The sequence below is a fragment of the Balaenoptera musculus genome, chromosome X, assembly GCF_009873245.2.
Source record: "Balaenoptera musculus isolate JJ_BM4_2016_0621 chromosome X, mBalMus1.pri.v3, whole genome shotgun sequence".
Lineage (NCBI taxonomy): Eukaryota > Metazoa > Chordata > Mammalia > Artiodactyla > Balaenopteridae > Balaenoptera > Balaenoptera musculus.
This window is the reverse complement of record NC_045806.1, coordinates 71,958,851-72,103,029: the sequence shown is the minus strand read 5'-3', so window position 1 is coordinate 72,103,029 and position 144,179 is coordinate 71,958,851. Positions and strand designations below refer to the sequence as shown.

General features: G+C 34.8%; 1 protein-coding gene across 1 annotated transcript; it reads right to left on the bottom strand.

Annotated features, from left to right (window-relative positions):
- Window positions 1–34,310: 34,310 nt before the first annotated feature.
- KLHL4 (kelch like family member 4) lies at window positions 34,311–133,672 on the bottom strand. The gene is made up of 11 exons (XM_036839970.1): window positions 133,170–133,672; window positions 73,975–74,142; window positions 73,449–73,585; window positions 70,386–70,582; window positions 66,409–66,621; window positions 61,534–61,720; window positions 55,245–55,469; window positions 53,406–53,568; window positions 51,438–51,650; window positions 37,006–37,177; window positions 34,311–35,526 (listed from the first exon to the last, which is right to left on the bottom strand). Exons 1-11 carry the CDS (start codon window positions 133,589–133,591, stop codon window positions 35,467–35,469), a joined length of 2,157 nt encoding a protein of 718 aa, XP_036695865.1. The 5' UTR covers window positions 133,592–133,672; the 3' UTR covers window positions 34,311–35,466.
- Window positions 133,673–144,179: the final 10,507 nt, after the last annotated feature.

Below are 144,179 nucleotides of genomic sequence, written 5' to 3'. Positions count from 1 at the left end.
TTTGTATAGCCCGTGAGCTAAGAATGTTTTTTACATTTTTAAGAGGTTGAAGGATAATCAAAAGAATACAGTAAATCCCCTACATACAAACCTTTAAGTTGTGAATTTTCAAAGATGTGAACGTATGTTCCATCAACATCGGGTGTGAGTGAAATTGCATCTTGCCCTCCATCTCCTATTGCTGCTGATCCTTCAGCTCTACCATCTTCCACCTCCTCTCTCTCCTCCAGTCAGTAACTCTTCTTGCCTGTTCACTCGATGCCAGCCTCTGTGTGCCATCTGTTGTACTGTACTACTCTACTTTTCAAGGTACTGTACTGTAAGATTAAAAATGTTTTCATTATTTTTTGTGTTTGTATTTTATGTATTATTTGTGTGAAAAGTATTATAAACCTATTACAGTACAGTACTATATAGCCGATTGTGTTAGTTGGGTACCTAGGCTAACTTTGTCGGACTTAACAAACAAATTGGACTTATGAACGTGCTCTTGGAATGGAACTTGTTCGTATGTAGGGGACTTACTGTACTGTTGTGTAATAAGTAAAAATTACTTGAAATTGCAATTTCAGTGTCCATAAATAAAGTATTATTGGAACAAAGCCACACACATTCATTTACATATTGTCTATGGCTATTTTCATGCTACAGAGTTTGTAGTTGCTACAGAAATAGAATGGTCAGTTAAACCTAAGCTATTTGCTATCTTGCCCATTATAGAAAACATTTGCCAACCCCTAATCTAGTTACCCATTCTCCTAACTTTGGACAGCATCTCCATTTTACATTTTGTGTGTTGTGTCTCTTGAGAGAATAGTAGGTGTATGACTAAGAAAATGTAAATTTATCAAACAGAAGATGGAGAGACAGAATTTGCCACCTCTTGATACAGATAGCAAACTGTTAATATGATGATGCAAATACAGAGGAAAATGGTTAGATAACACCATCTACTGAGAAAATTTGAAATTACAGAAGATGTCATAAAATCATCTTTTCTACACTTTTGTATGCATCAGCATCACCTGGATTACTGGTGTGAAATACAGATTTCTGGACCCCACTACTTACATATTTTGATATAATAGGTCTGGAGTACAGCCCAGAAATATGTATTTTAAGCAAACAGCCCAAGTGATTCTGATGCAGGTGATCCTTGAACCTTCTTTGAAAAATATCAATCTAAAACAAAGCTCATACCTGAGGGGGAAAAAAGACACATGCCCATTTACATTTCCTCATCTTTTATGTATTTAGTTCACACGGGTCAATATTGTTGTGTCTTGAACAATGGACTTGGTGGAGAAATAGTGCTATGATGTGCTGGTTGGAATCAGGGGAGCCTCAAGCTTCAATCCAGGCATATTAAGTCCCAGTGAAAGAGGGCATATTATGTAACAATGTTTTGCATGGGAAAAGGTGGTTGCTACCACCCAAATTGGGAGTTAGGAGCCTGAAACCTGGTACCTGTGCTAAACCCGGAACCAGAGGTCAGAGTTAGATAATTTAGATGAAAACAGTGGGAAGGGTGATGTGGGTGGGAGAAGGAAATCTAATGAATTCCCCTAATGGCCATCTATTGCTGATTTTGTCAGATTTTATTGGCTCAGTATAGTATTGTAGTCTGAAAGCACCACAGATGCACCATGAAGTTCTTAAGAATCATCAGCTGCAGTTTGACAACCATCATATTTCCTCTCTAGACCCTCTTTAATGTCCTGAGCCCTTTCCCTTTTATACTCAGGTAGGAGCATGTTTTCTATTCTCTGTAGGCATTTTTCTCTCCAGCCAGTCTGATGCATACTGTGGAGTTTTTCATCTATAATTGTTATCAATTGTTATCTATAATTGAAATCTAACGTATTACTGAGGAGAGTTGAGATAGTATAAGTCTAATAGAAGTGATTAGAAGGTTATCTTCAAGACCTTAATATAGCTAATAATGAAATTTATTTAAACTAAAAGCATATATATGCATACACAATTATATATAAAGTGAATACTTATGTACACATATATATTATATATAATAAATAAATATATAATTAAATTCTTCATTTGTAGTTGATGTTCTAGGAAAGATAGGAAAGATAGCAAAAACTCAATGAAATGTATGAAGCTAATAAAAAAGGGAGCTAAATAATGAGAATTAGTCATTAGTCATAAACGTAAAGTCCATGGAGGAGACGCTGTAGCTGGTAGGCAAAGGTAGTGCAGCTATTAAAAGCTATCCTTATTTATAGGCAATAATTATTAATCAGGCTGGTCCACAGCTTGGGTGACATACCCCTCACTAGCAACAATTCTTTTGCTATTATGATTAATTGAGCTTCCCAAATACGTTGGTTAAGGAGTTGATGTCTTGCATAATTTTGGCCACTGTAAATATGGATTCTGTTGTTGACACGAAATACAATGACATCCTGATTTATTATATTGGGTTGGCCAAAAAGTTCGTTTGGGTTATTCCATAAGATGGTACAAAAGCCCGAACAAACTTTTTGGCCAACCCAATATTATGAGAATGATGTATTTGATTCAGTCATATAAATTGATCAACATGGTAATCAGAGGGAATCAAGACCCCAGGTCTGCAAAGCTAAGGGCCAAATCATGGGCTGTGATGACTCTAAGAAATTGGTATATTTTGAAGCCCTGAGTAGCCAGAAGAGCTTTTTATATTTCCATTCAAACTTTGACAACAAACAGCCAATGAAGGTCAAATCTGGCTGCAAAATTATTTTGTTTGGCTTGCAAACATTTTATTTTAAATTGAATTTGAATACCTTAAGAGGAGCTTATATTCTAAATCCCAAAGTCTTCATGATATAATTTTATTTATATATGGTCTCATTCACACATTTATGTTAACTACCTGGCCCCTAAAAACTTTGTGATTTGCCCTGACCTACATAATACTTTGTTTTCTAATTGCTTAAAGTGGGTACGTTTGATCTCCCCTAAAACATCTCAAGCCTGGTCTGCTGTTCTTTTGCTAATCCTGAACAAGCAACAATGAAACCACAGGTTGTACATAATAAATGCACCCCTTCACAGTCACTTAACTAGCCCAGGTTTTTTATTCATTGGACAGTTGTGCCACTGATCAACTGGAAAGAACTCAAATCACAACCCTATGATAGTGGGTCAACAGTGTCACCTTTGTCATCAAGAAATACTGATTTTTAAAAGGTAAAACAAGTGGATATTTTAAAAAATACTTTAGTCACAGCTTAAATGACTTCAGTGAAAGTGTATTTACTATTTAACTATATTATCAGTTATCCTTTCCCCTTAGAAATGTAGATCTGAAAAGGTATGTTTTGTAAAGAGCAGCAGAAAATATTTGCAGCTTAATTTTTAAAATTTTATTTATTGGTTTCCACACACTAGGAAGCCCCTTCGTGGGCGGAGACTGCAAGTGGCAGAGGGGGGAAGCTTTGGAGCCACGGAGGAGAGCGCAGCAACAGGGGTACGGAGGGCAAAGCGGAGAGACTCCCACAAAGAGGAGCGGTGCCGACCAGCACTCACCAGCCCGAGAGGATTTTCTGCTCACCCGCCGGGGCGGGTGGGGGCTGGGAGGTGAGGCTTGGGCTTCGGTTGGATTGCAGGGAGAGGACTGGGGTTGGCGGCGTGAACACAGCCTGAAGGGGTTAGCGCACCACAGCTAGCCGAGAGGGAGTCCGGGAATAGGTCTGGAACTGCCTAGCAGGCAAGAGACTTTTTCTTGCCCCTTTGTTTCCTGGTGCGCGAGGAGAGGGGATTCAGAGCGCCGCTTAAAGGAGTTCCAGAGACAGGCGTGAGCCACGGCTATCAGCGTAGACCACAGAGACGGGTATGAGACACTAAGGCTGCTGCTGCCACCACCAAGAAGCCTGTGTGCAAGCACAGGTCACTCTCCACACCTCCCTTCCCAGGAGCCTGTGCAGCCCGCCACTGCCAGGGTCCCGTGATCCAGGGACAACTCCCCCAGGAGAATGCAGGGCGCTCCTCAGGCTGATGTAACGTCACGCAGGCCTCTGCTGCCGCAGGCTTGCCCCGCATCCATACCCCTCCCTCCCGCCAGCCTGAGTGAGCCAGAGCCCCCAAAGCAGCTGCTCCTTTAACCCCGTCCTGTGTGAGCGAAGAACAGACACCCACAGGAGACCTGCATGCAGAGGCGGGTCCAAATCCAAAGCTGAACCCCAGGAGCTGTGCGAACAAAGAAGAGAAAGGGAAATTTCTCCCAGCAGCCTCAGAAGCAGCGGATTAAAGCTCCACAAACAACGTGATGTACTTGCATCTGTGGAATACCTGAATAGACAACGAATCATCCCAAACTGAGGAGGTGGACATTGGGAACAAGATATATTATTTTTTCCCCTTTTCCTCTTTTTGTGAGTGTGTATGTGTATATTTCTGTGTGAGATTTTGTCAGTATAGCTTTGCTTTCACCATTTGTCCTAGGGTTCTGTCCGTCCGTTTTTTGTTTTTGTTTTTTTTTACTTTAAAAATTTTTTTCTTTTTTTCTTAATAATTATTTTTTATTTTAATAACTTTATTTTATTTTATCTTACTTTATTTTATCCCCTTTCCTTTTTTCTTTCTATTTTTTCTCCCTTTTACTCTGAGCTGTGTGGATGAAAGGCTCTTGGTGCTCCAGCCAGGCATCAGAGCTGTGCCTCTGACGTGGGAGAGCCAACTTCAGGACACTAGTCCACAAGAGATCTCCCAGCTCCATGCAATACCAAATGACGTAAATGTCCCAGAGATCTCCATCTCAACACCAAGACCCAGCTTCACTCAACGACCAGCAAGCTATAGTGCTGGACACCCTATGCCAAACAACTAGCAAGACAGGAACACAGCCCCATCCATTAGCAGAGAGGCTGCCTAAAATCATAATAAGGCCACAGACACCCCAAAACGCACCACCAGACGTGGACCTGCCCACCAGAAAGACAAGAACCAGCCTCATCCACCAGAGCTCAGGCACTAGTTCCCTCCACCAGGAAGCCTACACAACCCACTGAACCAACCTTAGCCACTGGGGACAGATACCAAAAATAACAGGAACTATGAACCTGCAGCCTGCAAAAAGGAGACCCAAAACACAGTAAGATAAGCAAAATGAGAAGACAGGAAAAAAAACAGCAGATGAAGGAGCAAGGTAAAAACACACCAGACCTAACAAATGAAGAGGAAATAGGCAGTCTACCTGAAAAAGAATTCAGAATAATGATAGTAAAGATGATCCAAAATCTTGGAAATAGAATAGACAAAATGCAAGAAACATATAACAAGGACCTAGAAGAACTAAAGAGGAACCAAGCAACGATGAACAACACAATAAATGAAATTAAAAATACTCTAGAAGGGATCAATAGCAGAATAACTGAGGCAGAAGAACCGATAAGTGACCTGGAAGATAAAATAGTGGAAATAACTACTGCAGAGCAGAATAAAGAAAAAAGAATGAAAAGAACTGAGGACAGTCTCAGTGACCTCTGGGACAACATTAAATGCACCAACATTCGAATTATAGGGGTCCCAGAAGAAGAAGAGAAAAAGAAAGGGAATGAGAAAATATTTGAAGAGATTATAGTTGAAAACTTCCCTAATAGGGGAAAAGAAATAGTTAATCAAGTCCTAGAAGCACAGAGAGTCCCATACAGGATAAATCCAAGGAGAAACACACCAAGACATATATTAATCAAACTATCAAAAATTAAATATAAAGAAAACATATTAAAAGCAGCAAGGGAAAAACAACAAATAACACACAAGGGAATCCTCATAAGGTTAACAGCTGATCTTTCAGCAGAAACTCTGCATGCCAAAAGGGAGTGGCAGAACATACTTAAAGTGATGAAGGAAAAAAACCTACAACCAAGATTACTCTACCGAACAAGGATCTCATTCAGATTTGATGGAGAAATTAAAAGCTTTACAGACAAGCAAAAGCTGAGAGAGTTCAGCTCCACCAAACCAGCTTTACAACAAATGCTAAAGGAACTTCTCTTGGCAAGAAACACAGGAGAAGGAAAACATCTACAATAACAAAGCCAAAAAATTTAAGAAAATGGGAATAGGAACATACATATTGATAATTACCTTAAATGTAAATGGATAAAATGCTCCCACCAAAAGGCACAGACTGCTGAATGGATACAAAAACAAGACCCGTATATATGCTGTCTACAAGAGACCCACTTCAGACCTAGGGACACATACAGACTGAAAGTGAGGGGATGGAAAAAGATATTCCATGCAAATGGAAATCAAAAGAAAGCTGGAGTAGCAATTCTCATATCAGACAAAATAGACTTTAAAATAAAGACTATTACAAGAGGCAAAGAAGGACACTATATAATGATCAACAGATTGATTCAAGAAGAAGATATAACAATTGTAAATATTTATGCACCCAACATAGGAGCACCTCAATACATAAGGCAAATACTAACAGCCATAAAAGGGGAAATCGACAGTAACACAATCATAGTGGGGGACTTTAACACTCCACTTTCACCAATGGACAGATCATCCAAAATGAAAATAAGTAAGGAAACACAAGCTTTAAATGATACATTAAACAAGATGGACTTAGTTGATATTTATAGGACATTCCACCTAAAAACAACAGAATACACATTTTCTCAAGTGCTCATGGAATATTCTCTAGGATAGATCATATCTTGGGTCACAACTCAAGCCTTGGTAAATTTAAGAAAATTGAAATCGTATCAAGTATCTTTTCTGACCACAAGGTTATGGGACTAGATATCAATTACAAGAAAAGATTTGTAAAAAATACAAACACATGGAGGCTACACAATACACTACTTAATAACGAAGTGATCACTGAAGAAATCAAAGGGGAAATAAAAAAATACCCAGAAAAAAATGACAATGGAGACACGACGACCCAAAACCTATGGGATGCAGCAAAAGCAGTTCTAAGAGGGAGGTTTATAGCAATGCAAGCCTACCTAAAGAAGCAGGAAACATCTCGAATAAAAAAAGCTAACCTTGCACCTAAAGCCGTTAGAGAAAGAAGAACAAAAAAAACCCAAAGTTAGCAGAAGGAAAGAAATTATAAAGATCACATCAGAAATAAATGAAAAAGAAATGAAGGAAACAATAACAAAGATCAATAAAACTAAAAGCTGGTTCTTTGAGAAGATAAACAAAATTGATAATCCATTAGCCAGACTCATCAAGAAAAAGAGGGAGAAGACGCAAATCAATAGAATTAGAAATGAAAAAGAAGTCACAACTGACACTGCAGAATTACAAACAATCATGAGAGATTACTACAAGTAACTCTATGCCAATAAAATGGACAACCTGGAAGAAATGGACAAATTCTTAGAAATGCACAGCCTGCTGAGACTGAAGCAGGAAGAAATAGAAAATATGAACAGACCAATCGCAAGCACTGAAATTGAAACTGTGATTAAAAATCTTCCAACAAACAAAAGCACAGGACCAGACGGCTTCACAGGTGAATTCTATCAAACATTTAGGGAAGAGCTAACACCTGTCCTTCTCAAGCTCCTCCAAAATATTGCAGAGGGAGGAACACTCCCCAACTCATTCTATGAGGCCACCATCACCCTGATAGCAAAACCAGACAAAGACGTCACAAAGAAAGAAAACTACAGGCCAATATCACTGATGAACATAGATGCAAAAGTCCTCAACAAAATACTAGCAAACAGAATCCAACAGCACATTAAAAGGATCATACACCATGATCAAGTGGGGTTTATTCCAGGAATGTGAGGATTCTTCAATACACGCAAATCAATCAACGTGATACACCATATTAACAAATTGAAGGAGAAAAACCATATGATCATCTCAATAGATGCAGAGAAAGCTTTAGACAAAATTCAACACCCATTTATGATAAAAGCGCTGCAAAAGTAGGCATAGAGGGAACTTTCCTCAACATAACAAAGGCCATATATGACAAACCCACAGCCAACATCGTCCTCAATGGTGAAAAATTGAAACCATTTCCACTAAGATCAGGAACAAGACAAGGTTGCCCTCTCTCACCACTATTATTCAACATAGTTTTGGGAGTTTTAGCCACAGCAGTCAGAGAAGCAAAAGAAATAAAAGGAATCCAAATTGGAAAAGAAGAATAAAGCTGTCACTGTTTGGAGATGATATGATACTATACATAGAGAATCCTAAAGATGTTACCAGAAAACTACTACAGCTAATCAATGAATTTGGTAAAGTAGCAGGATACAGAATTAATGCACAGAAATCTCTTGCATTCCTATACACTAATGACGAAAAATCTGAAAGTGAAATTAAGAAAACATTCCCATTTACCATTGCAACAAAAAGAATAAAATATCTAGGAATAAACCTACCTAAGGAGACAAAAGACCTGTATGCAGAGAATTATAAGACACTGATGAAAGAAATTAAAGATGATAGAAATAGATGAAGAGATATACCATATTCTTGGATTGGAAGAATGAACATTGTGAAAATGATTCTACTAGGCAAAGCAACCTACAGATTCAATGCAATCCCTATGAAACTACGACTGGCATTTTTCACAGAACTAGAACAAAAAATTTCACAATTTGTATGGAAACACAACAGACCACGAATAGCCAAAGAAATCTTGAGAACGAAAAATGGAGCTGGAGGAATCAGCCTCCCTGACTTCAGACTATAGTACAAAGCTACAGTAATTAAGACAGTGTGGTACAGGCACAAAAACAGAAACATAGATCAATGGAACAGGATAGAAAGCCCAGACATAAACCCACACACATATGGTCACCTTATCTTTGATAAAGGAGGCAAGCATATACAGTGGAGAAAAGAGAGCCTCTTCAATAAGTGGTGCTGGGAATACTGGACAAGTACATGTAAAAGTATGAAATTAGAACACACCCTAACTCCATACACAAAAATAAACTCAAAATGGATTAAAGACCTAAATGTAAGGCCAGACACTATAAAACTCTTAGAGGAAAACATAGGCAGAACACTCTATGACATAAATCACAGCAAGATCCTTTTTGACCCAGCTCCTAGAAAAATGGAGATAAAAACAAAAATAAACAAATGGGACCTAATGAAACTTAAAAGCTTTTGCACAGCAAAGGAAACCATAAACAAGAAAAAAAAAAACCCTCAGAATGGGAGAAAATATTTGCAAATGAAGCAACTGACAAAGGATTAATCTCCAAGATTTACAAGCAGCTCATGCAGCTCAGTAACAGAAAAACAAACAACCCAATCCAAAAATGGGCTGAAGACCTAAATAGACATTTCTCCAAAAAGATATACAGATTTCCCACAAACACTTGAAAGAATGTTCAACATCATTAATCATTAGAGAAATGCAAATCAAAACTACAATGAGATATCACCTCACACCGGTGCGAATTGCCATCATCAAAAAATCTAGAAACAATAAATGCTGGAAAGGGTGTGGAGAAAAGGGAACACTCTTGCACTGTTGGTGGGAATGTAAATTGATACAGCCACTATGGAGAACAGTATGGAGATTCCTTAAAAAACTAAAAATAGAACTACCATATGACCCAGCAATCCCACTACTGGGCATATGCCCTGAGAAAACCATAATTCAAAAAGAGTCATGTACTAAAATGTTCATTGCAGCTCTATTTACAATAGCCAGGACATGGAAGCAACCTAAGTGTCCATCATCAGATGAATGGATAAAGAACATGTGGCACATATATACAATGGAATATTACTCAGCCATAAAATGAAACAAAATGGAGTTACTTGTAGTGAGGCGGATGGAGTTAGAGTCTGTCATACAGAGTGAAGTAAGTCAGAAAGAGAAAAACAAATACAGTATGCAAACACGTATGTATGGAATCGAAGGGAAAATAAAAAGGTCATGAATAACCTAGTGGCAAGACGGGAATAAAGACACAGACCTACTAGAGAATGGACTTGAGGATATGGGGAGGGGGAAGTGTAAGATGTGAAAAAGTGAGAGAGTGGCATGGACATATATACATTTCCAAACGTAAAATAGATAGCTAGTGGGAATCAACCGCATAGCACAGGGAGATCAGCTCTGTGCTTTGTGACCACCTAGAGGGGTGGCATAGGGAGGGTGGGAGGGAGGGAGATGCAAGAGGGAAGAGATATGGGAACATATGTATATGTATAACTGGTTCACTATAAGTGAGAAACTAACACCCCATTGTAAAGCAATTATACTCCAATAAAGATGTTTTAAAAAAAATTATTTATTTAAATTTATATTTATTGAGTTTAAAATTGTATTTAGTTGATGTATAATATTATATAAATTATAGGTATACAATATAGTGATTCACAATTTTTAAAGGTTATATTCCATTTATAGTTACTATAAAATATTTGCTATATTCCCTGTGTTGTACAATATATCCTTGTAGCTTATTTTATACCTAATAGTCTGTACCTCTTAATCCCCTACCCCTCTATTGTCCCTCCTCCCTTCCCTCTCCCCACTTGTAACCACTAGTTTGTTCTCTATATTTGTGAGTCTGTTTTTGTTATATTTACTAGTTTGTTGTATTTTTAATATTTCACATATAAGTAATATCATACAGTTTCTGTCTTTCTCTGTCTGATTTATTTCACTTAGCATAATGTCAAGTCCATCCACATTGCTGCCAATGGCAAAATTTCATTCTTTTTTTATGGCTGAGTAGTATACCGGTGTGAATATATATATATATATATATATATATATATATATATATATATATATATATATATATATACACACACACATACATCTTCTTTATTCATCTGTGATGGACCCTTAAGTTGCTTCCATATATTGGCTACTGTAAATAATGCTGCTATGAAAATTGGAGTGTATGTATCTTTTTGAATTAGTTTTATTTTTGTTGTTGTTTTTTTTTGAGATATGTACCCAGGAGTGGAATTGCACAAACTCATAAATTTACTCTTTTTCTTCCTTTTCCTTTATAGTGTTCCAGGTGATTAGAAAAAGGATGGGTTGATTTTTCTGTTTTATTGTTTTTTCTATTTTCCTAAATCACGTCCTCCTTCGCATTAAGCTTTAAGGTTACATTGTCCTAAAAAGACATAGTATTATTTAAGACTTCATTTTTAGGGTAGTTTTAGATTCACAGCAACATTGAGAGAAAGTTACGAAATTTTCCTATACGCCCTTCCCCCCACAAATGCATAGCCTCCCCATTATCAATATCATCCACCAGAGTGGTACATTTGTTACAATAGATGAACTTACACTGACATATCATAGTCACTCAAAGTTCATAGTTTACCTTGGGCTTTACTCTTGGCGTTGTACATTCAGTGGGCTTATACAAATGTATAATGACATGTATCCAGCATTATAGTATCATACAAAGTACTTTCACTGCCCTAAAACCTCCCTGTGCTCTTCCTATTCATCCCTCCCTCCATCACTGACTCCTGGCAACCACTTATCATTTTACTATCCCTGTAGTTTTGCCTTTTCCAGAATATCATGTAGTTGGAATCATACAGTATGAGCCCTAACAGATTGGCTTCGTTCACTTAGTAATATGCACTTAAAGTTTCTCCATATCTTTTCATGACACAATAACACATTTCTTTTTAGTGCTGAATAACGTTATTTATCCCTTCACCTATTGAAGGACGTGCTGTTTGCCTCTAAGTTTTGGCAATTATGAGTAAAGCTGCTATAAACATACTAGTGCATGGTGCATGTTTCTTTGGACATAAGTTTTCAATTCTTTTGGGTAAATACTGAGGAATGAGACTGCTGGATCATTTGGTAAGAGTATGTTTAGTTTTATAAGAAAAACCAAGCTGTCTTCCAAAGTGGCTGTACCATTTTGCATTCCCACCAACAATGAATGAAAGTTCCTGTTGCTCCAAGTCGTCACCAGTGTTTGGTGTCGTCAGGGTTCCAGATTTTGGCCGTTCTAATAGGTGTGTAATTGTACCTCATGATTGTTTTCACTTGCATTTCCTAGATGACATATGATGTGTAACATCTTTTCATATGCTTATTTGCCTTGTATATCTTCTTCTTGGGTGAGGTGTCTGTTAAGGTCTTTGGCTCATTTTTAAAAGTGGAGTATTAATTTTTTATTGTTGAGTTTTAAGCGTTCTTTTCATATTTTGGATACCAGTCTTGATACTGTCTTTCACAGAGCAGAAGTTTTAAATTTTAATAAATTCCAGCTTATCAATTATTTCTTCCATGGATTGTGCCTTAGTTGTGGTATATAAAAAGTCATCACCGTTATCTGTATACACATTAAGGATTTTTATGTCTTGGAGAATTGACCCCTTTATTATTTGTAATCATTATCATTATGTAATGCCCTTATTTATTCCTGATAACTTTTCTTACTTTGAAGAATGCTGTATCTGAAATTAGTATAGCTACTCTTGCTTTCTTTTGATTAGTTTTAGCATAATCTATTTCTCTCCATCCATTTACTTTTAATGTATATGTGTTGATATATTTAAAATGGGTTTCTTCTAGACAACATATAGTTGAGTCTTGTTTTCTGATCCACTCTGACAATATCTGTCTCTTAATTTTTACATTTAGACCATTGACATTCAAAATGATTATTAATATAGTTGGATTAATATCTACCATATTTGTTACTGTTCTCTATTTGTTGCCCTTGTTCTTTGTTCCTATTTTTGCCTTTCACTATTTTTCTGCCTTTCGTGGTTTTAATTGAGCATTTTATATAATTCAATTTTCTCTCCTTTATTACTATACAGGGTTTACATTCTCTGTTCTGTTAAGCTGTGACTCCCTATATTCACCTGTCTGTCTCTCCAAGATTGATGGCTGCTCTTTTCCCTGTGTCCTCTCGTCTCTTATGGATCCTAGAAGAGTTGCTCATTTTTCAGTCTTTTCTTCTTTGTACTTCTTGTTAGGATGGAATGGTGACTTCCAAGATCCTTACATGCAGAACCAGAAACCCAGAAATGGTATTTTTTATAGTACAGTTTAACTGGGCAGGACCCTATGGGGCCTTCCCAGGACAGACCCCCCTCCACCATATCCTCTGCTGTAGCTCCTCTCTGATGTACCCAGATAATAGTATCTCATGCATATTTCTTGAGTTGTTCAGATGCTGAAAATCCCCACCAAATGGAAGAAATAACTACTTGATGATCATGAGCACATACCCCCAGACCTACTGGCAGCTAAGGATTGATAAAGTCAACCTCCCTGTTACCTCAACATCAACCAATCAGAGAATTGTGCACGAGCTGGTCACATACCCTGTGACTCCCCTCCCTCACTTGGCCTTTAAAAATGCTTTTCTGAAACCCTTCGAGGAGTTCAGGGTTTTCTGAAACCCTTCGAGGAGTTCATGGACACTAGCCATGCGTCTCCTTGCATGGCTCTGCAGTAAACCTTTCTCTGCTCCAAACTCCGATGTTTAAGTTTGTTTGGTCTCACTGTGCATACAGCACAGAAACTTGTGTTCAGCGACAGGAGAACTCTTAAGTGTGGATTCATCTAGGAATATCCTGTCATATGTTAAAGGATGGTAGAGGAATCTAGAAAAACCTCTCTTAAGACATAGCCCAGATGTCAATAAACTTTTTCTGTAAAGGCAAAACAGTAAATATTTTGGATTTTGTGGACCATATACAGTCTCTGTTGCACCTACTTAACTATGCCATGAATGTATATGAATGAGCACGGCTGAGTTCCAATGAAACAAACAAAAAAACAGTGAAGAAAAGCTGGTATGACCAAAGCAGTGCTACTTTTCTAACACTGAATAACCTCCGACTGTCTCATTCATACAAGTTTGAAAGGGGCTCATTTAAGTGAAATTTTTACCCAATACTCCAGAGGTTCCTATATGCACAAATGACAGACTTATACTGTTAACCCGGATATTTAAATTCTTAACTCCTAATTATGTGCTAAATCAGTGGTTTCTTTTTTTAAATTTGTTTCATTTCATCACTGAAGCATCTCTCAAAATCTCCTGATTAAGAAGAATAGCTTCTTGTTCTGAGAGTTCTTTTTGACCCCTATAACTACACAACTGTGTAACATGAAATGTTATGTTTCATACATCACTGGGGATGATGACTGATAAAATTTAATGAGACTCACACAGAAGTGACTCATCTGACCCAGAAATGACAACAATAAAATAATGGAAATTTTTCAAAGCTTGAAAATCTTTACTTCTCTAAATAAATATGTAGAAGTGGAGACATCTAGTGTATATCTTCAACATTGATTTCTGTTTGTCTGTTAAAAAGAGAAATTGTTGAGTACCAGTTGTTAATTCTCCTAATCAGGAGAGCACAGAAGCCTAGGTTTCTGGGGATTATAGATTCTGGGGTCATTAACACTATGTGATTTTCCTTTCCTGGCCCCCTTCCCTGGTAGCTGATCCCAGAAAATCAATTCTGATTTCAATCCTGTTTTGTTCCTTCTCTCCTGAAATCTGAGATGTGACTCATCAACGGACCTTATTTCCATGCCTTTGCTTCTTGGTACTATAGACCTTGGAAGAGAAATTTCCTCAAGTTAAGTAGCTGAATAACTTCCTGGAATCCCTCTATGATGTTCTGTGGTTTTCCTGCTTTGACTGTCCCTAGTTACCTCCTCAGCATGAGTCACTGTGGCCAGCCAGACAGTCCTTACAGCCTTGTGAGAAAACACAAGCCTCCTTCACTCTAGCAATACAAAAGTTGTCTCCGGATTACATCTGGAAGGAGAATGTCCAGGTTTAGAGAAGATACTTGACCAAACAATCTCCAGTCTGTCACACATTTTGCAAGTTTAGCATTTCTCTTCTCATTCTCTCACTTATGGATAAATGCCACCACCACCATGCTGGCCTGCAAGGATAGGATTTAACTCCACTTAAATGTGTTGTTTTAAGCATTGCCTCTATATGTTTCATGAAACCACCTGCCAAGCTGGGATGTACTTCACAGAACTTTATTGAACATTGTGGAAGAGGCACAAGATATTAGATCACATAGAGCTGGCCATAAGTCTACAAACAAAATGCCTGACAAAGCCTTTAAGTTGTTTACGCTGACATAGTCAACAACTATGAGCATAGATTATTCTCCATGATCTGTAGGCCATGTGCTACTGTATAAATGCCACTGGGGATATTTACACTCTACCTAGAGTTAGAAGTTTTAGTAAATAAAGATATGGGATACCAGTTAAATTTGTATTTCAGATAAACAATGAATAATGTTTTAGTATAAGTATGTTCCATGTAGTGCTTGAGATATAATTATACTAAAAATGTATTCATTGTTTATCTGAAATTCAAATTTAATAAAGTCTTTTTTTTTTTTTTTGCAACTCAGATTCAAGCCCCCAGGTCTTACATTTAGGTCTTTATTCCATTTTGAGTTTATTTTTGTATACGGTATTAGAGAATGTTCTAATTTCATTCTTTTGCATGTAGCTGTCCAGTTTTCCCAGCACCACACCAACTTTGTTCTTTTTTCTCAAGATTGTTTGGCAATTCAGGGTCTTTCGTGGTTCCATATGTGGACAAAAAAATGTTGCCTGTCATTTCAGTAAACAAGGAATGTTGCAGCCATCAAGCCATCAGCCACTACAGCAGCCCCCAGTGGTGCTCCCTGAGGGGAATTCAGGGTGGACAAAAACAAGATACTTACTGGCCCTAGATAATTAAGAGGTATATCAAACAAATAATTTAAATGAGCCCAAACTCTTGCATCTTCCCAGAGAAAGGCACTAACATCATTAACTTGAGATGTCTGTTTTTTTTTTTTTTGATTACCAGTAATCTTTTGATGTTCGACTACATGTGTTTGTTGTTGTTGTTGTTTTGTTTGTTTGTTTTCAGAAACAACTCCTATATATCTTGGCTCTTCCCTTACTTCTTTGGAACAGTCTCTCAGAGCTATCCTAGAGACTGTCTTCCCAGGCTATAGTCCTCAGTAATATCCTTGAATTAAACATAATTCTCAACTTTTAGGCTGTACATTCTTTTCAGTTGACACATTTAAATTTTAGGATTATTTGTTCTAGTTCTGGAAAAAATGTCATGGGAATTTGGTAGCGATTGCATTAAATCTGTAGATTGCTTTGGATAATATGGACATTTTAACAATATTAATTCTTCTAATCCAATACATGGAATATCTTTCCATTTCTTTGTACCATTTTCAAATTCCTTCATCAATGTTTAATAGTTTTCACAGTATAGTTCTTCCACTTCCTTTGTTAAGTTAATTCCTAGGTATTTTATTCCTTTTGATGCAATTTTAGACAGGATTGTTTTCTTGTTTTCTCTTTCTTATAGTTCATTATTAGTGTATAAAAATGCAACAGATTTCTGTATATTAATCTTGTGTCCTGCAACTGTACTGAATTCATTTATTAGTTCTAATAGTTTTTTGGTGGAGACTTCAGGGTTTTCTATATACAGTATCATGTCATGTGTAAAGAGTGACAGATTTACTTCTTCCCCAAGGGAATGGTTTCCTTCTTGCCTAACTCAGGGCATTGACAGTAATGGTGACATAGTTTGAGTGTCAGATTGGAGGCCAATGAAAGCAGTTGGTGTAGGCTTAAAAATGTTCTTAAATTTTTTTGATTGTAAATTATTAGTGTATAGAAATGCAACTGATTTGTGTGTGTTGATTTTGTATCCTGCAACTTTGCTGAGTGTTTATTAATTCTAACAGTTTTTTGGGTAATCTTTAAGTTGTCTACATATAAGATCATATTGCATGTGAACAGAAATAAGTTTATTTCTTCCTTTCCAATCTGGATGCTTTTTATTTCTTATAAAATTACTCCAACTAGGACTGGTAGTACTGGGTTGAATAGAAATGGTGAAACAAGTATCCATGTTTTGTTGAAAACTGAGGGTTTGAAAAAAATATTCACCTATCCCAGTCTTCACAGACTGGCTCTGTGCAGGGGAACACCTCCTCTAATCCACCTATCATGAAAGCTGAAGGTTTTCTCAGGCCTTTTCTGAAGATGCATCTCCTGTAAGTATATGTGTCCTTTTTTTTTCTTTTTTTATAATGCTCCCAAATACATGCCTATTTTTAAATGTCTTAATTTACTGAGGAGTCTCACCCTTGCTTCTTCTCAGGGCCATAGATGTTCTATTGTTTTCATCTGTCTGTTAATTTCATCCTCCCAGGCACCCACACATCTGAAATCCTCTTGAAGCTCTCTTACATTGAGGCCCCCATCAATTGCTTTTATTCACCTTCAACCTGATATCCAAACTATGCCACCATTCCTGTCAGTGCCCTGAGTAAGGCAAGACAGAAACCATTCCTTTGCACAGCTCCCAGACAAGCCAGAATATAGCAAGTTATACTCTGTGTCCTGAGTGAAGAACCAGGAATTGGGACTGTGCCATCCTGTGTAGCTCTGGAGATGGTTGGGGCAAAGGAGATCAAACACTTCATGAAATTTCCTACTATTTTGAGTGTGTCTTTTTCTTGGTTAGGCTTTGGTTACTGCAGCTTATTAAACTATTTCTAGAGATACCACATAGCTACTTTTGTCTATATATTGTTGTTTATTTGGCATTTTCATGGGGAAATAGGGACTGAAGCTTCCTAGTCTGCCATCTTGCTGGTGTCAATCTCCTCAAATTATCTTTTAATTCTCAAACTACAGTGGTTTGGGCTCCCATCCATATGATAACAGTACAAACTCCCTTATTTCCTTGTATCAGTTTATTTCTGAATCCTCAAAGATGACCTCACATGTGCCCCCCAAACCGACATCTTAGTTACAGACACCATATGGCATTTCTCTCCACACTGATTCCTCTTCTTCTCTAGTTGCCACTTGTTTTTGAAACTCACTGTTGCCACTGCTGAGAATGCCTAACATTCTGTGCAAAGGATGGGTATCTCAATATTCCTAAATTTGCTCCTGCTATGGCAATGTCAGACTAAATGGTGTCTCCATCCCTAGCCCCTGCCTGCAGCTCTGAGCTGGCCCTTATATCTGGGTTGTCAAGCAGCTCTGTTTATGCCCAACATATCCCAAAGTCTCCTTTGATTTTCTTCTATTAGCTTTTGACCCTGATCTCTTTAACCACAGTGAGTCAAACCCCATCTGTCTTATGGAAGTGCTCCATTCAGGGTGCTACCTGAATACCACAAATTGGGTAGCTTTTAAGGAACAGAATTTTATTTCTTACAGTTTTGAAGGCTGGGAAGTCTGAGATCAGGGTGCCAGCATGCCACCAGACCTCTTCTAGGTCACAGACTTCCTGTATCCTCATGTGGAGGAAGGAGGCAAGGGGGCTCTCTGGCTTCTTTTTTATAAGGTCATTAATCTCATTTATGAGGATTCTGCCCTCTTGACCTAATAACCTCCAAAGGCCTCACATACCAATACCATCATATTGGGCATTACAGTTTCAACAAATGAATTTTGAGGGAACAAAAACATAGAACCATCCAAAATACTGAGTTTGGAATACCCATCTTTTCAATGCATTCACTCTTTTCCTTACAGCCCAGCCCATGCTCTACAAGTGAAAAATCTCCTTCAACTCCCAGCTATAAGAATTATTTTATCAGTGGAGTACTATAGATTTTCATGTAATTTAGGTAAGTTATATATTCTATACTAATTTTGCCTAGGCCCATATGAATCATCCAAAAATGCCCTGATGCAATCAGAAAAGGCTCTATTGTTCCCAAAAGAGGACAGATATTAGTGTGACTTGGTAATATTTTGAGATATTAACTTATTACTTTTTCTCATTCTGTTTCCCTCTTTCCCTTCTCCTAATACACAAAAGCAACTTGGTTTTCATTGCCTTAGGGGAAATAGGTGGCAGGTAGGAAAACAGATACAGCTTAAAACTCTTTCTGACCTTGGGATTGTCATATCTTAAATCCTTAGAGGAAAGGGATGTACAGTCAGATACAGAATATCTTTAAGAAATAAGAAAAGAGAGAACTTTCTACCAGATAGGAAAATTACACTCCATGGTGGGGAAAAAAAGCAGATATTCAAGAGAAGTTTGTGAGATCCAAAAGCATAGATGGTCTGTGTACTTGCAAATGACACCACCTTAGTGACAAAAATTAAGAGAGGAATGACTGAGTAGTGCATCACAGAGAACTGAACAACTCACAGCCTTAGTGGATTCAAGGGTGTCATGTAGGGCATAGAAGTTGCAAAAAAGCCCAGTCATGAGGAGACCATGCAAGTGGATACCCTTACTCCTTCAGCCAGAGGGGAGAATACTGAATTAACTTTTTGCTTTCCATTTTTTGTATTGGTTTCTTGACAGCCTGGTAGAATGGAAGTTTGGATTCAGAAGTTTGTTGAGTTATAAGAAAAAAAGAAAGCTATCTTTTCAACCTGAGTTTGCATTTTAAGATTTATACCCACTAAGTAAATATTCAACTACGTGACTTGGGACAAGTGTTAAAAACAGAAAGTATTGCCAATATGTCTAACTTATCTAAAGAATAAGACATGCAATAAACTTATGAATTATACCATCCCTTTTAGGAAAGTACAGAAAGGATAAAGTAGAGGAATGAAGTCAGCAAGGTGTCAGAATAGGAGGTCCTGAGCATTTGTTTCCCCACAGAAACACCATTTGGTAATTATCCACAGACAAAAGAACCATTGTAGGAGCTTCAAGATCTGAGTAGGAGTTTGTGACAGCTCAGTGGAGCCCACGGCCAAGGAGAGTGCTTTGAGAAGGTGGGCCTGTGCCCCAGGGAGGTGGTCCACCAACCACAGACCCAACTGCAGACACAGAATCAGCCCCATCCCATGTGGACTCAGCTCCAGCCCTACTTGTCCATGGTCACAGAAGCAGTCCTATCTTCCCGGGGTACCCAGCAGAAACCATGTCCACCTATATCCCTGTAATAGGCCTGCTGATTACAGACCTGACTGCAGACATAGATGAAGCCCCATGACCCAGATCCAACCCCACTTGACTGCAGTCCCAGAGGCAGTCCTGCCTGCCTGGGGACCTGGCAGGAGCCATGCCTACCTATAACCCAGGTAACAGGCCAGCTGGCTGCATACTTGTCTGTGGAACTGGAATCAACTCCATGATCTGACTCCATCCCCACTCAGACATGAACCCACGGCAGTTCTGTCTGCTGGGGACCTTGCAAGAGCCAAACCTACCTATGACTCTGATAGCAGGCCTGCTAACTGGACCCAGAAGCATCCCTACTGTCTACAGACCTGTCTCCATCCCTGCTTGCCTGTGGTCTTGGAGGCAGACCTGTCCACTCATTGACCTGGTTCCAGACCTGCTGGCAAACATGCCTCCAGCCCTGCCCACTTATGACCTGATGCTCCCACTTAAGGATCCTGGCAGTAAGCCCACCTTTGGAAACCACCAACAGGATCATTCACAGATCCTGTCTGCTAACAATACCATACTCTCTGACTAGGCTGAATGGTGAAGGTCTTTACCTTCTGAAGCCAGTCTGTAAAATGTAAATGACTCGAAAACTGCTCCTCCAAATGCACAGACACAAACCCAAGGCTACAAGTATCACAAAGAATCAGGCAACCACCAAAAGAAACTAATAAAGCTCCAGTAATTGACTCTAAAGAAATAGAGATCCATAAACTGCTTCACAAACAATACAAAATAATTGTCTTAAAGAAGCTCAATGAGCTACAAGAGAACACAGATAGACAACTAAACAAAATCAGGAAAACAACATATGAACAAAAAAAAGTTCAATGAAGAAATAGAAACCATAAAAAAGAATCAAATAGAAGTCTTCAAGCTGAAGAATGCAACAACTGATCTGAGAAATTTAATAGAGAACTTCAACAGCAGAATCAGTCAAACAAAAGAAAGAATCAACAAACTCAAAGAAAGGTCATCTGAAAATAACCATTAGAGGAAAAAAGAAGAAATGGAGAATGCCCACAGTTCTTATGGACATCTTCAAATATTAGTATACATATTACAGGATTTCAAAAGGAGAAGAGAGAGAAATGGGCGAAAAACTTATTTGAATAAATAATGGCTGCAAACTCCACAAATATAGGATCTGAAATGGACATCCAGATTCATGAAGCCCAGAGGATCTCAAGTAAGATGAATCAAGAGAAATCCACACTGGGTACATTATAATTAAACTGTCAAAAGTCAAAGACAAAGAGAGGATTTTGAAAGCAGCAAGAAAGAAGTGACACTTCATGTATAAGGTAGCCTCCATAAGACTATCAGTGGATTTCTTAAAAACAAACACATAGACCAATGGAATAGAATCAACAGCCCAGAAATAAACACATGCATATATGGTCAACTAATACTTGAAAAGGGAGCCAAGAATACTCAATAGAGAGAAGACATTCTCTTCAATAAATAGTGCTGGGAAAATTGGATATTCACATGTAAAAGAATGAAAATAGTACCCTACCTTATACCACTCACAAAAGTTAACTCAAAATGGATTAAAGACTTAAATTTAAGACCTGAAACCATAAAAGTCCTAGAAGAAAACACAGGGAAAAAACTCTTTGACATTAGTCTTGGCAATGATTTTTGGGATATGACACCTAAGCACAAGGAACAAAAGCAAAAATCAACAAGTGGTACTACATAAAACTACAAAGCTTCTGCACAGCAAAAGACATGATCAAAAATGAAAAGGCAACCTAGAGAATGGGAGAAACATTTGCAAACCATCTATCTGAGAAAGGGTTAATATCTAAAATATATAAGGAACTCCAACTAAATAGCAAAAAAAACAAAAAGAAAACCAAACAAAAAAATTGATGAAGAAATGGGCCAAAACCTGAATAGACATTTCTCCAAAGAAGGCAAACTAACAGCCAACAGGTATATGAAAAGGTACTCAATATCACTAATCATCAGGGAAATGCAAATCAAAACCACAATGAGATATCAATTCACATCTGTTAGAATAGATATTATATGAAAACACAAAACAAAACAAAAGACAAATGTTGGCAACAATGTGAAAGAAATGGAACCCTTTTTGTATGCTACTGGTAGGAATGTAAATTGGTGCAGCCACTATGGAAAACAATATGGGTTTCCTCAAAAAAAATATAGAATTTCCATTTGATCCAGCGATCCTACTCTTGGTATATATCCAAAGTAATTGAAATCTGGATCTCAAGGAGATATCTGGACTCCCATTTTCATTGCAGCATTATTCATAATAGCCAAGATACAGAAACAACCTAGATGTCCATGGATGGATGAGTGGATAAAGAAAATATGGTATATACATGCAATGGAATATTATTCAGCCTTTAAAAAGAGGGAAATCCTGACATTTGTGACAACATGCATGGGCCTGGAGGACAATATATTAAGAGAAATAAGCCAGACAAAGACAAATACTGTATGATCTCATTATTATATGGTATCTCAAATGGCCAAACACATAGAAGCAGAGAGTAGAATGTGGTTCCCAGGGACTAAGGGCTGGAGGAAATGGAGAGGTCTTGTTCAAAGGGTACAAAGTTTCAGTTATGCAAGATAAATAAGTTCTGGGGATCTGCTATACAACGTAGGGTCTGTGATTAGCAATATTGTATTGTGTACTTGAAAATTTGCTAAAAAAGTAGATCTTAGATTATGTGCTTTTAGCACAAAAGGAAACATAATAAAGCAAAACAAAATAAAGGGAGCAGGAAGAAACTTTTGGAGGTGATGGGTAAGTTTGTAGCATCAGTTGTCATGATGGTTTCATGGATGTATAATTATGTCCAAACACATCAAGCTGTATACAGTAAAAGTCTACAGCTCTTTGTATGTCAATCATACCTTAATTTTAAAAAAATACCTAAGTGTTGAAAGTTATATTAAATAATACATGTAAAGAATTTAGCACAGGGTTCAGCACATAATAAATACTTAAATATTAGTTATTTAAAAAAAAAAAGAGTAACCTGTGAGTCCCTACTAACTACTTCACTCACCATGTGTAGCCTCCAGAAAAGAAGGTCCCTACCAGGTCAAGAATAATGTAGGGGTATCGATTTTCCTTTTACAACTTTCCTGTGTTTTTCTAATGTAATTCTGGTTATGCCTGGATCATTAAGGCCTCAATGTAGATAAATAACAATTATTTCAAATATGTTGACCTAGAAACAACTGGAGAAGTGTGGAAAATAGTAGTACACACCCATGTTCAGTCCCCACCTCCTTACTGAATAAACATGAAGACCACTCTCCCTTATGCCTCTCCAGTTAATGGGTGCCATGTGACTGGTTCTATTTAATGAAATGTTAGTGTGTGTCTTTTCTGGGCTGAGGAATTTAAAAGTCACTATGCTACTCTACACTGTCTTCTGTATTAGTGGTCTTGAGGTCACGTGTTGGGATGTTAGTGTCACAAGATGTAGAGAACCCAAGTATCCAAGTCACAAGACGAAAGAAAGTCCATTCCCATCTTCAACCCATGCTACCATCCCCCAACTGTGCACGTGCACGTGCACACACACACACACACACACACACAAAACGTGCATCAGGATTTGCATGAATGACAAATAAACATGTGATATGCTAATCCAGGAAGATTTTGAGGTTTCTTTGTTAGGACAGCCTTGTTTGACCTATTCTGATGACTGTAAATATTGTTACAATTTTGTTTTCCAATGGCTGATGAACCCGATTCTATGAATTCCTTGGACATAGTATCCTTTTTGTACAGAGCATCTTTATGGTGCCATATAGTAAATTTAAAGCTTCCATAGTCAGCAGTAATATGTGAGCAATCCTGGGATTTGCTAAGTAATTCATGAGCCTCATTCTGTACTTCTTTACAGTCACTTTTAGATAATAAATCTCTTCCAGAGAGATAATTATGACATTCATATATCACATTTATGTGCTTTGGATTCAAATAAATCCGGCCCCGCTACTTAGTAGCTGTGTGGGTTAGGGCAAGTCACTTAACCTCTCTGAGGTTCAGTTGTCTCATTTGTCAAATGTAACTAAAACAAATCTATCTAGGGATGCTGTGAGGATAAAATGAGGTAATACATGAAAATCATTTAACATGGTACCTAGTAAATATGCATACTATAATTTAACTGTTAGCTCATTATACAAGGGGATTTTCAGCACTGATGTCTGTAGCAGAGGCATTTGAAGAACTTAAAATGCTTTTCATGTTGGCCCAAATCTGGCCCACCCTAACATAGTGATAGGAGCATTATTATTCCAAGAGTCAATTAGTGCAGATGACTCCATCCCATGTCTACTTTCATGGAAGGCAGTCCAAACCAAGGAAAAGTATTATATCTGGGAACAATGGATGGTTAGGTATCTCAGGATTAGCAATGATGAGTAACCTTAACCAGCTCTAAACCTGAAGGACAAGGGGAGGATGTAGTTAGTGAAATCCAGAAAAATATGTAGCTATAGGAGAGAGATGCCCAACAGAAGCTGTGGTTTTCTGTAAAACACATATACTGCCACAGTGCCCTGGCAGAAAGAGAGCCGGGATAATAAATAATCTTTCTCTCCTCTTACTCTCTCCTACAATCTCCTTCCAGTGCCTCTGGTTGAATAGTTCCCCAAATGAAAGTCAGAGCAAAGGTGCTGTGTTGATAGAATCCTTAGAAGTCAGCCTCCCAGGGCACAGAGCAGAGTGGAAAAGGGCACAGAGCAGAGTGGAAAAGGGCACAAGTAGATCTAGAGGAGCAACCAGAGAATAAAGAGCAAATCTATTTGCTTACCCAAAGCCTGAGTTTCTAGAGAAGGTTGCATAGGAGGAAGGTGGCAGAGAGGCTGAAAGAAATTTTCTCAAGCTAGAAAGGCTGCAGAGGTGTTGCTACCTGAACATGCTCCATGGTGGAAGAAGGACAAAAGTGGAAAGACCTCAGAGGGGACGGCTGAGGGTTGAACAGAGGGAGGCTAGGAACTTCTAGGTCAGTGTAGAATATGACTTAGTTCTTTTAAAATAAAGAAACATGACATCTGACTTTATGGAATAAGAATCGTATCTACGAAACACATACTATTACTCTGTGTGATTTTCCAAATTGTAACAAAAGAAACCTAGTTATTTTGTGCTGGTAAAAGTTATAGGTTATCTTCCTAAATTCATCCTATATAGCAATGTTATAAGTTATCTTCCTATATAGTCCTTCCACTTATCTTCTTAAAAAATGACTACTAGACATTTAAAACTGGCACCAGTATATATCTGTTAACATTTTGCTATACTTGTTTCCTGTCTTTTTTTCTCCAAAAGTGCCAACCACTAACATAAATTTAGTGTATATCCTTTCAGTCAATTGTTTTGTACTTTTACATACACATATAATGATTTTTTAAAAAGGTTTGTGGAAGTGGAATTATATTATCTTAGCCCTTTTGAGAAACAACCTATCCTATCTGGTTCTTGAGTACATTTCTCTCCAGTCTGACATACAGAAATCAGAAGAACATCTGAGTGTTTAGCTCTATGGTTCCCTACAAATCTTCTGTATCAGGTGTATCAATTGTTCCAGCAACAAGACCACCCTGCAGGTACACAGGTAACTTATATCCTCATTTATGGGGCCATGGGAGCTCCTGGACAGTCTCCTACCATATTTATGGTCACAGGAAACTAAGAGTTTATTTTTATCCACTTTATCCCTAGACCTACATACTACACAATGATTTCTGATTTACAACTGCTTCAGCATAATGCTGGAGATTGCTATCTCCCTAGGATTTATCCTAGAAAATAAGGTATATATCCTATCTGAGGGGTCTATTGCCCCTAGGTCTCAGCCAAAGAAGGTAAGGACATGGCCAGTTCCCTCCTCCCCCAAATATATACTCATGTCTGTCTTGTTTCATCACCAATCCTCTCCTCAAGAATCTTTCCCTCCAAACTCATGGTATCTTTATCTACTCTTAGTGGGGAACCAGGAAAAATCCTGCTTCTAATTTAGCATAACTTTTTGGTAAATCTTTCTTTCTTATACCTAGATCAATGGTCTTTTGAATTTATAAAGTAAGATTTTATTCTTTACTCCTGATTGGGACTATAGTGTTCCAAAGTGCAGATGGTTACAGAATGAGAGTGAATTCCAAGAAGCAAAGAACATCTCAGATAATATGTAAATCATTACTCTGTTACACAAGCAGAATCATACAATATGTGACATTTTGTGTCTGACTTCTTTCACATATCATAATGCTTTCAAGGCTCATCCATATTTTAACACATATCAATAGTTTTTCCTTTCTGTGGCTGAATAGTATTCCATTGTATGGATATACCACATTTATATAATTATTCACCAGGTGATGGATATATTGGTTTTTCCCCCATGCTTGACTATTATGAATAAATCTACTATGGACATCCAAGAACATATTTTTGTGTGAACAGATGTTTTAATTTCTCTTAGAATGTGCCTAGGAGTGGTATTGTTATTGGTTATTATAGATATCTATATGGTAGATAACTCTATGTTTAACATTTTAAGAATCATCAAATTATTTTCCAAAAAGACTACATAATTTTACATTTTTGCCTGCAATGTATGAAGGTTTCAGTACTCGCCATACCTGTTATACCCTGTCTTTTAAAATTTTAGCCATCCTAGTGGGTGTAAACTATTACCTTATGGTTTTGACTTGCATTTTCCTGATAGCTAATGATTTTGAGCTTGTTTTCATGTGCTTATTGGACATTTGTATATCTTCTTTGAAGAAATGTCTATTCAAATCCTTTGCTCATTTTAAAATTGGATTATGTATCATTTTATTAATGAGTTATATTTGTTTATAAAATTCTGGATACAAGCCACTTACCAGATATCAGATTTATCCCAGTCTGTGGGTTGTATTTTCACTTTTTTGATAGTGTCTTTTATAACACCAATGTTTTAAATTTTGATGAAATGTAATTTATTTTTTTCTTTTATCACTGTGCTTTTGATGTCATTTCTAAGAAAACATTATCTATCAGAGTTCATGCAAATTAACTCCTATATTTTGATCTAAGAGGGCTATAGTGTCATGTCTTACATTTAGGTCTATGATCCATTTATTTTACTTTTTTTATTTTAGTAAAGTATACATGACATAAAATTTAACATTTAAACATTTTTAAGTGTAAAATGTAATGGCATTAAGTATATTTACATTGTTGTGTAACCATCACCACTATCCATTTCCGGAACTTTTTCATCATCCCAAACTGAAACTCTGTGCCCATTAAACATTAACTTCCTATAATCCCCTGCCCCAAACCCCTGGTAACCACTACTCTATTTTCTGTCTTTATGAATTCTATTATTTTAAATACCTCATATAAGTGGAATCATACAGTATTTGTGTTTTTGTGAGTGGTTTATTTCACTTAGCATAACTCAAGTTTCATCCATGTTGTAGCATGTCAGAATTTACTTCTTCTTTAAGGCTGACTTGTTTTTTGTATTTATATTCATCAGGGATATCGGCCAGTATTTTTCTTTTCTTGTCGTGTTCTTATCTAGCTTTGGTATCAGGGTAATGCTGGCCTTGTAAAATGAGTTTGGGAGTACTCCCTCCTCCTTGCTGGAGTCCTTGAGTGCCATGGTGCTGAAGTGGATTGTGAAAGCCTGGGACACGGTAGTCAGCTTGGCAATGGGCCCTCCTGGATTCCCCCTGAAGCCTGTGTCACAGGCATTGATTGGGAGCCTGAGGCCACAAAAGCCATCCAGGGCAGTAGGAGCCAGCCAGTGCTGGAATGTACTGGGAAACTGCTGGAGCTTGATGGAAGTCTGTTGCCACAAGGGCTACCTGATGCCATAGGAACCAGCTGGTGCTGGTGCAAGCTGGGAGTCTGCATTCATGGGAGTTTGTCAGGAACCTGATTCCAGCTGAGTCAGCTGGCACCTTGCTGGGCTGTGATCCTGGGACCACTGGAGATGCCTAAGACTGTGGGAGCCAGTAGGCACCAGAGTAGATTGAGGGCCTTGGTTCATGGAAGCATTCTAGGAGCCTGGAGACAAGGAAGCTGCCTGGAGAGGAAGAATCACCTGTGGCCACCGGCCACCTGGGACTGCTGAAACTGGCCAGTTCCTTGGTGGGGAACTGAGTTTGCAGGGGTCCTCTAATAACCTGGAGCCAGGAAGCTGCCTGAAGTTATGGATGTTGTCTGTGAATGCTGGAGTAGCAGGCACCAATGTGAGATGGGAACTTGACTTCCTGGAAATCTGCTAGAAGCCTGGTGCTGTGGAAGCCACCTGGGTCCTTAGGAGCTGCCTGGGGCCACTAGAGTCAGCAGATGTCAGATGAGCTGGGAGCCTACTGGAAGCCTGGTACCACAGATGCTACCCAGTGCTTTGAGACCCACCTGGGGTCACAGGAGCTGCCAGATGCCAGGGTTAGACGGGGGGACCTGGATTCACAGGAGCCCATTTTGTGCCTGGTACCATAAATGCTACCTGGTGCCACTAGAGCTAGCGGGTGCCAGGGTGAGCTGGGGCCTGGCTTCCTCAGAGCTCACTGGGAGCCTGGAATCACAGGAGCCACCAGGGGTCACAGGAGCAGCTTGGAGCCCCCAGAGCTCTCAGGTGCATGGGTGTGATGGGGGCCTGTGTTCCCAGGAGCCTGCTGGGAGCCATCCTATAGAAACCACCTGGAACTGTGAGAGGTGTCTGGGACCACTGGAGTAGGCAAGTGCTAGGGTGAACTGGAAGCCTAAATGTGTGGTAACCTGCTGGGAGCTCTGGAATGGAAGCTGCTTGAGATGCTGGAGTAGGCAGGTGCCAGAGTGAACTTGGGTCTGGCTTCACAGGAGCCCATCAGGAACTTTATACCAAAAGTGTCACTTGGGGCCACTGGAGCCAGTAGGCACCAGGGTGAGATGGTGGCCTGGGTTCCTGGGAGCCTTTGGGGAGCCTGGTGCCAAGGGATCTACGCGGAGCTGTTAGAGTTGACAAGTGAGGAAGTGAGCGGGGACCTTGGTTCCTGGGAGTCCTCCAGGAGTCCTGTCATGGAAGCTGCCTGAGACTGCTGGAGTAGGCAGGCACTGGGGTCAGCTGGGGTCTGGGTTCATGGGAGCCTGCTGGGAGCTTGGCGCCAAGGATGGCATTTGGGGCTGCCAGAGCTGCCTGTGGTCACTGGAGCCAAAAGGTACCTGGGTGAGTGGGGGTCTGGGTTTTCAGGAGCCTGCAGGGAGCGACCTACAGCTGTGGGAATTGGCTTGGTGCCTGGGTGGGTTCTTTCTGGGGTTTGTGGTAAAGTTGGGTACTCATTTTACTCCCCTCTCATGGGGAAGGTGTCTTTCTCCACACTGAGCTGCCTTAGCTTAGGAGAGGGGTAATGAGGTAGTGTGAATCTGTCTTTCTTACACTCCTCAATGTGTCCTTTCTTATTTCTTATTTCTTATTTCTGTGGTTCACCCAGGTGCTGTGATTGCCTCACCTAGAGTATTTGCTCTTGTGAAGGTATTTTCGTGTTTTCAGACCTATTTTTAAATAAGACTAGTTGTTCTCTGATGGCCAGAACCTCTATGTGTTCCAATTCTATCAAGGTCTAGTTAATTATGATCCAGATATAGGATTATTTAACCACTCGTATAGATACTAAAGCTTATGGAATCAGGCTGTTTGTATGAGGGTCTCCATGACCTTAGATGAAATGTGAATTGGGAAAATTCAGCTGGCCTTTGTAGAAAAGAAGCCACCAAATACTGATTCTCCATTACTTGGAATATAATCTAAATTACACAGACCTGGATTTGGTAGAGATTTCATAAACTTAGCCCTAATTTATGTATATATCACTAGGGCCTAAGACACAGTAGATCCTTAATAAATATTTGTGATGCAGAGATATTATTTTCGAAGACTATTAATGTGTTTTTCTCCTTTTAGTGTTTACTCATGTATGAGATTCCAGTATTTTGCTAGATATGCTCATTTCACCCATTGTTTGTGTATAATCTGAGTGTGTGTGTGTGTCTGTGTCTGTGTAAGGGAGGGGATTAGGATTACAACAGGAAGGCAAAAAAAGTGGATATCAATATTAAACTTTAAGCATGTCAAATGGGATTTTTTCCCTAGTCTGTAGTAGGCAATAATCTTGAAAAACAAGTATTGTCAAGAGAGGAAAAATATGCTATAGATTTTTAAAAGCGTTTCCTTTACATATGGAGAGGCAGGTTGATGAAATATGAAGTTTATGTGGTATCTTCCACAGACTAGAGAGGAGATACTCCTTCCGTTATTCAGTTGGGGCTTAGTGTCTCTAGCAAGTGGTATATGATGTAAAAGAAGTCCATTACAAAGAGGAAAAGTAACGGAAAAACCTGCCCTCTTCCTCAGGTGACTGTGATAAGAGAAAAATGACATCTGAAAAAAATGTATGTTTTATGGTGTTTTTTCTTTTCCTGGAATAAGATCTTGAGGTGGGAATCTTGTTGGAGAGCTTAAGAGAAAATCTGAAATCAGAGGAGTTTTTGTTCTCTTTTCCATTTGGGACTATAGGAGGAGACTTCCTTTCAGTGTTCCCTCCATATCAAAACGTGGCCGCAACCACATCTGAGTCAAGTTGATGTATGGTAGAGTTAGACAGAGAGAGAAACTGAGTTTAGTGCCCCAGAGTCTCCTCTAAGGTCCTGTGTAGTATAGAAAGTATCTATAAGTTCCTTCATGCCCTATGGAAATACTGGGAAGGTAGCTGATGATGTTGTCTGGAGAGTCATCATAATATAGGTTGAGGGCTGCAGAGCAGGGGGACCCTGAGAGCAAGGTCATAGTGATTACAGAAAAAATCAAGAACCAATATTTTCTTTCCAATCTGAGTATAATGTCTAAATGTATCAGCCCTTACACTTGTTGAAAGAGTATATAAATTAATAACTCCCTTTCTTATCTTTGTTAGCTTAAACCAAACTGATAGGTCATCTCCACTATGCTATGGTAGCAAAGGTCCTGCCCCTATAACTCCTTTTCCAAACTAGATTTGACTGAAGCAAGCACAGTTATGTTTCAGTACTCTGAGCCTCTGCAGCTCTCCATTCTGACTGCTCAACTCTGCTCAGATTTTGGCAGCCCAGCTAAGCCATAGTAGCCCAAGCACAATTTTTTTCCAGTTTTTTTTGACACATAGCAAATACATCACTGTATAAGTTTAAGGCCTACAGCATGATGGCTTGATTTACACATATTGTGAAACGATTATCACAATAGGCTCAGCTAACATCCATCATTTCATATAGATACAATAAAGGGAAAAGAAAGAAGAAAGGAAAAAGAAAAAAAAATTTCTCCTTATGATGAGAACTCTTAGGATTTATTCTCTTAAAAACTTTCTTATGTATCATATAAAAAAGTGTTAACTATTATCATTGTTGTACATTATATTCTTAGTACTTCTTTATCTTATAACTGGAAAGTTGTACCTTTTGACTACCTTCCTCCAATTTCCCTTTCCCCCACACTCTGCCTTTAGTAAGCAGGTCTGATCTCTTTTTCTATGAGTTTGGTTTCTCTTTCTCTCTCTCTCTCTCTCTCTCTTTTAGATTCCACATATAAGTGAGATCATAAAGTATTTGTCTTTTTCTGACTTATTTAACTTAGCATAATGCCCTCTAGATCCATCCATGCTATTGAAATGGTAGGATTTCCTCATTTTTTATGGCAAAATAATATTCCATTGTATAGATAGATGATAGATAGATAGATAGATAGAAAGATAGATATACCACAAGGTCTTTAACCATTCATCTATCAATGGACACTCACTCTGTTTCCATGTCTTGACTATTGTAAATAATGCTGCTATGGACATGGGGATGCAGATATCTTTTCTTTCTTTTATTTTTATACATCTTTATTGGAGTATATTTGTTTGACAATGTTGTGTTAGTTTCTGCTGTATAACAAAGTGAATCAGCTATATATATACATATATCTCCATATCCTCTCCCTCTTGAGCCTCCCTCCTACCTACCTTGTCCCACCCCTCTATGTTGTCACAAAGCACCGAGCTGATCTCCTTGTGCTATGCTGCTGCTTCTCACTAGCTATCTATTTTACATTTGGTAGTGTATATATGTCGATGTTACTCTCACTTCATCCCAGTTTCCCCCTTCCTCCCCGTGTCCTCAAGTCCATTCTCTATGTCTTCGCCTTTATTCCCACCCTGCCTCTAGGTTCATCAGTACCATTTTTTAAAAAAATTCCATATATATGTGCTAGCATATGGTATTTGTTTTTCTCTTTCTGACTTACTTCAATATGTATGACAGATTCTAGGTCCATCCACCTCACTAAAAATACCTCCATTTCATTTCTTTTTATGGCTGAGTAATATTCCATTGTATATATGTGCCACATCTTCATTATCCATTCATCTGTCGATGGACACTTAGGTTGCTTCCGTGTCCTGGCTATTGTAAATAGTGCTGCAATGAACATTGTGGTACATGTCTCTTTTTAAATTATGGTTTTCTCTGGGTATATGCCTAGTAGTGGGATTGCTGGGCCATATTTTTAGGTTTTTAAGGAACCTCCATACTGTTCTCCATAGTGGTTGTATCAATTTACATTCCCACCAACAGTACAGGAGGATTCCCTTTTCACCACACCCTCTCCAGCATGTATTGTTTCTAGATTTTTTTATAATGGCCATTCTCACCGGTGTGAGGTGATACCTCACTGTAGTTTTGATTTGCATTTCTCTAATAATTAGTGATGTTGAGCATCTTTCCATGTGCCTCTTGGCCATCTGTATGTCTTCTTTGGTGAAATGTCTATTTAGGTCTCCAAAATATGCAAACAGCTCATGGAGCTCAATATCAAAAAACAAACAACCCAGTTAAAAATTGGGCAGCAGATATCTTTTCAAGTTAGTGTTTTCATTTCCTTTGAATATAATACCAAAAGTGGTATTGCTGGATCATATGGTAGTTCTGCCTTTAATTTTTTGAGGAACTGCTAAACTGTTTTCCATAGTGGCTGTACCAATTTGCATTCCCACCAACAGTGCACAAGGGCTCCTTTTTCTCCACATCCAGCATTTGTATTTTTGATGATGGCCATTCTAATAGGCATGAGGTGATATCTCATTGTGGTTTTAATTTACATTCCCCCAATGACTAGTGATGTTGAGCATCTTTTCATGTACCTGTTGGCCTTTTATATATCTTCTTTGGAAATATGTCTATTCAGGTTCTTTGCCCATTTTTTAATTGAGTTGCTTGTTTTTTGCTACTGAGTTGTATGAGTTCTTTATATATTTTGGATATTACCCCCTTATTAGATATATGTATGGTTTGCAAATATTTTTTCCCCTTCCATAGGTTTTTTTCATTTTGTTGATGGTTTCTTTCACTGTACAGAAACTTTTAAGTTTGATGTAGTCCCACATGTTTATTTTTTTAATTTTTTTGCTTGCTGAGCATGATTTTCAAATGCAGCCCTGGGCAACATATACATACCTCTCCTACTAGTCAATATCTGATCAAAATGAAGCAAGCCTAACTGGACCATCAAGAAGATGGTATTCTTTCTCTGTTTGCCTGACCAAGCATGACTCTGGACATGATTTCCCTATTGGTGCCATCTAGCTGTGACTGGAGCATTGGCAAGCTGAGCTGTGGTAGGTCCTTTGACCTTTCTTTTTCCCACTGGCTCACACTCCAATTTAACTTGACAGGCCAAGCTTTGCTCTGGAGATAAAAGTTTAAGTAACTCTACTTCTGCATTGACTTAGATAAGGTATGAATTTAAAGATCCAACAGAACTCTCTGCGTGTGTGTTTATTATTTTTTACAGCATCTCTATGTTTCCATCTCTACCCCTAGAACTGAAGATGTCTATAACCCTTTATTTAGAATTAAAGACAATGGCAGGAATAAGAAACAAAGCAGGGGGATTTTATTTTTGTATTTAAATACATTAGCTACTGGAAAAATAAATATCAAAAGGTCAATTCAAGCTGCACTTGACATAATGTAAAGCCACACTTTATAAGCAGAGGAAATAGATTTTATTTAAATTCAGTTTGTCAAAGTACAAATATCTTTGTACAACCTATGTTGCTCTTTTTTTAAAACTTAAAAGGTAGTAGTACGTTTTATAAGCATCTCTGGATTTTATTTGTTGGTTTCACATACTACAATACAAAGCCCATTTTAAAGGACATATTGCAGAAATTCTAAAATCGTAATTTAATTGAAAAGTTACTTTCATAAAGAAGGTTTTTCAACATTTTATCTTAAATATTGGGTTGGCCAAAAAGTTCGTTTGGGTTTTTCCATAACATCTTATGGAAAAACCCAAACGAACTTTTTGGCCAACCCCCTCCCCCCCTTTTTTTAAATAATTGGACACGGAAGTGAGAATTTAAAGGTAAAATACTACCCAGCTAGTCTTTTTTGTTGTTTTTTAATTTAAAAACATTTGTAGTGCATATATCCTTAACATTCTCTACTGGATGAATATAAAATTGACAGAAAAGCATGTACTGGTACATAAAAGATAATTATAGAATTAACCACGGATGTTGAACATTTTGGTGTTTCCATGTGTTAATATTGTAGAACATCGCGATTTTACTGCTGTTGAAAAATTGCTTTGTTTTTGAAAACTGGTTTAACTTAATGGCAGGTGTTTTAAGAGTTCACAGAAATGTTTGAGGAGAATGTTACTGTCTATACAAGTGAGGCCCTGACACTCGAAAGCTGAGGTTACAATTTGTATCAATATGATAAATATTCACCATTTTATTGTATAGATTGTGTATATGGAATTACAATAATATTTTACTGGTAAAATAAATGTTATCTAACAAGACAACATGTTAAGGAATACCAAATCTATATGTGTGCTTTGGAAAATGGTACTGTAAAAGAGTAAGTCTGTGAAAATTTTAACCTACTGTGATCAGCATAACAAATTATGTCAATGAGCTTTTTTTTTTTAAAATCTCACCACAGTAAAAGCTTTCTTCTTGGTAAATGCGAAGTATTACTTAGCTATTTGGGATATTGTTCAGATAAAAGAATGATGTCTTACTGAAAATCAAACCTTATAATTTAAGCTTTAGATGTTCTCTTTTATATTAGTTACGTTCCAAATGATAGGGTACCTATTTTTTTTTTTGAAATAGAAAATGTTTTTAACTTATTAGACTCAAAATTACCAATGCTTTTATAACCTTTTATACTTTGGTCACTATCAATTTCCCTTAAACATTTTAACATTTTAAAGTAACGAGGCTAAACCTAGACTATTGGATTTTCATTTATATTATTAGCTGCAACAACATATACACTAAACACCTATATGTAATTAATGTTTGAAAACTTGCTTTGGCTTCACAAATGAGAGCATTTATAACTACATATTAAAATGACACAATAATTTTCATGTTTGATTACTAATTGAAGGAAAGAACATATTTCTTCTTCCTCTCCTCTTCCTACTCCACTTCTTGAAATTATCCAGTTTCCTTCCTTTTGATAAAGATAGCTTTATGGTAGCTTCACCACCACAACACATGCACCAGCTCTTCCAATGTTAACAGGAACTTCCTAACACAGAAAACAAAAACAAGGAAAGAAATGCTGTTTGAATGAACTCTGCCTTTAGCATAATATATTGGAGTTGAAAAAGTCCTTAGCTATTCTGGCCCAACCTTCATCTTGTATAAAGATATGGGAAAATGCAGCCCAGATAATAGTCCAATGTGGAACGAGCATAGTCTTTAAAATGAAGTAGGCCTGAGTTTGAAGAACAGGTGATCTTGGGTAAATTTCACCTCTCTGATAATTTTCTCACTTTAAAAATTACAGCTAATAATACTCATTCTTCAAGGTTTTTGTTAGGGTTAAGGAAGATAATGAATGAAAATAATTAGGCATATAGTAGTTATAATCTCATTATCTATTAGTTCTCTTTCACCATTTTCAAGGTCACACAATGAAACAGTGAAATGCCTGGAATAGAATCTAGGTCTCTTAGCTACTGGTCTATAATTTTCTGAAAAGTAAATTACAAACATTTTGATTATTGTATTTGACCTACATCCTTGTTTGCTAAATGTTTTCCTCCATTTCTAGCTGGTCCTAACCATTGTAAAGAGCTACCTACATGGCAGAACTTGAATATTTCTGAGGGTCTTCATGAATCATATTATCGGAGGAAAGAGCTAGAAACCCATTATCAGGTGTCAGTATATTAACACATAACTTATTTAGAACAGTAACCAGCTTACTAAGTAGAAAACAGAGCACCATGAAGTTAGTATAAGGGAAGGTGACGTTTGATACCAAATACAAGGTTTGCTTGTTTGTGGAAATGGTGAAGAGTTAATCATACTTCATATTTTATTAATCCGTCATTTAATCAACAAAACACCATTAGATATTTTGGAATAAGTATAGAGCTATCACTGCCAAAGCTGTCAGAATCATCAAGTTTCCTTTAGCACCCCCAAGATGTCCTTTCAGTGCCCCTTCTTGTACTTTCCTTAAAATTTCTTCTGTTAGATGACCAGCACTCTTGAGGGAGTTAAATTCCAGTCTCTTACTGTGCACCAAGTCCCTTGAATGACTGATCAGTAGTTAGGAGTGTTGTAATTTGTAGAACCTCTATAAGGAGGGGACTGAAGGATTTTCCTCCTGGGCACCAGCCAATAAGAAGGGGCAGACATTTGTGGGTGAGGACATTATTCTTTGCTCCTCAAGTCATAATACATACACAGAAAGTTGGTCAGAGAGTAAAGCTCTTGGATTATTGAATCTGATTCACTTTTCTATAAAAGGAATGAGTCCATCAAGTTAAGAGAATGTCTTGTCATCACTTTATATAAGTACTGATGGATCCTGCTAATGATCAAACAGCTCAGTTAATAATTCTCTATAGGTAAATAAAGCACATGCTATAAATTTCATTAAAAGAATTTGATTCAGCCCTAGAGAGGAAGAGAATGGGATTAATTCCAAACACATATTTTAATTTTTAAATTAAAACCTGAAATATATCAATTTGAATACTTTAAATGAGAGTACCTCTTTCCATTCATCTTTCTGTGCATCATATGACTCAACAGTGTTCAAATAAGTATGTCCATCATATCCTCCAACCACATAGAGTTTGTCTCCAAGGGGACATACAGCAACAGCATCTCGAGGAACACTCAGAGGTGCCACAGTTGACCATGAATCATTTTTTGGATCATACCTTAAGAGGTTTAGGAAGACAATTGAGAAGAAAGTTCAACAGTGTTAAAATTAAAAATAATAGACATTAATAAAATGTACTCTTATCTAATATAAGAAATTTAAAATACCTTATACATACCAAGTGTAATCTGACTAATAAACGTTAAGGATAACTAAATGACAGAATTCTCTTCAGCCACCAGATGTCACTCAAAGCATAGTGAAAATGAATTTCCTTTTAAAAATACCACACATTTCTTTGATCAGTACTCAGATTCTCTATGAGGAAATTTCACATATTGGCATCTTAACATTATGTGGAAAATGCCCCCTCTGTCATTTAGTATGCTAGCTGGAATGGGTTTTTCTTATTCTTTGTTTATCCACGTTATATCTGAGATGCCTGATCTTGTTTATATGAGAGCTCACATGTTAAGTAATTCTGAATATAATTGCCTTTTTGTTTTATAAACTATAGTACCCTGGTTTTAATACTCTTTGTAGTTACGATGACCACAGTTGTATTCTTTTTCCTCTATGAGAGTTCTTATTTATATTCACAGGACCCTGGGATTTTTTTTCCATTTTAATTTGAAGTTAACTCCTTATCCCCAAACCTATTCTGTAAGCAAAATGAAAGAGAATTCAGTAAGCAATATTAATTAAAATCTTCTCCAGGAATTCTTTCCTAAAATTTGAAACCAATATAGAATACTAAGATCTAAAAGGGGTGAACAATAAGAAAAAACTTATATAATTATATGTGGAAATTATCTCTGATTTTATATTGGCCTATTTGTAAAGCCCAATGAAAAATATTTATTTTACAAAATTTCATTTATTACCATCTACTAATTTCCTTACATTTGTATTACTCATCTTATTTCTGTTTTTCTCTCTTTAATCATAATCTAAATTATCTGATCCCAGCTTCCATTTGAACTTGGTCTCACATCCAGTAATATTTTTAATAATATCTGAAATCAGCAATAATTAAGATATCCTCAATATCCACCATATATTGTTGGGTGTCACCTTAAATTCCGATGTTATATTAAAAAGCAGAACCAGAAAATCCACAGCTGTATGCTTTAGCTAATCTGAATCTTTAACACAATTGCTATTGTTAATTGATGCTGTGCTCAGCTAACACAGTACACACATATATGAATGGTGAACCAGGACTTGCAGAAGGATTCCCTTATAGATTTGCATCCAAAACCCAAGATTTTTCTGCATGTGCATGATAATGAATGCTCAAAAATCTGGCTAATGTTAATATTATCTGGACACTGCTTTATTAACAAGAGAAGTTTGGGGAATGTAGAATCTTCTGAAGAAAAAAAAAATGGCACCTTGGTTGTTATCTGTAAAGACACAGAGGATCAGTTATTAAAGAAAAAGTTAGCCACTACCTCACCTTCAAATTAAAACAGCACCCAATTTCTCCCCTTTTGTTTCTCTTTTGCTTTTCTATTTCTCCTTACTTTGGATATAAGTAAATATATTCTAGTGGAAATAAAAAGGAGACTGAAGTAAAGAGAATTAGTCATGGACTTATTCCTCCACTTAGAGTAATTACAGACAATTTGCTTGACTTCTTTGCCTCAATTTTCTCGTCAACATTATAGAAATAATAATCCCTGACCCAGCTAACACAAGTTTATGTATTTTAGAAACCTTTAAATTAAATGATTATCTTAATTAATTGGATGACACTTCTAAGGTACTGAGTAGGCCATCAATGTTTTACCAGAAAATAGTGTCAGGAATATTGTCTAAGACATGGAAATGAGGATTATCTGATTCCACAGAGTGTGCATCTTTGATTGACTTTCTAACTGACAAGGCTATTTTACAACTCTATAGGTGTAGAAGTTAAGCTGTAGAAAACTGAGTTTTCTTGTGATTCCTATACATAACAATAAAATAAATTTTGCCTGATAGAGATAGAATTAATTTCTAACCCCGAATGATGACCCCCCCCAAATATTACATTTTATTCCCTATAGGTTATTAACTGCTTTTGCATCTATTAACAATTTTTTGCAGCATTCCTAATTGTTTTTATGTCTTTTCTTCAAAGATTCTTTGAAGCAATTTTAACATCTTATGGGTTACCTCATTTATTAATGAATCACACAAAATTCTTTGACACGTTACTATTATATTTGTATGAAAGTCATAATTTTCAAAAACTATACTTTAACACTAGTTATTTTCTCAAGATCTTTACAAGGAAAATGCCAATAAGGGGATAATATTAGTAATAACAATAATACTAATTACAAAAATAATACAAACCAAATAATAATATGTGCCAGGCAAGGCACTAAGTGCATTAACATTTATTATTTTATACCCTATGAGGTTGATACTAAAATTATTCCCATTTTTCTCATGAGGAAACAGATGATTAGAGATGTAAAGTAACTGGGTCAAGGTCACATAACTTGTAAATAACAGATCTGGGATTTGAACTCAGAGCTGTCTGACTCCAAGTCTAGTGGTTTTAACTAGTATACTATACATTTTTTGTTATGTATAAAGTGCTTTTTCCCATTAAAAATTAAAAATAGTATATTTGGAAATATAATTATATCATTAAATAAAGTTAAACATTTAATTATTAGGATACGTTTGTAAGCATTTAATTTTGTAGTCTGTATTATGAAATTTTCTATATCAAAAAAATATGAACTGAGTTTATATTTTCCTAGTTGTGTGTGTAAATGCCTATTTAAATTGGTATAGACACGTCAAGCTATTGTAAGGCTAATTTCATGGTGATCACTCTACAGTGCTAAAACGCAGCCCAATTCATTTCTCTTTCAGGTCTTAAGATAGAATTTCCCAGTTTCAGGGGTTCTTGGTAAAGCCAGGAAAATGCTGGCATAATAATGGGAGAGAAGAAGGTGATTTAATTAAAATATTTTATGTATTCTAGATTTTTTTTCTTATGAAATGTATTCTTTTTGGACCAAACCTAGTTTCTTAATCCCATACATTTAGATACAAGGAACCAAGTAAATGCAACACAATTTACGCCACTAAGATACAATAAAAAGTCTCCAAAACTGAAATAGAAAAAAAGCATAGACTTCAGTATTCTAGAAAGAAAATCTCTTACTAATTTGAATTCATTATAAGAAAGTTACTATTATAAGAGCTGAGAGTATTACCTGTCTCTCTGTCTATACATTTATATGATTTAACTTTTAATTCAGATGAAATTTTTGTGAAGTCAGGTTTGATTTTCATAGTAACAAACCTTCATGACTTTTTATTTACTAGATATAATTTTTATAGTATTGCATTAGTTTGTATAAAATCCTTCTAGACAACTTTTAATATTTCTGTAAAGAATGACATGAATTCTCCATATCAGTATCACTCTTTGACCACTGCTTCTCATGAATTTATCACTCCAATATAGTTTAGGCATTAATGGAAATTTGAGAAAGCATAATTATTTTTACATGGATTTGTTTGTACATTTGATCAAGTTTTCCCAAATATAATAATTCCTGATGCTGTCTGTTTAGCTTATAGGAGGTGATATAGTCTTCTCCACCCTCAACTCATATAAAGAGGTGGCTACAGTTATTCTTAGGTATAGAAATATGCATATTTTTACAAGCATAAGAATAGAATTCAATGCCTACATACCCTTTTTTAAAATGAAAGCTACACTTACCTTTTTTGAATACAAGTATCAGTTTTTTGAGAGTATGTATACATTCATTAGACAGGTGGGCCTAAACTTTTGTGAATTGTGTGTTGTCTGTAATTTTTTGTGGTCTATGGAGGGCATCAATAAATTATCTAAGCAATTTGAAATTTCAATAGAATCTATCCTTTTTCGACTTCTTACAGTGAACTTTAACAAGTATTGAGTCTATTGTATTCCTTTGGCCTTTCTAAAAGGGAAACATGATTCCCATCAGTTATACACACACAAGCACAGAGTAAATGCTTAAAAGTTTGTACACATGATGAAATTCTGTATCTATAAAAGTAGAAAATAGTGGCTTGATGTTTAATTCTATCAATAATGCTGAGTGTAGAATAGTGAACTTTTAGTTTTATAATGAAATGGAAAGTCAAATATGACTGGTTTCCAAACTTTTAAAAACTCCAGTTATATGAAAAAAATCCTTTAGCCACTATTTGTCATTTAACAATAGAGGGGTTCAACTGCCACTTCTGTAGGGTGATAGGGATATACTAGATTTTCAAGATCTTTTCTATTTATAATTACATATAATTTCATTATTGTGCTTCTGGATATAAATAAAGGGCAGAGCAAATTCAGCTTTATCTTTTAAATATACAGGTAAGTCAAGGTGATTTTCATGTAGTTTTTATCTTGTTAATGCTGCATCAGTAGGGAGTGATGTCAGCAAGATGGTAGACTAGGAAGCTCTAGGATCTTATTCTGTCACAAAAATATTAAATAAACAAGTAGAGACTGGCAAAAATAACTTTGTAGGAGTTCTGGAAATCAGTCAAAGACCCACAGCAACCAAATGCCAGCTCAGTCAAGAAAAAGATGTAAGCAATTTTGTGAAATTTTTTACTTTCTCTGGCCCCACCCCCTCCTAGAAAGGCATGGCATGGATTGGAGAAAGTAGTGGCCCAGCCCCAGTTCCTTTCCTTGAACCAGAGAGAAAAGAGCAGAGCTAATATGCAGCAACACAACCTGTCTCAGTTGTTGCCAAAGGGATTATCTTCTGTGTTACCTAACTCAGAGCTCAGACAGTCAAAAGTGGGACAGCTCAGATTTCAGGCTAGGAAAAGCCATGGGAAGTACTGTACATGGTTCATGAAAGCTGTCGGGAGATTACAGATGCATAGACAACTGGGACAAGAGATTATTGATACTACGAGAGATTACTGATTACTCCAGTAGAATAGCTAAGGCTCTGAAAGGCAGCAGGGCTGAGAATCTTAAGGAAGTTAAGGCATTTAAAAGCAGCCATGTATACAGAGAATCAACACACACACACACACACACACACACACACACACACACAGGCCCAGGAAACAAACCCAGTAAAGGTTTGAGAAGACCTCAAGCCTTCAAGCTGGGCTTATCCCAAGCATAGGACATAATTAGTGATTAAATAACGATAGTCTTCCTATGCATGGAGTCAATCTGCAAGGACTGGGAAAGGTATCTGTTATTTCAAATGGCCAGTTTTCAACAAAAGACCACAAAGCATACAAATAAACAAGAAAATGAATTTCACTCAAAAGAACAAAGTAAACCTCCAAAACCATCCCTGTAGAAACACAGGCATCTGTGTAACAAGAAAAAGACATTTAAGCAACTGTCTTATATATTCTCAAAGAGTGAAAAGAAGAACAGGCAAAGAACTAAAAGAAATCAGAAAAATGATAAATGAACAAAATTAGAAGATCAATAAAGGAAATAAATTATAAAGAAGAAAAAATAGAAATTCTGGTGCTGAAAAATGAAATGACTGAATTAAAAAACTCACTAGAATTTTCCACTGGAGACTGAAGCAGGCAGAAGAAAGAATAAGTGAACTTGAAGACAAGTTTTTTGAAATTATCAAGTCTGAGTGAAAAGAATGAAGAAAAGTCAACAGAGTTTAAGGGACCTCTGAGACAACATCAAGTGGGTCAATATATGCATTTTAGGGGAAAAAGCAGAAGAAGAAGAAAAAGAAGAAGAAGAAGAGGAAGAAGAAGAAGGAGGAGGAGGAGGAGGAGGAGGAGGAGAAGGAGAAGGAGAAGAAGAAGAAGAAAGGGAGGAGGAGGAGGTGGGGGAAGAGTAAGAAGAAATAGTTCTACAGTAATAGTAGGAGAATTTGACTTCCCACTTTCAATAATGGATAAAATAAACCAGACAAACTATCAGTAAGTACATGAAAGATGAACAACATGCTGCAGCCAACAAGAAGCCAGTGTGCAAGCATAGGTCACTATCCACACTTCCCCTCCCAGGAGCCTGTGCAGCCCACCACTGCCAAAATCCCGTGATCCAGGGACAACTTCCCTGGGAGAACACACGGCATGCCCCAGTCTGTTGCAATATCACGCTGGCCTCTGCCACTGCAGGCTCACACTGCATTCCATACCCCTCACTCCCGCTGCCTGAGTGAGTCAGAGTCCCCTAATCAGCTGCTCCCTTTAACTCGCTCCTGTCTGCATGAAAAACAGATGCCCGAGGGTGACTTACATGCAGAGGCGGGGCCAAATCCAAAGCTGAACACCAGCAGCTGTGCAAACAAAGAAGTGAAAGGGAAATTTCTCTGTGCAGCCTCAGGAGTAGCGGATTATATCTCCACAATCAAATTGATGTACCCTGCATCTGTGGAATACCTGAATAGACAATGAATCATCCCAAAATTGAGGCAGTGGACTTTGGGAGTAACTGTTGACTTTGGGTTTGCTGTATGTGACTGAATAGTTTCTGATTTCATGTTTACATTGGTATAGATTTTAGTGCTTGTAATCATTGGTGGATTTGTTGATTGCTTTGGTTGCTCTCTTATATTTTTTTATTAAACTGTTTTTACTATTTTTATTTTAATAATTTTAAAAATTTTTTATTTTAATAACTTTATTTTATTTTTTTCTTTCTTTCTTTTTTTTCTACATGTTCTTCTGAGCCGTGTGGCTGACAGAGTCTTGGTGCTCTGGCCAGGTGTCAGGCCTGAGAGTCTGAGGTGAGAGAGCTGAGTTCAGGACATTGGTCCACCAGAAACCTCTTGACTGCATGTAATATCAAATGGTGAAAGCTCTCCCAGAGATCTCCATCTCAACGCTAAGATCCAGCTCCAGTCAACGACCAGCAAGCTCCAGTGCTAGACACACCATGCCAAACAACTAGCAAGACAGGAACACAACACAACCCATTTGCAGACAGTCTGCCTAAAATCATACTAAGTTCACAGATACCACAAAACACACCACCAGATGCAGCCCTGCCCACCAGAAAGCCAAGATCCAGGCCCACCACCAGAACACAAGCACCAGTCCCTACCACCAGGAAGCCAACACAAGCCACAGAACCAACCTTACCCATAGGGGGCAGACACCAAAAACAATGGGAACTATGAACTTGCAGCCAGAAAAAAGGAGACCCCAAACACAGTAAGTTAAGCAAAATAGGAAGACAGAGAAATACGCAGCAGATGAATGAGCAAGGTAAACACCCACCAGACCAAACAAATGAAGAAGAAATAGGCAGTCTACTTGAAAAAGAATTCAGAGTAATGATAGTAAAGATGATGCAAAATCTTGGAAATAGAATGGAGAAAACACAAGAAACATTTAACAAGGACCTAGAAGAACTAAAGAGTGAACAAACAATGATGAACCACACAATAAATGAAATTAAAAATTCTCTAGAAGGAGAATAACTGAGGCAGAAGAACGGATAAGTGACTGGAAGTTAAGAGAGTGAAAATAACTATCATAGAGCAGAATAAAGAAAAAAGAATGAAAAGAATTGAGGACAGTCTCAGAGACTGCTGGGACAATGTTAAACACACCAATATTCAAATTATAGGGGTCCCAGAAGAAGAAGAAACAAAGAAAGGGAATGAAAAAATATTTGAAGAGATTATAGTTGAAAACTTCCCTAATATGGGAAAGGAAATAGTCAATAAAGTCCAGGAAGGGTAGAGAGACCCATACAGGATAAATCCAAGGAGAAACACACCAAGACACATATTAATCAAACTATCAAAAATTAAATACAAAGAAAAAATATTAAAAGCAGCAAGGGAAAAGCAACAAATAACATACAAGGGAATCCCCATAAGGTTAACAGCTGAACATTCACCAGAAACACTGCAAGCCAGAAAGCAGGGGCAGGATATATTCAAAGTGATGAAAGGGAAAAACCTACAACCAAGATTTCTCTACCCAGCAAGGATCTCATTCAGATTTGACAGAAAGTTAAAACCTTTACAGACAAGCAAAAGTTAAGAGAATTCAGCACCACCAAACCAGCTTTACAACAAATGCTAAAGGAACTTCTGTAAGTGGGAAACACAAAAGAAGGAAAAGACCTACAATAACAAACCCAAAACAATTAAGAAAATGGTAATAGGAACATACATATTGATAATTACCTTAAATATAAATGGATTAAATACTCACACTAAAAGACAGACTGGCTAAATAGATACAAAAACCAGACCTGTATATATGCTGTCTAAAAGGGACCCACTTCAGACCTAGGGACACATACAGACTGAAACTGTGGGGATGGAAAAAGTTATTCCATGCAAATGGAAAGCAAAAAAAGCTGGAGTAGCAATTCTTATATCAGACAAAATAGACTTTAAAATAAAGACTGCTACAAGAGACAAAGAAGGACACTAAATAATGATCAAGGGATCAATCCAAGAAGAAGGTATAACAATTGTATATATTTATGTCCCAAACAGGAACACCTCAATACATAAGGCCAAAGTTAATAGCCATAAAAGGGGAAATCAACAGTAACACAATTATAGTACAGGATTTTAACACCCCACTTGCACCAATGGACAGATCATACAAAATGGAAATAAATAAGGAAACACTTTAAATGACACATTAAACAAGATGGACTTAATTGATATTTATAGGACATTCCATACAAAAACAACAGAATACACTTTCTTCTCAAGTGCTCATGAAACATTCCCCAGGATAGATCATATCTTGAATCACAAATTAAGCCTTGGTAAATTTAAGAAAATTTAAATCGTATCAGGTATCTTTTCTGACCACAACGCTATGAGACTAGATATCAATTACAGGAAAAATACTGTAAAAAATGCAAACACATGGAGACTAAACAATACACTGCTAAATAACCAAGAGATCAGTGAAGAAATCAAAGAGGAAATCAAAAACTACCTAGAAACAAATGACAATGAAAACACGATGACCCCAAACCTACGGGACGCAGCAAAAGCAGTTCTAAGAGGGAAGTTTATCGCAATAAAATCCTACCTTAAGAAACAAAAAAATCTCAAAAAAACCCCCTAACCTTACACCTAAAGCAATTAGAGAAAGAAGAACAAAGAAAATCCAAAGTTAGCAGAAGGAAAGAAATCATAATAATCAGAACAGAAATAAATGAAGAAGAAATGAAAGAAACAATAGCAAAGTTTAATAAGACTAAAAGCTGATTCTTTGAGAAGATAAATAAAATTGATAAACCATTAGCCAGGCTCATCAAGAAAATAAGGGAGAAGACTCAAATCAACAGAATTAGAAATGAAAAAGGAGAAGTAACAAATGACACTGTAGACATACAAAGGATCAAGAGAGGTCACTACAAGCAACTGTATGCCAATAAAATGGACAACTTGGAAGAAATGGACAAATTTTTGAAAAGCACAACTTTCCGAGACTGAACCAGGAAGAAATAGAAAATATAATCAGATCAATTACAAGCACTGAAATGGAAACTCTGATTAAAAATCTTCCAACAAACAAAAGCTCAGCACCAGATGGCTTCACAGACAAATTCTATCAAACATTTAGAGAAGAGCTAACACCTATCTTTCTCAAACTCTTCCAAAATATAGCAGTGGGAAGAACACTCCCAAACACATTCTACGAAACCACCATCATCCTGATACCAAAACCAGAAAAAGATTTCACAAAAAAAGGAATTTACAGGCCAATATCACTGATGAACATAGATGCAAAAATCCTCAACAAAATACTAGCAAACAGAATCCAACAGCACATTAAAAAGATCATACACCATGATTAAGTGGGGTTTATCCCAGGAATGCAAGGATTCTTCAATATATGCAAATCAATCAATGTGCTACTCATATTAACAAATTGAAGGATAAAAATCATATGATCATCTCAACAGATGCAGAAAAAGTTTTCGACAAAATTCATCTCCCGTTCATGATAAAAACCCTCAAGAAAGTAGGCATAGAGGGAATTTACCCCAACATAATAAAGGCTATATATGACAAACCCACAGCCAACATCATTCTCAGTGGTGAAAAACAGAAAACATTTCTACTAAGATCCGAAACAAGACAAGGTTGCACACTCTCACGACTATTATTCAACATAGTTTTGGAAGTTTTAGCCACAGCAATCAGAGAAGAAAAAGAAATAAAAAGAATCCAAATGTGAAAAGAAGAAGTAAAACTGTCACTGTTTGCAGATGACATGACACTATACATAGATAATCCTAAACATGTTACCACAAAACTAATAGAGCTCATCAATGAATTTGGTAAAGTAGCAGGATACAAAATTTATGCGCAGAAATCTCTTGCAATCCCATACACTAATGATGAAAAATCTGAAAGAGAATTTAAGGAAACACTCCCATTTACCAGTGTAACAAAAAGAATAAAATACCTAGGAATAAACCTACCTAAGGAGACAGAAGACCTGTATGCAGAAAACTATAAGACTTTGCTGAAAGAAATTAAAGATGATACAAACAGATAGAGAGATATACCTTGTTCTTGGATTGGAAGAATCAACACTGTGAAAATGATTTTACTACCCAAAGCAATCTACAGATTCAATGCAATCCCTATCAAGCTACCAATGGCATTTTTCACAGAACTAGAACAAAAAATTTCAAAATCTGTATGGAAACACAAGAGATCCCGAATAGCCAAAGCAATCTTGAGAAAGAAAAATGGAGCTGGAGGAATCAGGCTCCCTGACTTCAGACTACACTACAAAGTTACAGTAATCAATACAGTATGATACTGGCACAAAAACAGAAATATAGGTCAATAGAACTGGATAGAAAGCCCAAAGATAAATCTACGCACATATGGACACCATATCTTTGGTAAAGGAGGCAAGATTATACAATGGAGAAAAGACAGCCTCTTCAATAAGTTTTGCTGGGAAAATTGGACAGCTACATGTAAAAGAATGAAATTAGAACACTCCCTAACACCATACACAAAAATAAACCCAAAATGGATCAAAGACCTAAATGTTTATAGGCTAGACACTATCAAACTCTTAGAGGAAAACATAGGCTGAACACTCTATGACATAAATCACAGCAAGATCCTTTTTGCCCCACCTCCTAGAGAAATGGAAATAAAAATAAAAAGAAGCAAATGGGACCTAATGAAACTTAAAAGCTTTTGCACAGCAAAGGAAACCATAAACCAGATGAAAAGACAACCCTCTGAATGGGAGAAAATATTTGGAAATGAAGCAACTGACAAAAGATTAATTTCCAAAATATACAAGAAGCTCATGCAACTCAATGTCAAAAAAACAAACAACCCAATCCAAAAATGGGCAGAAGACCTAAATAGACATTTCTCCAAAGAAGTTATACAGATTGCCGACAAACACATGAAAGGATACTCAACATCACTGATAATTAGAGAAATGCAAATCAAAACTATAATGAGTTACCACCTCACACAAGTCAGAATGGCCATCATCAAAAAATCTACAAGCAATAAATGCTGGAGAGGGTGTGGAGAAAAGGGTACCCTCTTGCACTGTTGGTGGGAATGTAAATTGATAAAGCCACTATGGAGAACAATATGGAGGTTCCTTATAAAACTAAAAATAGAACTACCATATAACCAAGCAATCCCACTACTGGGCATATACCCTAAGAAATCCATAATTAAAAGGGTCATGTATCACACTGTTAATTGCAGCACTATTTACAATAGCCAGTACATGGAAGCAACCTAAGTGTCCATTGACAGATGAATAGATAAAGCAGATGTGGTACATATATACAATGGAATATTACTCAGCCATAAAATGAAATGAAATTGAGTTATTTGTAGTGAGGTGGATGGACCTAGAGTCTGTCATACAGAGTGAAGTAAGTCAGAAAGAGAAAAACAAATACCGTATGCTAACACATATATATGGAAACTAAAAAAAAAAAAAAAAAAAAAAGGTTCTGAAGAACCTAAGGGCAGGACAGGAATAAAGATGCAGATGTAGAGAATGGACTTGAGGACACGGGGAGGGGAAGGTAAGCTGGGACACAGTGAGAGAGTGGCATGGACATATATACACTACCAAATGTAAAATAGATAGCTAGTGGGAAGAAGCTGCATAGCACAGGGAAATTAGCTTGGTGCTTTGTGACCCCCTAGAGGGATTGGCTAGGGAGTGTGGGAGGGAGATGCAAGAGGGAAGGGATATGGGGATATATGTATACGAATAGCTGATTGACTTTGTTATACAGCAGAAACTAACACACCGCTGTAAGTGGTTATACTCCAATGAAGATGTTAAAAAAAAACATTTAAAAATAGAATTGCCATATGATAAAGCAACTCTACTTCTGTGTATATACCCAAAAGAATTGAAAGCAAAGGCTTAAACAGATATTTGTACACCTATATCCTAGCAGCATTATTCACAGTAGCCAAAAGGTGAAGCAACACAATTGTGCATTGACAAATGAATGGATAAAGAAAATGATGTGGTATGTGCATATAATATAATATTTTTTCAGATTTAAAAGGAAAGGAAATTTGGATAAATGCTATAACATGGATGAGCCTTGAAAAATTATTGCTAGGCTAAGTAAAATAAGCCAGACACAAAAGGATTATTTATTATTCCACTTTTATGAGGTACCTAGAATTATGAAATTCATAGAAAGGGAAAGTAAAATGGTGGCTGCCAGTGACTGTGGTGTGGGAAGAATGGGCATTTATTTTTTAATAAGGATGGAGTTTCTGCTTGAGGAAATGAAAAATATTTCTGGAGATGGATGATGGTAATGTTTTCACAACAATGTAAATGTATTTCATGCCACTGAATTGTGCAGTTAAAAATGGTTAAAAGTGTAAGTTTTATGTGATGTATATTTTGCCACACTAAAAATATCTAGCATAATGAAGAGGTGATCAAATACTACTTTGCTAACTTTGGGGAAAACTGATATGGATAATCTCAGTGTGACATATATTTGACTATAATATATTATATATTGAGACAGTAATTGAACTCTTTTATGTTTTGCATAATGTTAAAATAAAATTTGTTTGCATCTCTTACGATCCAATCTCAGGAAAAACATTCCAGATATACACTGAGTAGCAGGGAGCTGGTCACTTAGGATTAAACTTTAAAAAAAACAGAAAAAAAAAAGAAAAAGTCTATCATAAATCAATTACTCCCTATAAGAAACGAAGTATTGGCATCATCAATTATGCTTTTCAGAAGAAAAATAATATTCGTATTCTTTCCTTTAGTCTTTTTTCCCTACATTATATCCTACATATCACTGTTAAATCAATTTCCCCCAAATTATTTTCTTTGTGATATTCCATTTCTCCAAATTTAATTATCCTTTTGCCTACAAGATGAAATCCAAAAGTTTCCACCTTGACATTTCAGGCTATCAAAAAATCTGGTGCTTAATTGTGTTTTTGAATTGCTCTTCCAAATTGTTTCAACCTAAAGTCTCTGCTCATATCTATGAAGTTTTCTCCTTTATATTCAGGGTTTTGGCTGTGCTTTTTCCTAGACCTGAAATTCCCTCCATTCTTTTTTATGCCTACAAAGTACAAATTCTAACTAGTTCATGAATTTCCCTTGAGGACTCCATTTGTATTGATCTCTGTCTTCTGAATTCTGATAACCTTACTGACTGTAAATTTGTCACTTGGATGTGGTTAATATTATCAACTGTTATGTTTGTGCATATAGATATATATTTTTCTGTCTTGAAAGGGAACATGAATGGTAAAACAACAAAGTAATATGACTGACATTTTAAAAAACACAGTGCACTTTGTTTGTCCAGATGAATGTCTCCCATTCAAAGAAGTTACCTTTGGGAAATTAAATACTTAATGAAATAGAGTCATTGTTCAGAACATTATTAACACCTCTCTTTGGGAATTCTTTCAGTTTATTTTGTAGTGATAAGCCTTCATCCTTTGAGGATTGATTTTGTTTTCAAAACAGTAAAGTTATTTTGATTTGAGCTGGTGAATAGTTGAATGATATAGCTTGTAATAAAATTTATTTATTCTTACATTTCTTTTGTCTCATTTTATAGGGTGACTATCAAATGATAAAACAACATATTCTTTTTATACATTTCTTATGATGAATCTGGAACACATAAGGAGGATTTCTTCACAACATTTCGAGCCTAGGAGTAAGTGTACAACTTTACAAAGGATTATACCTCTGTAAGAATTAATACTTATTTGGAAGACTACTTTCTGGTAGCTTAAAAATCCTTCTTATTTCTGAAAAAAAAAATGACCAAATAAATACATGAATAAAAAGGAATATTTTACCGTTCCACACAGTCAGAAAGTCTGGAGCAATGGTTAGAAGCAGGGGCATCATGACCCCCAACAACATATAAGAATCCATTGTATGTTGCAACTCCCACACCTCCACGTCTTTTGGACATTGGAGCACACAGACTCCATTTGTTAGTATGTGGGTCAAAGTATTCCATAGATTTGAGGCAGGAACTTCCATCACGTCCACCAATAGCATATAGCCTAGAAAAAAGACAGAAGTGTGTGTGTGTGTGTGTGTGTGTAAATTTGTGCATAGAATGAAAGTGACAGAACCTTGTGCAAAGCATTGAACTGTGTATTCTACTCCCTTAGTATTTTACAGTGAATGGCCTGAATTTGTGAATGGATAGTTACCTAAAGGCATTTGTTAAGGTCTACCTTACCCTAAACCTCTCTGTTTCATCATTTTTGTGAAAGTTACTTTGACATAATATAATAGATTAAAGGATCCCATTGGAAATGAAGTACAGAGGAAGAAGGGAGATATCAGAATTGTTGGTAGTATTTGTCAGTTAAACCTCAATAAAGCTAAACATTTTTAAAGAAAGGTAAGATGTTTCCAAAACCCAACTATGGCAACCTTACAATTTTAGCTAGGTTTAATTGCCTAGCATTAGAATCCCTGTTGTTTTCTATGAACTATTTTATTTAGTGTAAAAAAATTGTAACTAAGAAGATATTAATTTAATAAGTAACTAAGGGAATAGAAAAAAACCTAGAAACCAGATTTTTTTCCTAGAAAGATATATTGGCTATGACATTTCTCTCATAAATTTTAAATGCCAATTCTTTTGATGAGCAGTATTTTTAATCTAATTTAAATTTAATCCTGCATCAATAAAGAAGATAAACATTTATTAAACTATATGTCTATAATTGCCCTTCATGCTCAATTGTGAACAATAGCAAGTCAGAAAGATAAAATTAAATTAGTCAGATTCTATGATTTCAGCTTCTTCTGTAATAGGTAGGAGATTGCTACTGAGTCACCTGATATCATTCAGGTTAGACAAGAGAAAATCAGATTTAGGAGAATTTTAAGCTCTAAGACACTGTAAGTCTGGGTCTCCTCTTAACTATAGACATTTCTTACTCCTTGCACAAGGTGCTAAAATTGAAATTGAGTTTTAATTGAAATTGTATTGAAATTTCTACTGAACCCAATTATGTGGTGAGATATTGGCTTTATGCATATGCATAGTCAGTACAGACACACAAGGCTGTCTCCTGCCACTGACCCATCCTGGTGTCTGAATTTTTCATCATTCAAGTCTCTCCTATATGCTGGTCATTATCTCCAAAGGTTCCTTGTCAGAAAGCACATAATTACCTGCAAGAAGAACAATTCAAGCTCGTAGAAACCTCTAACATCATTGGGTTTCAATATATTAGCTTCTCTTATAGGCAAGCGATCAGGAAGAGGGAAAGATTCAGAAAGATGGTACTAGTTGTAATTCTAAAACACTCAGGAGGGTGAGTAGTAAAGAACAAAAAGACTTGGCCTTTTACAAAGGCTTACCAAAGTTTTGATAAGTCAAGAATAAGTTATAATGTAAAAAATGGTAGCTTCTTGAGGGTAAGATTGGAACTGGTTTGCTTCTCAAATTTAATGTACACACAAGTCACTTGAGGTTCTTGTTAAAATGTCTATTCTGATTCAGGGGGTCTAGGCTGGGGCTAAGATTCAGCATTTCTAAATAGATCTCAGGTAATGCTGATGCTACTGGTCTCAGGACCACACTGGAGTAGCAAAGGACTACAGGATATTTAATTAAATGTTCATTTTAGATAAGTATTTTCCATCATAATGAAGGGAGAGTTCCAACAAAGGCCTTTTACTATCGATAACTAGGATGTCCTGGTCACTGGGAATGCTTATTGATTGGTGGATCACATCACTGAAGTGCTGTACCACATGAAATGGGAGCAAAAGCATGCATGCTTGGGTTTACTCACTTGTTGTTTAATGCGACAACACCAACGGTGCTTCTAGGAGTTGACATACTGGCCACATAATTCCACTGACGTCCCTCAGGGTCCCATCTTTCTACAGTGTTTAGATAACTCCATCCATCATGACCACCAACAGCATACATTGGTCCTTCAAGTGTGGCTACGCCTAAAGGGTAAAAATAGCATGAGGGCTCACCTAGGTAGGCCACACACAATGGATGTTGTTTCATTTTGCGAGGAACTGACTGCTTAAAAATGTGTTTTTATCTCTTAAATGGTTTTGTAAATAATCATTTAATGAATAATTTACTGATCTTGATTTAAAAGTGAATATGGTCTTTTAACCCTAGGAAATTTTCAGGCATAGTTAGGGTATCATGATTGTAATGCTGAAGTCAAAGGAAGTAGTGGGACACACCTTTTCTCAGAATTAATAGAAAAGTGAAGATGATTTTTTTCTGGCATAATTTCAATGTTATTTTTCGAATGTAAGTGATAGATGAGATATGATATTGAATCTTAGATAAATCTTAGAATTGTAGGCTAACTGTGATAGGTCTTTCTACTTCCTGATTTTTATTATAGGGATAAAAAAAGATTCCCATGAGATAACTAAGTAGACAGGGATTTTTGAGGTTTAGTTAGAAATTTGTTCTAGTAGATACTATAAATAGCCCCTTTCTGCTTCTCATCTGCTCTGTGAATTCACGTAACTGGTTCCTCCCCACCTCACCTTCTTCACCATCTCAATCCGCCTCTCAGAGGTATACCCTCATCACTTCTCCTGTCTCTTTAGTAATATCAATTAGAATTTAACAATTTGCTCTGATTTCTCTGTAAGATATGTTTTCTAAAAATCACACTGACAGAACTGAGCTGAATAATTACATAGTCTATCATTTGATATAGATAATTTATCAGATATTTTGGGGCAAACGATACCAGTCCTGGATATGGCATGCTTTATCTGTGTAAAAGTCAGTTCTTAAAGAACAATGCAATTATTCGGCTTTTTTTTTTTTTAAGAAACTATGTTATTGAATCGTATGGAGTCTAGCATGAAGAAAGATATACCTTGACAAATACACAGGAGAATCAAAGTTCCCCACTGTTTCAGAAGTCTCCATTCCTTCTTAAATTTTTTTGGAACCTCTGGATTAAGTATAATTTAGAGCTGCTCTCAACCAAAGTGTTTTTTCTAAATATTTCTGCCTTCAAACTGTATCCTAAGGCTTTTGCCTAAATATAGATTTGCTTCTTATATGAAGGGACACTAGAAACTAGTCCCTTGAAACAATGAAACAAAGAAACAATGTCTCTTCATTATCAAGTGTTCTTTTCTCTAAATTGAGTTTACAAAAAAACTCGCTGTTGTAGTTTCGTGCTCTTCAACAATATATTCCTTCTAAAAGATTTTATCCTTCCTGAAGTGGGACCCCTTTAAAATACCGGTAGAATGGAGATAGGATTACAACAAGTATGACATCTGAAACAAGAAAAAACTTTCACAGTCTTTTATCATTTGCTTAAGCTTTTCAGCATTTTGGAAACATTTTCACTAAGCGTTTGGCTACATCTCAGTGATGTGCAGCTTAATTTAATTGTAATTTTATTTTATTTTTCAGATGGATGACCTTTATTATTTATTTTTAATTGGGGTATTGTTGTTTCACAACGTTGTGTTAGTTTCTACTCTACAGCGGAGTTCCCTGTGCTATACAGCAGGTTCTCATTAGTTATCTATTTTATACATATTAGTTAGTGTATTCCAGCTTAATTTAATTTTTAAAAAGCTCTACTAACTGTACATTCTTTAGAAAGTATGTAACGTTAAGCTCTTACCTAAGCCATGCCTATGTGTTGACATGGGAGGCATCACCGTCCAGATTTTGCCAACTGGATTAAAACATTCCACAGTATTCAAAGTTTTTAAACCATCTCTTCCTCCCACGACGTAGAGCTTATTATCAATAACAGCAACTCCAAACTGAAGCCTACGGCCACTCATGGTGCCAATATGTAGCCAGCTGTTGGTCCTGAGGTCATATTTTTCGATTGTAGTGGTACCTGTTAAAGAAATATTGAACAATGGTAAAAACTGTTTGTATAAAAATTTTAATTGGCATCATTCATATTATATTTATGTATCTATCATTTATAGCATAGAATCAGTGATTGCAACTCAAATTAAAATAAGTAGCCCAGATGATTCTCCAACCTGGGAGGCAAGATAAGGATAATATTTCGCCACTTCTGAATCCAAATAGAGGAGTCAGCATAAAATAGTTTATTTAATATATATAGTTTATATGCTTATAATGGCTTCTTTGGCTATAATAAGCTGTTGGTAGTACTAACACAGGTGTCAAACACCATATTTTACAACCAAAAATTACTTCGGAATCTAGTACTGACTGTCTACATATCCATTATGGTTTTAATTACCTATGACCATTCAATATATTAATTTATGCCCTTTTATTTTATTCAGTTTGGTGTGTGTGTGGGTTGACTTAAAATACAAACGACTAAAAGAACAGAAATGAAAATTCCTTTTAAATGGAACTTCAGTGTTGATTCACATAATGTTCCATGATGGTAACACAAAGGATTATAATTAATAATATAATTATTTATATTTATATTATTTATGTATTATAATTAATGATGAAATTCTGATGTATTACCTTCTTTATGTGTTAATGAAAGTTCAATTTTCTACTCAATTACTGAAATACCAAATTTACTACCATAGTATACTGTCACTACTGCCATAGTAAATTGTCACTACTTCATAATAAATTATTACCCCTGTAGGCAATGCTTTTTACCAGTCATCAACAATAACTGTTGTTATTTTTTAATAAAAATTGATTCTGCACAACAGGAACGTTTCTAATAACCAAAGTGAGAAATGAAAGAATTAGACGATTCACATGCATAGCGCACCTAAGAGAGCTTGTGACAGATTTAGGGAATTTCAACCCAATTTCACAATGCCAACCATAGGAATAAGCAAAAACACTTTTCGGTTGTCTACTGGGAGATTTGTGGAGAAAATATAATCCATTAGTTAAGATGAAAGCATAGTTAATATCTGAAGCCTTTTCACTGGCGAATTATAAGGCTACAGTATAGGGATTTAGGCAGAGTGTATATTATGTCTATGGCTGCTTCTGAAAGTTTTTCTTTTTATATTGGACTAATGGAAACAGTGTTTATATCTTTTTAGGTCTTTTCTGGTGAATAGTGCACTATAAATATTTTTGTCTCAAGAGTTTGGATTTTCACAATAAAAACATGCGAATATGCAGGCACTCATTTACTCTTTCTCTTTAATCCCTGCATCTTTCATTGACAATGTGGATTTGGCTGAATGCTGATTTACAGATAGCAATCGCTCTATTGACTATATTTATTGCTGAGAGGTCAAATAACACCACCTAGCTTTTATATAATAAATGTCTCTGGATGATACTGTTACAACTGGAATACCTACAAACAAACTCACATCTACTTTCACTCGTCAAGCAGTCAGTTTTCTCTGTCTGTTTTCATACCTTTCCACTTCTTCATTCCAATCTTCCCACATCTGTCTTCCTATCCACTCTTTTCTATTTTAACTTTTCATTTTGAACTCTTTTCATTAGTGGAATTTACCAAAAAGCCAATTTAGATTAGGAAATGAAGGCTAGGGTGCACTAATTATTAAGATTATGGAGTTATTAATGGTGAAGTAATTAGGAAATTGTAGAAGGCTACATAAATCAGCTGTATGTTGAAGATTTACATTGAAATGATGAAGTCTGCTTTATGCCAAGTTAATTTTTTCCAGACATTAGATAAAATATAAAAGACAAATTGACCCCATATCTACTATTTGCATCTATGAACATATATGACTTGTAGTTCTGTATCTTGAATTCTGAAAATTTCTTTATCCCATTTGCCTACTTCCACAATTGCTCCAACTAATCAAAATGTAAATCCTCTAGCTAGCTTATTATGGCAGCTCTATATTTGATGGGAAAACTTAGTTTTTTTTTTTTACTAATCTCTCTCTTTAGGACTCACTTCATAATTTTTCTGTGTATATTGGCCTTCTGCACTTAAACGTTGCAAATATTGTTTCTTATTTCATTTCAAACCTCCTATTCAACCCTCACTTATGATCTATTCAAGAGGGAACAAAACCAGCCAAACTTTGTAGTATTGTTTGGAACATGATAGTTCCTGCAGTTGTGAATATATCTGATGTAGTGATTTCCTCCATCTATTTTTAAAATGAAATAAAAATCACTATATTAGCTTTTAATTTGTCCCCTGCCATATTGTCTCTCAGAATTCATTGTTTTTAATAAATGAAAGGTTACTGAATACCTTGTATTCACAAAAGCCCACAGTTTACCATTTGGCCTTTTAAAATTTTTGACTCTGTGATCATACTTACAACTTTTTGATGACTCTTTTAATATAATGGTAGGAGTTATAGTTAACTCCAGCCACTTGTCTGATATCTATATTTAGCAACTAATTCCAAGTTAACTGTATGAGTCAGAAAGGTAATTAAAGACTGAGGAAGTACTGTATTTCCTAAACATCAAAAGGTGAAAGTTCAAAAAGTATCTCAAAAAAGATAAATGAAACAACACACTGTAAGAAAAGGCATGCATATAGAAATTTTTTTAAGAATGTAAATTGATATGTTTTTAAATGTAATACTGATTTATATAGATAAATGCTAACACTTTAATGTTTTTGCTTTACTTAGTTTTTCTTTCTTTCTTTCTTTTCTTTCTTTCTTTTTTTGCTCTTAAGTGTTCACCCTGATTTTTAAATATATTCTAAAACCTTCAAAGATAGGGGTCAGTTTTGTTGTTGTTGTTGTTCTTTCATCTAAAATAGTGGCAGTATAGCAAAAAGGAACACAAAATTTGAGTAATAATTCCCTTTCCCTTAGTTATAGATGTTTGCCCTTGGCTTGACTATCTAACCTTAAGGACCTTAGTTTCCTCATCTGCAAAATTGGGGTAATAAAATCTATCTTGTAGCATTATTGTGAGGATTAGAAATGATGTTTGCAAAATGCCAACCAAGGATCAGGTACTCAAAAATAATAGTTTTTACTATTATTGTAGTTGTCTGCAACTTCCCTTAGAGATTTTTATATTTCCATACACTAGGTATTCCAAGAGTCTCAAAATGATGGTTTTACTTCCTTCCATATAAAACTGTGGTAGTAGAGTCAAGGGATCATAGGCTCACATTTCACTCATTTCTGTAAGCTAATAAGGAGTTGTAGATACTTATTACCATCTTGTGTAACACATTCATTTGTGTAATGTTAACTTAAAAAAACAGGAACCTGAAAAAATAACAAAAATAGTAGCAAACAGAAAAACCAAACAAATAAACATAAAGTTTTCCATTTCTCACTCTGCAGGTTAGGCTTTTTTTTTTTTAATCAGAAACTAAGCATAGCTGTGCTTGCATTTTGTACTTAGTACCCTTTTGATATAAATATCAAATAAGACACCTTTTAAATTCTGTTAATGTTCATTCTATTCAACAAAATGCAATAAAATATCATTACTAGACTTGAAATTAATTATAAGATGTCATTGTATTTGTTATTTTCTGAAGAACACTAGTTCTGTGAAGTTTCTCTACTACTTTGGAAATAACTGCATTTGCAAGCTCTTGTTTTATAGGTTTATTATTAATTGACATGTCTCCTATATGGTCTTCCAATTTCCAGTTACACATACCAAAAGAAAGAATTGGTTTCCAGAAGCACAGAACTTTGACTTTTGCAACATTTTCTACAAGGTGTCAAAACATTTCTATGTATGACTTGGCAAATTTTAAGTGGTTGATCTTATTTCCTACACGGCCAATTCTTAATTACAAAGTCTTTGTCTCATTGTTTTGGCAACATGGGTCTATAGACTGAGAAATCAAGTGTAAAAAGACAGAACTATAGTAAAACAAGTTCTAAGAAGTATTCAAGGTAGACATGATGGCTTCAGAAATTTTTCCCTATTCCTATTTGTTGAAATTCTTTTGTAAAATCATTATTTTATTCCAGGATGGAATTGCTGATCTTGTTATCAACACTTCAAGTTTATTTGTAACTGGTCTTTGAGCATCTATCTGGAAATTGACAGCAAGAAGTTAGAGACCACTCTCCTATTTCTGTCAAAAAACAAATTTGGAGGACCCCATCTCTTCCATTTACAATAAATCTTTAAGTTTTCCCTGAAAAGATCTTACATTGCAAAGCAAATACTCAAATTTAAAAATTGTTGCCATAAGAACCACAAAAGACCCCAAATTGCCAACACAACCTTGAGAAAAAAGAACAAAGCTGAAGGTATCACCCTCCCAGACTTCAGACTATACTACAAAGCTAAAGTCATCAAAACAGCATTGTACTTGCACCAAAGCAGACACGTAGATCAATGGTACAGAATAGAAAGCCCAGAAATAAGCCCACACACCTATGGGCAATTAATCTATGACAAAGGAGGCAAGAATATACAATGGAGAAAAGACACTCTTCAACAAGTGGTTCTGGGAAAACTGGAAAATGAGATTAGAATATTCCCTCACACCATATACAAAAATAAAATCAAAGTGGTTTAAGTACCTAACTGTAAAACCTGAAACCATAAAACTCCTAGAAAAAAACAAGCAGAACACTATTTGACATAAATCATAGCAATATTTTTTTGGTTCTGTCTCCTAAGGCAAAAGAAATAAAAGCAAAAATAAACAAGTGGGTCCTAATTAAACTTAAAAGCTTTTGCACAGCAAAGGAAACCACCAACAAAATGAAAAGACAACCTATGGAATGGGAGAAAATATTTGCAAATGATGTGGCCTACAAGAGGTTAATATCTAAAATATATAAATAGCCCATACAACTCAATATCAAAAAAAAAAAACCCAATCAAAAAATGGCAGAAGAATAGACATTTATCCAAAGAAGAAATACAGATGGCTAACTGGCACATGAAAAGATGCTTAGCATTGCTAATTATTAGAGAAAGGCAATCAAAACCACAATGAAATATCACCTTACACATGCCAGATGACTATCATCAAAAAGTCTCCAAATAACAAATGTTGGAGAGGATGTGGATAAAAGGGAACCCTTGTACACTGTTGTTGGGAATGTAAAGTGGTATAACCACTACAGAAAACAGTATGAAGTTTCCTCAAAAAACTAAAAATAGAACTACCATATGATCCAGAAATTACACTCCTGGGCATATATCCAGAAAAAATGAAAACACTAATTCAAAAAGATATATGCACTCCAATGTTCACAGCAGAATAATATACAATAGCCAAGACATAGAAGCAACCTGAGTGTCATCAACAGATAAATGGATAAAAAAGATGTGGTATATATACAATGGAATAGGATTCAGCCACAAAAAGAGTGAAATTCTGCCATTTGTAGTAACATTGAAGGACCTAGACAATATTATGCTTAGTGAAATGTCAGAGTGACAAATACTGTATGATATCACTTATATGTGAAATCTAAAATAATACAAATGAATGTATATCCAAAACAGAAATAGACGCACAAATATAGAAAACGAACTAGTGGTTACCAAAGGTTAGAGAGAAGGAGGGAGGGACAAATTAAGGGTATGGGATTAACAGATACAAACTACTATGTATAAAATAGATAAACAGCGAAGATATACTGTGTAGTACAGGATATTATAGCCATTTTCTTGTAATAACCTATAATGGAGTATCATCTGCAAAAATACTGAATCACTATGCAGTTCACCTGAAACTAATATAATACTGTAAGTCTATACTTCAATAAAAATAAATTAAATGTATCCTGAGAGCAATAAATAAATAAATATTGCCGTCATAAGAGAAAAGTACCTATTAAGAGTTGAGGAAACACTAATGAAAGGGTTATATACCACAAGGTAAGAATAAAAAAGGAGGTCACAATATTTATATTACCTTATTTATAAGAAATAGCTTTAGATGCACACATTTATATATAGCTTTAATACCGCCCTCATAGTTTGGAGAGTGTTGAGAATACATCTTTTTTGAATGATACTTTCTAAAGTAATTAATTTGTTCCTGTTACCTTTCATGGCATCCATGCCTCCCACAGCATAAAGTGCTCCCACAGTTGATTTTCTAGGCTTCGTCCGAGGGCTTTGCATCATGGGTCTTCTCTCAGGTAAGAGATGATACTTCATAGCTTCCATCAGGAGCTTCTGACACTGAAGATCACCAGTAAACATGGAACTGTTTTCAAGATCTGCCAGTAACTGAAAAGTAATGATGCATGTATATGAAGTAAAGAGCAAACATTAGAAATAGCATTTTCATTTATATAACTTTGGAGAAAACTCAAGCTGATTCTAATGTATGTGTTATTATTTAATATTTTAAGTTACTTAGTAACATATTTTATGATTAAAAGCCTCATGGTAGTAGCGAATTTATTAATGCACATTTATTTGACATACTTTTCCTCTTTTGAATATGTACGTGTAATCTCCAGGAGTGAAAGTGAAAAAGCACTCATAAAATGTGTTACTGAAAGCAAAGTGAATGGCTGTGTCTGCACAGAGCAAGCATCTCCTGCCCCACTAGAGAAGCAGCCACCTTTTTGGTTGATTTAGGGGAAATGGCACAAACATGCACAATTAAAATAATATCAGGACTTCACTGGTGGCGCAGTGGTTAAGAATCTGTCTGCCAATGCAGGGGACACGGGTTCGAGTCCTGGTCCAGAAAGATCCCACATGCCGTGGAGCAACTAAGCCTGTTTGCCACAACTACTGAGCCTGCACTCCTCAACAAGGGGAAGCCACCGCAATGAGAAGCCCGTGCACCACAGCGAAGAATAGCCCCCGTTCGCCACAACTAGAGAAAACCCATGCACAGCAATGAAGACCCAATGAAACCCTAAATAAATAAATATATTAAAAAAATAATATCACCATGGGGGCTGCATCTTTATCATCAAATCAAAGCACGAAGCAGGTGCTTTTTATCTGTACATGTACATGTGTACACCAGTAAAGTACATGTATTAGTAACTAGGTAATTCATTATCAATAGTACGTGAGATCAATCCTTTCTAACCATTATTGCCCGGCAGCTAATATGACCCTAATTGAATGGGATAAAAGCTAGGTAAAGTATTCTTCCTGAGATGAGTTGAGGAGAAGTTAAGAGTTTTGTTCAGAATTTTCCAAGGGTCATTTAGATTGGTTCCTTGGAGTCTGGAGTCCACAGTATCATAGGAATTGACAGGAAGAGCAAGCAGGTTGTTGGAATGGAGGTGCTAATCTTACCCCATAAAACTTCCCTGAAGTTTCCTGTTCTTCACTGGTTAACCTCAACCCTGTTCTCACCCCACTTTTTATCCCTGATGGATCACTCTTTTGACTTGGCTGGTGAGACCCCAGGTATTTCCTTAATGCATACTCTGTAGCAAATAGGTTTGAAAACTAGGCTATGTAATTTTTTTTCTTTTGAAAGTATTCTTCAGACATTTATCACCAGTCTCTTCATATATTTCATTTCTAGAATATTTGTATAAGATTACCCACTACTACCATCATCAGGAAAAGTTCACACAATCCCACATTCTAGGCATACTCAGGAGTGGGAGGCCAAGGTACCACTGGTTGTGTGTTTCAGCTGGATATTTCCTGTTATTCCAATAAATTAAGAAAAGTCCAACTAAGCACTTTGCTGAAAGAATGTCATGTAGACTTAATAGCAGTATAAAGTTAAGGGCTTCTGATCCTTTACACCAGTGTATTTCAAATTTTTGCATATCTAAGAATCATCTGGAGAACTTGTTAAAATACAGATTCCTTGGCCTCAACCCAATAACTCGTTTCAGTTGGTCTGTGGTGGGGGCCTGAGAAACTGAGTTTCAAAGAAGCCCCTGGCTTAAGAGTAAATATGTACTGGGAGTTCAAAAGATGGAAGAGTATAAAGACTCTGAGCTCATCTCCTCTCCCAGGCACACAAAAATTACAACTATTTATAGGATAACTATTGATGAAAAAGACCAGAACGTACCAGAAAATATCATCTACAACTAAAGATGTAAAGAAGGAACCACAAGTTGGGTAGGAGGGGTAGAGTCACAATATAGTCAAGACCCATAATCCCGGTGTGGGTGACCCACAAACAGGAGAATAATTACAACTGCAGAGGTTCTCCCCAAAAAGCGAGGGGTCTAAGCCCCACATTGGGCTCCCTAGCCCAGGAGCCCTGCACCAGGAAGACAAGCAACCAGACTATTTGGCTTCAAAGGCCAGCGGGGCTTACATTCAGGAGACTGAGAGGACTGTGGAAAATAGAGACTCCATATTTAAAGGTCGCACACAAAATCTCACATGCTCTGGGATCCAGGGCAGAAGCAGTAACTTGAAAGGAGACTGTGTCAGATCTACCTGCTGATCTTAGAGGGTCACCAGGAAAGGCAATAGGCAACCAGAGCTCACCCTGGAGTCAGACACTGGCAGCAGCCATTTGTGGGAGCTCATTCTGTTGTGTGGACACTGGTCCTGGTAAGGGCCATTTTGGAATCTTCCCTCTAGCTTATTAGCCTTAGGACCCAGACCTGCCCCCACTCAACAGCCTATAGGCACCAGTACTGGCATGCCTCAGGTGAAGTAACTAACTGAGCAGGGACATAGCCCCACTCACCAGAAGATGTGGTATATATATATATATATATATATATATACACACACACACACACACACACACACACTATACAATGGAATACTACTCAGCCATAAAAAAGAATGAAAATTTGCCATTTGCAACCACAAGGAAGGTCCTGGAGGGTATTATCCTCAGCAAAATAAGTCAGACAATGACAAAGACTGTATGTTATCACTTATATGTGGAATATAAAAGCAGTGATACAAACTAGTGAACACAACAAAAAAGAAACAGACTCTACAAAAAATAAATACAGGAGAGGATGTGGAGCAAAGAGAACCCTCCTACACTGTTGGTGGGAATGTAAATTGGTGCAGTCACTATGGAGAACAGTATGGAGGTTCCTTAAAAAACTAAAAATAGAGTTATATGATCCAGCGATACTACTCCTGGGCATATATCTGGAAAAGAAGAAAACTTTAATTTGTAAAGTTACATGCACCCCAATGTTCATAGTAGCACTGTTTACAATAGCCAAGACATGGAAGCGATCTAAGTGTCCATGGACAGATGAATGGATAAAGAAGATGTGGTATATGTATACAATGGAATATTACTCAGCCACTAAAAAGAATGAAATAATGCCATTTGCAGCAACATGGATGGACCTAGAGATTATCATACTAAGTGAAGTTAATCAGAGAAAAACAAATATCATATGATATCACTTATATGCAGAATCTAAAAAAAATGATACAAATGAACTAATTTACTAAACAGAAACAGACTTGGAGATGTAGAAAACAAACTTATGGTTATCAAAGGGGAAGGGGGGGAGGGATAATATAGGAGTTTGGGATTAACAGATACACACTACTAAATATAAAATAGATAAACAACAAGGACCTACTGTATAGCACAGGGAACTATATGCAATATCTTGTAATAATCTATAATGGAAAAGAACCTGAAATAGAATATATATATATGTATATATAACTGGAGCACTCTGCTATACACCTGAAACTAACATAACACTGTAAATCAACTATACTTCAATTAAAAAAAAAGAAACAGACTAACAGATATAGAGAACTAGTGGTTACCAGTGGGGAGAGGGAAGGGGGGAGAGGCAAGTTAGGGGTAGGAGATTAAGAGATGCAAACCACTATGTACGTAATAAATAAGCTATAAGGATGTATTGTACAGCACAGGGAATATAGCCTATGTTTTATAATAAATATAAATGGCATATAATCTATAGAAATTTTGAATTACTATGTTGTACACCTGAAACTAATATAATATTGTAAATCAACTGTAACTCAACTAAAAATAAGAGTAAATATGTACTTCCATGGGATTTAATTAACAGCTAAAAGTAAAAAAAAAAAGTAGAGAAGTCATCAGCAAATTAAAATCTATTTTTCAATGTTAACATTTAATTAGAAATTTTTTGCAAATTGATTAATTTTAACGTTTATGAAGCTACTGATCCATTAAGTCCAGAAAAGTCCTTCTTTCCAATGTGAATGATGTTTGAGGACTTTAGCCACAAGTTATATAGCATATGAAGTGTGCATATGTGCCTTATATTCATATATATATATATATATGTATATGTATATATATAATATAAATGATATATACTACTGATCAGTTGGCTACAGAGAAATAATTGTGGTTATCACCAATGTTAGAATCATATAGTGAGACTGCACTCCAACCTCACTAAACTTCACATACTAAAATTCAGTATGAGGTGGGTCAATCCTGAGTTTTATCCAAGGGCGTTTGTTTTTAGGATCATTTTTTGTACAATCCTTCTACATGCATGGTGAGGATGCCATTATAATGATGCTCCAGTGCATCTGAAGCAATTATAGTATGGTTTCAATCATAGTAGCTAATTACTCATGTTAGTTAGTAGGTATTATCCAGAATCTAACTCCTTCCTAGGGTCTCCTCTGAGATGCTACTGTAATGATTATTATCACCTTGCCTAGAAGGTGGCAGGAAAAGAAAAAGAGTTAGGTTAATCATTTTCTCTGCTTGTTACAAGTGCTGTTTGGTGAGAGAGGAAACTGAAACTAATGAGTATTCTGAAGTTTGGGGATTATTTGTAGGTTTTTTTCCTTAAACCTTTTTCCCTCGCTCTTCATCATTATTAATATTGTTAATTGAAGGCTGTATGTGTCCTTCTGTGAAACAAATCCTGTACCAGAAATTCTCTGTATAAAATTAAAAAAAATAAGGAATGGCTTAATGCCTAGTTGTTGTTTAGAACTATAATTTACATTACCTGGGTAAGTTCCCATACCTGTGGTGGAAGTAATGGCAGTCTGATGTAAGAAAGCAGCATTGCTAGGTCTCGTTGCCTAGCTTGCACATCATGCCTTACCCACTGCATTAGAGCATGGAAAATAGTTTCTTCATCAGGAACATTAATGTCATCACTGCATAAAAGTTTTGAAATCTCATTAGCTGGAAGCAGGAGGAATTCTTGGTTCTTTACTACCTCGATGAAGTGTTCCTAGAAAAGAGAAGTCTTCTACTGAAACTTTGTACTTTAGAAACTTCTTAACAAAATAAGCTTACCAAAGCATTTATTTTTGTTAAACTTCAGAAAAAGCCAGAGAGACAGATATATGCATTCATAGAAAGTAGATGTTATTGCTGCCCGTGACAAGGGATTGGAGGAGCCTCTGAAGCTGAAGAACAAAATGCTTCCACTGGGAATTATTTATTAAACACAAGGAAAGGCCTTAACTACTTCACAGGCCACATGGGTAGTGTCTGAGTTGATGCCAGTGCTTTACTCTCTGATTTTGTGGGTGACAACAGTTTATGACTCCATGACTGACTGATGTCAAGTTGGCCTTTAGCCAAAAATATTAAGAGAAAGGCTGAAAATTTTCAAGGTGGAGGCTATCTTGAAGGCCTGGTAGAGGCAGCTTTGGCTGTGCATTTGATGGGGCAACATACTGAATTCATTTGAGATGAGAAAAAGAGACTGATTAAAAACTCCTTTCTCTTGTGAAAAATCACGATCTTCTATTAACCAAGGTAAAGTTATTTTGCAATGGATAAACATCTACAGATTCAGGTTAATCTAAAAGTGACTCCTATTGAGTTATTTTTTGAGGGGGAGAGGGGCTATCTCTCAATTTTTATGTTTTATAACTTGATTCTCTCTTCTGTCATTTATGTTGTATTTTTGTCAAGTATCAAATTTCAGGCAGCTGTGTTTCAATTTTTTTCATCAAAACACCAATATATTTTTCCTATTTATAATGTTATATATTTTTCTTTGACAACACAATTAAATTTCCAACATTTTTCATAGTAAAGATCTTAAGTTTTAAATGCAATAAAATATACTTCTGAAATTGATATAAGCAAGTCTAGTTGGTAATTTATGTTGCCCAATAAATATATATTCTGGAAGCAGCTTAAGACAGCCTCTGAATAACTGGGGGATCTGGATAAATCAAATCACTCCTTCAGCTCCATTCTGAGTTTAGTCATTGTAGGAGGCAAGACTTCTGCCAGTGAACCACCAGTGCCCTTGAGTTTAGTCACTGTGGGACTGAGTTAACCTAATAGCAAAATTATCCATACAAGAATCATCAAGTTTGATAGACCCATCAGGAAGCTCTGATACAATAAATTCCAAGTTAACTTGCCTATTTAGACAAAGAGCCCTCTTGTGACTAATGCAAGTAATTGAGAGAGAACTGCTGATTTTACTATAGCAGATGTTCCTGGTTGAAAACCCTCTCATCTATAGCAAAATGGTGGAGCTAGTACTAAAACTAAAAATACATTACACTTGTACAGCACTTCACACTTTACAGATTTATTTCACAAACATTAAGTCATCACCAATGCAATCTTGTGGGAGGTGGAATTATTCTGATGAGACAACAGGCTATGTGAATTGTTTGATCTCTTGTGCAGTAAATGGCTAAGTATGCACTCACACCTATGCCTTTAGGTCTACTTCATTTTGTTCGATACTGCAACTGCCTTTCATAAATGACATAATTTTTATGAAAGGATTAAAAAAAGATAAAACGCTCTAAAACTTACGGTTACCTATTACTGGTAGTGTATGTAAACTTTGAAACTGTGTAAATATAATGGAAGACCCCATCTCTCATTCTTCTTGCTATCCACTCTCCAAGGAAAGAAAAGAAAAAAAAAAAAAAAGAAAGTGAGAGAGAGTGCCCTTGGTTTGGTGTTCATTTTTAAAATCCACACTTACATTGTTGCAAAATGTATTCAATGAATATAGCATATCTGTTGAATGTTTCATCGATGCAGACTACTATTTATATGATTGTGATGGTTAATTTTATGTCAACTTGACTGAGCCATGGAATGTCCAGGCTTTTGGCCAAACATTATTCTGAGTGTGTCTGTGAGGGTATTTCTGGATGAGGCCCACTCACATTAGAAAGGGCAATCTGTTTTACTCAGTCTATGATTCAAAAGACTGAAACTGAATCCTTAGAGTTTAACATTATTCTTAGAGATTAAAATTATTTGCATTTTTATACTATCAGTACAGTATTATAAAAGCAGTATTTTAGCAAGATCTTGACATCTTTTGCTGCATTTATAATAGATACTAAAATAATTAAAGAGGGATTAAAGGAGGTAACAGTATTGCATATTTTTGCACATCCTGCTTTAACACTCAGTTTCAGTCACATAATAGGAAAGGGAAGACAAGTTCATTTTGAGCAACAAAAATAACTCAAGCTGTTTATCAGAATGTGTTTTGTCTGCAAGAGTGAGATACCAGACAGGAAACTGTTAATAGTTAGTTCAAGAATTTAAATAATTTAACAGGAAGTTTTCATGTTTGGCATTTGTGGTAGGATTAACCTTTGAACTGCTGTTCCTATAGATTATATAGCATCTATATTTAAGACATAGGAATATAAATAGCATAATTAAATGACATGTTAAAATGTCAATCTATTATAATATGATTCTCCATATAATGGTATTGTTTCAGAAATATGTTTAAAACTTCAAATTTTGAACAGTGACCAAGGGTGGGAAGAAGAGAGGGGAAGTTTTACAAGAATTTTTTTAGAGAATTCAAATATTACAAGCTTGAAAATTTTAAGGTCTGTATGAAACTCTAGAAATACTTTTTAATTATATGCATCTCAATTCTAAAATTGTACTGTTAATTTTATTGTTTTTAGTTGTGATTCTCTATTGTTCATTTTTATGTACTTGCCTTTATTTTTGAATCTTAAATAAATGTAGCTATCTTCTTAGCTTGAAATTTTATCTTTTAATTTGGTTTCACAGAAAGATCCATCTCTTGTGTTGTTCCCTGCTTCAGAGGTTAAAAAGTTCATTTTCTTCTTTGCATAAGGGAATTATTAGCATGAATGGCAAGGATTTATTTAATATCCTCTAGCTACTTTTACTTGTCTCCCTACAATCTATATTTCATGTCACTGTCACTTGACTGAATAAAGATAGTCTTATCCCATGCAACTTTTAAAGAATTAACACGTCAAACATGTTCATTTAATTTATTATAATTACTAATAGAATTGAGAGGGATTTTAAGTTAATTAAATAATTGAACTGCAAGTTGTTTTAACCGAAATAACATGTTTTCATTAAGAAATAAAAAGTCCATTCAATAGAATGGTCTGATTTACTAATTTTGATAGTTCTTAAGCTCTTCCAGTTAATAGTGATCCAATAATATTACTTTTTTACTTATTGAATGATACCTATTGGGTTAGCCAAAAAGTTCATTCGGGGTTTTCCATAACATCGTATGAAAAACCCGAAAGAACCTTTTGGCCAACCCAATAAATTCCATTAGAAATAATAATTTGTACAACTTTATGAAGTAAAGTTCTAATAGTACAAAAACATCAGGGAAATTATGTTTTCTTGTTACTGTGGATTCTACTTGAAATATGTATTTGTCCAGTTTAATTGTTGGCAATATTTTCATTTCTCCAAGCTCTGAGATTTAATTAAATGTTTTTAGTTTGAAAAATGTGAAACTTGCTTGTGTACAGCTCAACCAGACAAATATTTTTATCTAATATCTATTTTGTGCAATTCATTTGAAAATTATGTAAATATTATTGCTTTTTAATTTTATCCCAACATTATAATCTTTACCTTGGAATGGTTCTACACACACAAACATACACACACACACAAACACATATCAGTAAACATATAATTAGTTTAGACATTGTGTTAATATATTATCACTACAAGTTAACATGAAGCAATTGATTTTACCATTGTGTATTTATGTGCCACACTCAGGAGCTCTGTACAGCCCTGGGCATCTCCAAACGATCGAATCCCTAAGCAGTTTGAAGGGTGGAGCTGTTTTATAAGAAAATTGGAGCAGACTTCAATGACTTGAGTCAGCTGCAGGAGACAAGCTGCAGCCAGCAAATTTTCAATAGTATCTTCTTTCAATTGCAGGACACCTAAATGGTTTGAAAAAGTAAAGAATGATTATATATTCCATAAAGTAAGACACAAATATGCTAGATAGTTAAAATTTTCAATTTCTTTCATCAATAGGGCTATTTTTTCTAATGTACAGTAACTATTCAGGGAATACCTTTTGAGGTGAATATATGCAAGTGAGTATGTACAAGCACTAATGAGATGGTTGAAGGGAGCCATACCAGATTATCAAAAACAACTGGAGCAAATGAACAGTGAGTACCACCATTGCAACAAAAAGTAATTTCTTGTTTCTTTATCATCTTAGACCTGCATCTAAATCTAATATTAAAAACTGTCTACATTATGACTCAAGAAGCATTATGTCATATTGTATAAGGATCATACAATGGGCAATACAGGTACCTGTCATTTGTGTGGGAAAATGTCTGGGTAAATAACACTAGGCTTATATGTCCATTTTTTTGCATCTGTATTTATTAGCTGATAAGGATGACTTTGCCCAAATATTACACCTGGAATTAATGCACAGCACTAGTTTAAAAGAAATAAAATATTGCCAAGAGTCCTCAGATAAAGAATTGCTTATATGATTATTTTCTTAGGTATAAAAAACAGACTCTGTTTAAAAATACCTGTAAAGATTTTTAAAAGCCAAGATCAGAGCAATTTAAGCTGTTTCCTTTATATTGATATATCTGTATTATTTTTGAAGCAAGAGTTATTGATGAATTATTGCAAATGTTGTAATTATTTTGATAAGATATATTCTTATATTTCTGTTTTAGCCAAGCTATAGGGAAGTTATAAAGAATGATATTTCATATGGATTATATAAACTATAAAGTATTCTTTTATAATTTTGCTTTGTAAAATACCTTAATATGAATTCTATCTGATTGCATAACCATAAAAAAGAATAATAAAAACTGTAAGCTGCTATGTATTTGGTTCAACCTCTAAAATGTGTTGTAAAGGGATCCAGCCCATTGGCAAAGTTTCTTGTGTTGTTTCTTATCCTGGATTTTGAAGGGAGAGCCCTGCCTATATTTTATGAAACTCAGAGCAGTATGAACTATTCTCAGATTCACCTGCTGTAGACATTGAAACTTGGCCTGTTTATTAAGAATAATATTTATTTCTCAATGAATGAAACAATAAAACTCACAGAAGAAAACATAGCATAAAAGTTCCTTGGGTCTTGGCAATAAGTTCATGGGTAAGGCACCAAAAGCACAGTGAACAAAAGCTAAAATAAACAAGTGGGACTACATCAAACTAAAGATCTTCTCCACAGCAAAGGAAGCAAAAAATAGAGACGGAAACCTACAGAATGAGAGAAAATATCTGCAAACCATATATATGTTAAGGGTTTAATATCCAAAATATATAAAGAACTCATACAACTCAATAGCACAGAAGCAGATAATCCAATTAAAAATGGGCAAAGAGCGTGGATAGAAATTTTTTTCCAAAGAAGACATACAAATGACCAATAGGTACGTTAAAAGGTGCTCAACAGCACTACTCATCAGGGAAATGCATATCAAAACCACAATGAGATATTATCTCATACTTGTTAGGATGGCTATTATAAAAAAGAGAAGAGATAGTCAATGTCAATGAGGCTTTGGAGAAAAGGGAACTTTTGTGCACTTTTGGTGAAAACGTAAATTGGTTCAGCCATTAAGAAAAACAGTATGAAGGCTCCTAAAAAATAAAAAAAAAATAGAACTACCATGTGATCCAGCAATCCCACTCCAAAGGAAATGAAAACAAGATCTTAAAGAGATAGCTCCTCTCCCTTGTTTATTGCAGCATTATTCACATGATATGGAAACAACTTAAATGTTCTTTGACACATGAATGGAAAAATAAAATGTGATATACACAAACACAATGGAATACTATTCAACCATGAGAAAGATGGAAATCCTGCCATTTGTGACAACATGGGTGAACCTGGAGGGCATTATGCTAACTGAACTAAGGTAGACAGAGAAAGACAAATACTGTATGGGATCACTTGTATGTGAAATAGGGGCGGGAAAGGGAAGATGGAGAAATGTAGATCGAAGGGTAAAAACTTTCAGTTATAAGAAGTTCTCAGGATAAGAAGTACAGCATGGTGACTCTAGTTAATAATACGGTATTGGGTACTGCATACTTGAAAGTTTCTGAGAGTGTATCTTAAGCAGTCTCACCAAAAAAAAGAGTTATCTATATGAGATGATGTGTGAATTAATTACCTTGATCTTTGTAATCATTCCACTATATATATATATATATATATATATATATATATATGTATATATCTGTGTGTATATGTATATATATATACACACACATATATGTGTATATACATGATATATATATATACAATCAAGTTGTATACTTTAAGTATCTACAATTATATTTGTCAATTATTCCTTAATAAAGTTGGAATGAATAAATAAATAAATTTTCTTGGCCCCCAAACTCATCCTGTTACTTTTGTTACATAGTTTGATTAAATATGACTTTATTATTTCAAAAGAAGAGACTAAGTCTATAGAGTTAGAATATCCCACTTCCACTCTCATTTTTACAAACAAGAATGTACCCACACCTTTCAAAAGAGAAAGAGAGACATGCTCCTGTAGCTTTGTGTTAAAATAGCTCTATTTTCTCATGGTCAAAAATTTTATAGCATGTTATTTACCTCTTGCTCTTTTATACTACTGTATCTAAATACTGATTCTGCCACTTACTACTTGAGGAAATTTACTTAACTGGTCTATCCTTCAATTTTCTCACTTGCAGAGTTAGAATAATAATAATGTGGGTTATATAATATAGAGTTATTGTGAGGATTGAATGAGTTAATACATGCCAAGCACTTACCTGTGTAAGCATACTGCACCAAGGAATTAAGTGCATTAGGATCGACTCCTTCCATCCTGACCTCTTCTTGTTTGGCTTCAAGCACATCATTAGTAAACATTGCAGCAAAATAATCCGACACTGCACTGAGAACCAACCTGGAAATAGGAATGTTTCATAGGAAATTAAATCAGTCCATAATCTCACTGAAAAACATGAAATATAGTCAGTAAGTTTTTAACACTGATGAGTACGTTTTCTGCATAAATCTTTCATAGTTCAGTAAAGTGTAGTGAAATTAGAAAGGTAAATTAAGTAAGTTGATTTTGTTTAGACAATTTGTGCTGTTTCTCTTCATCAATTTCTCTAAAGTTTGGCTCTTCTAAATATCACACAGGGAAACAGATCATATAGGCTAGTGCTTTTTCAATACAAAAACATAAAAATCTATTTTCCTCAATGCTCCAATTCGTAATCAATGGACTGATTCTTTCTCATTCATGCTAGCTATAGTCATTAAATGATCTGTCTGCATAAGGATATTTACCGATGGGCTGGGATTCGGAGGTGTCCAGCAATGAGTAGCACATCACACAATTGTTTCTCTTTCAGGTAGTTCTCCATTTTATGAAGAGTTTGTTCCGCATGGTTTACAGCATGGAACTGCTCCTCAGATCTGCTAACATTCATTTCTTCAGGATGCTGTGTATCTAATCTAAAAAGGGGATAAGTGTGAGAATATCTTTTTTTCTCCTAGTGGGTGTGCAAAAATCCAGTAGAAATTTAGGCACATCTACTTCTAAAAGAAATAAATCGAATTAAAGTAAACTTAAAATTTGCCCACCATCCTAAATATTTCACTATTATTGCTCCCTAACCTCCATTAAAGTGAGGTGTTATGATTATTATTTATGTCTGGAATGTAACCATAGATGTGACTATGCATGGTTCAACAGCAGGGCTAGTGTTAATTGTTATATGCACAAACATAAACTTCAAGATACAAGCCTCTTTCTTTGATTTTATTGGCATCACAATTATGTCATTTGGCATGAAATTGTAGGCATGATTCAAAATACTTTTCAAATTTGATTATGTTCTGAAGCTTCTCCATGGAGTACTCATTATACATCAGAGATATTTCTTTAAGAATCTCAAGGCCGAGACTTCCACAACGTTGTTTACAATATGTCATTCCCATCAAGAAAATAAACATATTTCCATCTTTTATCTTTTTTCCAGCTTTACTGAGATATAATTGACATACCACATTAAGTTTTAGATATACAATGTGATGATTTGATATACATATATATTGTGAAAGGATTACCACAATAAGGTTAGTTAAAATATCCATCATCTTACATAGTTACCATTTTGTGTGTGTGTGGTGAGAATATTTAAGATCTACCCTCTTAGCAATTTTCAAGTATACAACACAGTATTGTTAACTATAGTCACCATGCTGTATATTAGATCCTCAGAACTCATTCATCTTCTAACTGGAAGTTTGTACCCTTTGACTGTTTAGGCAAAGATGATGACTGTTGAATTTGCAATAATGAAAGCTGTTTACATGTCTTTTCAACCTCATACAATGGTGGAATTTAAGTACTAACACAAGCACATAGAGGTTTACAATGAGTAGAAGCTTAAAAATTTGATGGTAAGATGAACATACTTTTCTTGTTACTATTCTAGCTTCCAGCCATCATTTTCCAACCACCAGTTAAGATTAGTTTTGGGTCCCCCGCACCATTTAGGCTGTGTTTCTTTGAAGACAATTGGCCCAGGGTGGCATTACTCTCTTTTTGTCTGTGTAATTCAAATAAATGATTAATCTGCAAATCTTCTTAATCTTTAAAGATTCTTTTGGACATTCTGTCACAATATTGTATGGACAATCAGGGTAATAGGATATGATTATCCTTAAAAATTACTTTTTTTTTTTTTTTTTTAGAAAGGAACAATCCCTTGGCACCATAGAATGGAAGGCATTCAGGTTTCACTTAACTCACTTATCCTAATCTTTCCTTTGTTCAAGAAATGGTTTGATTCACATTGAGTCAATCAAACATTCAATATCTAATTATCTAATTATCTTAGCTGTCCTTGTGTATACTCCAGCATGTATCGGAGATGGGCATATTCTAAAGGAGCAATATGCTTTGGGAAGTTCTTGCTGGGAAATATTTCTTTTTCATTTCCTATGTGGATGCCTGTGTGTGTGTGTGTGTGTGAGAGAGAGAGAGAGAGAGAGAGAGAGATTTCCCCGGCAAGGACCTCCAGTACTATATTGAGTAGAAGTGGCAAAAGTGGGCACGCTTGTCTTGTTCCTCATCTTATAGGAAAACCTTTCAGTACCATTGATATGGTGACTTTTATAATGGCCTTTATTATGTTGTGGTAGCTTCCCTCTTTTTTCTAGTTTGTTGAATTTTTTTTTTTTTAATAATGAAAGGGTATTTAATTTTGTAAAATGCTTTTTCTGCATCAGTTGAGATTATTTTTTTTCTGTTATATTAATTATAGGGTATTGCATAGATTGATTTTTATATGTTGAAACAACCTCACATTGCAGGAATAAATCCCACTTTATCATGGCTTATAGTCCATTTAATGTGCTACTGAATTCTGTTTGCTAGTGTTCTGTTGAAGATTTTTGCATCTATATTCATAAGAAATATTGGTCTGCAGATTTCTTTTCTTGTAGTGTCTGTCTAGCTTTGGAATCAGGGTAATGGTGACCTCATGGAATGAGTTAGGAAGTGCTCCCACCTCTTCAATGTTTTGAAAGAGTTTGAAGAGGATTGTTATTAATTCCCCTTCAAATATTTTGTAGAATTCACCAGTGAAGCCATGTTGGTTCAGGCCTCTTCTTTGTTTGGAGGTTTTTTGATTACTGATTCAATCACTTTTTACTAGTTACAAGTTGGTTTATATTTTCTTTTCTTTCATGATTCATTCTTGTGAGGTTGTGTATTTCTAGGAATTTGTCCACTTCATTTAGTTATCCCAAAGCTGGCATACAGTTGCTCATAGTAATTACAATGTGTTTTTTTTAATTTCTGATTTTAGCTACTTGAGTCTTCTCTCTTTTCCTCTTAATGCAACTTAAGTTTTGCCAATTTTGTTGATGCCTTCAAAGAACCAACTATTGGTTTCATCGATTTTCTCTATTTTTTAATTCTTGATTTTGTTTATTTCTGTGTCAATATTTCTTATTCCCTTCCTTCTGTTTCAATTTAGTTTTATTTTTCTTTTTATTTTTTGCTATACAGTAGATTCTTATTATCTATTTTATGTACATTAGTGTGAATATGTTAATCCCAATCTCCCAATTTATCCCTTCCCCTGCCTTTCTCACTTGGTAACCATAAGTTTGTTTTCTACATCTGTGACTATTTCTGTTTTGTAGATAAGTTCATTTGTACGTTTTTTTTTTTAGGTTCCACATATAAGTGATATCATATGATATTTGTCTTTCTCTGTCTGACTTACTTCACTAAGTATGACAATCTCTAAGTCCATCCATATTGCTGCAAATGGCATTATTTTGTTCATTTTTATGGCTGAGTAATACTCCATTGTATATATGTACCACATCTTCTTTATCCATTCCTCTGTTGATGGACATTTAGGTTGCTTCTATGTCCTGGCTATTGTAAATAGTTCAGCAATGAACACTGGGGTGCATGTATATTTTCGAATTATGGTTTTCTCCAGATATATGCCCAGGAGTGGGATTGCTGGATCATATGGTAACTCTATTTTTAGTTTTTTAAAGAACCTCCATACTGTTCTCCATAGTGGCTGAGGAATGAAGTTAGCTTTTTGATTCGACATCCTTTCTCTTTTTTAATGTAAGCATCTATAGCTAAAAATTACCTGCTTAACACTGCTTTTGCTGCTTATGATAAGTTTTGGTATTTTGATACATCTTTTCACTGGCTCAAGATATTTTCTAATTACCATTGTGATTTCATTTTTCCCTATTCGTTGTTTAAGAGTGTATTGTATAAATAAGCTACAAGGATATATTGTACAACAAAGGGAATATAGTTAATATTTTATAACAACTATAAACAGAGCATAATCTATAAAAATTTTGAATCACTATGCTGTACACCTGAAACTAATATAGTATTGTAAATCAGTTATACTTTAATAAAAAATGTGCTTATCTTAGAACCCCAACCCAAATCACAATAAAAAGTTTAAGTGAAAAAAAATGTATTGTAATTTCCACACATTTGTGGGTTTTCTAATTTTCCTTCCACTGTTGATAGCTATTTTCATGCCACTGTGATCAGAAAGAGTACTTCATATGATTTCAATCTTTAAAATTTATTAAGACATTTTGCAGTCTAAGATATGGTCTGACCTTGGTAATATTCCACATGCATTTGAGAAAAAATATTATTTTTCCATTGTTTGGTGGTTTGTTCTATATAGGTCTGTTAAGTCCAATTATTCTACAGAGTTGCTGAAATCCTCTATTTCCATATTGAACTTATGTCCAGTTGTTCTATGGGTTATTGATATTGGTATATTGAAGTCTCCTAGTATTATTGTAGATCCACATAATTTTCCCTTCAACTCTGTCAATGTTTGCTTCATATATTTAGGAGCGCTGATATTTGTTTCTTCTATTTTTATAATTATTATATCTTATGGGTGAATTGACCCTTTTATAAGTAAAACCTCCTTTGTCTTTTGTAAAAGTTTTTTACTTAAAGTCTATTTTGTTTGATATAATATAGCTAGCCCTGCTTTCTTTTGGTTGCTATTTGCATGAAATATCTTTTTCCATTCTGGAATGTACTTACTCTGAAGTGAGTTTCTTTTAGACAGCATATAGTCTGATCCTTTAAAAAAATCTGTTAATCCATGTCTTTTGATTGAGGAGTTTAATTCATTTATACTTAAAGTAATTACTGATAAGGAAGGACAAAATTGTCATTATGTTCTTTGTTTTCTGTATGTCTTATAATAGCTTTTCTGTACCTTACTCCATATCACTGCTTTTCTTTCTGTTTAGTTGATATTTTTTTGTAGTGAAACATTTTGATTTTCTCCTCATTTCCATTTGTGAGTATTATATATTTTCTTTGTAATTACCATGGAGATTACATATAATGTCCTAAAGTTATAACAATCTATTTTAATGGATTTCAACTTAATTTCAATCACATAGAAAAACTCTACTCCTTTACAGCTATGCCCCTCCTTTTTTGCTATAGACATCACAGATTACATTATGGTGTATTGTGTACTCATTACCATAGATTTATAATCATTTTTTGTGGTTTTGACTTTTAAATCTTGTAGAACAATAAAAAGTGGTGTTATGAATCAATATTAATAATAATGGTTTTTATATTAGTCATGCATCTTCCTTTATCTGAGAAATTTATGTATTTTTTTGGCTTTGAGTTACTGTATAGGATCCTTTCATTTCAACTTGAAGGACTCCCTTTAATATATCTTGTTGTGAAGGTCTAGTCGTAATAAACTTTCTCAATATTTGCTTATCTGGGAATATCTTAATTTATCCCTCATTTTTGAAGGACCGTTTTCACAGATATAGAATTCTCATTTGATATATATATTTTTTCTTTCAGTACTTTAAATAGAGTCAGCCCTCCATATCCCTGGGTTCCACATGTTGAACCCATCCACAGATTTTTGTATCTGTGGTGGGTCCTGGAACGAATTCCCCATGGATACTGAAGGACAAATGTATATCATCCCACTGCCTTCTGTCTTGCAAGGTTTCTGATCAGAAAATTATTAATAATTTTATTGATGATTCCTTGTATGTGTTGAGTCACGTCTGCTGCTTTCAAAACTGATCTGTCTTTTACTTTCAACAGTTTCATTACAATGTGTTTGGGTCTCTTTGGGTTTATCCTATTTGAAGTTCATTTAGCTACCCGTATTTTAAATCTATATCCCTCCTCAAATTTTGGGAATTCTTTATCATGATGTCTTCAAAGAAGGTCTCTGCTCCTTTTCTCTCTCTTCTCTTTCTGGGATTTCAGTTATGCATATATTGGTCTGTTTGATGATGGCTCTTAAGTCTCTAAGGCTCCATTCGCTGTTTTTCATTCTTTTTTCTTTGTGTTCTAGGTTTGAAAATTTCATACAAGTTGTCTTCAAATTCACAGGTTTTTTCCTGCTGGTTCAAGTCTGCTATTGAAGCCCTCTAGTAAATTCTTCAATTCAGTATTGTATTTTTCAGGTCCAGAATTTCTGTTTGCTTCTTTTTTGTAATTTCTATCGCTTTCTTGATATTCTTATTTTGTTCATATGTTACTTTCCTGATTTCTTTTAGTTCTTTTTCTGTGTTTTCCTTTAGCTCTTTGAAAATATTTAAGAAAGTTGTTTAAGTTATTTGTCTAGAAACTTTAAAATCTGTTGTTCTTTAGGGTCAGTTTCCTGATATTTATTTTGTCCCTTTTGAATGAGCCATGTTTCCATGTTTCCTTGTGATCATTTGTTAAAATTGGGTATTTGGAAAAACAGCCACTTTTCCTAACCTTTGCCTAATGGCTCTTTGTGGGGGAAGTATTTCACTAATCAGCCCAGCATGAAAGTTGATTTCTCAGGCCTTTTCTGAGAATGCATCTCTGTGGACTTGCATGTGTGCTTTTTTATTCCAATCTCACATATACACAGTTGCTTATACATATCTTAATTTCTCTAAGTCTCACCTCTGCTTCTTTGTCAGACCTTAGATATTCTTTTGTATACCTTTGCCTATAATCGCTTGCCCCCAGGTATCCATGGTCTGTAGTCCTGCAATTTTCATGTGCTATTGTACCTGCCACTACTTTTTGTGGCTTCCAACTTGGCATCCAAACCATACTGCTATTCTCATCTGAGCATTGAGTTAGGCAATACTGAAATTAGTTTGTTGCATACCCTACAGATAGACCAGAATGTGGCCAAAAATTCCACTCATTTCTTGTATCTTAAGGGGGAAATCAAGAAATAAGTTGCCTTCTTCCAATTATGTTGTGCTACCCTGGTACAAGAGCAAGCATAAATGCCATGAAATGTCTATTGATTTGAATGTGACTTTTTCTTGATCAGACATTTACTTGGCTGCTGTATATCTTTGATTTGCTTCCAGAGCTCTCACGAAGCTTTTTAAATCAATCTGTAGTTGCTTAATTGATATTTCCATAGAGGACAAGGGTCTGGAGCTTCTTAATCCACCATTGTTCTGAAATCACAGAAGTTACTGCAGTCTGATTTTATTTAATTTTAAGGATAATACTTGAGTTTCTTATGTTTTTCTGAGTAGCAGTGAAACAGATATCAGAACAATAAACCTTTGAGATTGCTTTTGCTGCAAAACTCTTTTGTAAAAAATTTACTTTGAGAAAACAATGGAAGGCATTATCTTAAAAAATTGGTGAAGGTGTCGTTAATTTTGGAGGTCACTTTGGAAGGCAATTTGGAAATATAAATTTAAAAAAATTAAAATATAGATACTTTGTAAAGACATTCTTGGCAAGCCTCTGAGTTTGAAGTTGAAAATCTGAATGCAGTTATTTTAGAGAATGTGCCTTTTACCATAGTTCAAATGTTGTAAAGACACAGAACCACATGTTGCTAACATAGAGAGCATAACTTCATATTTAGGCATTTCTCAAATAGCTTCATATTTTTTCTGTTTTTCTTTTGTAAATTCCATTTCTCAAGTGAGCCATGGAGATTAAATGGAAACTTAGCCTTCTTCTAATGGTGTTAACTTAGTTCCCAAAACTCATTATAGAAAAGATAATTTTCTTGGGGCTTCCCTGGTGGCGCAGTGGTTGAGAATCTGCCTGCCAATGCAGGGCACACGGGTTCGAGCCCTGATCTGGGAAGAGCCCACATGCCGTGGAGCGACTAGGCCCGTGTGCCACAATTACTGAGCCTGCGCGTCTGGAGCCTGTGCTCCGCAACAAGAGAGGCTGTGATAGTGAGAGGCCCGTGCACCGTGATGAAGAGTGGCCCCCGCTCGCCACAACTAGAGAAAGCCCTCGCACAGAAACGAAGACCCAACACAGCTATAAATAAATAAATAAATAAATAAATAAATAAATAAATAAATAAATAAAATTAATTTAAAAATAAATAAATAAATAAAATGTCTCCCTCCCAGGTTCATTTAAAAAAAAGAAAAGAAAAGATCATTTTCTTACTGAGGGAATGTAAAACTATGCAGAAAATTAATTTCTATTTTTTTGTATATGGTGATGTTGGACCATATGAAAAATTGCTCTCTTAAATCCAAGGGACAAGGTTATTGCTTAAATAAAATTTTTGTGCTGACTCTCTTTTGGAGAGCTGTTAAAGCTTCATCCATGTGCTTTTCCTGGCAAATAGAAGGCACTCAGTAAATGTCTGATGAAGGTATTAATTTATGCACATTTTTAATGCTATTGTAGCTTGAACTTTACTACATTTGGAGTCTTGGAAGTGTATGAATTAAATCTCAAAAGCAAATCACAAACTTAAAGCTTCTTCTTGCTAAGATAGCTATGCAGATAATATAAACTTGCAATCATGCAGATAATATAATGATCTGAGTGGCATAAATTAAGCCAACATTCTAAACCTATAGTAGGTAGAGATTTTTCTCTGAAGAAAAGATGTATCCTTCTGTGTGAAATAAATATTTTAATATATCATATGTGATTATATTTTAAGATATCATCTGTTGTAAATGACTGAAATTGTTATTTGAAAGGAAATATTATATATGGATAATATAAAGCAAATGCCTGCAATGTTTCCATTAAAACCAAAACATATTGCCATTTATGAAAGCTTATCAGTTATTAATATTGGGGATAATATATTTTAAAATTTTGTTGTTACTTAATTATGATAAATGATGATGGCATCAAAGTTGAAATCACTTTCATCTAGGACTCTAAATTTATTTGATCTTGGAATTTTAGCCTCCAGAATTGTTAGAAAGTACATTTATATTGTTTAAGTAATCAAGTCTGTGCTATTTCATTATGGCAGTCCTAGAAAACTAATGTAAGCTATATATAAAATTAAATATGATAAGCTCAGGTAATTTTTTCCATTAGCTTATAAACATTTACTGAAAGCAACTATATGTGTTTAACAATAATAAATGACAAAATCTCGAGATGTCAAAAACTTATTAAATATTGCATTAATTGCATTTTAAAAATTAATAAAATTTGAGAGGACACAGTGTAGTGTAGTTATCAAGAACTTAGGCTTTTTACTCAAATGCTTAATTTCCATTCTGACACTTAATTAAGTGACTTTAAAAAATTTGCTTATCTTCCCTAATGCCTAACTCCTCTCATCAGTAAACTAGTGCCAATTCCAAAGAGGTTTTTCTGAACACAACAGGAAATACTCATTAAATATTAGCTATCCTAGTCACTAAAAGCACCAGCACCAACACCACTGTCATCATTGTAATCTCATCATCATAATCACCATTTAGGGTTGCCACAATTAGTGAAAGCGGCAGAAAAAAAATACAGGGTAGCCTTAGAAGTGTACAAAAAGAATACAGGTGAGCTTAGTCTTGAAGGATGGATATGGCCTGGATGAGCAGAAAAGAGTGAAAAAGGTATTTGAGGAATGGAGAACAAGGTGAACAAAAGTTTGTAATTGTTGTAACTGCTGTTATTCTTCCCCAGCTAGATTTCTCATAACATGTTAGAAGGAATGTAGAAGTAGCAAAGTAAAATTTAGACTAGGAACAGAGGTTAAACACCAGGAAAATCATAGATCTTTTATGAAACCTGATGTGGGCAGTGAAAACTGAGAAAAGGGAAATCTGCAGTCAGGAACTGAGTCAATAGGAAGGAGTTGCTCCGAATGAATTAGTCTGAAGGGCAGTTCTAGATTACAGCTGATAGTGACTTGACAAAGAAACAAGGAGAGTGAAACTGTTTAGCATTTGGTTGCAGTGAGACCCCATTTGAAGGTCTTCCCTGAGTGAAATAATGGCAATTCTGAGCCAGATGCCTGGCAGCAGAAAAGTACACAACATGTTCAGCACCTGCATTTGACTATCTTCATTGGGGTATACAGATTACATGTGGAACAAAAGTGAAAGCAACAAGTAACATTCACAGATTTAATGAACTACAGCAAGGACAAGAAAGAGAATAATATAGAATTGTGATTTAAACAGCAGTAGGGTCAAGAGAAATTGGTGGTCTTTTTGCTTCTTTGTTGTGTGTTATTTGGGGAAAAGTTATTTAACTGAAGGGAACCTAATGCTTTTTTTGTTTATATTTTTTTGGTTACAACATGCTGGACAAAAAGTATCTGAAAAGAGGTTTACAAACCAGAATGATGAGACAGTCACACAATCTATGCATACATGATAGTCCCTTAGATGTGAAGATTGATGTGTGAAGTTTGTTTGAGGCTGGTGAAAGACTTTTATGTAGCAATTGCTAATGCTTTGGGGTTTCCAATGGGAACAGTGGGTGAGGCAAGGGAAAGTAGACAGTCTCCCAACCAGTTTTTAATATGGTATTAAAATGTTTGCTTATTTATTGTTTTAATATGGTTTTCTAAAGACTGTTGATAGTATTTTGTTACAATGTTCCTGTAACAAAGAAGAAAAAACCTGAAATATACATAATAGCCCATTCTCAAGGCTGTGCCTTCCAGGCTTGACCTTTAAATCTATAACACATTTCATTCATATAGAGGTAAAAAGTTGTGGAACAGAGAATAACATTTGTCTTGTTGGAGGTTTACAGGAACATTGTGACCTGACCTACACGGACAGGTGCAAGAACAAAGGATTCTGGCACCAAGAAGTTTGCAACAACCAGCCACCCCCGCCCCACCCCTTTTAGTATTAATAAAGAAGTCTGAGTTCTAACTTGGGGAAGATGGTTCTTTGGGACACTAGTCCACTATCTTTTCAGTCTGCTGGCTTTCTGAATAAAGTCGCTATTCCTTGCCCCAAAACTTCGTCTCTAGATTTATCGGCCTGTTGTGAGGGAGCAGTACGAACTTGGACTTAGTAACATTACTATCCTCCATTTGCTTTATAAGATTCATGAAATTTGTGAGTGATTTATGTTAAATACAGAGGTCAGATTTCTGCATCAATGATATAATTCTTTTAATAAGGCGTATTTTTTAAAATTTAAAAATATTTTATCATGAATGATCCTATCTTAGAAAATATATTAATTTTCTTATAGGAATTACATTTGTAATTCTACCTAAGTTTTTTGTATTGTATATGAATATATTTCTATTCAAAATAAGAATTTCAATCTGCTAATGGAAAATTAACAATTATAGAATGCTGAATAATAAGTTATGAAATCTGGTATAATCATTTGCAAGTAAAGCAGCCAAATCACTCACTAAGTATTGGTACATGTTGACTCAAGATTCCTTTTGGATAAGTTATTTTAATTAAGGCACATTTTCCATAATATATTGAATCTGTGATGTCTATCAAGTGTTTCCTTTAACATAAGCAAAAAGCTGTTAGATTTGAAAATAAAACATATCACAGTGTTTTCAATGTGAAAAGCTATACTTGTTTCCAATATGTTTGTAAGTCTTCCAGGAGTGCATGTAGCTTTTTCCTTTTTGGAATCATTATGGAAGGCTATTTGTTATATATAAAAAGACTCATTAACACCCTCCTTTTCCAAGTTTTCTTGGTAAGACCTTAATGTTGTTTTACAAAAATTGTCTGAATTTATGTCTGTGCAGATACACACATCACAGTTCTAGTCACCTTAGTGAAAATGTGCTACCTAGTGTAAGTCAATATCAAGATCAAGTCCTAGATCTAGATTAAAAAGAAAAATGTATATTCTCATCTATACACCAAACAAAAATTAGATAGAGACTGTAATAAAGATAATTATGTAGAATATAAAACTAAGGCTTTGCATATCATCATATAAAGACAAAAGAATATATTTTAAAAGATATTCTCAGGAGAATGCTGTAAACTGAAGTGTTACTACTTAGAGCGCCCTATACTCCAAATGCTATTTGATTTTGCTGTTGTCTTTCTTAGTTTTGAAATAAAATTTAATGAAAGAGAGAAATAATCCAAAGGACAAAGTAAATAAAACTAATGATAGTGCATTTTAATGATAATCATTATAGAAAAATGTTAGCTCTTAAATAATTGTTTTACTTGTGACCTTCCTCTCTTCATTCTAAAATACAGTTAAAGAATTTCTATCCATTTTACATGCCTAAATGAACTATAATTAAATTAGTAATAGGGAGAGGCTGACTATCATACTAATATATTTACTGTGGGTAACGTTCAAATGTCTTCCAAATAGGCATTCTTCAAGCAGAGTAAAATAAATATTAACATGCTAACCAAGTGAAAATATCTATTTATAAAAATAACTTTAGCTCTTTTAGATCCAAAAGAGCTTTTGTGAAAATAACAACAAAACTTCTTCATGAGGCTGAAGTGGGAGCTGACAAAACTGACACTTGCCTTATGGGATACCTGTTATGACCTATTTCCCTTCAGAGTTGCTATATAGTAGGAGACACAATTTGAACAACAATATACCTAAATTAATTTTTAAATGAACTATGTACTTTATAATTTTAACTATGGTGCAAATTCCCACATAAATATAAAACAGTCTTTTATGTTGGTCTTCACTATCAGAAAAGGAAGACTTACATATCCTCATACATTAACAGTATAATAGTAATCATAATCATAATTACAGACTAATGAGTGTCAGTTATGAGCCAGACAATATGCTATATATTTTCTTATATATTAAGTCTTTTAATATTCACTGTCTGTAAGTTAAAAATTTATATCTATTTTTCAGATATGGAAACTCAGGCTCAGAAAGATTTAAAAATTGCCTAATATTATGTAATCTAGTAAATGAAGAGTTAGGTTTCAAGCCAAACCAAGATCTGTCTGATCCTAAGGCTGATTTCTTTCTAGTACTCCACAATACCATTTAACTAATTACCGTACATTGCACATTTAAGTTACAGAAGGTTGGAATCTTTGTATTGTATTCTAAATAGTTGGTACAGATAAAGTCCACATTTTTTCTAAAGAAAATCTCAGAAAAGATAAATTTGTTGATAGCAGTTTTATAATTTATGAACTAAAAATTCAGAAATTATAATAAATTCTGAAAGCTTCTTAAATCATTTATGATACTGATAAAATCTAAGGATTACAAATTAGTGACCTGGAAATCACGTTTTTAACTCAAGATATTTTAAGGTAGGAAGATAAGGGATCTGGGGATTGCTTGGCTTAGAAGTCATTTGAGAATTGTGTTAATTACCTGGGCTGACCTACTAACTTCAGCATTTTACAGTCTTTACTTTTAGAACTTGTTTCAGAAAGACAGGGCTCTTGAAGCTATGTCATTTATTGTCCTCTAAAAAAAAAAATCTTACCTATGGATATTTTAAAAGAAAAAAACTATGTTCTTCACTACCAGATTTTAGAGGAGACACTTGAAAAGGGAATGGTATTTCTCTTTGAAAAAATATTTCCAGGTTGAAAATGAAGTGTTTTGATTTTGATTTATATTTTTTAGATTCTTGTACCAAATCATTGATTTGTAGCTTACTTGGAAAACAGGAAATATAAGAAGAAACAAAAGCAGAATAATGGGTTGCATCTTAATCTAATAGAGTTGGATGGCTTTATTGCAATTCACATATATGTTCTATCTGAATACTTAGGCCACACACAGTGTTCTTGGTTCTTTTTTCAGAGTGATGCTATTCCCAAACCCAAAGTAAAGCTGCTGATGACATAGTGACAGAAGTAGAAATGATGAACTGAAATAATCACTCCCTCTCGGTGATTTAAGAATACTCTATTAAAAGCAGCACAGTACAATCCTCTAAACACATGTTTGGCATTCTCTGAGAATCACATCACTGTTTTGTTTGCTACTTATATTTTTCTTATTTCTAAACCATTCATAGGATCAAATGAATCTGATCATATGTTTACATCAGATGTTTTTAAAGTATTCAAGGCCTGTGATTGTATTAATAGAAAAAGAACACAGTGGTATTTTTCGGAGTGTTGCTGTAAGAACAGAATTAAAAGATAAATGTAATTCACACATGGTACATAAGTTCTTGATAAAACATTATAATAGGTTGTTCAGTTCTCAAAGCTTGATTAAATTTGAATGTAAAAAGCAAAATATATTTTTTAGACTGAGTTCAATGTTTCTGGGAAACATTTTTATTTTGTTTTTTGTTTTGTCTTTCATAGTACTTGTGAATTTGGCACCTAGATGTCTAGGTAAGGCAATTTGTCAGGACCTCGTCAGTCATTAGGAACTACTGGAGGACAAATGAAATACAAGTCTCAGAAAGTGAAAAGCCAGCAATACAGGCAGACAAATGAGGATGAAGTGGGCTGAGAATTATGGAAAGATAAGGCACAGGATTAAAAGTATGAACTATATTCAGGAGGAACCAATGGAAAAGAAAAAAGTCACAATAAAAACATTATATACCATATCATATTATAAATTATCTTAATTGCAATAATCATTAGAGCAAATGAAGCCACCTAAAAACATAATGATGAAATATGGCTGTCTTATTCAAAATATGGGAGTCTTATTTCCCATGATTTAGCCATAACATGGTTATTATTTCTGGTTCCCATGCAGGTTATAAAATATTCTACTCTACATATACATTTTCTGGAGGTTTTAGTTTTCCATTTTTACTATGCATAAAATATCTCAAGGCCCCTTAGTGGTCACCAGGGAAGTATAGAATGATCTAGCATTTTACTAGTCTTTGGATGGAAAAAAAAATATCAAAATTAAAGTATCAGAATCTATTATGTTAGGATCGTATATTTTTTTAAAAAAATTATTGCAGTATAGTTGCTTTATAATGTTGTCTTAGTTTCAGTTGTACAGCAAAGTGAATCAGTCATACATATACATATATCAATTCTTTTTTAGATTCTTTTCCCATATAGGCCATTACAGAGTACTAAGTAGAGTTCCCTGTGCTATACAGTAAGTCCTTATTAGTTATTAGTTATTTTATATATAGTAGTGTGTATATGTCAATCCCAATCTCCCAATTAATATCTCCCTCCCTTACCCTCTGGTAACCATAAGTTTGTTTTTTACATCTGTAGGGATCATACATGTTTTAATATTTCCATAAGAATGGGAATTTAAATTTTGTCATCCCTCATTTGATTGGGTTAAAAACTAAGCTCAGAGTTTAGTTAATCCTCACAATGGCATCTAATTTTTCTAATATGATTAGTGATTTTATGTACTTCTGTCTTTTCCCTAGGTCAGTAAATTATCCCCTTTCTAATTATTTGTAGAAATTAAATGACCTGAATTTTAAGGAAGTAGAAAATAAACTATTCTATTATTTGCATTAAATTGTAGGATTGCTTTACATAATTAACCTATTAATGGTTAATTCATGGAGATATCACCATTTGTTTTTACTAAATGGAATTCTAAACTATCAATATATTCTATACTCACATTAACTATTATAATGGCCCTTTAGAACTTCTTAATTTGGACTTCACTAATTCAAAATTTGTAATAATTCAAACAAATGGTAAGACGTAGTGGCGAAGCCTGTGGCAAATCCTCACTCATCGTGGAGTTGAGGAGGCAAAGGTGTTTTCCCACGATTTTTCTGGGCACCTCAGGGTCTTGGTGCTCTGGCGTGGTGTCAGGCCTGAGCCTCTGAGGCAGGAGAGCCGAGTCCAGGACATTGGACCACCAGAGGCCTCCTGGTCCCAAGCAATATTAAACAGCAAAAGTTCCCCAGAGATTTCTGTCTCAACACTAACACCCAGCTCCACCCAATGGCCAGCAAGCTCCAGTGCTGGACGCCCCATCCTAAACAACTAGCAAGAAAGGATCACAACACCACACATTAGCAGAGAGGCTGCCTAAAATCATACTAATTTCAGAGACACCCCAAAACACACCACCAGGAGCAGTCCTGCCCACTAGAAAAACAAGATCCAGCCCCACCCACCAGAACACAGGCACCAGTCCCCTCCACCAGGAAGCCTACACAAGCCACTGAACCAACCTTAACCACTGGCAACAGACACCAAAAACAATGGGAACTACGAACCTGCAGCCTGCGAAAATGAGACCCCAAACACAGGAAGTTATGCAAAATGAAAAGATAGAAAAATATGCAGCAGATGAAGGATCAAGGTAAAAACCTACCACACCAAACAAATGAAGAGGAAATAGGCAGTCTACCTGAAAAAGAATTCAGAGTAATGATAGTAAAGGTGATTTAAATCTTGTAAATAGAATGCAGAAAATACAAGAAACCTTTAACAAGGACCTAGAAGAACTAAAGAGCAAACAAACAATGATGAACAACACAATAAATGAAATTAAAAATTCTCTAGAGGGAATCAATAGCAGAATAACTGAGACAGAAGACCAGATAACTGAGCTGGAATATAAAAGAGTGGAAATAACTATCGCAGAGAAGAATAAGGAGAAAAGAATGAAAAGAATTGAGGACAGTCTCAGAGACCTCTGGGAAAATATTAAACACACCAACATTCAAATTATAGGGGTCCCAGAAGAAGAAGAGAAAAAGAAATGGTCTGAGAAAATATTAGAAGATATTATACTTGAAAACTTCCCTAACATGGGAAAGGAAATAGTCAATCAAGTCCAGGAAGTGCAGAGAGTCCCATACAGGATAAATCCAAGGAGAAACACGCCAAGACACATATTAATCAAACTAACAAAAATTAAATACAAAGAAAAAACATTAAAAGCAGCAAGGGAAAAGCAACAAATAACATACAAGGGATTCCCCGTAAGGTTAACAGCTGATCTTTCAGCAGAAACTCTGCAAGCCAGAAAGGAGTGACACAACATATTTAAAGTGATGAAAGGGAAAAACCTACAACCAAGATTACTATACCCAGCACGGATCTCATTCAGATTCGACAGAAAGTTAAAACCTTTACAGACAAGCAAAAGCTAAGAGAATTCAGCACCACCAAACCAGCTTTACAACAAATGCTAAAGGAACTTCTGTAAGTGGGAAACACAAAAGAAGGAAAAGACCTACAAAATCAAACCCAAAACAATTAAGAAAATGGTAATAGGAACATACATATCAATAATTACCTTTAATGTAAATGGATTAAATACTCCAACCAAAAGACTTAGACTGGCTGAATGGATACAAAACAAGACCCATATATATGCTGTCTACAAGAGACCCACTTCAGACCTAGGGACACATACAGACTGAAAGTGAGGGTATGGAAAAAGATATTCCATGCAAATGGAAAGCAAAAGAAAGCTGGAATAGCAATTCTCATATCAGACAAAATAGACTTTAAAATAAAGAGTATTATAAGAGACAAAGAAGGACACTACATAATGATCAAGGGATCAATCCAAGAAGAAGATACAACAATTGTAAATATTTATGCACCCAACATAGGAGCACCTCTATACATAAGGCAAATGTTAACAGCCATAAAAGGGGAAATCGACAGCAACACAATTATAGTGCAGGACCTTTTTTAACACCCCATTTTCACCAATGGGTAGATCATCCAAAATGAAAATAAATAAGGAAACCCAAGCTTTAAATGACACATTAAGCAAGATAGACTTAATTGATATTTATAGAACATTCCATCCAAAAACAACAGACTACACTTTCTTCCCAAGTGCTCATGGAACATTCTCCAGGATAGATCATATCTTGGGTCACAAATCAAGCCTTGGTAAATTTAAGAAAATTGAAACCATATCAAGTATCTTTTCCAACCACAACGCTATGAGACTAGATATCAATTACAGGAAAAAAATCTGTAAAAAATACAAACACATGGAGGCTATACAACACACTACTACATAACCAAGAGATCATTGAAGAAATCAAAGAGGAAATTAAAAATACCTAGAAACAAATGACAATGAAAACACGATGGCCCAAAACCTATGGGATGCAGCAAAAGCAGTTCTAAAAAGGAAGTTTATGGCCATACAGTCCTACCTCATGAAACCAGAAAAATCTCAAATAAACAACCTAACCTTACACCTAATGCAATTAGAGAAAGAAGAACAAAGAAAACCCCAAAGTTAGCAGAAGGAAAGAAATCATAAATATCAGATCAGAAATAAATGAAAAAGAAACAAAGGAAACAGTAGCAAAGATCAATAAAACTAAAAGGTGTTTACTCAACGGTAAAAAGAAACGAAATTGAGTTATTTGTAGTGAGGTGGGTGGACCTAGAGCCTACCATACAGAGTGAAGTAAGTCAGAAAGAGAAAAACAAATACAGTATGCTAACACATACATATGGAATCTAAAAGAGAAAAAAAAATGGTTCTATTTATCCTAGGGGCAGGACAGGAATAAAGACACAGATGTAGAGAATCTGCTTGAGGACATGGGGAGGGGTAAGTGTAAGCTGGGATGAAGTGAGAGAGTAGCATTGACATATATTCACTACCAAATGTAAAATAGATAGTTAGTGGGAAGCAGCTGCATAGCACAGGGAGATCAGCTCGGTGCTTTGTGACCAATTATATGGGTGGGATATGGAGGGTGGGAGGGAGACGCAAGAAGAAGGGGATATGGGGATATATGTATACATAGAGCTGATTCACTTTGTTATACAGCAGAAACTAACACAACGTTGTAAAGCAATTTTACTCCAATAAAGATGTTAAAAAAAAAAACAAAAACAAATGGTAGACTGACACTGTTGAAAAGAGTTTACCAAGCCAAAGGCAAATATATATCATTTAAAGAGAAGACACACTCTTACGATATATGAGAAACAATCATTTATTAATACAATCCAAAAATATAACCCTCATATAAACAGAGAAGAACCGTTTGTTTTTTGATGTACTCATTATAGATAATTTTTGAATAGATATAGAATTAATAGTCCTAAGAGGGCATATGCATTTAAAACAATTTTATTCCTTTTCCAAATAGAATATGAATCCCATTTGTATAATACCCTACCAGCTAAGAGTGATTAGTGAAAATAAATCAAATTTGAATGAACAGACTTTTCTACACAGACGTATTCAGAATGATACCTCTTTACCTAAAGTCAAATGATGAGAAGATGGCACTTTCTCAATTCTTGTGGAAAATAATATGTATAATGCTGATTCATTCAATTCAGCAAGTTTTATTGAGATCCTACTATTTACAAGTGCTGATTAATCATGCTGCGTAACACGTCCGAATAGCCTACCACTTTCTTTAGAAGGTCTTTTGGACTGATTCTCAAGAAACAATAGTTACAGCCTAGTGTTGTCTTATGTTTCTACATACATTAAAACAAATATGAAATATGAACCAAAAGGGAATACTGTTGCCTTGAAGTAACCATTACCTTATCCCCTCTCCACATGTATTCTGTATGCCTAAAACTTACCATAATTCATTTTCTTCACTGAATTTCAGTTAAACTAACTTTGAATATTGAGAATAAATTCAAGCGGAATAAGGTTAGATAAAACCTAAGCTTGGAATTGTCACGGCATCTTTGAACAGGTTTTAGACCAGAAGGTCTGTGCTAATATCTGTAACACCTAGAAATATAAGCAGACTTAGACAAATCTTGATTTTATTATTCTTCCTATTTATAGAAATGTGAGGAGAAGGTATGAGAATTTCAATTCCTTATGTTAAAGCAATCTTTATGTTCTGGAATGAATTCAAGCTACAGTGTCAATATCAATAACAATCATAGCTAACACTGAATAATCACTTTCTATATGACAGGTACTTCTCATAGCTCATGTAAAGTAACTCATTTCATCCTCTTAACAACTCTATTCTTATACTAATTACATTGATAAGGAAATAGGCTGTGCAGATTGGTAAAGTAAACTGCTGGTCATAAAGCTGCTAAACAACACAATAAGAATTTGAATCCAGACAGTCTTTCCTTAAAGAGCCAGAATATTAACTACTAAATAACACCACCTCTCTTTCTAAAGCATCTTGTTTCATTTGTCTCTTTCGTGATTAATTTTGGAGATTAAATGCAGACTAATAATGTCTAACCATATATTAAATCTTATCAGGATCTGGTTAATTATAACAGCTGTAATACGTCAGATTTTTTCAGGCATCTCAGAAGTTGGAAGGTTGCCCAAAAGAGACAGTTTGTGGGTCCAATGTTCATATATATATATTTGAAATAATAGTTGCAGAAACTTAAGAAAGAGGCAAAACTTCAAAAGCCCCACTGGGTTCTGCTTTTCCTCCCTGTAAGCAGATATGTTAGGGGGGTCCCCAGAGAATGAGAAGTAGGAATGGCTTTCTTGACATAAGAGAAGCCATTTTTGCCTAAGCCATTTTGTGATCTAAGCCTAGCCGCAACCACAATGCTTGCCCTTGAACAGGTCTTAATGATCATTTTTTGGAGGGGAGGGGTGTGCGTACGGCATGCGGGATCTTAGTTCCCTGATCAAGGATTGAACCCGTGCCTCCTGCAGTGGACCGCCAGGGAAGTTCCAGTAACTTATGATCTTAAGGGAACAAAGGAATGCAGGAAAAGAGAAAAGGCAGTCAGACTATAGTGTAGTGATAAAGCAGTGTCCTAGTTCCTCCTCAAGGAATATACATAATATATCTTGGAGTTCTGCAGGAGCTAAGGCCCCCAACCAGGCGGAGGATGGAATGATGATTTTGACTCTCCTGACTTCAATCAACTAAAGCTTGGACTCTGTAGACCTTTGCCCCAATTCTATGCTGAATTCTCCTCTGCTTAAACCCCTTCATGAATATGCATGTATCCTTAGCTTAAAACTTCCCCAATTTTTGCTATTCAGGGAGACACTGTTTTGGGAAAGACCCCTGGTGTTCTTACTTGCTGCAGGTAATAATAAATACTTCCTTCTCCAGATCTTTGGCTTGGTCGTGTCTATTGGCTCGACACCCACCAAGAGGCGAAACCACCTTTCAGGTAACATCCTCACAACCATATTTTAACTCATAGTTGTGAAGAAATTGGTAGTATCCGTACTATATATTGTATCTATACTATATTTGGAGGTAAACTACCCCTTCCACTCTTATATAATTGATTTTTCTAAACACCTTTGAGACACATTTAGGTAATTTTGTTATTGAAGGCTATTTAGTCTCTAGCTAACTGAAATATTTTCTAAAAAGAGTACAAGAATTTATTCATCCACTTAAACATTTATTGAATGCCTACTCAAAAAGGAAGGAATACATGGAGGGCCTTCCCCATTCACGGCTTCATGAGAGGAATTATTACGTACTGTGTAACTAAACTGGGAAAAAGGACCAAAATCCATATTATCATGAGTAACCAGTAATTTTACATTCACAACATTATAGTTTCTGTAAAAATATTTTTAAAAAACATAGTATAACATTGTATTTTATATCTATATTTAATATAATTAGTTTGCATTATTATATTTTCATTACTATTATGCTACAACAATCTAATTGGACACTAATCTGCATCATATTTCTAATTTCTTATATATTTATTGAAATATAGTTGATGTATAATATTATGTTAATTTCAGATGTACTACATAATGATATGACATTTGCATACCTTATGAAATGATTGCCATGAAAAGAATAACCTTAACCAAGGTGGTGAAAGACATATACTGTGAAAACTATAAAACAATGATGATGGAATTTGATAAGGATACACATAAATTGGAAGATATCACATGATCTTGAATTAGAAGAATTAATATTGTTAAAGTGGCAATAATACTCAAAGCAATTTACAGATTTAATGTAATCCCTATAAAAATACCCGTGATATTTTTCACAGAACTAAAAAGTATTCCTAAAATTCATAAGGTACCACAAAATAACCAAAATTGCCAAAGAAATCTTGAGAAAAAAGAGGCTGGAATTATGACCCTCCCAGACTTCAGACTATACTATTGGGGTTGCCAAAAATTCATTCAGGTTTTTCTGTAACATCTTATGGAAAAAAACAAATGAACTTTTTGGCCAACACAATACAATGCCACAGTAATCAAAACAGTATGGTACTGGCAAAAAAACAGATACATAGATCACTGGAACAGGATAGAGAGCCAGAAATGAAACAACACTTATATGGTCAATTAATCTATGACAAAGGAGGCATGAATATACAATGTGAAAAAGACAGTATTTTCAATAAATGGTGCTGAGAAAACTGGACAGTGCCATGTGAAAGAATCAAACTGGAATACTTTTTCACACCATACACAAAAGTAAACTAAAAATGTATTAAAGGCTTAAATGTAACACCTGAAACCATAAAACTCCTAGAAGAAAAGAGCCAGTATGTTCTTTGACATTGGTCTTTGCATTATTTTTTTTTTACATATATCTCCTCAAACAGTTGAAATAAAAGCAAAAATAAACAAATGAGTCTACATCAAACTAAAGTTTTTGCATAGTGGAAGAAACTCCCAAGAAGATAAAAAGGCAGCCTACTGAATGGGAGAAGATATTTGTAAACAGTATATCCATAAGAGGTTGCTATCCAAAATATACAAAGATTTCATACAACTCAGCACTAAAAAAAATCAACACAATTAAAAAATGGGCAGAGAACCTGAATAGACCTTTTTCCAAAGAACACATACAGATGGCAAACAGACACATGAAAAGATGATTGACATCACTAATCATCAAGGAAATGCAAATCAAAATCACAAGGAGATACCACCTCACACTTGTAAGAATGGCTATTATCAAAAGACAAGAAATAACAATTGTTGGTGAGGATGTAATATAATACTTTAAATCAACCTACCTCGATAAAAAAATTAAAAAAAACACCCACAAAGAAAAGGCTAGGACCAATGGCTTCATTTGTAAATTGTACCACATATTTTAAGAAGAATTAACATTAATCTTTCTCAAACTCTTCCAAAAATTATAAAAGGGGGGGGGGGACAATTTACAACTATTTTATGAGGCCAGCATTGCCGTATTAATAAGGAAAAGTTATCACAAGAAAACAGAAAAACATCTGTCATGAATACAGATATAAACATCATCAACAAAGTACTAGCAAACTAAACCCCACAGCATTTTTAAAAGGATTATATCCAATGATCAAGTGGGATTTATCCCAGGAAGATTGAGACAACAATCAAATGTCAATCAATATAATAAAGCATAATAGTAGAATGAAGGGAAAAGATACATGACAATCTCAATTGATACAGAAAAAAACACTGAACAAAAGCCAACATTTTTTCATGATTAAAATAAGACATTAAGAGTTGAAGGGACCTTCGTCAACCTGATAAAGGGCATTTATGAAAACCTGACGGCTAACATAATACTTAAAGCTGAAATAAACCACAGTGGGTTACCACCTCATAGCCATTAGAATGACTATTAAAAAAACAAATGAACAAACACAATCAGAAAATAACAAATACTGGTGAGGATGTGGAGAATTGGAACACCCATACATAGTATGTAAAATGATACCACTGGGGATAACTGTATGACATTTCCTCAAAAAGTAAAACGAAGAAATACTGTATATTTCAGCAACTCCAATTCTGGGTATATACCCAAAGAATTGAAAGCAGAAACTGAAGCAAATATTTGTTCAACAATGTTCACAGCAGAATTATTCCACAGTCAAAGGGTGGGAAGAACCCAAATATCCATCAACTGATGAATGCATAAACAAAATGTGATATATACGTACAGTAGAATATTATTCAGCCTTAGAAAGATTGAAATTCTGATATATGCTGCAACATGGATGAATCTTGAAGATATTATGCTAATGAAATAAGCCAGAAAAAAGGACGAATATTGTGTGAATCCACTTATACTATGTGCCTAGAATAGTTGAATTCATAGACATGGAATATAGAATAGTGGTTATCAGGGGCTGAGGGAGTTATTTTCAGTGGGTACAGACTTTCATTTTGGGATGAAGAAAATGTTCTTGAGATGGACAGAAGTGATGATATGAGTGTTCTAAATGCTGCTGAACCATACAGTTGAAAATTGTTAAAACGGTAAATTTTGTTATGTATATTTTATCACAATGATAAAAAAAGAAGTATTGTTGAAAGAAGTTAAAACAGATATAAATAAATGGAAATATATCCTGTGTTCAGGGATTAGAAAACAGTGTTTTTATGATGGCAATACTTCTCAAAGCAATCTACAGATTCAATGCAATCCCTATCAAAATTGATATTCAAATGAGTATATAATAACAAGGGGCACTGCATAGCCAAGACAATCCTGTAAAAGAATGAAGTTCAAGTACTCATACATCCTGATTTCAAATCTTAGTACAAAGCTACAGTAATCATGAGAGTGTGGTACTCCCATAAGGAGAGACTTACAGACCAATAGAATAGAACTGAGAGTTCAAAAATAAACCCATATATCTTTGGTCAATTGATTCTGCACAAAAGTGTCAAGACCATTTAAAGGGGGGAGAATATTCTCTTCAACAAATGGTACAGGCAAAATTGGATATCCACATGCAAAAGAATGAATTTGGACCCTTACTTCAAACCACATTAAAAAAAAAAAAACCTCAAAATGAATCAAAGATCTTAAATGTAAGAGCTAAAACTATAAAACTATTGAAAAAAATGGGGCATATCTTCATTACCTCAGATTTCAAAATGGTTTCTTAGATATGACACCAAAAGTAGAGGCAAAAAAAAGAAATTAATACATTGGACTTCACCAAAGTTAAAATATTCTGTTCCAGAGGATATGATCAAGAAAGTAAAATGACAACCCACAAAATAAGAAAAAACATTTTCAAACCATGTACCTGATACAGAACATGTGTCTATAACATACACAACTAAACACCAAAAGACAAACAACCCAGCTAATACATGGGCAAAGGATTTGAATAGAGAGTTCTCCAATGGAGATATACAAATGGCCAAGAAAAACATGAAAATACGCTAAACATAATTAGCAATTAGGGAAATGCTAACCAACACCACTAGATACCATTTCATACACTTTTGGATTTTGGAAACCAGGTGTGGGAAGGCAGAGTGTGGCATACTGTCTATAATGATAATATGCGTGTTCCAATTTTGTGTTTAACTTAGTAGAAAATTGGGATTCATTGACAGTTTTCTAAAAGGGCAGTACCATAATCAGAATTCAATAACCTTATTATTAGGGATAAGTTATCTAGTAATTCATGTAAACCCTTACAAAGTAATTAATTTTAATTTGTATCAAATCTCATGGCACATACTTTATAACTTTAGAACTAATCTCTCTTGGAAATGTATTCTATTTTTCATTCATTATACTTCTGTGAGCTTCAGGGGTTAAACTGCAGTTTATGAATAAATTTGTAATCAACTATTTGTGCATTTAATAGTTTTATAATACTGAAATTATTCTCCATCAATTTTATTAAATTTGTAAAGTATCCCTTTTTAAACTATTTTTACCTTGCTGCACAATAAAAAATGCCCTTTCAAACCCCTCTTTAGGTGATTTAAGCACAATGATTAACATTCTCCTACCACTAGTCAAAACTCAAAGGATAAACTTTGATTAAAAGAGATATGGGAACATATGTATATGTATAACTGATTTACTTTGTTATAAAGCAGAAACTAACACACCATTGTAAAGCAGTTATACTCCAATAAAGATGTTTAAAAAAATTAAATATATAGGCTTCCCTGGTGGCACAGTGGCTAAGAATCTGCCTGTCAATGCAGGGGACACGGGTTTGAGCCTTGGTCCGGGATGATCCCACATGCCATGGAGCAACTAAGCCCGTGTGCCACAACTACTGAGCCCGCGTGCTGCAACTACTGAAGCCCACTCACCTAGAGCCCGGCTCCACAACGAGAGAAGCCACAGCAATGAGAAGCCTGCTCACCACAACGAAGAGTAGCCCCTGCTTGCCGCAACTAGGGAAAGCCTGTGCGCAGCAACAAAGACCCAACGCAGCCAAAAATAAATGAATAAAATAAATGAATTTTTTAAAAAATTAAATATAGAACTACCTTATGATCCAGCAATCCCACTTCTGCTTATATATCCAAAAGAACTGCAGTCACTCTCTTAAAGAAATCTCTACACTCATGTTTATTGTAACATTATTCATAATAGCCAATATATAGAAATATATAGCTTAAAAGCATTATTCTGAGTGAAATGATTCAGACAGGGAAAGACAAATACTATATGTTCTCACTTACATGTGGAAGCTAAAACAGCCAAATTCAAAGAAATATAGAGTAGAATGGTGATTGCCAGGGGCTGTGGTGTGGGGGAAATAGGTTATGATGCTCAAAGTTTACAAACGTCTAGCTATAACATGTAAGTCCTGGAGGTTTAATGTACAGCATGATGGCTATAATTAACAATACTGTATTATATACTTGAAAGTTCTTTAGAGAGTAAATCTATAAGTTTTCTCCACAAAAATAAATTGAAAATATGTGAGAGGCTGTAAGTGCTAACTAACTTTATTGTGGTAATCACTTCACAATATATATGTGTGTTACATCATGTTGTAAATCTTAGACTTACATGTATGTCAATAATATCTTAATAAAACTAAAACAATAATATCTCAAAAATATTGTCTAAGATAAATATTTCAATACAGTGAAGCCAAATTCTTGAGTATGAGGCAGCATAATATAGAGTTTAAGAGCAACATGTCTGCTGTGCACCAGAGGTTAGAATCTTTGCTGTTTTTTAATAGCCATGTTAAACTGGTCTTGTTATGTAGCTCTCTATCTTTACATTTGCTTTTAGTGGGTATAATAACTAACAAATGCACAAGACTTTTACAAATATTAAATAATTAATATTATAAAGTACTCATAATTGGTTTTTGCATACAATAACTGCTGTATGTGTTTGCTAAATAAATAAAAATATTTTAATGAAAACATTTGCTCATAATTCCAATAAAAAAAAATCTTCCAACAAACAAAAGCCCAGGACCAGAAGGCTTCACAGGTGAAATCTATCAAACATTTAGAGAAGAGCTAACACCTATCTTCCTCAAACTCTTCCAAAATATAGCAGAGGGAGGAACACTCCCAAACTCATTCTACAAGGCCACAATAACCCTGATACCAAAACCAAAGATGTCACAAAAAATAAAATTACAGGCCAATATCACTAATGAACATAGATGCAAAAATCCTCAACCAAATACTAGCAAACAGAATTCAACAGCACTTTAAAAAGATCATACACCATGATCAAGTGGAGTTTATCCCTGGAATTCAAGGATTCTTCAATATATGCAAATCAGTCAATGTGATACACCATATTAACAAATTTAAGGAGAAAAACCATATGATCATCTCAGTAGATGCAGAAAAAGCTGTTGACAAAATTCAATACACATTTATGATAAAAACTCTCCAGAAAGTGGGCACAGAGGGAAACTACCTCAACATTAAAAAGGCCATATGACAAACCCACAGCCAACATCATTCTCAATGGTGAAAAACTGAAAGAATTTCCTCTAAGATCAGGAAAAAGACAAGGGTGTCCAATCTCACCACTATTATTCAATATAATTTTGGAATTTTTAGCCACAGCAATCAGAGAAGAAAAAGAAATAAAAGGAATCCAAACTGGAAAAGAAGTAGTAAAACTGTCCCTGTTTGCAGATGACATGATACTAAACATAGAAAATCCTAAAGATGCCACAAGAAAATGGCCAGAGCTAATCAATGCATTTGGTAAAGTTGCAGGATACAAAATTAATGCACAGAAATCTCTTGCACTAACAATGAAAGATCAGAAAGAGAAATTAAGGAAACACTCCCATTTACCATTGCAACAAAAATAATAAAATACCTAGGAGTAAACCTACCTAAGGAGACAAAAAGCCTGTATGCAGAAAAATATAAGACACTGATGAAAGAAACTAAAGACGATACAAACAGATTGAGAGATATACCATGTTCTTGGATTGGAAGAATCAATGTTGTGAAAATGACAATACTACCCAAAGCAATCTACAGATTCAATGCAATCCCTATCAAATTACCAAGGGCATTTTTCACAGAACTTGAACAAAAAAATTTTACAATTTGTATGGAAACACAAAAGACCCTGAATAGCCACAGCAATCTTGAGAAAGAAAAATGGAGCTGGAGGAATCAGCCTCCCTGACTTTGGACTATACTACAAAGCTACAATCATCAAGGCAGTATGGTACTGGCACAAAGACAGAAATATAGATCAAGGGAAGAAGATAGAAAGCCCAGAGATAAACCCACGCACATATGGTCACCTTATCTTTGACAAAGGAGGCAAGAATATACAATGGAGGAAAGACAGCCTCTTCAATAAGTGGTGCTGGGAAAACTGGACAGCTACATGTAAAAGAAAGAAATTAGAACACTTCCTAACAACATACACAAAAATAAACCCAGAAAGAATCAAAGACCTAAATGTAAGGCCAGACACTATAAAACTCTTAGAGGAAAACATAGGCAGAACACTCTGATATAAATCACAGCAAGATCCTTTTGGACCAACCTCCTAGAGAAATGGAAATAAAAACAAAAATAAACAAATGGGACCTAATGAAGCTTAACTTAAGACATTTGCACAGCAAAGGAAACCATAAAGATGAAAAGACAACCCTCAGAACGGGAGAAAATATTTGCAAATGAAGCAACAAAGGATTAATCTCCAAAATATACAAGCAGCTCATGCAGCTCAATATCAAAAAAACAAACAACTCAATCTAAAAATGGGTGGAAGACCTAAATAGACACTTCTCCAAAGAAGACATACGGATGGACAACAAACACATGAAAAGATGCTCAACATCACAAATCAAAACCACAATGAGATATCACCTCACACTGGTCAGAATGGCCATCATCAAAAACATCTAGAAAAAATAAATGCTGGAGGGGGCTTGGAGAAAAGGGAACCCTCCTGTACTTTTGGTGGGAATGTAAATCGATACAACCACTATGGAGAACAGTATGGAGATTCCTTAAAAAACTAAAAATAGAACTACCATATGACCCAGCAATGCCACTACTGGGCATATACCCTGAGAAAACCATAATTCAAAGGTATACATGTACCAAAATGTTCATTGCAACAATATTTACAAAAGCCAGTACATGGAAGCAACCTGAATGTCCATCGACAGATGAATCGATAAAGAAGATGTGACTCATATATACAATGGAATATTACTCAGCCATAAAAAGAAATGAAATTGAGTTATTTGTAATGAGGTTGATGGACCTAGAATCTGTCATACAGAGTGAAGTAAATCAGAAAGAGAAAAGCAAATACCGTATGCTAATGCACATATATGGAATCTAAAAAAAACGGTACTGATGAAACTAATTGCAGGGCAGGAATAAAGACATAGACATAGAGAATGGACTTGGGGACACGGGGTGGGGAGGGGAAGCTGGGATGAAGTAGAGAGTAGCATTGACATGTATACACTACCAAATGTAAAATAGATAGCTAGTGGGAAGCAGCTGCATAGCACAGGGAGATCAGCTGGAGGCTTTGTGATGACCTAGAGGGGTGAGATAAGGAGGTTGGGAGGGAGGCTGAAGAGGGAGGGGATATGGGGATATATGTATACATATAGCTGATTCACTGTGTTGTACAGCAGAAACTAACACAACATTGTAAAGCAATTATACTCCTATAAAGATATTAAACAAAAAACTCATGATGACAAGGTCATAAATATTCTCCAATTTATGTATTCAGTAAATAGACAATCTGAGCTATTTCATAGTTTCATAAATTCTGGTACTGGCCAAATAATTTAACAGTATGGAGAAATATTTGGTCTCAGTCTTGTGAAAAATGTGGTGGTTCACTGATTTGATTTAGACAAGACATCACTGCATGAAATAAGATCATGAAAGTAATAAAAAAATATTTCTAATTTTAACAATGCTTAAGTGCTTCAGAAATATGGTTTTCTTTAGTTTTTTTTTTACAGCACATATTTTTTTATCTTCATCCTTTAATTTTACTTTTTTACTACAGCTTAGCCATTCTTTGCAAAACATTGGTGGTTGTTATTTATTTTCTCAAATAAATCAACCTTTATAGAAGTATTTTCTTATGGGTGTCTTTATCCCCATTAGAGTTGTTGATTTATGTTTGTTTATGTCTGTGTGATGTGTTGATTATTTTAATGAAGCTATCTTTCCACACTGACTCCTGTATGTTTCCTAGAACTCAAAAACAGATATGCCAAAATAACACCATGAAAGATACTGTAGAAAATCTAACACTTTGCTTGGGGAAGGGTCAGGTAAATGTACGAACTAAGGAAGAAACACTTGCTGTAACTGCAGCAGAAAATAACAGTTAGCTAAGGAGTAAGTTGAATTTCTATTTGTGTTTCTATTTCCAAGGATAACAGTTTTAAAGTGAAGATCTCTGGTTCTTGGTAAACAAAAGTGTATTTGAATTAACACTTTTTGCATTTTCACACCTGAGACCCAGGTTCTGCAAAAGCTTTCACAGACACACATTTCTAAATAAGGCATAAAATATTATGCAAAGAGCTATTGGACACTAAAGCACATACAGAGATAAAATTCACAAATTGTCTACTTGTTCTTTGCCTCCTCAGGTATAAATTGCAATTTGATCATTAGTTTACACATGTAGTCACTCATTTAACAAAATAAGTACCATATTGAAGGCTCTATGCAAAGTGTTTGGTGGCTATCTCTCTCTCTCTACAAAGAAATTGTTGCTTTTCATTGAGCTAATACACAGGCACATGTATACTTACAAAGAGACATGAGAAAATATAAGTTTAATATTTCTACATCAAAAGTTCTGTACTTATCATTTATATTCTACTTTTTACAGAAATGATTGTGGTGCCTAGAAACATTAAAATATATACTAAAGAACCATTGCAATCAGACGTAAATTATAGAAGATAGCTTTCAAAACAAGCAAACAACTGAAACTAACAGCAAATTACCAAGCGTCTAGTGTAAATTAGTTATTATAGTTGAGCAGTAAATTTTTTTTCTGTGTTTGCTGTAAGCCAAATCAAAAGGAAGCCATGTCTGTCATATAATTCTTTGAGAAACAGAAGCATTCAAGTTAATTGGGAGAAACAGGCTTCTTTTTCTTGGCATAAAGCTAAAAAGAAACTTTTTGTTGACATTAAATAAAGAACATTTTGTTACTCAAAGGCACAGAAAAATTTCACAAGTCAAGTTTCCTCTTAATGCCTTTCTGTAAAAACTGAAGTCATTAAATTAAATTATAAATTCAGAAAAGTTTGGGTTTACCCAAACTTTGGGTTTGTTTTATCATATCGTAACATTCATGATTGTTGCTTTTGGATGAGCTAACATAATACAGAGCATTTACAAAATCTGATGAATGGAAAGTTAGCATGTGGCCTAGTCCAACGGTTCTCAAACACCAATCAGTTGTATTCAGTAGAGCTGTTACATCAGTATCACTTGGTGATTTTTAGGTCCTTGAGGCATGCCCCCTACAGATTCTGATTCAGTATGCCGGGTTCAAAGCCCAGGTATCCTCCTTTTCAAAATGGTACTTAGGTGATTTTGATACTTTATATTGTCTCTCTCAAATATCACTGGTTTCAATTGAACATGTAAAGTACTGGAAGATAATTAATTAATAATTGAATTCCCTGATAAAGTACAATTCAACAAATATTCATTGAGCACCTTCTATGTACCAAGCACTCAGATACCTAGGTGAGCAAGATAGAATTTCAGCTCTCGTAGAACTGGTATTCTGGAGTGAGGGAGGTTATCAATGAATAAGATAATTTCAACAGTGAGTAGTGTTATGAAGAAAATAGAACAAGGCAATGTAAGATAGACAATTAATGAAAAGATGGGAATTGATTAGTTGATGGAGGGAAGATAAGTACCTAAAGTACTAATAGTGTTTACTGTTGATTAAATTATAAAGACCAGTATTGGATTTAATTTCTGTAGTGAAGACTGAAAGACTGATATTTTATTTTTGTTTAGTGTGAGACCAATCATAATCTGTATAGAAATGGACTGCATAAACACCTGCAGGTTTTGTAAAAATTTGGGCTCAATAAAAAGCCTTCAATATACCTGATAATTTTAATACATCCTTGGCTGAGACCCCAGAGTACTAAGTCATAAAAATATTTTGGGTCTAAATATTGTAAAGTCCTAAAAGAATCTCAGTATGTCTCCGTATTCATGTAAATAACATGGTAAGCTAACAACCTCAAGGGACTGAATGATTTGAGCAATTAGATGGGGGTCATTTAATATTATCTATTAAAGTACTGAAGAATGTATTCTAAATGCAACAATATCATTAAAAAATACTTAATGTAAGCTGCTCTTTGTGACAGCAGATAACTAACAGATTAATCTGATTCTTAAAGTCAAGCCTAATTCACAATTTAAAAAACTCATTATCATCATGGAGGTTAATACTTAACTCTTACTATTAGGTGTGTATATATCCAGTTCATTGAATACAATTAGAATTTTTACGATATATTAAAACAACTCCTTAAAAGAGAAATCTTTTTGGTCCAACTAATAACCTAAGCCATAATGATTCTAGAAGTCTTATTTTATTGTATAGACTTTTAAGAACTAGTAATACTCATGTATACAGAAAGTGTACAATTGGTCCATGAATAAATCTGGACTATAGAATCCAAGGCCAACAAGAGTTCAAATCATGCTTTAAAAAATCAAATGCTGTTATTAATAATTTTTCCATGTAAAATAAAACAGCAGTGATAGCTAAACTAATAGTTGTTTTCCAAATACATATTATATTAAGAGATCCAATTTCTTAAGAAGAAAGTGGGCAATAAGGTTTTCCTAAAAATCTGTATTGAATTATAATTCACATACCATAAAAGTCACCTATTTAAAGTGTGCGTGCAGTTCAGTGTGCACATTTAAACTTACTTCAACCCTTTTTTGGAGTAAGACATGATATAACTAAATAAATTCATAAATAAATAAATTTACATTTGTGGCAAGCACAAAAATAAGACTGGGTAATTAATCTGTGTGTGTGTGTTTGTAAAGTGGTTGGCATTAGCTGGAGAGGTTGCATGGCTCAGGCAGAGAATATTGGATTTAAAGTCAGAAGAATTCAGTGAGAATATCAGACCTGTCATTTGTTATTAACTCATTAGCTTAAAAGGGGTAACAATCACAACCTACTTCACAGTGTTGAGACCAAATGAAATAAATGTGTGCCACTGTTCTGTAAACTGTAAAGCACTCCCATGCATGGAGAAACAATTATCATTTGAAATTATTTATAATCTAGAATGTTATGTCAGGGCCAACAAAATGTGATATAAAAGGAATTAATATAAAGCCCTAGGTTTAGGTCCAAAATATATAAACAAGAGAATTGGCTTGCCATTAGCAGTTCAAAGTTAAAAAGCCCTACTAGATTAGTTGACCACATCACATTATGAACCAATAGAGTGTAATATGGCTGACAAAATAGGCCAATACAGTCTTTGGATACTTTACTACAGAAGTTTCCTGATACAGGGGTGGGGGCAGGGTACAGGTGATAGCAGACTTATCGGACTCATTGGTCAGATTATATGTGCAGTTTTAGGTCTAATTATAGTTACCATCCTCTAAATGAGGTATTTTGAAATTGAAGTATATCCAGAAGAGAATATCTAAGATAGTCAGGACCCTGGAAAAATAGGTGATATGAGGAGGAACAGTTGAAGAAAGTAATATACATATAGTATGTTCTATAGTTGCAGAAAAGGAAGAGATCATCGTGGCTGGAGTGGTCAGGGAAAGCTTTAGGTGACAGGTAGAATCTACTTTGGTATGAAAATGGAATTTGAAAAAGAAGTGTCTACTGGTGAGAGCTAATTATATAGTCAGCAAATCTTGGATTTCACTTCTATTAAACTGAATTTGAAGGACTGAAAAGCAATACAGTGCTGAGTCAATATAAGCTATTGAAAACACTTGCTCCAGCAATAGGGAAAAGGAGAAATTTCTTCCTAGACAAGTTCATGGGTTAAAATGTTTGTACGAAAATTTAGAAAAAAATGTCTCAACGCAGAAACATTCATTAATAAAGGCAGAAGGTGATATATGCCATAATGATAATCATCAGAGTCTGCCCTTTAAGTGAGATTTCTACAATTCTGTGATATTACAAAGTAACTGGAGTCTTTTGTTTTCATAGAAACAATGACAGCTGAGAGCTAACCTTTATGATGAGGTTGGTGATCACTCTCACACTTTACCCCTGATGGCATAAAGGAGAGATTGTATAGTGTTACTTGCTGGAGTTTTGGGTATTTGAGGTAAAAAGTGGAAACTGAAATAAAATGTTTGTGTATCTGTATTTTAAATCAATAATAATAAAGGAGAAGAAAAAAACCATTCATGCCAGGTAAGAGAGTTTTAAAAACAAAATAAACAACCTTAAACAGTTTACTTTAAATAAAATATTATTTAAAATAAAACTATAATTGATTATTTATGGGAAATCTATTCCATTATAAAATTACTTTCTTAGATGTATTTCTAAAGTAACCTAAACCATGGTTCTTGTGAAATGGTTATCATCTGTCATGAAATCATTAGAGTTGTGATAATTTTATATAGTCCTCTACTAGTTAATATATAACATTGATCAACTGCATGGCAGTAACATTCAGGACCTCTTAAGAAGTAAATAAGTAAATATTTCCTATGTAGTCTTTCTCTCTCTCTCTCACTCTCTCCATCTATATGTGTATATATATATATGTGTGTGTAAAATGTTCACCAAATATGTAGATACCAATTAGTTCAACACTACAGTTTGAAATGAAAGCTCATATATTTAACAATGCATTTTCATTAAAATAACAAAACAATAAATGTAGTTCATGAGAAAACAATAATAACTGGCCTTTAAGTATGATATTGATTGAATCCTCATGTGAAAAAAAAAGCTTTTTAAATGTCATCTTCTTAATTAGTGCACCCTTTAAATAGTGTTATAAAGTTATACACTAGGGACTTTCAGCTATACTGCATTAGATTACTACAGGTGGGTGTATGCTAAAATGCTAAAATGTACAGGGTACGCTAAAACATTAAATAAATTTGCCATTCCTTTTTTCAGCTTTATTGAAGTATAATGGATAAATAAAATTGTAAGATATTAAAGTACACATATGATGATTTGAAATGCTTATACATTGTGAAAGGATTCACCCCATCTATTTGATTAGCACAACCATCACTTCAAATTTAATTGATTAATTAACTTTTGATGAGAACATTTAAGTTCTACTATCTTGGCAAATTTCAGTTATACAATATGGTGTTATCAACTATAGTCACCACGTTAAATTAGATCCTTAGACCGTATTCATCTTATAGTTGAAAGTTTGTACGCTTTTACCAACCTCTCCCTATTTCTTCCATGCCCCAGCCTCTGTCAACCACTTTTCTATTCTGTCTCTATTCCTTTTTTAAAAAACGTACACTCAACAACTCTAGCTATTTTTGAATAATAGAGTTATACCTTGCTTCATTGTACAACTTCCTTCGTCATTCTAGCTTATATCTTTATATTTTATTCTTTTTTGCAACTTTTCCCCCAGCTATATTGAGATATAATTGATATGTAACATTGTGAGAGTTTAAGGTGTACAACATGATGGTGTGATATTAATATATCATATATATTGCAAAATGATTACCACAGTAAGGTTAGTTACCACCTCTATCACCTCACGTAATTATCACTTATTTTTTGTGATGAGACCATTTACGTTCTACTCTCAGCAACTTTTAGGTATATAATACAGTATTGTTAACTATAGTCACCATGCTGTACATTAGATTCCCAGGAACTTATTCATCTTATAACTGGAAATTTGTACCCTTTGACCAACATCTCCCTATTTCCCCCCACTCCTCAGCCCCTGGCAACCACTAATCCACTCTCTGTTTCTATGAATTTAGCTTTTTTAGATTCTGCATATAAGTGAGATCATACAGTATTTTTCGTTCCCTGCCTGACTTATTTCACTTAGCACAATACCCTCAAGGTTCATTGCTGTTTCAAATGGCAGATTTCTTTCTTTTTCATGGTTGAATAATATTCCATTGTGTACGTTTATGTATATACATATATAGATTTAGACAGTGTATAAAACTATGTATATGTATACACATGCACACAAACATATGTACATGCATACATATCACATTTTCTTTATTCATTCATCCCTCAATGGACACTTAGGTTATTTCCATGCCTTGGCTTAGGTGATTAATACTGCTATGAACATGGGAGTGCAGATATGTCTTCAAGATACAGATTTCATTTCCTTAGTGTATATATCTAGAAGTGGAATTGATAGATCACATGGTAGTTCTTTTTTAATTTTTTGAGGAAGCTCCAAACTGAGTTCTATAGCAGATGCACCATTTTACATTCCTACCAAGAGTGTACAAGGGTACCCTTTTCTCAACATCTTCACCAAAACTTGATATTTCTTGTATTTTTTAATAAAAACCATTCCAACGGGTGTGAGGTGATATCTCCTTGTGATTTTGATTTGCATTTCCCTGATGATTAGAGATGTTGAGCATGTTTTCATGAACATGTTGGCCATTTGTATGTGTTCTTGGAAAAAGGTCTATTCAAGTCCTCTGCCCATTTTTTAACCTAATAATAACAATATTTTACTATTGAGTTCTTTATATATTTTGGATATAAATCTCTTATAAGATAAATGGTTTACAAATATTTTCGGCCATTCCGTAGGTTGATTTTTTTTTAATTTTGCTTTTCATTTTTAACTCTTTTAAACATACAATAGAATTTCTTATTGTGTTTTTCTAGATTTCATTGCTTTCCATTTTTTTTCTTTTATTTTTTTAAATTTATTTTTTATTATTTTTTTATTTTTAACATCTTTATTGGAGTATAATTGCTTTACAATGGTGTGTTAGTTTCAGCTTTATAACAAAGTGAATCAGTTATACATAAACATATGTTCCCATATCTCTTCCCTCTTGCGTCTCCCTCCCTCCCACCCTCCCTATCCCTCCCCTCTAGGTGGCCACAAAACACCGAGCTGATCTCCCTGTGCTATGCAGCTGCTTCCCACTAGCTATCTATTTTACGTTTGGTAGTGTATATATGTCCATGCCACTCTCTCACTCTCACTCTCACTGGATGGACTCTAGGTCCATCCACCTCACTACAAATAACTCAATTTCGTTTCTTTTTATGGCTGAGTAATATTCCATTGTATATATGTGCCACATCTTTATCCATTCATCTGTTGATGGACACTTACATTGCTTCCATGTCCTGGCTATTGTAAATAGAGCTGCAATGAACATTTTGGTACATGACTATTTTTGAATTATGGTTTTCTCAGGGTATATGCCCAGTAGTGGGATTGCTGGGTCATATGGTAGTTCTATTTTTAGTTTTTTAAGGAACCTCCATACTGTTCTCCATAGTGGCTGTATCAATTTACATTCCAACCAACAGTGCAAGACGGTTCCCTTTTCTCCACACCCTCTCCAGCATTTATTGTTTCTAGATTTCTTGATGATGGCCATTCTGAATGGTGTGAGATGATATCTCATTGAAGTTTTGATGTGCATTTCTCTAATGATTAATGATGTTGAGTATTCTTTCATGTGTTTGTTGGCAATCTGTATATCTTCTTTGGAGAAATGTCTATTTAGGTCTTTAGCCCATTTTTGGATTGGGTTGTTTGTTTTTTTTGATATTGAGCTGCATGAGCTGCTTGTAAATTTCAGAGATGAATCCTTTGTCACTTGCTTCATTTGCAAATATTTTCTCCCATTCTGAGGGTTGTCTTTTCATCTTGTTTATGGTTTCCATTACTGTACAAAAGCTTTTAAGCTTCATTAGGTCCCATTTGTTTATTTTTGTTCCTATGTCCATTTCGCTAAGAGGCGAGTCAAAAAGGATCTTGCTGTGATTTATGTCATAGAGTGTTCTGCCTATGTTTTCCTGTTAGAGTTTGATAGTGTCAGGCCTTACATTTAGGTCCTTAATCCATTTTGAGTTTATTTTTGTGTATGGTGTTAGGGAGTGTTCTAATTTCATACTTTTACATGTACCTGTCCAGTTTTCCCAGCAACACTTATTGAAGAGGCTGTCTTTTTTCCACTGTGTATTCTTGCCTCCTTTATCAAAGATAAGGTGACCATATGTGCGTGGGTATATCTCTGGGCTTTCTATCCTGTTCCATTGATCTATATTTCTGTTTTTGTGCCAGTACCATACTGTCTTGATTACTATAGCTTTGTAGTATAGTCTGAAGTCAGGGAGGCTGATTCCTCCAGCTCCATTTTTCTTTCTCAAGATTACTTTAGCTATTAGGGATCTTCTGTGTTTCCATACAAATTTTGAAATTTTTTGTTCTAGTTCTGTGAAAAATGCCAGTGGTAGTTTGATAGGGATTGCATTGAATCTGTAGATTGCTTTGGGTAGTAGAGTCATTTTCACAATGTTGATTCTTCCAATCCAAGAACATGGTATATCTCTCCATCTATATGTATCATCTTTAATTTCTTTCATCAGTGTCTTATAATTTTCTGCATACAGGTCTTTTGTCTCCTTAGGTAGGTTTATTCCTAGATATTTTATTCTTTTTGCTGCAATGGTAAATGGGAGCGTTTTCTTAATTTCACTCTCAGATTTTTTACCATTACTGTATAGGAATGCTAGAGATTTCTGTGCAATAATTTTATATCCTGCTACTTTACCAAATTCATTGATTAGCTCTAGTACTTTTTTGGTAGCATCTTTAGGATTCTCTATGTATAGTATCATGTCATCTGCAAACAGTGACAGCTTTATTTCTTCTTTTCTGATTTGGATTCCTTTTATTTCTTTTTCTTCTCTAATTACGGTGGCTAAAACTTCCAAAACTATGTTGAATAATAGTGGTGAGAGTGGGCAACCTTGTCTTTTTCCTGATCTTAGTGGAAATGGTTTCCGTTTTTCACCATTGAGGACGATGTTGGCTGTGGGTTTGTCATATATGGCCTTTATTATGTTGAGGAAAGTTCCCTCTATGCCTACTTTCTGGAGGGTTTTTATCATAAATGGGTGTAGAGTTTTGTCAAAAGTTTTATCTGCATCTATTGAGATGATCATATGGATTTTCTGCTTCAATTTGTTAATATGGTGTATCACATTGATTGAATTGCATATACTGAAGAATCCTTGCATACCTGGGATAAACCCCACTTGATCATGGTGTGTGATCCTTTTCATGTGCTGTTTGATTCTGTTTGCTAATATTTTGTTGAGGATTTTTGCATCTATGTTCATCAGTGACATTGGCCTGTAGTTTTCTTTCTTTGTGACATCTTTGCCTGGTTTTGGTATCAGGGTGATGGTGGCCTCGTAGAATGAATTTGGCAGTATTCCTCCCTCTGCAATATTTTGGAAGAGTTTGAGAAGGATAGGTGTTAGCTCTTCTCTAAATGTTTGATAGAATTCGCCTGTGAAGCCATCTGGTCCTGGGCTCTTGTTTGTTGGAAAATTTTAAATCACAGTTTCAATTTCAGTGCTTGTAATTTGTCTGTTCATCTCTGGAGTTCCTTTAAGTGGTGCTCTTAATCCCCTCTCCTACCACACCAGGAAACAAAGAGGCAAGAAAAAGTCCCTTGCCTCTTAGGCAGCTGCAGACTTTTTCCCAGACTCCCTCCTGGCTAGCTGTGGTGTACTAACCCCTTCAGGCTGTGTTCACGCAGCCAACCCCAGTCCTCTCCCTGGGATCTGACCGAAGCCCAAGCCTCAGCTCCCAGCCCCCACCCATCCCAGCGGGTGAGCAGACAAGCCTCTCGGGCTGGCGAGTGCTGGTCGGCACAGATCCTCTGTGCGGGAATCTCTCTGCTTTGCCCTCTGCACCCATGTGGCTGCACTCTCCTCCGTGGCTCCAAAGCTCCTGGCCTCCTCCACCCGCAGTCTCAGCCCGCGAAGCGTCTTCCTAGTGTGTGGAAACCTTTCCTCCTTCACAGCTCCCTCCCACTCGTGCAAGTCCCGTCCCTATTCTTTGTCTCTGTTTTTTCTTTTTTCTTTTGCCCTACCCAGGTATGTGGGGAGTTTCTTGCCTTTTGGGAGGTCTGAGGTGTTCTGCCAGTGTTCAGTAGGTGTTCTGTAGGGGCTGTTCCACATGTAGATGTATTTCCAATGTATTTGTGGAGAGAAAGGTGATCTCCGCGTCTTACTCTTCCGCCATTTTCTGTAGGTTGATTTTTCATTTTGTTGATCATTTTTCTTTTTGCTGTTTCCTGTACCTTTTTAAATGTAAATAAAGGCTTTCTTTTAAACAAGTGAACACTACATTAACAGTAGTATTTCATAAGATTTACATGGATCTTGTTTAAAAGCCCAATTGATCTTACTCTGATGATGTGATTATAAAAAATTCTGTTAGAAAAATCCTACAAAAATGCATATTCATGTCTCTGTAATTTGGTTGTCAGTGCATTACAGCTAAATAACTTTTTCAAGATACCTAGACACAATATCCGCATTTCAATACCAGCACCATGTTAAGTGTTTCTTAATACAGGCTTCTAATTTTCAAAATGTAGTGGTCATTTCTAGAATTTGTTCTTCTTAATTAAGTTCCTTTTCTGTCTTTTGGATTGTATTTCCAAATACATCCCTATCTCAGGTTTAAATTAATTTAAAATATTCTCTTATTTGCTAAAGTGGATTTCTGGGATGATATTGTTTACAAGTAACATGTTCTAGTAATTTAAGCAGTGGATGGAATATGATAAATTTAAGGATTCATTTTGATACATGATTGACTTATTTGGATTATGATAAAATTAACCTAACAACATATGGAAAACAGGATCAGAAGCCTGCAAATATATATGATCCTTATAAAACCAGTAGCAGAAAAGCCAGGGCTATTTACAATGACTGCCTTGAAAAAGAGGAAGTAATCTCCCCCAAAATGTGGAAATTAGCAAGATGGATAAGGGCAGAATATTTCAAGCTTGAGGTATTTTTCTAGCACTCCTCAAATTACACGGTGCCTGCTTACGGGACTGCCATTAGGAGTCCAGAAGCAAGACTGAAGCATTATCGTCACTGGGCTGTAAAAGCAAACGCTGGTCAGCAACACTCCCTTTAGGTATCTGGCTTTACCCTAACACAAACATTTTCCCAATATAGAGAAATAGCCTGCTTTTTATGAAACTACTAGGCACCTAATTATTGTCCAAAGGGATAAATATGTCACACACACACACCACACACAATGCATCAGTAGTTAACATACCGGGACTAAGGATATAGCTGTTGTTGTTGTTTTTTAATACTAAGGGTACAGTTTTGTAAGGATTTTTTTTTTCTTATTTACTTCACAAAATACTAACATTACCTATGGCTTATTGGATATGCTACTATTATAGCACTTATTACATTTCATCTTGCATTACAGTTATTGGTATACATATTTATGTTCTCTACTAGAATGTAAGCAACTGGAAAGCAGTTGTTTTATACCTCATTTTCTCTGTCAAGGTACTTGGATATATTATGCATTCTAAATGTTTATTGACATATGAATGAAGTAGTAGCTTAAAGAGAAGTTTTATTTTCATGTGATTTTTGTTTTCCAGACAGGAGAGGAATTTACAGTAAATACACCTTCTTGAGTTTCATTTACCATTTTGTGTCAGTGTAAAAAACGTGCAGTCTGGATCATTTTAGCTTCTTTAATAGTAGTGAGAGCATTTTGACATACAAAATTGAATCTAAATAGAGTGTCAAATCAAAACACTTCTGAAAAAAGAGCAAGACTTAGTTAGTGGGAAGGTCCAAGGCTTAAAGTGTCTCAGATAAGGCTGTCAACATGACAGAATTTTCATGGTTATATGTTGTGGAAAACATTCCCTTCATGTCTCACAAAGTGCTTCTAGATCAAGGGTTGACAAACTATAGCCGGTGGTACCAAATCCAACCAGCCATCTGTTTTGTATGGTCTGTGAGCTAAAAATGGATTTTACATTTTCTTACTGGTTAACAGAATCAAAAGGACGCAAGAAAATTGTGTACAATTCCAAATTCAATGTTCATAAATATGTTCTTATTGGAACACTGTCGCACTCATTCATTTACATATTATCTAAGGCTGCTTTTGAGCTAAAGTCAGAGTTAAGTTGTAGCAACAGAGACTGGATGGCCTGCAAAACCCAAAATATTTACCCTCTGTTCCTTTACGGAGAGTTTACCTACTCTTGTAAAACATTCATTGCTTTCATGTCCCACAATGTGTTTCTAGAATATCAACAGACGTAAAAGTTTTTATTATCTTATATGCTGTATTTTTAGTTTGATTTTTACCACAATCCAAATAACACAATTATGCATTAAAGTGGATCTTTAAATTTCTTTAATTCCACCCACTGCTTGGATTACTAGATAATGTTACCTCCTAAACATTACCATTCCAGATATCCACTTTAGTGAATGCGAGAAGGATGTTTGTAATTGACTAGATTATATGTGGAAATCTCCTCAAATGAGAAATTAAATGAAAGAATTGGTAAAATAGCAATGACTTTTTATACCTATTATAAAATAATTAAGTGAATGATTAAGCAATGGCTAAATAATTAGGAGGCAGTTTCTATCACCTATAAGAAACTATAGTATGCTTAACAATCAGCATTATCACATAAGATGAATAAGGCAAGATGAAAATTGTTCAAAATGTAAAATGATAATGTTAACATTAATTGAATACTTATATGTAAGACACTGTTTAACGACTTTATACTTATTGCCTCAATTAATCTTCCACACAACTATATGAAATAGGTGCATATACTTTCCTCATTTTAAAAACAAAGAGAAACTGAGAGGTTAAATAACTCACTTGAGGTCATAACACAAAAAAGTTGCAGAACTAGCCTTTGAATTTTGATACTTTAACTCCAGGGTGAATCTGATCATGCTTTTTTATATAGGATGTGGAAGGAAAATGTCCCTGGACACAAGCACACTTGGGTTGGTTATGGAGCCATATATATATATATTTTTTTTTTGCATAAAACAATGAGCATTGTAGGTTTGTTAGCATGAGTTGAAGATAAATTCCATTGCTCATAACAATTAACTTTTTCTTTGCCGTATTAGCCATTTCATTAGCGTGCTTTTTCATTTCCATTGGTTTTACAAAATAAGTGATGCCTGATATTTTGAGCAAATCAAATACAAACTGTGGTAGACTACGAAAATAATGATTCTTCTAAGGAGAACAAACAATAAACTACAAAGTCACACTTTGTCTGCTGTCCATAACAATTAACAATTATTCTCTATGTTTGCAGCCTGCAGCATAGAGAATATCAAGAGACAGGAGGAAAACTGGTTTGCATTTGGCACAGCAGCAAGAGAGTATTATTATGTATAAGCTCAGGTCTGACCTTTCAATGATGCCTGCTTAAAATTCATAGATATTGATTCAAGAAACTAATATTTGCAAATTTACATTGGTGCTTTTCAGTTCAGTCACAGTTCATTTTGAAAATCAACTAGGTATATTTTTATAATCGCATATTATTTTAGATGTTTTGTAGAGAAATGGAAAATTATGAAAAAAATCATAAACACAGGGCATTTAGTACTGCTGAATCCCAGAAAAAAATCATTGAGTGTAAAAATCAGACACTTCAAGCAAAACATAAATTGCCATGAATATGATGTTTTAGCAGAAGGGATCAAACTACTTTCCAGATAGGCAGGAGACATAAAGGGAACTGGAAATACTGGGGAAAAATTTATATTTAAATAAAAATGATGACAAAAAGTTTTAATTGAGAAAAAATAGTTTTATGTCCTCCTTATTACCTTCTATTAAATGCAGCAGATACTGGATAATGATAAGTCTTCAATAGAAGATTCCAGAGAAACCAACATGAAAACAGTCTAAACCAAAAATGACTCAAAGTTTTAACACTTCTAAGAATATATGAACATATATACATATATATATATACTGTATATTATACTGCATATATGATATGCAGATTATAACCTATATATTCTTGGTCATTTTTGAATTGTCTAATCTCATTAAAATGACAAATTCTTGTATCTACTCTGCAGTACTCTCTTCTCAAATGTTAATGCATATTTTAACCATAATTATTTATAAAATAGGGAAGTAAAATGAACATCTCATGTGATTTGTTTAATTTTAGTACTTAAAGAGTCTATGCTCTTTAATGAAACCTGAGAAAGTCAAAGGTTTGGGCAACAATGCCCAGCAAGAGAAGCAACTCAAATACAAGATTAGGTGCAGCTTTGGGATCCGTAGTGTTATCTCTCTTCTTTCCAAGTTTTCTCACATAACTCCTTGTAATTTAAGAAGAGAAAGGCAAACGAATGAGGATGAAGGATGTAGAGCTAGGTGAAGCTCATACTCAAAACCGCATGAGTGATATACTGTGGCAGAATTTAAGGCTTTCCCTTCTATTTTACCCCGAGACTCTAGAGAGTATCCACAAAATAAACATCTAAAGAAATAAAATAAAATGAGTTCAGATTATTAATTCCCAAGGTGATCAGTATGAGTAGAATTTACTAAGTAAAAATTTCTAAAAATCATTCTCTCTTTTAGTTAGATGTTCTAACTATAGTAATAGTCCTCCAAAAGTTTAATTGCCACTTTTTTTCAATGCCAATTCTGTCACTTTAACTTATGTTTTTGCTCTGCTAATTAAATTATCGTACCTAGCAAACTTTAGTGGGATATAGTAGATTCCAGAAATAAATATCAATAATACTCATGGTTCATACCCAGTTATGTAGGCATGATCTTTTGACATGGTTGGTTCCTGATGCAACCCTGACTTAATAAGCCAGAACATGTTTGAGGCTCAAATTAGAATCTCCTAATTCATGTTGACTTCTGTAGCACTCTGTAGTCCCTTCTTAGAATACCTGAATTAATTATAAAAACCAAATAATTATAAAAGTTCCCCATGTCCCCCCTTTTCTGGCCATGTACTCTTAGTTTCCATTAAATGAGAAGAATGAAGTTATAGCTATTGACAAAAATAATTAAATAGATATTGAACAATTTTTTAAAAATACTTGAGTAAAATCTGAAGGTCATGCATGATATTTAAGCTAGTTAAGATTTATTTAAGAGTTTCATGAGTAAAACAAATCATATTTATTTAATTGTACCTTGAGATGAGGGCATGGCTTTTGAAAGCTTGACCTTTTCTAGGAAGTGTGTGTGTGTGTGTGTGTGTGTGAGAAAGAGAGAGAGAGAGAGATTGCATGTGTGTGTGTGTGTGTGTGTGTGTGTGTGTGTAGGTTGAATACTATTTTGGGACCTCTGAGATGAAAGTCACAGAGTCATTCCAGAATTTCCATTTAAAGTTGAAAAACTAGAAAACTATGTAAAATATAAAAAATAAAATCATTGGAGAACATATTCTTTAGAATTCAAATTAATATTATAAACAAAAATTATCTTATCTTTTATTACATCTTCTTGATGTAGTCAAAGAGATGTGTTTTTAAAGGACAACTTGCACCAAGTCAATGATCTCTTGGTTCCAACATATCAACTAAAGCAAAAAAGCTTGGAAAATGTCTAGAAATCTTTAGTTTACTCTTTTACACACATATTCACTTGATTATTTTTCAGCAGTGTAGGTATGACCTTGACCTTAATGGCTCTCTTAGTGATCTGAACACTTATTTTAAATTCAAGAGCCATTCTTCTTTCTAGGGTGATGGAGGTAGGGAGGAGAAGAGATATTATTGTATTAGATATAATGTGTTTTATTTCTTTTGATTGCACACATAGGTCAAAACAAGCCTTCTGGGAAATAGCACTGTAACAGTGGTAGCATAGATGAGTGATTAAGATGTTTCTCAACATAAAGATAATTTACAAGTCAAAAAAATTAAATAATAGGCTTGAATTCAATAAATAGAGTGTGTTCTGATGTCACAGTCTATACCGTTCTCACTACTATTAATAAACCATTTCATGTATCCTGTGATTTAAAGCCTTCAGTGTACTTCACTAATGGTACTGCATACATCAGTAAAAAATAAGAAAAACCTTAAAAATACTAAAGATGCAAATGGTTTAATCATTAAAAATGCTTAATAGTCCATTAGCTTATAAGTGCTTCTTAGACACATTTTCAGAATTAAGCAATCATCATTCAACAAACAAAAGAAATTCTGTTTCTATTTACCTATAAATTAATATATGTGATTTAGTGTAAAATTTAAAAAAATACATATACATGTTTAAATTCTAACTTTTGCAAACAACTTTAAATTATATTTTAGCAGTATGTGATGATCAAGCTATTTAAGAATGACTTAATCAGCTATCCTCTACAGTTTTACTTTAATAGAACCTTAGAAACACTATCAGTTTATTCATTCAAAATAAAAGACAATGAAACACTACTTATTAATTTTGCCAAATATGTCCCCCACATAAGCCTTTTCCACACTTTTTGGCAGATTGATGTTTTAGCTAAATAATGACTACAATTCTCATGCACCTGTAAAAATCTATGCTATGCTGGAAGGATGAAAGGAAATAATTTTATGCAAGGGGAAATAACTATTATTTAAGCTTGACTGGAAGCAATACCAGATGTTTTATGAATTTTCATGTTTTTGCCAGTATTTTCTTCCCATTTTAATGGCAAAGAACTTTTAGTACCACCAGCAATTTTTATCCATTTATTTTTACAAGCCTCTTTCAACACAAAAGTAAAAAATTCTGTGATAGTCAGACCCTTACTAGATGTATAGCTGTCAACAGAAGACTAAATTATCTAGAGGGCAAGAAAGGGGATTTTAAGACTTTTTGGGTTTGAAGAAGAAAAAGTTGCAGGATAACTTTAAAAATTATCTTAAATGTTTTACATAGATATATTTATCACCAGTTTTATATTGCTGAAAGGAAAATAAGAGAATAGGGCTTAATTGTTTTAGTATATTTGTTGGTTAGCTTACAGAGAAACTGTCAGTGTTATTTGAATTACCTCCTCATCTTTGAATAAAGTTGCAACATTGATCTACTTAAGAATAACAGCATAAATATGATCTCATTCATTTCTTGATTACCCATACTACTAATGGGCAGAAGCCAAAAGAGTAGATGATTCCTTGACCAGAGACACTCTTTGTGTTGTTCTTCAACTCCTGAGTGTATGGAGAAGCTCTTGTGTGGTGACAGACAATTTACAAAGCAAAACATCTATTCTCAAAATGACTGAATATTTTAGATATTTTCTGCAAACAGTAGAATGAACAAGATGATTTAACTATTTTTTATGGTAAAAAGGTATGTAAAATGTCCTAATTTATGTCTTTGATGTGGCAGTTATCTGATGTGAAGTGTAAAAATTATTTCATGTATTTACTTGTAAGAAATTCTGTAAACAGGCTAACATAGGCACTTTTAGACATCAGCTATAATGATGATTGCACACTCATAAACTTATTAAAAGGAAGTAGCTGAATATGCTATTAAGAGAAGAGCGTGGGGGCTTCCCTGGTGGCGCAGTGGTTGAGAATCTGCCTGCTAATGCAGGAGACACGGGTTCGAGCCCTGGTCTGGGAAGATCCCACATGCTGCGGAGCAACTGGGCCCGTGAGCCACAACTACTGAGCCTGCGCGTCTGGAGCCTGTGCTCCGCAACAAGAGAGGCCGCGATAGTGAGAGGCCCGTGCACCGCGATGAAGAGTGGCCCCCGCTCGCTGCAACTAGAGAAAGCCCTCGCACAGAAACGAAGACCCAACACAGCCAAAAAATAAATAAATAAATAAATAAATAAATTTATTAAAAAAAAAAAAAAAAAAAGAGAAGAGCGTGGTTAAAGTCCAGGAGTTAGGAAATTTGGCTTATAGTTACAGTTTTGCCACTAATTAGCTATAGTCATTCTATGTTTTAAGCTTTTACCACACCTGTCCATTTCTTTAAAAGTCCTTTCTAACCAAAATCCTAAGATATTTGTAAATGTGCAGTTTTTATAAACTTCAGTCAAATGAAAAGGGATAAAAAATTCAGAGCATAAATTTCCTTTTTCTTCATCTATATAGTAGTTATGAAAATAATTATAGCATATATACTTACTTTGATCACATGTGGCAAATTCAAATGTATGTACTTTTATTTCTTTAATATAGAAATAAAAATCATCTTGATATTGATACATTAGTAAGTTGTACGCTAATTGCTATCAAACTTGCTTTATCCTTAAGCAAGACAAGTTATTTAGATCAGCCAAATGCTTCTGAAAGGAGATTACTTAACATATTAATTATCTTAATCAGATTCATAATTTGTAGAGAAAGGCTTAATTTTTCATCTCATTTTCTAGCTCAGAATGACAAAAAACAATTTCTCCTTTTTACTGTTTTTGTTTTGGGTTACAATTTTATACTTACGTACTTTGAATGTATTACCTCATATGGAGAGCAAAGAAAACATAGAAGGTGAAGAGAGCAACTCTCAATTACTAAAAAAAAGTAAGGAGAAAGTAAGAGAAGAACAGTGAATTAATTATGAGAACTGAGGGGGGAAAGCAGGTCTGCAGGCAGTTTGCCAAAATATAATCAGTATTTTCAATAAGTATCTATAGTATATATAGCATTATATTAGTAATCATTGTCCAACCTTCAAAATACCTCACCTGAGAGTTGAGGGACCACAATGATGGTAAAGTGTCTGTTTCTGAGTTGAAACATTAACAATAATAAAAATTTTCCATGTGGTTGAAATTTGTTGCTATTCTTGGATTAAATTTTCTATGTTTGCATTTCAACACGTCTTGAGTCATTAACCCTACTTCCATCTTAATTATCCTGGGTAGCTTCTATATTAAACACTAGGAGATCTGAACTGAGTTGCTACCTTGTAACTGCTTTTAAAACTTTTATTGGGAGGCTGTGTTTTTCCATTCCAACTGGAAACTCCATAAGGGTAGGATATATGTTTTTATTCCTTTGTCATCCTTTCACAGAACTTAATAAAGTTCATTACACACGGAAGAATGAAAGGCTAAATTAATGCTGCTGTCTATTTTTAAAGCATTTTCTTGGTCAACATTTGAGAACTTAATGTAAATCATAGATTCAAGTGTATCTACAATTCTGTATATAAAGTACAATCAATTATTATGCTTTATAATCTATTATACTTTATATAAGGCCTTGCTGTTTTATATATTGCATGTTTACAAATATATCAAGTATTAGGATCCTGTAGGAATCCTGACAAATTAGGCTTGCAGGAGCTGTTGAAGTGTTTTTTAAAGTTTGGTTCAGAAGTTTGTTAAAAATTCAGATTCCTAAATCTCACCTCGAAACTAATAAGTTAAATTCTCTGGTAGTGGATACTGAGTAACTACATTTTTAACAAGCTCCCCAGATGATTCTTGGGCACAGTGAAGTCCAAGATTCTATCTGCACTAACAGGAAAGAGAATTGCCCCAGGTATAGCTCATTAATCTAGCGTCTCTGAAAATGATCTGCCTCCCACACTCCATTACAACCAACATAATACTGGAAGTCCTAGCCAGAGCATTTATGAAGAAAAAGAAATAAAAGTTATCCCAATCAGAAGAGAAGAAGAAAAATTATCTATGTTTGTAGACGACATGCTCTTATATGTAGATAACCCTAAAGACTCCTCAAAAAAGCTGGTAGAACTAATCAACAAATTCAGTAAAGTTGCAGGATACAAAATCAACATTTAAAATCCTTTCTGTTTCTACACCAACAACGACCTACCTAAAAAGGAAATTAAGAAAACTATTCCATTTGCAAAAGTGTCAAGAAGAATAAAACACTTAGGAATAATGAAATTGGACCTTATGACATACACAAAAATCAACTCACAATGGATTAAAGATTTTAATGAAAACCTGAAACTATAAAACTCCTAGCAGAAAACACGGGGAAAAAGCTTCAAGACATTGGTCTTGGCAATAATTTCTTGGATATAATACCAAAGCACAAGCAACAAAAATGAAAATAGACTAGTGGGAATACATCAAACTAAAAAGTGTCTACATAACAAAGGAAACAATCAATATTCAAAAGGCAACCTATGGAATGGAAGAAAATATTTTTAAACCATCTGTCTGATAAGGGTTAATATCTAAAATATGCAAGGGACTCACACAAGTCAATAGCAAAGAAACAAATAATCTGATTTAAAAATGGGCAAAGAAATAGACATTTCTTCAAAGAAGACATACAAATGGCCAAAAGGTATATAAAAAGGTGCTCAACATCATTAATCATCAGGGAAACACAAATCAAACCCACAGTGAGATATCATCTCAAATCTGTTAAAAACACTATTATAAAAACAACAACAACAACAAAACAAACGATAACAAGTGTTGGTGAGGATGTGGAGAAATCAGAACCTTTGTACAATGTTGATGGGAATGTAAAATGGTGCAGCTGGGAAGGAAATCAGTTTGGAACATCCCCCAAAAATTAAAAATAGAACTACCACAGGGTTCAGCAATCACATTTCTGGGTATATATCTTTAAAAAAATTGAAATCAGTTTCTTGAGGAGATATTTTCACTGCCATGTTCATTGCATCATTAGTTACAATATCCAAGACATGGAAACAGCCTAAGTTTCCATTAACAGATGGATGCATAAAGACAATGTGGTATATACATACAATAGAGTATTATTCGCCTTAGAGATATCCTGCCTTATACAACAATATCGGTGAACCTGGAGGACATCATGCTAAGTGAAATAAGCCAGTCACAGAAGGACAAAAGCTGTATTATTTCATTTATATAAAGTACATAAAATAATCCAACTCATAAAAACAGAGAGTAGAATGGTGGTTTCCGGGGACTTGGGGGGAGTGGGAAATGGAGAGTTGTTGTTGAATGGATGGAGTTCCAATTATAAAACTTGAATAGGTTCTAGAGATCTGCTCTACAACTTTGTGTCTATACTCTATTGTGTACTTAAAATTTTGTTGAGAGGATAGAACTCAATTTAAGTGTTCTTGCCACAATAAAAATAAAATAAAGCTAAAAAGATATTTTTGAAAATTAAAAATCACTTATTCAAATGTATAGTGAACTGTTCAGAGTCCTGGAATCCCATTCAACTAGACCTTGATAAAAAAAAAAAAAGCATCATACTTTTTAAAATCTAAACATCCTAAAAGGATATTCCACATGTCAAGTCCTATATTTTCTATTTTTTCTCACCACATTCTTTCCCTTAAAGCATTATATCTATTAACATGCTTTCTTTGCTACCATTCATTACTTTGTTTTTCCTGTGTAATGGAATTTTGGAGAATCTGAGGAAAGCAAGTGGAATTTCTCCCTAAAATTATTCACAGACACAAAATATTTCAATAAATTCTTGGAGGTTAAAAAACCCAGACCTCTAAGATAAAGTCCAGATACTCCTTATTCTGTCTTTTAAGATCTTCCATAATCTATGCCTGACCTTCCTTTCTTGCTTAACTTTGTACTATTCTCCAATGTATATCATTCACTTCAGCCAAACTGAAATCTGCCATTTGAGCACACCTTAAATTTCTATGTTTCAGTGCCTTTTTCAAGGTACTGTGTTTGTCCTCCTACCTAGAATTCATTCTTCCCCATATCTGTATCAAAACGCTATCCATCCTTAAGACTGATCTCAAATCATGCTCCTCCATGAAGCATTCTAAGATTGCTCTGGTCAGAAGAATTATTTCTTGTCTTTGAATGCCTAGCGTTTTCAATGACCAAGCAACTTAAACTCTTTTTGCAATACACTCTTTTTTTTATTGCCATAAACCTTCCAAGTGGATGCACTTTATCTCTCCAATAGTATTTTAAGTATCAAGTGGGAATCAACATCTATTATTTATCTTTCATCTTTAAAGTGCCTAAGAAAACATAATGCATACAATTGGGATTCAATAAACACTTGTTGAATGGCGGAAACAAATGAACATCAACATCTTATTTAAGCAATTGGCTTGTTGAATGTTACAACAGAATTCAGACTAAAGAGTTGCCTAAAGTGTTATGTGACAGTCTGTTACACATGCAATTGTTTATTAGTATTGTTATAGCCAATGTAATCAACATTAGCCAAAAAAGGACATCTAAATGCCACTGTGTTGAAGCAATCTAGTTATACAGGGAAAATGTGGACAAAAGACTTAACAGTTAGTTTCTATTGAATGAGCTAAAAGTGGAATGACCAAGAACCAATCACATGTTAAAGACCTGCCAAAAACACTTGCAAGGTGTATAGTATGGCTCCTGAAGAAGCAATAGCAATACACAGTGTGTAAGGAGGGCAACAGATCTACATTCTGTACAATAGCATTTGAAAGCATGAAAAGGATAAGCCACTTTGACTAACAGTAACGGGCTAAGAAAAGTTTGCCAGGAGTAAAAAAGCATTCACTTCTGATAGTTTCAATAAACATGATCGCTGGTATTGCTCTCCTCCAGTGCAAATGCCAGTATTATATCTATATATCTATTTGGGAAATAATTATTTTACAATGTTTTCAGAGTAAAACCTTATGTTGAATAAAATTTCAGTAATACTTTTTCCATCCTAAAACATCAGATAATGAAAACTATTTGATTTTGATTTTCTCACTTTTAGTTACATTTTCTTAGATCGTTCTTTTTAAGTCTATTTACAAAATCTTATTTCTCAACCACTGGGATACACATTTTCCATTCTCTTTAGTGAAATTGTAATCTTAATGGAATGGAATCACCATGAATAAAATATACTCAATGGCTGTATTTTTCATTTTAGCATGGAGTAATAAAGATTTTTATATAAAGAAGTTTGTTTTATATGTGCCATTGTTTTCCTCCTAAGAGATAAACCACAGACAGTAATATGAAGAAATAGAAAAAAAGTGGCAGGCCATATTTTCATTTGAAAGCTCCAGTAAATATATACCACTTCATTAGCAACCACGGTGTTCTGGAGCGATTAAATAAAAATGAGTTTATTTATACCCAACTATGACTTTATTAATTGCTATGCCCTTAAAAGTTGGTCCAAACCAAATGATAGAATCAAGATCATGGGGTTAGGAACTGAAATTGCATGTAGTTTTTAGTTGTTAACAGAACTTTAGCTGATTTCCCTAGGATTGCCCTTAGGATAAAATCTTGTTGCTAATGTATAAGATTTTTGCATGGAGGAGGTAACAGCCCACTGATTTTGATTCGGTATCCTTCTATTCAGTTGCCAAAGAACAAAAATAAACAAAACTAACAAATAACAAACAAATAACGTACTCAATTCTTAAAATTGGGTGGTCTTCTAGTATTTATTTACTAAATCTATTTACTAAGATAGTCTTTGCTAAAATACTGTACATTTTTAAAGAAAAATTGGGATAGTATAATGATAGTATAGGGAGTTCCTATAAACCCCACATCCAATTTCCCCGATTATCAATATCTTACACTAGTCTGGCACATTTGTTACCATTAATTGACCAATTTTGATACATCATTATTAATTAAAGTCCATTCTTTATTCAGATGTCCTCAGTTTTTACCTAAAGTCCTTTTTCTTTTCCATATTGCATTTATTCATCATGTCTTCTTAGGCATTTCTTGGTTGTGACTGTTTCTCAGATTTTCATTGTTTTTGATGACATTTACAGCTTGAAGATTAAACACCAGGCATTTTGAAAAATGTTCTCCTATTTGGATTTGTCTGATGTTTTTCTCATGATTAGATTGGGATGGGGGCGGTGGGTTTTATGGAGGCAGAAGACAGAAGTAAAGTGCCATTCTCATCACATCATACCAAGTATATATACTGTCAACACTACTGAGCAGTTTTGATGTTAACCTTGATTACCTGGCTGAGAGAGTGTTCTTCAGCTTTCTCCACTGTAAATGTACTCTTCCCCCACCACGCTTCCATGCTATACTCACTCTTTGAAAAGAAGTCACGCCCACACTTAAGGTACAGTATTCAGCTCCACCTCCTTGAGGACAGAGTATGTACATAAATTATTTCCAATTCTTCTGCACCAGAGATTTGTTTTTTCTGTCTTATTTATTTAATCATTGATTTATATCAATACAGACTTAAATGTTTATTTTTTACTTAGGTTTATAATACTTTTTTTTGTTTGTTTGCTAATATTGTTCCAGCTTGGCCATTAGGAGCTTTTTCAGTTGGCTCCTGTGTCCCTTTGACATACCCCCATGATTACTTTTTTGAGGACTTTCTACTTTATGGCACAAGATATTCCAGATTCATCTTGCAGAATATTGACTTATGTTTCTTTATTAAGGATCCAGTGTTCCCCAGTCCTCCACTTCAATTTTAGTTTTTCATCTCCTTCAAATATAAGAATTTCACACTGATATACATATACACATATAGATGTATACATATGTGTGTATGTATGTGCATGTGTGTATATCTGCATACATATAGCATTGAAACTATTTTTACTTATAAGGTCATAGGAAATAAATCAAAAAGATTAGTATTAAGGGGTAGATGTCTTACAAAAATCAGAAAGGAGATATACAAGTTTAAAAAATAAACTTTAAAGTACTAAGTGGTTGAATATTTAAGCAATGTGTAACAGGTCAATGCAATTAATATGCTGCTCCTGAAGTCACATATTAAGTAGTACCACATACTTTAAGTTCTTTATTTATATTTCCAAATGCAGAAGAAAAATGATTCTTATCTTTCAAATATCAGAAATAACTAGAGGTGCTTAATCATAATACTTAAAGAAACATGGCCCTAACATATTGCCAGATGCCTAGATGGAAAGGAGTCCCGATTTTCTCAAATATTAAATATATTTTAACTAATGTTAACTTAAATATATATGCAATACCACAACGTTAAGAATGAGTCGTGTGGACCATGGTACCTCACTCTCAGGAAAGAGGCTGTGCGTAGCAAGGATTTAAAATCAACCAACATAAGTTCCATTAGGAATTAGGAATGTTAGGAATCATTGCACTAAGTTTAAATTATATGTTAAAATATTCTAAATTTAGTAAAGCAGTTGAATAACTTATGTAGTTTTATATGGTACATTTTAACCCATCGACAAAAGGATTTAACCTTAAATTTTCTATAAACAACAATAAAACTGTAGTTAGCTCCTTATTCTTTCCTTTGAAGTAACAGTTTCTACTGAATAATGCAGTGTGAAATTAAGTAATGCAGGCCTAGTTCTGAACTTTAGAAGGCCACATTATTTTTGCCTTGTAAGAAGATAAGCAACAACAACAACAGATATCCAACAAAATAATACCCAGAGAAAGATGTGAATGTTACCTTTACATTCCAAAATTTTCCTTAGGAACATGAGAAAATATATGTAAAATATTTAGTGCCTGGAACATAGTAAAGGTCTACAAAAGGTACTTCTTATTATTTTTAATGTTGTATTATTATTGTTACTTTTCCAAAATCATCTGTTACCACTTTCCAAAATCATCTGCTACCACTCTCCCCTTTGAAAACCCTACTCCAGCTGCACTAGCCTCCTTGTGTTTAAACATATCAAGCACACTCCCATCTCAGGGCTCTTGAAATTGCTGTTCTGTCTTCCTGGAAAGCGCTCCCTGTAAATACCCAGGTACCTTACTTCTTACTTTATGAGAAACGATATTACAATAGGCTTCATTATTTAAGATTTCTCTTATGCATAAATATTTCCCAAGCATATTCCATATCACAGATGTATCTGTGTTGAGGATAAAGACGCACAATACACTTTGGCCCTATCTGAATTGTTTTGTTAAGAAAGCAAATACACCATCATGTGTCCATTTTCACAAAGGACACAGGGACCACTGTACATGAGGCATATGGTCTGCTGGTTGAATAGCCAGAACCTCAGAGGACAAAATGGCACCATGGTTAACAGGATGGCTGGAAAGCCTCCTCTGTGACCATGGGATATGCATGTGATCTTAAAATCACTATAATAAACAACAAGTCCGGACACATTTTTGAATTCACCAGTTAAGGGTGTTCGGAACATTAATCAATGGACTGTGTGGGGACATGTGGCATTGATGTGAATAGAAAAAATATGGATGGAGGTTAGGGGCTCCCCTGTAGCACAGCAGCAGTAACCTCTCATTTGTTTGAATTTTTGAGTCAGACATCCTCATGGCTGCCTCTTCATTTAGATGACCTCACTTCATTTAGATCTCTGCTCAAATGTTACCTCATCAGAAAGGCCTTCCCTATCTGAAGGAGTATCCCTTCTTCACTCTATTCTCTCTAATTATTTTTTCTTCATACTACTTACAACCACTTAAGTACCACATTTTGGTTTATTTTTATTATCTCTCTCTCCCCATTAGAATGTATACTCTATGAAAACACGTTCTCTGTTTTGATCCTGTTTTATCCCCAGTGCCTAGAAGTGTGCCTGACACCCAATGGTGCTCAATATTTGTGGAATGAATTATTAATTAATTCTAAGTCTTATTCATCCAATCCCCCCTTCTTTGGGATATCAAAGTATATAGTGCCAGCTGCTCTTTTTTTTTTCTAGGCAAGCTCACTTGAAAATTGAAAAGGTCTCAAATGGAGGGAATTTGGAGTCTTGTCTAACAGTGCAATACTGGCAAAGATATACACAATCATATATCATACAGTTAGTAATTTCTGCAAAGACCAAAAGCCGCAACAGGTAGTATGAGGTTATGATCCCCATTCCTGCTAATTCTTTAAAACTAAACACCCCTGTGAATCTCCAGCTTTGCACTGGGGCATGTTGTTCTGGGCCCATACACAGATCATCAGCATTTTATTCAATGTTCTCAAGCGCAATGAGGAGATAACCGCATTTGTCTTGGCAAATGCAGTTTACCACTTTATACACCTGGGTACTTAGGCAATCATCTCTTTATGAGCAGTTAAAATATATATTATATATATATATATATATATATATATATATTATATATATATATATATATATAATCTTATAACTAAATATTCTGTAATATAAAGGCATAATCATAATACACTTAAAATATTCTGATTTTTGGAATTCTAAGGATGAAATAAAGAAAAGAAAGGACGTTGAGCAAGGACATTATGGGGAAGCAAAGATCCAGAATTAGTAGATAACTAGGACAAAAAGAAAATGATAATTGAGCCCAGACCTCTGATGACAGGCATACTGATATATGCATACTCACGGTGTGGGATCATGATACAGAGTTGCTCATAAATGAAGTACATACTATACTTCAATTACATAGGAATGTATTGGGGTTTTTAAATCCCATAAAAACATATTAATATAACTTTAATACCTTGGCTTTACTATCTGTTTTAGTAATAATGGTAGTTTATTCAACTATATTACATGCTAGTAATTTAGTCCATTCTCTCTATTAATCCCCTGCAATATTTGTAGGAAGCAGGATGGCTTAAAGACCTTTATTTTGCCCCAAGTGTTAGAGCCCATCTTGTGTTCTCCACACTGACTGCCGTTTTTGTTTGTCTGTTTGTTTTTTTAACCACAAGAGTTCTATTGAGGGGATAACAGGTTGCTGCCAACTTCGCAGGATTTTTTCCTCCTGCTTCTCAATTTTGTTGAAAAAGAGAGGCATTAGAAAAATGGGGAATAAGAGAGTTCCTTATCAAACTCTCTTTACCCAAGATGAAACAATTCAGAATGGGTAATGATAGATTGATAAACCATCATATTTCAATTAATAAGGTCCTCAATTTACCCCTTCTGTTCTGCTTAAAATATCCTTGGCACATCTATAAAACCACTTCCTGTATTTATTTTAAGAAAATATTAACTTTCCACTGTAACCATATGATATTTAACAGAAAATTTTTTAGAACATGAACACTATCAAGAATAAAATAAAAAGAGAAATATATTTAAAAAATATTACTTGGTGACACTTTATATTTGACATTTTATCTGGCATTTTTATTTAGCAGCTAATTTATTGTAAATATATTCTCATGCTGGAAAATCAGTTTAGGGATCCTCAAAGAATTTTGTCAGGAAGTCACAGTGGATAATTTAAATTACTCTACAACAGAGTCAAATGTGCTTAATATTAACTTCCAAATTCAGCAGTTTTTAAAATTGTTGTTCATGGTGAGGGGAAATAATTTGAAAACCTGCTGAATCTAAAGTATAGATTATATATTACTTTGAAATCCAAGTATTTGTACTAAATACAACCTGCAATCCCAAAAGTTATATAGCATTTTCTGGAGTAATCACAAAAATATTTAGGAAAATTCTTACATACACATTTTATTTCTTAAGACATCTGTATCACAATCTATTATTATACTTAAATTCATTTCAAAAAATCATTTCATTATTTACATTTCATACAGAAAGACTGAGTTCGTATAAAAGTATCATTTTGCACAGTTGCTTTGTCTTTTGCCATAATGTTGTTATGCTATTTTTTCTATTGATTATGTTCTGAAATTATGGAAGCAAGGAACTGTCAGGTAGATATATTGCAAAAACATATCTAGAAGCAAATTTGCCAGTCCTTCTCCTCTAAACTTATGTAGAGACACAGTATACAGATACACAGTATACACAATATCCAGATTTCTAAATAAGTTAGCATACCTTCACGCTGAACTGCTATAAAATTTAAGACATTTCAAAAATACCTTTTTCTGTAGCTCTTTTACACTTTAATTACATTACCAAAATCGTTAATTGTGTCTACAACATGTTGGGGAAATAAAATCTGATAATGAAAAAAGAAAAAAAAAAGTAAAGATCTACTAGATTAAGTTATGTTAGACAATATTAGAGGAGGGAACATAATTTCCTACGACTCAAATAATTCTGGTGGACAGAAAAATAAAGTCAAATATTTTATGAGCTATACTTAAACTATACTTTATTATCACTTCTTATTCAATTTTAATATTCTGAAACACCCGACATGTTCCATTTCCTACTTTAAGATCTCACTGCTGTAAGCAACATTTCATTACTTGCTTTATGCAAAATATTTTCATAATTGAAAACTAGCTATGAAACTAACACAACTTGAAATAAATCTCAAATGCCAAAGGAAACTGTTCTGTAGTCTCACATAAAGATAACATTTATCAAGCGTCAATATAGCAACCACGTACTAAGGAGCAGATAAGGATGTGCTGAGCAGTCGGAGCTTGTATTTTGTCAGAGTTGGCCTGACAAAGTCAGAAAGAGTTCTATATAATTCATCACACTTGTACAAAAAATCATAACTATTTGAACATTCAAGCCATAGAGGATATATACAGAAAATTAGCAATTATAATAAACATCTCTTAGAACTGAAACAGTATTCTTAATGGAATCGGAATGGAATAGGAAAAGTAAACTCACAACTCTAAAGCATATATCCCACTAATTATCAAAATGAATGTATTATTACTATTTTCCTTTATAGACTTAAAGGAGGGGGTTACTTGGAGACCCTGATTGGCTGCATACAAATTCAGAGATTATTATAACACTTTTATTTAAACATTAAATAAGAGTTTTAGAGGATAAGTTAACCTAAGCTATGACTTTGTTGTTATATTTTCGAAAACTCCTACCTTGCTGTAGAATCTTCTGTATTGTCATCAGCCATCATCTCCAAATCTTGTGAGTGTTTCTCACAAGCTTCTTTAAACAAATTCTCCTCTGGAACTGCTTTAGGAGTATCTTCATTTGATCGAAGATGTTCTATCAGGTTTTGTGAGTGCCAATTCTGAAGGGCTCTTTGATGGGCAGGGGCCGATCCTGGCACTGGTGCCAGTATGTTGTGGTGGACAGGACTATTGCTTTTCTTCAGTCCATTTCTGTCCCGAGAGTGGTTCTTCAACCTGCCCTGAACCGGGGTCCCTCTATGCTCATATCCTTCCTGCTGAAGGCAGTTTCCAGTGTTGGGCGAACCTTGAGAAGGATGACTAAACCACCTCCAGCGTAGCCTTAGGATCTGTTTCACATCAAACTCTTTCTTGCCAGACACTGACATCGTTGCAGGAGGAAAGACAAAAGCCTTCTCTCACAGAAAGGAAACAGCCTTTGTTATCTCTTGTTTCTCTGCCTCTTCTGTAGGACTAACAAAAGCACAAGTGCCGAGAGCAGTCTTTCTTGCTCCCCCCTCCCCCGCTGTCTGTGGTATACTGTGAATACTTCTAGCTTTCCAGCTGAAGCAGAAAGCTGCAGCTAACAGTGTAGGTGGGAACCCATACTGACAGGATGATGAGGTCAGACCTTAAACAAGTAAATCAGCTTAGCACAGGAAAGCAGCTACCACAACACACTCCAGCTGCTAGATTTGCACGCTCCCAGCCCTCCCGCCTGGACTTGCAAATATCTAACCCAGCTCCTTCCTAACTGAAGTACAGTAGCTTCAGCCTTTAAATCCAAGCAAGTGAGCAAAAGCAAAGTGTTTAAACTAACTTCCTTCTAGATCCCACTCACCCCATCCCCTGCCAGATTTCATTTCCTGGCAACCCACTTTTAAAAATGTGTCACTTTGTCCTAGGAGAATTTGTAACAAGGAATTCATTATGATCTATTTTGGGGTTCTTATGGAAAATTTTATGGTGGTTCATTAAGGGAAAACATCTTGTCATCAGTCCCCTCATGCACGTTTGTAGTTATTTTTACAAAATATCTGAAAATGTGAGTGTCTTTATAGAAATATTTGCTTGAAAACCTGAACAATTCCAGAAACATAAGAAACTGTTGTTTACCCATGACTAAAAACACACACTCCACTAGGGAATGTAGTAACAGTATTTTAAGTCTACAGCTGAAGGAAGAGAACAGTGTTTTTCTAAGCTCATTAGGTTAGAAGACATGTCTTCTCTCAGGAACCAAAACTTGAAAACCAATAGTTCATCCTGGCTCCATGCCAGTATAAACACTTCCTTATCATGCTCTTTACTTTCACAGGCAGTGTTAAAGGTCTATTTTCTTTGTTCAAAAGTCCGTATGAGAGGATGCAAAAGCATGTTTTGAAGTAACTCCAAATTGTCACATAACTCAGTAATAACTGTGCACAAAGTTCTTTGAGGTATGAATCAGGATCACTACTCTGTACAGGGATAAATGTTTCTATAACAGTATTGTATCAGGAATGTATTCACCAATGCCATTTTGAAATTTAGTTTGAATTTTATAACTTCCATGTCATGCATACATGTGATAATGGGGAATTGTACCATTGGATCCTTAGAAAGAATATTGTAATTGTAAGGCTTTGATTTTAGTTCTGGCTTTACAGTTAATGAGCTGTATGATCTTGGACAAGTCATTTTACTTCTTTACATCAGTTTTGAAGAACTGATATGGAGGCTGAACAAATTTCCAAGTTTATACTTGCAATGGATTTTTAAAAATTTGGAAATAGAGAATAAAATGAATATCTTTTTGTAAGTTTTGGTAGATATTTTACCTGCAATTTTCTATAAATCTAATTATACCTTTTCCTTTCCCCTCTTGCTGTGGTAGGTGTAATGGGAAATTTATGTGTCAACTTAAATGGGCTACAGGGTACCCAGATATTTGGTCAAACATTGTTTTGGGTGTTTCTGTGAAGGTGTTTTTGGATGAGTTTAACATTTAAATCAACAGACTAATAGATTGTCTTCCCTAGTGTGGGTGGGCCTCTTCTAATCAGTTGAAAGCCTGAATAAGCAGAATACTGACACTTCCCCAAATAAGAGGAAATTTCTCCTGCCTGACAGCCATCAAGCTGGGACCTCATTTTTCTTCTTTTGTTTTCCTGACTTCAGGCTCAAACTGAAATATTGACTCTTCTTGGGTCTCAAGCCTGCTGGCCTTTGGATTAAAACTATATCATCAGCCCTCCTGGGTCTCCAACTTGCTGACTACAGATCTTGGGACTTGTCAGGCTCCATAATTATGTGAGCCAATTCCTTATAATAAATCAATTTCTATCTATCTATCTATCTATCTATCGATCGATCGATCGATCGATCTACCTATCTACATCTCTATCTCTCTATCTATCTATATTTTTCTAATACTAAGCAATTAATAAATACACACTGATAGATATATAGTTGATTTTTATACCAATTACAAGCAGGTTACTCCCATCTTCAATTTTCCAAACTATTTTCCAATAGGATCCTTAAGCCTCAGTGTTCGCATGTATCATCCTTTCTCCTTGGTGAATGTGTTGTCTGCTGCTGTTACTTAGCATATAAATAATTGAAGAGAATCTCAAATAGTTCTTTTGATGAGCCCCAGACACAGTGAGTCCTGGCAACTAAACATGAATTACCTTTCTGTTATCTGGGTAGATAACATTCCAAGTAAATGTCTAGTCAAGATTTGTATTTTAGGCCTTTGTATTCCCCACTGTGCCTAAAACACAATGTTGGACATAGAGTAAGCGAACTGTAAATACCAGGCAGAATGAATAAAACATTATAATAGAAGTGTAAATAGTATGTGGTAGGCACAAGAAGAATTACTGATTTGGCCATCTAAGCAGCTCTAAATAATACCTTCTTGGATACTAAGAATCTACAACTTTATTTTCCTAATATGTTCCCTGAGCTTGTTAATGATTCAGATATAATTGTGTATTTCCCTGTGTACCTTTTATAAGATGAATAGTAACTAATACCTGTCAAAATCTAAACACTGATAGTACAGTACTCTATATGATTCTACCGAGAATGCGCTTTATTAAAGTATGCAGATGATGGCCATTTTCTTAGATCTTGGACACAGAATTGTAGAATGACTAAGAAAGTATTGTCTAGAAAATAAAGAGAATAATATTTTATGAAGCATGAGGGTTCCTTTTAAGTTTCTCATTATAAAGGAAAGATTTAAGCATATTAAAACAAAAATAAAGATGTCTGTGAGGATAGGAACCATATTTTATTAATCATCTCCTACCCATTGCCTTACTATCTACTTGGTATCTAGTAACTATTTAATATAGGTAGAATTAATGAATGACAATTTCTAAATGATTTTATTATCACAGAACTTACTGTCTCAGTAAGTGCTGGAATTTTAAAATGAAAATGCCAAAATGGTTATGGGCTAAAATACCCTTCTAAATAATTAACGATTATACAAGTAGGGGGACAAGCCTGCAAACCAATTGAAATCTCCCAGTAACTTAGCAGCCATACACTCTCTTGATGTTGCATTCTGAGTAAAATCCTGGCCAGTAAATTAAATTAGTCAGCTGCTGGGACACTTCAGAAGTTAACATTATTCAAATGTACTTAGGAATACTTAGTTTTATTTCTTTCCCAGAATTATATGATTATACAACTTAAAGAAAAATAACATGGTTATAGATTTCTGTGTAGTAAAGGCTGTACATAACAACTTATCACGGTCCTGATGTGGAACTATTCACTTGGCACAAACCACAGCAGGTAGTGCTATGGTGAAAAGAAAAGCAATATCAGATTTAGAAAGCTTGGATGCTAAACACATGGCTCTTAACCAATCCTGTCTTAAGTTACTGCACCCAAAATCACTACAAAATGTTGAAGGAGGCTAAAAAACATTAACATTGACTCATAGTCCCTGTCAGTTTCCTGACCCTGCAAAAGGAGATCAAAGAATTGAATGATACTGCTATAACAAAACTTCCTCAATTTATATCCACTTATTTAGGTGAACTAACTTTTTTCAGTGCTCATATCTGTAAAAACAAACAAATAAACAAAAATAAATTTTGCTCACACCTGTCTCATTCCAGCAAAAAGTAATATCCATTGTTGTTACTTGAACTTAGCACAAAAGCAAGCTCATTTGTCCTTACTAACAGTACATTCCCAGTAAAATTTTAATATGTGTTTAATATCTTTTATAAATATAAAATGCACCTATGTTTTTTGTTTAATTATTAGGCTAATAGTTATAATGCTCCTTCAAGGAAAAAAATTATACTTAGAGTCAAAGGAAATTAAAAATAATCAATTTATGTATATATTTTTGTTGCAGGAATTATAAGATAATCAATAAAATACTTTTTGACAAAATATATTATGTTAGGAAATGATTATTTTAGAAAAGTTGAATGAAAATATAGGTTCAAGGAGAAAGTGAACTATTTAAAATTTCTGCTTCTAAAGAAAGTTTTCCCATGTATTATTAAATTAATGATAGAGGTATCAAATCACCACAGTATTTATTATATTCCATTGGATATATTTGAAAGAGTGATTTAAAAGATTTATTTTGAAATACCAATATTTTCAAATATGCTGGAAATTACACTCCTTGCAGCTATTTAAATGTATGATACAATATTTTAAATGTGAGCTTTGTAATGTATCAGGCTGTACAATGTTTTTCAAACTTTTTGTAGGGGTTATGTGGAGCAAAAATGTTTGAAGACAACATTTTGCTAAACGCTAACATTTGCTCAAGGCTAACTCAAATTTGAAAGAACATAACTTGATTTTAATCCCCTTTCTGTTCCATTTCATAGGTAAGTTAATTAGGGATGTTCTACAGTAGCTTTCTACAAATGCTCCACATTTATCCCTCACTTAGTTCCCTTGAAATTTGACTGCTGCCCCTTTCTCTATATTGAAACTGTTCATTCCAATGCAACTGTTCTCAGACTTTAGTGAATCAAGACTTTACATATGTTACTTATTAAAACTATAGATTCTGATTAGTTTTGAGGTAGGGTACAGAAATCTGCCTTTTCAACAATCACTCTAGATGATTCCCTTTGTAGATGGCCCACAGATCACAATTTAAGAAATAGTGTTTTAAAGTAATCAATAGGAATTGTAAGACAGGGATGATTATCTTCATTAAATAATGTTCAAAGAACAGTGGGAGTTAAAAATAAACTTGTGCTTTGGTCACAACCCACGTGTCACCTTTGTTCAACATAACAACTCATACACTTTAAACATTTTTTATTCATTTGGAGCCTCAGTTTACTGTCTGAAGATAAACTTCAAGCTGTGTACAAATATTTTCTTTTTAATATTTTGTACTGGAAGCTAAAATCACTCATTGCTGAGTTACCAAATCAACAGTAATTAAGTCACCTATAAAAAGCAATATATACACATCTATAGGAATATAAACATGACAATTTTCCAGCCACATAACTATAATTGACTTGGACCCAGGTAGGTAATAGGGTAAAAGGGAGAGAGATGTTTTGTGTTTCTTCTTTATTACCTACAGTGGGTAGCAGAGTGCTGAACAGAGAAACAAGTGAGTTCTATCATTTGGTAGTACTGTGATGATGAGCTAACTGATTAACTCTCATTCATTCATTCAACAGACAAGTGATGGAGAAACAAGAAGTCGAGAAGGAACATTCAAGTTGGAGGAGGTTGACAGATGAAGTCTAGGGATAAAGCTGGTTGAGATCAAAAGAGAGCAGCCAGAGCACATGGGAGATAATATATAAGGATAAAGCCATTGAGAACCCCACCAAATATTGAATTAATGCCTCATTAAACCCTGTGGGAGGGCATCTCTGTTCTGGGAAGACTTGCATTATCTTCATCTTGGATTGCTAGGTATGCCACCTGCTATCTCAGTCCCTGTCTCCTTTTTATGCTACCCATAAAATGGTGGCCAAAAAAAAAAAGTAACCAATGATATGTCCCTAGTTGAATACAACTATTCTCATTGCTTATTTACTTAACGGCTTTTTTTTTTTCATTTATGACTTCATTCATTCATTCATCCAACAGAAACTTATTGAGTGCGTACTATAAGCCAGGCTTTGAGGATGCAAATATGATTGCATTGTTCTTGCTCACAAGAACTTACCTTTTGCACTACTGACCATCCCATCTTTTTTGAAGCCTCCTCCTCCTTATCTTTCTTAAAATACTGTCTTTCCCTACCCTCTGTGGCCTGGTTTGCATTATTCTTTCCTCTTCCCCTGACATCTACCAGTGAGCAAGTCCTAAGTTTCAGGTTTGTATCACTGCTTTTACTAATTTACACTAACTGTCTTGTAAAGTGTATTCACCTTCAGATTTGAGCTATGATCTCTATGTCAGTGATTCCTAAATCTTTATTTTAAGACACTCTATGATCTATATTTTGGATCCAAATATAGCTAGTTCTCTAGCTGCCTACAAGAACCTACTATATAAAAAGTGTTTACCTCTATTTCATGACTATTGAACCCTCAAGAATCTGTATGCTGAGATAACAGTGTATAACAGAAAATGAATATCAGTTATTCCATACGGTGATTACCTTGGATTAAAATTTTACTGACTTTGGATTAAACAGAAGTGGTTTTAGAAACAAAATTTTACTCTAAATATTTTTTTAAATTATCTTGGCCCTAAGCAGTGTGAACCTGACTGTAAATATAAACATGGACATTGGTCTTTAATTATATGAAATTATGATATATTTTAATGTTAGCTACCATAAATAAATACATGTTCAATATCACAAATATGTTCAGATGTAGTCATAACCTATTTTAATATTTAGTAAAATACAATCCTTTATTTTCAATTTTATTGAATAGATAAAAAGTTATTCTTATTCATTGTTTACCTTCAGTCATGAAGAATTGAAATGAAAATATGATTTGTTGAGACAAATTAAAATCATAAATTTTCACATTACAACTATTTAGATTCATTTCCAAGACCATGTGAAGTGGGAAATTGAGAACATAATCCAGAAATATTACACTACTAAACATACTAGGGAGGAAAGAATATCTAAATTACCCCAAATTGCTTACCATTATGATGGAATCCATTAAAAGACTAATTGTATACATTATATTTAATCATGAGTAATAAAAATAAGACCAATTTTACTATTTTAAACTGAAGCCCTTTTCCTCATTTCAGAATGGAAACTTGAAAAGAGTAAAGTAATATACAATGGCAGAACAGAGTTTTTTTTGTTTTCTGCGACTGTGTACATGTGTATGTATGTGTGCATTTAATAGATCCTTTTATTTTTGAGGCTGTTTTTGACCTTTTTAGAAGCCTCATGCCAGATATCTCATATATAATGAAGAAACTGCATATGATACAACTGAAGCAGGCAAAGGATGAATCTGAATTATCTATAATAGCTTGTATTAGTAAGTCCACAGTTATAGATGAAGTCAAAATCTAAATTCCACAAGGAATTTAATTATATTTGTTTTCCAAACATTTTGTAAAATGAGAAAAGAGCTTCTGGGAGAAACTTGAAAGAGAATTTAGAAATTACAACATAACAACCTCCCCCAAATTTCTGTGTACAGAACAGTATAATATTTCATAAATACAAATCCTGCAATGCAGCCTTCATGTGATGTGTATGTGTGTTTGTAAAAACACAGAAAAAATATATATATAACATGAACCAAATCATGTCCTGTAGACTAAAAAAAAAAAAAACAAAAAAAACCCCCAAACTTCAAGCAGTACATTCTATGCCAAAATGTCAATAATACAATTTTTCTTCTCCGATCACTACACAAGTACACAGATAGGCAAACAGTCCCTGTCAAAGGCATACAGGTATAGTTATATGCTGATAAGCACACATATATACAAACACACATTGAATTCAGGTAGTTAGAAATTTAAGAGAGTAAAGAACTTTAATCTCTACTAAATTCTAACTCAATTGTATGAACATACAAGTCAGACCTACAAAATCACAGTTACCTGGTTAGCAACACACTTTGGCTTTAAGAAATTCATTCAAAATAATACACATACATGCATATGTATTATGTACATTCTCATAGTCATTACATAGAGAAGAAATTTACATTAATATAATGTCACTTCATCTTGGTAACCTGTCTTTCACAAGTAATTCCTCTATATGTTGATTATCAATGCCTCATTTAGAATTGACAGTTGAAGTATAAAAATTAACTGTAGTTTCAGAAAATTATTGAGTATATATTTGTGGTATAAATATATTCACTATAGATATTTGCATTCAATGGATTATGAGAAGTAAATTCATATATCGAGGGTTGTACCGATAATTCAATTCAGGCACTATTTACTAACTACTTATTATGAACAAAGCATTGCTAGGTAATGGGAGATATTTACAGTCCAGTAAAAAATAAGAATTTTAGGAAGGTAAATAGAGCAATATTGTGAAGGATGGATTGCAGCAAAAAGAGAGGGAAACTGAAAATCAGGAGGCTGCTGCAACAGCATAGATAAAAGGTTAAAAGAGCCTGAATCATAATGATGGAAATGGGAAGTTGGGGAAAATCATGAATGAAATCATGAAGTAGCATGAACAGCATCTGATGACTGATTATATATGGATGTTGATATGAAGACATGAATCACAAATAACTATTTAGTTTCTGCCCTTGGTAACTTAAAGGTGGATGATGCAACAGGAAATAAAAAGTAAATAAGAACAACTTCTCAGGTGGAATGTGAAAGTACAAGATGCAGAATGATGTAGGTTGAGTTTGATATCCCACTGGCATGGATCTGTTCAGTTGGTATTTGGAAATTTAGACCTGGAGCTCAATACAGAGCTCAAGGGTGGAGATGAAGATTTAAGAATTTTCCACCTAAGGGTTGATTATTAAAAGCTTATGAGTGGATCAGTTCACACAGAGATGTCTGTGAGGGTGGAGGGCAGAGAAAAAGGAAAAGACAGAGGAAACAATTTAGGAAATGTTTTTAGTGAGAGCCCAAGGTTCTCCATATTCTAAAGAAATACAGAATTAGAAAGAAAAGAGATTAAAATTGTTACACCAAAACCTAAATGAATTAGGCATAATAAACAAGACTCAAAGTAATTTCAATAGAGTTTAAGTTATGCTGTTATATAATATAGCACAGAAGACAGAGCTCATGTTCACAAGGTCAGAAATTTTAAGGATAACTCTGTGCTTGGTATCTGCTTAGATATTACAATGTTTCACCTAAACAGTAACAGGAGAGCAAATTTCATGAGTCATTTTTTATATTAACTACCTATTAGAATACTGAGGTGCAGGTTGAAGAAATTCACATAATATACATTATGTAAACCATATTTCTAGCTGTCTTGGAGATATGAATCGTGAGAACAGATGAAACTGTGTACACAAATGTAAAATCTTACCTGAAGCTTTCCATAGGCAATTGGAAATCTCAATTAATATCAAGCCTGAGTGAGCATTATATATTGAAGTTAATAATAATTTAAGGGCTCCATTTAACAGTTTTATTTCTTTAAAATCTGATTAATGTCTCCTTGGTCATGCAGAAATGATGAGTTCCATGAAAAGGTATACTTAGCTTACAGTTAAAATGTTTTGAACAAAATGCCATTTGAAAAGAATGGCCTAGGATTATCAGGGCATGTGGCTTCAAAGACATCTCTGGATTAAATAGAGACATAAAATGGATGTAGCCTAGTCATCAAGAGATAACTAGAGAGATATGACTAAAGATTTTACAGAGAAATCTTTGAACTGATCCTATTTTCAGTTCCCTTACTTACGTGTTCTGTGAACAAAATCATAAAAACTGCCTTGTGACCCAGGTCGTTTTTGTAAAAGAAAGTAAAGAACAACATGCCCTTTCCCTAGCTTGTGAGATATTATGAGGGTAAGAAGAGCAATTTAATCTATAAGGTGTTTATAGTCGTCTAGAAACAAAGTAAAAATACAATTTCTCATTATAAAACCATTATTTCAGAGGATTTTACTGTTGGAAAAAATTTATTTCAGCACATCCCTATGTTTTATGGAATATCATAAAAAATAAAGAAAATTCGTAGCCCTCAATACTAAGTAAATTGCTAGCTAATGGGATGGGCAGAACATATTGGGATGATTGGAAGTGTGGTTAAGAGTTAAAAGGAGTTACTGTTATCTCATAAAGAAGGTAAATGAAGTGTTCTTCTTAGAGCTAACAGTTCACTTTAATGATGTCATTTATCTCTTCTAAGTAAGCTTATAAACATGGCTGTCAGTTTAGAATGATCAAAGCAAAGTAATAAGGAAATGTGGAGAAGTGCACTATTTGTGCTGTCCAAGGAGAGAGAGAGAGAGAAAAAAATGCTAGCCTCTTTCAGTACAAAATATATGAAAGCTAACATTTTAGTCTTGATTTTTAAAACTGTGTTAGTTTACATTACAAAAAAGCTATATTCTGCCAAAACATTTTACTGAATTTTGCTTTAGTATGTAAACTCTGTTCTCATAAAACTGCTGTCTGTACACACACAAACACACACACACACACACACAGTTTCCTGTGTAGTAAATTGATACTATCCACAACTATTTTGCAAAAATATGTTAAATTTAGCCAAAAAATATAAAAAGAGGGCAATGTATGTGAAGAGCCAATTCAGAAGTGAAGGAAAAAAACTTCATGTCCCCCAAAAATGTGAAGGAAAGCTCAGAATCACGTGTGATCAGAAAAATGCAAATGAAAAATAAAAGTGAAATCAAATTTCATGTCCATCGAATTGGCACAAATTTAAGTCTTAAAATACCAAGAATTGACAAGGACATGAGGTTATGTCAGAAGAGTTACATTTAAATGATTAGTAAAATCATTTGTGGTTTCCATACAAATTTTAGAATTATTTGTTCTAGTTCTGTGAAAAATGCCATTACTATT

Bases quoted from the DNA above. Each gene is read 5' to 3' on its own strand.
- KLHL4 (XM_036839970.1), bottom strand. From the start codon at position 133,591: ATGTCAGTGTCTGGCAAGAAAGAGTTTGATGTGAAACAGATCCTAAGG. The intron at 66,622-70,385 runs GTAAAATCAATT...TCTCTTTTCTAG, and splicing joins TGGCACATAAATACACAATG to GAACACTTCATCGAGGTAGT. The intron at 37,178-51,437 runs GTAAAATATTCC...AAACCTCTTAAG, and splicing joins CTTTCTGACTGTGTGGAACG to GTATGATCCAAAAAATGATT.